This window comes from Apostichopus japonicus, chromosome 13 (genome assembly GCF_037975245.1).
Source record: "Apostichopus japonicus isolate 1M-3 chromosome 13, ASM3797524v1, whole genome shotgun sequence".
Lineage (NCBI taxonomy): Eukaryota > Metazoa > Echinodermata > Holothuroidea > Aspidochirotida > Stichopodidae > Apostichopus > Apostichopus japonicus.
This window is the reverse complement of record NC_092573.1, coordinates 9,080,552-9,207,500: the sequence shown is the minus strand read 5'-3', so window position 1 is coordinate 9,207,500 and position 126,949 is coordinate 9,080,552. Positions and strand designations below refer to the sequence as shown.

The 126,949-nt window shown below is 37.1% G+C and overlaps 4 protein-coding genes across 5 annotated transcripts; 1 reads left to right on the top strand and 3 right to left on the bottom strand.

The window, feature by feature from the left end:
• Window positions 1–6,972: 6,972 nt before the first annotated feature.
• LOC139978631 (contactin-2-like) lies at window positions 6,973–17,695 on the bottom strand. The gene is made up of 7 exons (XM_071989004.1): window positions 17,558–17,695; window positions 12,794–13,084; window positions 11,627–11,932; window positions 10,516–10,819; window positions 9,264–9,571; window positions 8,610–8,939; window positions 6,973–7,572 (listed from the first exon to the last, which is right to left on the bottom strand). Exons 1-7 carry the CDS (start codon window positions 17,640–17,642, stop codon window positions 7,244–7,246), a joined length of 1,953 nt encoding a protein of 650 aa, XP_071845105.1. The 5' UTR covers window positions 17,643–17,695; the 3' UTR covers window positions 6,973–7,243.
• A 1,558-nt stretch (window positions 17,696–19,253) lies between these two features.
• Window positions 19,254–34,742, bottom strand: LOC139978635 (contactin-3-like). Its single transcript, XM_071989008.1, has 6 exons — window positions 34,590–34,742; window positions 24,278–24,571; window positions 23,272–23,580; window positions 22,678–22,983; window positions 21,545–21,859; window positions 19,254–19,560 (listed from the first exon to the last, which is right to left on the bottom strand). The coding sequence occupies exons 1-6, from the start codon at window positions 34,672–34,674 to the stop codon at window positions 19,277–19,279; spliced, it is 1,593 nt and encodes a 530-aa protein (XP_071845109.1). The 5' UTR covers window positions 34,675–34,742; the 3' UTR covers window positions 19,254–19,276.
• An 11,629-nt stretch (window positions 34,743–46,371) lies between these two features.
• On the bottom strand, window positions 46,372–63,941 carry LOC139978639 (neuronal acetylcholine receptor subunit alpha-6-like). Its single transcript, XM_071989014.1, has 8 exons — window positions 63,739–63,941; window positions 57,480–57,625; window positions 56,724–56,768; window positions 55,752–55,861; window positions 54,186–54,375; window positions 50,165–50,525; window positions 48,667–48,840; window positions 46,372–46,979 (listed from the first exon to the last, which is right to left on the bottom strand). Exons 1-8 carry the CDS (start codon window positions 63,800–63,802, stop codon window positions 46,729–46,731), a joined length of 1,341 nt encoding a protein of 446 aa, XP_071845115.1. The 5' UTR covers window positions 63,803–63,941; the 3' UTR covers window positions 46,372–46,728.
• Window positions 63,942–69,367: 5,426 nt separating this feature from the next.
• On the top strand, window positions 69,368–115,385 carry LOC139978646 (uncharacterized). Of its 2 annotated transcripts, XM_071989028.1 has the most exons (6): window positions 69,368–70,373; window positions 70,903–70,992; window positions 108,153–108,439; window positions 109,118–109,189; window positions 109,319–109,411; window positions 110,432–115,385. In XM_071989028.1, exons 3-6 carry the CDS (start codon window positions 108,367–108,369, stop codon window positions 110,635–110,637), a joined length of 444 nt encoding a protein of 147 aa, XP_071845129.1. In that variant the 5' UTR covers window positions 69,368–70,373; window positions 70,903–70,992; window positions 108,153–108,366; the 3' UTR covers window positions 110,638–115,385. The 2 variants fall into 2 exon arrangements, with proteins under 2 accessions (XP_071845129.1, XP_071845127.1); XM_071989026.1 differs by lacking the exons at window positions 69,368–70,373; window positions 70,903–70,992 and having other exon boundaries at window positions 105,905–108,439.
• Window positions 115,386–126,949: the final 11,564 nt, after the last annotated feature.

The window sequence follows — 126,949 nt, the reverse complement described above, 5'->3', positions numbered from 1 at the left end:
ATTTTTCATCAGGCGTGAAGCAAATGAGAATAAAACTTTAATAACTACTAATCTCATAGCACAATTTTTGAGCTCCTTTCATGAGATACACGAGTCATTATGAGCACGGTAGGCTTAGCGTCTACACGATTCAGTCACTAAACCGAGGGGTTATTTTATAATGTATCCCCACCCTTCAGAAAGTGGGGGCGTGCTTCCCCCCCCCCTATGATTGACGCCCCTGGGTACAATGTCACAGATGCAATCAGAAAAACTTATTTAAGTTTTTCGTCTTATGTACATCTAAGTTTCTAATTTTCGACATTGGGACAAATCTCAATATAGATACATTACATTTATTGAAATATGTTTACATTCACATCCCCGTTGGTAAAGTTAGGTTATCCATTCCAAGATATTTTTAATACGAATATATTGTTGCCCACGTTCAACTATGACATCACACCTTCTTATAAACTGTTCATTTATGGCAAAACGAAAAAGAAATCTGTGACAACTCCAACTACCAATATATTAATGCTTAGAATATGTTTGATCCTCTTTCACCAGTGCAAAATGAAAAGCTATCGTGGACTATTCTTATAATCTTACAAACTGCATCATTCTGGGTGTTAAGTACAAAACAGTGAATTATGTGAGAAAATTGACTAGTTTTCATGTTTTATTTTGAATCAGTGCTACATACTGCTCAAAAGGAATTCATCTATCCAATCCTATAGAGTGTTTCACGTGTTGGTTTTATTATTAAAGAAAGAGGGAAAATGAAAAATTCAGGCCTGAGTAAATACTTTGACGGCATTGATTAAACAAGGAAATAAGTTTTTATGTTTGCTTTCATATCAATATACATTTACGTGTTGCATTAACAATGACGTGTACTGTGTAAATTCTAAACGTCACAAAAATACATAAGGGATAAAAATTACCGAAAAAAAACACTAGTCAAATAGTAGGACACGTTTGTTTAACATAATCTCCATTGTGAGGTGATTACGATTTAAATACACTTAGAATAATTTCACTTATTGTGATAAATAATTTTACTGTTTTACGGTAACAGACTGACTTTACTAACACAGTCCTCCTTTAGTTTACGCAATCATATCTGTATTTGCTCTATAGACATGATATGGTAAAAAGCAATAAAGTGTACAAACACAAAGAAGTGAAGACAAATTTATATTATTATATAATAAAAACAAAGAAATAAGAGAATAATAATCAGGAAAATTCAAAAATGTTGGAGGGAAAAGTAGTAATGACAACTTCATACTATTAACGACACAGAATAATGACTCTGGACATATTTCACGATCTGTCCTTCTTGTATTGTGGTGCCTGGGAGTAAGAGGGGATTTCCCGTATTTGAAAAAAGCTCAGTAAAGTGTTGCATTCAAGGACATGAAGAAACAACGCACATCCGGGTCACTCGACGAAGCATTTACTGTAGTTGATGGCAGGAAAGATGAGTAGGATGCGAGGGAAGAAGAAGGTGAGGGTCAATGTACTTGACGCAATGTTATACGTCACAATCTAATATTAAAGTGCAGTAACTAATTGGAGCATTATTGACCAATATCAGTGCTACATATACCCGTGACTCAAAAATCTCTTCGAGTAGCACAATTCAGGGCAAAGCTATCGTGTGAGACAAAATTACTAATAATGATTTACGTTTGGTTGTGTGGCATTGCTAAAGAAAATTTGATATGATCAAAACTACAAATTTAAGAAAGGCGCTTGGTTTAGTCAACGTTGCTATATTGTTACCAGATCTAAGTATATAGCATGCTACTAAGATTCTATTGAGTGTGTGATGGAAGTCAAAGTGTCTTTGCTTACGGGATTCATTCAGCCTGCATGACCATACATAGCAGTGTTCAACAGGGATCTATTTCTGGTCTATCACTGTTTGTTTCTACTGTATATTAATGACTTTGATTTATGTCTATCACACTGCAACGCTGCTATGTATGTAGACGATACAATTTTCCATGGTAGTGGGAAAACCATGACGGACTTAGAGGTTAATCAAGGAACTTTATAAGAAGCGGTGTAGCCTGGGGTCGATGAAGTCTTACATGGATCCAACTTTTACGTAAGGAGTGTGAGTCCTTCCAATAGAAAAATTTAAGCGTCAGAAAGGTGTATTCTGAGGCATACGGTCTATATAAGCGGGCCTAAACGCAAAGTTATGCTACTAAATAAATTTACACTATATCTTCAGATATTATGATACGGATATTTCGACTTATTCTTTGTTATTACTAGTTGACATTTGATCTCAAACTTTCGATTACTTAATCTCAAACTATCACTGAGTAATTCAGGTCTCTAAACAGGATTGCCACCTTATGTATTTTGAACGTTTAAAGCCTTTCCGCTACCGCTACCTTTGCAACGATATGTGAAAAGGTCATGCTTGTTTAATGTTAGAATTTCCTCCAGCCGTTTCATCTGCATGAACTTGAAGTATGCTTATAAACGTGTTACTCAATTCACAACAAAACCTCCTGAGCTAGTTTAAACAAGCCTTCAGGATTTCATGCATTAACAACGGTAATGTTATGAATTATTTTTTCGCAGTCCCCAATAGCGTGGAAGCCTCAGCCTATTGTGCAAAGATATCCCTTCAAACTAACATTTTGTTTCTGTGTGTTGCAATGTGGTCAAAAACATTGTAGCGTAACGAATCGTTTAATCATCCTTCTAATTGATTCTAAATAATCAATAACATTGTATTGTAATCTCATTGTACCAGCCAGTTGTGATGGAGCAACTCCCTGATTGTACAATCTAGATCTTACAAAGAGCGCATTTCTCTCTTCTGTGTGTTACGCTATACCAAAGAACCATTGTAACCTTATTGTATATTCAAGTATATTACTAAAGAAAATTAACTATTCAGGTTGCTCAGTGGGAAGAGCCGTGGACTTGTAATCTGGTGTTCCGGGATGCGATTTTTTTTCCTGAACCTTTCGGGCAGTGTACGTGGAGTTTAGCCAATCAGAGCGAGGCTGTGTTGATGACGTACTACTCAGTAAAGATGGTCAGTCGGGTAAAAGCGTCGCTTCAATAACATAAGGTGGAAAACGAAAGACCGCGAGTTCGAGCCCCGTGTGGATTTTCCCCCCACTTTTTCTTATGTCCAAGTAGTAATGTCCAAGTATTAGGCCTATATCATGAATTGAAAATCGATGAATTGAAAATCGATATTATAAGTTATGTCATGGTTTTAGTGCATGGTCATCTTATATATGAAACTCCGAAGATAGTGTGCCGAAAATATATATAGTTTCTTTTGTTTATTTTCCTTCTAGATCTTATTAGAGGGAAATCGGTCTCAGCCCCAAAATGTGGTACATCCGCTTTAGGAAAGTTTATCCTAATTTAAAGGCAGATGACTGGCTAGAATAAAAGACAATGGAAACAGATATTCATTCTGGAACAATTAAAAGAGAGGATTTATTGCATAATAAAACAAGGGCAGTGCTTGCACTCTTATTTACATAATTCGCTCATCAGTTTACAACAAATATTTGGCAGTTTCCACAATAAACCGTTAATTACTGGACCTCGTCTCTCACAAGGAGGTGCTATAGGAAAAGTTATTTGATTGCAATCTGACCTCCGTCAGGTGTCCAATTTTTAACGCAAAGAGCAGGATTTTTAATAAATAAACCAATGATAATTTACAAGTAAAGAAAGTCAAATATGGATTTTATCTTACTGATGTTAGTCAATTCCTAAACACAGTTCCAGGTGCAGAAAAGCAAAATTACAATTAAATACAGGATCAGACAAAGACTTTTTTTTAAATATATGATTAAACGGCCAACTAAAATTACTTGTTTACTTGCTAACAGCAACTTGACGAGTGAGTCAAAATTTAATAATCCTAGCACTATACAACTTGAAATTCACACTGCCAAACCGCGCTATAAGACCCGCCCAATTATGTGTTGCCTATATTGCTGCTAACGCCAAAGTGCCCCAAAACAAGATAAATCACAAGATAAATCAAAACAAAATAAGATACTGAGTACAGTGTCATGTCGATCTGAAGACAATTTAAAAATTTGTACAACAGACAGCGATCATATATCGCCGTTTTTCAACAAAGAAACCGATGCAAACGTCACGTAAGTTGTGCACAATGATTCAGTATAATGTTATTATTGCAAGGCCTATATACCTTAATACTTTCTGCTGTAGTACAACAATTATGTTGACTTATCGAATGTGATTTCCCCACTCCAACATTTGGTACGCACGCCGCCATCTTTACTGTAGTACGTCATCAACACAGCCTCGCTCTGATTGGCTAAACTCCACGTACACTGCCCGAAAGGTTCAGGAAAAAGAAATTCGCTTCCGGGATCGAGTCTATATAAAGTTGGCTTCTTTCTATTTCATGAACTCCTCTCCAAAGTGTTTATACTAATCCAGCTGACTTGATGGCCGATGCTATAAGTTAGCTGATGCAAGGCTCTTGCACTGCTGGTGGTTTAAATCGTGCTAGGGTTTAAAACACATAGGAGTGTATGACGCTCCGGTGGTGGTATGGCCCTTTTTTGTAGGACCCCGTGTCCATGTCTCCCTTGATGTCGCAAAAGAACCCGTGAAAGTGCGAAGAGAGTTGGACAAATCGACAAGAAGTGCTCTAGGCGTAATATGGCGACAAATGTGTATTTCCTTCTTTTATTTTAACTTCCAGTTTGTTAATAAGATTAATTTGTATAATAAGATATATTTTATTTACAGTCTTGTACAATAAAATGTCAATAAACTAAAAGAAAGAATCGTTCTATGTGGCGTGAGTGAATCGTTGCTTATGGCTGGAGGGTAGACCTCCATCCTTTGCGACCGGCATGTGTGCAGCCATCGCCACTGTATATGTGGCCTGATGAGGCGCTATTCTACTATTAAATGCAGATAATTTTTTCCCTTCCAAAAATGTGTAGTATTTTAAGCTAGCGCCGTCATTCACATGTGAACGTTATTCCTCTTGTTGGTGCGTTGGTTAAAGCTAAGTTGACACACTGTAGTGACATTATATCTCATATATGGTAACATCTTCCACCCCATCCCCACCTTCACCCACTCCATCTCCACCCTCACCCCACTCCATGTATGCCATTGTGTTACTTGTGCCGGTCAATGGGCGTACATTTTAATGAAGTAAAAAATGAAAAGCTACCATCACTGCCATCACGTTTACTGAACCTTAATATTATTTGTCGAAATTCGTTAGATATTTGGAATGGCATGTTATTCCTAGCTACTTTTGATTCAAACTGAAAAAAAATAAACAATTTATAACGTAAGTAGTTGATGATAGGGACTAGGTGATTTCCTTTAACATAATGTTATATTTATAGACGTCGAAGACTGACTTTCGCTACAAGTAAACCAGAACAAACACTGAACATTTACGTGGAAATTGCTTACGGCAGCACCGTTCATTCTAATATTGGGTATCAAACTATACTGTTTTGACCTTTGATTGGCTAGAGTTCCAACTTAACCCAAACGGACTGTGAAGGTTCACAATATGTCAATGACTGAGGTGTGTACTTATTTAGATTTATTCCAAGTTTGAAGTAGGAAGTTGGACCGAAATTTTGAACAAAAATAAATAATTTTTGTGTGCTTCTCTGACAATACAACTGCATGCTTCAAGTTCACTTTGGGTACAAAACCTTTCAACTTCAAATGCTTGTCCCGAAAACAGTCAGGGATTGCTTGCAAACTGCGCAATTTGTTCCTCCTTTCATCTGCTGAACGTTAACTTTCCTTTGAACTATACTTATAACTTTCCTTTCAAGTCAATGTTTAATTTGATCGTTCCAGATATGCTAAAACAGGAGAATCAAACTTCTGTGCAATTATCTTTAAAATTATGCTGAAAATGCTTCCTGTTATCTTTATGAAGCATAAACCGTCTACATTTAATAGAAAGAAGTCGAATTACAAGAGATTGTTATAGTTAAATAAATATTTCAGGAGTATCACACATCTCTGAACAGAAACAAAAAAACAATTAACAAAAGAAAATTACATGTTTTGGAAGTAATCAACCGCGATGATATCACAAGTTATGTTTATGTAGGTTACAAGTTGCCAAGAATATTAAGTTTTGGCAAACGTATCTTTTCCTTCAATGAACGACCATTATAGATAATATGTGGTGATGGAGTTTCAGTTTAGTCTTCCCTGAACTTGTGACGTTATCTGCTATTAGCAATTTTCCCAAATTGAATGAATGGATGAAGTTCGAACCACTTAGCATACTCCTGCTTCCTGTAGATTATTACTTCTTTACTAGTCTTCTCCTGTGTGCATTCGCTAAGCTCCTAATTGGCTAAATTAAAACTCCTAATTAAAAAGATCAAAGTACTAATCTGAGTGAAGAAACGAAACCAAGATTAAAAGGCTTGGTGATCAGGTATTAAAGGTATTACAGGACAGCACGAGACTGAGGTGATTATTTACATTTTCTAAAACTAAAATTTGTGGAATTTTACCACTTTTTTCAACGACTTTGCCAAAATGTAACAACCATTTTGCACCGAAAATCGCGAGGAGAATCAAAAGATTTCAGGTACTATTGATTAACAATGATCGACGATTGCTCAGATTGTGTTCAATTCAGAGTAGCAATGGTGCAATGTTTCGTTACGTCTTCTCCCTGCAAAGGCAACCACTTTTGTTAAATACCACTTTATGTTTACTTAGTTTCCTTAGTAACAAAAAGAAGGTAACGTCTGCTACGCGGGGTAGCGCTATCTACGTCTTTGGCTTCTGCCTAAGAGCTTGTAATAATGATTTCTCGTAAATCACTAGGGAGTCACTCGAAAGTTGAAGTAGAGTTGCGCATTCTGTTCCAATAACTCCAAGTCGCTATCCATAGGTTCGTTACCAGTATTGTCTTCCAAGTGAAGAAAACTTAAAATTCAAACTCATAGACAATTTGTGCTTTTACTTTTGTAATGTGCAAAATCTTTATTGCATTTGTGAAAAAAAATTCAACATTAGTTAATTGTATTATTACAAGACGGTACAGTATATTTTCTTGTAACAAACAAAAACAAAACACGAATAGTCTACACCTACATGATTATCGTCCCAATAAATATTCAACCGTCAGTAGCAGGTGCGATGATTTAACGCAAGTACCATGGCATAACGCAGGTAACCTGCATGCAGGGAATAGAGTCGTTACTTCCTGAAGTGATTCATATTACCCAGACGAAAACAGAAATTGCCTTTCAGTTGTTGGGGAACTCAAATCAGCACTGCCCATGCCAGTCGTTGCTCTGACGGCAAATACGTATTGCACATTCGGCAAAATCCTATCGTCACGTTTTCTGAGTCTTATTTTGTCGTCCTCAACGTGCTCGGCGATAACTGGAACCATATTCCTTCTACTCCGTCTGAATCTGGCTACCGTATAATGATAACTGTTTATAGGGCCATTGCGTTTAGAACACTCAGGTTTATCCCATTTGAAAACCAAATCGCCATTTCTTTTCTGTTCCGGCAAGAGATTCGTTGGTTCACCAGTTGGTCCTTGAAACAAAATAAAGGAATGAAAGTAATATTACACTGATCAACTTTGGAATGCACTTGTCAACATGCTAGGAATTCCCTGAATCATGCAAGAAACCTCGGCTGCAAACCTCGGGTGACACGATCTTTAACCTTTAATTTAAATGCCGTCCTTTATATAACCAAAGTACCATCGAATTGGAACTGTAACATACTTGTAGTACAGGGCATATTAGGGGTCAATTCAATGACGATTTATTTTTCTTCTTTTGAGCTAGCTGTTCTACCTACTTTATTCCAAGCCACATACCTGATGAAAAGTGCAAAATCTTTGCAGAGATAATCACAAGTTGTAGATCGTCGGTTCTGACTATTTTAGGGGGTAAAATTTTTTGGTGATATCACTATATTCTCAACACCTTTTCGTTTCAGTATTAGGGAGGGCAGGCACTTACTAGCCTGCCGGTTCACCGGCTCGGAATGGTGTGCCGCTCAGACTAAAGCCCCAGCGGCGCCACCAGGTTGACATTTGTAGAAGATATCGAATTCTTCGAAAGAAGCTAGTTTCTTCTGGGGCGCCAAATGCGTTTTAAGGCCACAGCAACGCCGGTTGGATCAATCAGCCGGCAGAAATTTATGCCCAGTTCTCCCCTGGGGGAAGCTATAACAGGTTGGAAATTCATTCTTAGTTTTGACCATTGATATCTATTGCTTTATGATAACTTTTTAGCCAAAGTCGAACAATGTTAAAATTTTGTAAATAGCCTGCACAGGGGGGTCCCTAGAAAAAAAATCGTCAAATTGTGTATTCTGACGGATATTAGATTATAAATTAGGTTGATATAAGTAACCCTAAACGTAAAGTTTTGCTAATAAATACATTGTGTAATGTTGATAAAAGAGGGGGAAGGATATATCCGTAGTAGCGGTCCAGTTCTTTTCCCGGCGGAATGCAAAAGTCACCCGGCTGAACTATTCTCCCATACTGACAATCGGAGGTGGGGGCATGCTACCCCCTCTTTTTGGGCACGCTACTGAAGTATATCGACTGTACTTACCCGTGGTATCGGTTTGTATTGACATTGACATTTGAATTTTGCCCGCTGTCGTGTGCAGGCTTAAAGTAAGGTTGTACAGAGAGTTCGCTGTCAAACGAAGAACTGTTTTTGTCCTTACTTCACCATCCTCCACATCAATTACCCTTGGTGTAGCATCCACTGTTGGTGGCACTCCGCCGCATTCAAGGACATCCAAGAGTTGTAGAGAGAGACTTTGACTTAGAACCCTGCACGAGTCCGTGACTTCCTCCACCGACCACATCACGGAAGCTCTTGCAGCACCCGCACGTATTGATGAAGATGTGTAATTGAGGTCAGTGATAACCAAACCTGACGAAAGTATATTATAGACACAGATATTACCTTTAACGTTTTTCACGCTTCTGTTTATCATTAAAACTTTTTGCGGTGACAACTTTCTTCAATTTCCTTGTCATGTTCCTATTTGCTTTGGGAGAGAGAAAGTGACAGATTGACGAGGAAGACTAATTTCAATATTCAATAACAGATACCGAAATATCTGAAAGGATTGTCGTTGTAAATTTCTCAAACATAAATTATGTCCTCCTGTTCTTCTTTCAATTTACCTCTCCTCTTCTGTTTACATGATAAAGTTGTCCTGTGTTTCCCGAAATCTTAAATACACAACGTTACCTTCACAAGCCGTGGTGACTATTTGTGGGACACTTGCATCTGTGTAATCGCCATTCCTGTCTCTGAGACGGATTGCTACCTCGTATGCTGTACCGTCGGTTAGGTCAGTTAACCGAGCAGAGAGACTCTCTGTTTCTTCTCTCTTCCATGTTATACGACCCTCCTCATGGTACTCGATCATGTAACCAGTCACTGGACCAGTTCCCCTGTCCAATATCGGGTCCCAAGCTAGCCATGTGACTGTTATTTCAGACGAGGTCTTATCTTGAAATTCCAACGGTTCGGGGTTTGCGAATGACGGTGGCTCTAATACGTGGAAGAGGAGTAATCTTCATTAACAAACAATGGAACAATTCTCCTTGTGGTAGCTAATGGATGACCTCATTCAGAATTTCATTCATGATATGTGAAAGAAAATTGAGAAGCAAGAAAAGACTGCAAAAATAGTGTTTCAGGAATTTAGCTTGATACTAATAGATGCAGAATCTCTGAAATGCTCATTTAGGGTAAGATTGATGAATACAACAGCCCTACGTGAAGGCCTTAAATGTTATACCATTGTCTTGTAAATGCCAATAACTAAGTCAAATCATGCTCCTCTTCCCCCTTCATATACACAAAAGAGATTCATTGAATGGCGTCCAGCATTTCGTATTGACAAATTTATGAAGCTTTACATACATGTTATCTAAGGCCATACATGTTTTTCCGATTGAGTTTATCTTCTGTGTTGTATCTGAGGAACTGACCACATGGTCTGTGCGATGAACCTCAAATGTTTAAAGGTGCATTTCTCAAAAAACTAAACGTGGTATAGAAAAACAAACTGGACTGATAGTAGTGATATACTTGAACAGTTTATACAAAGTATCAAAATAATATGTTAAGTAAAAGTCGTCCTTTGAGCCTGCTTTGTAGCTGTAGGAAGACATATCATTTCTAGCAACGTAGTTGTAAAAGAAAGAAATATGTGCTATCTTTGAAATAAAATCTTATTAAGTTAAGCTATTATGATTGATTTTTTAACATTCAGACATATAATATTTCTCAAAAGTAAAATTCATCTATATAAAGTGCATTGTTATAAGTATACGTTTCTTTTGGAATGACGTATGGGCTAATGAAGGGATAGCGGGGTCGAATACAAAGGGTTTTAGCTTTCATTATGTCGCCCACTTGCTTCCATGGAAGCCCAACATACGGCTCCTGTCAAATAATTATTAATGAAAAACAAAGTTAAACGAAAATATCTGCAACATCAGTATTGACCGTCTGTGTGGTACTTTGCTCTGTATATTTTTCCTGTTTATATTTCAGCTTGATCGCTACCTCGTATGTCGTATCTTCGGTTAGGTCGGTTAACCGAACAGAGAGACTCTCTGTTTCTTTGCTCTTCCATGTTCTATGACCCTCTTCACGGTACATGATCATGTAACCAGTCACTGGACCAATCCCGGGGTCCAATGTCGGGTCCCATGCTAGCCATGTGACTGTTATTCCAGATGAAGTCACATCTTGAAATTCCAACGGTTCGGGGTTTGCGAATGACGGTGGCGCTAATAAGTGAAAGAGGAGTAATTGTCATTTAAAATATGGAACAATTCTCCTTGTGGTAGTGAATGGATGACCACATTCATATTTTCATTCATGATATGTGAAAGAAAATCGAGAAGCAAGAAAAGACTGCAAATATAGTGTTTCAAGAAGTTTAGCTTTATACTAATATATGCGGAATCTCTGAAATGCTCCTTTAGGATAAAATTGATAACGACAACGGCCCTCCGTGAAGGTCTAAATGTTAATCCATTGTTTTGAAAATTCCAATAACTATAAGTCGAATCATGCTCTTCTTCCCCCTTAATATACACAACAGAGATTCATTGAATGGTGTCCAACATCTCGTGTTGACAAATTTATGAAGCTTTACAAACATGTTATCTAAGACATGTCTTTCCGATTGAGTTTATCTTCTGTTTTGACTAAACACATGGTCTGTGCGATGAGCCTTGGATGTTTAAAGCGGCATTTCTCAAAAAATGAAAGAGATACGTCCTATCTTCGGAAATATAATGTTAGTAAGTTAAACTATTATCATTGATGTTTTAACATACACCGATATAATATTTCCCCAATATATAATTTCATCTACATTAAGTGCATAGTTATTAGTATACGTTTCTTTTGGAATGACGTATAGGCTAATGAAGGGGTAGCGGGGTCGAATATAAATAGTTTTAGCTTTATTTACCTTTGTGACACCTTAGTACCGGTAAACACATAATGATTATATAAAATTATTTCTCTTTGTTGTCAACCCATTAAACGACTATCCTCTAGGGCCAGTTGCCTAAAGAGTTGCATACCTGATGTCCTGCATGTTTGCTCATTACTTGGAGTCCCTTCTCCAAAGGGATGGTCTCTGATAACACTGATCCGAAATTTGTAGTTAACATTTTCTCTCAAACCGGTGAAATGATGAGAGAGTTGTCTTCCTTTTGGTATTTCGGTGAATTCTTCTTCTCCTGGTCCTTTTATTTGTATCCTATACTCAACAATTGGACCGTGACCATGATCGACCGTCTCGTCCCAAGCTGGCCACGTCACGGTTACACCTGTTGACGTGACGTCAGAAAACTCGAGTGGCTCCGACTGGTCATAAGACGGTGGCGCTGAAGAAAATACATGAACAAGCGATCGATTCAGTCTTGTTTCGCTTATTAGAATTTTGTTTGATACTAGACATTGTTTATTTCATGCAAGTTTTTTGAAGGGATATTGCCTTAACAAACAATGTACAACGTAGAACCGCTAGGTAAAAACGTACTGCTTGTCTTCTTCGGCAAGATGATGCGTACATTATAAGAGCTAAAGAAGACAAATTGAACCTCTGTTCATTTTGCAATTGATGATATCGTGATCTTTAATGTTGCCAGAGTGATTCGTGACACAATCTAATAAACACATTACAGAACATAAGTTTACCACCACCGGAATATTCCGGCTAGTGGCAGTAAATTAAGGGGCGTAGAATTGCATACGTATTTGCCGTCAACAAATGGCAAAATTATTAATTCATTGTCAAGAGTGTCACTAATTCCTTTCGACTTAATAATCAAAATAAAATGAGGATACAGCATATCAGACTTTCTCACTCTTAGCTATGCACAAGGGCGGGGTACTGACACGGGTCAATCTGGCAGTGCCGAGAGTCCAGAGCAATGGGCGACCGACTACTATCCATAGTTACCTATAGTTATCCGATGTTTGGTACACGCACTTATGCATGTACTAGGTTTGTGGGCAATATTGTAGGCAAAATAATCCCTTAAGATTTAGAAGTAGTGCGTAAAATATGTCATCAATTATAACCTTACAATAATACATGATATATTAAAATCAAACCTACCATCTATCTATCAGTGTTATATGTTTTGTAATCGCTAGCTCATAAGCACTTGTACGTTTAGTCGTAGGGTTGGGAAGGGGGTTTAATGAACTTGAAGGTAATTGTGATGCGTAAATTTCCTTACTTTGGTAACAAGGTAAGCTAGAGTCTAGACAGAATGCTTCGTCAGTTGTTTCCGATGGACAAACGTGTTGCGATCTTTCTCCACCACATGGTGCTTCCTCTGGCATCCAGATACGACCGATGCCACGGTGCCCAAACTTGGAGCGATAGTGTCCTCCTTTGAAGAACGATGTCGGCATTTGGAAGACGAAGACTCTTTGATTAGCCCAAGGAGGAGGACTGCCCTGATGGAGGTCTCCTTCACCAACTAAGGCGAGTCGCCCTCCGTAAAATGAATTCTGCATTGCACATGCTATCAAAGAGATAGAAAGAGGGAAACACATTTATCACGACAACCTCATCGTTCGTAACCACTAAACACCATACTAAAGTAGGCAATAGTTCCAGATATTTGTGTCGTTGGAAAATGATTTTAATATGAAGTCTCGCAATATGTATGTAATATGTGCGTTTCGACTCTTTGACGTCGGAGTAACACCTTGAACACCTTGCAGAAAGTATCCCATCTCGGATCTTGACCTTTTACACCCTCCCCCTGGCATGGGTGAGGAAATATGTAACGTCCAACAATTGCAGATCAACTTGTGTAAATGGTTGGAGAATATAAGGGACGGTATACTAACCTGGAGAATAACCTCACCAAAGTCAGGACTATTTTGTAAGTGCAACTTTTTTTATAATTACTCAAGGAAAAGAATATTACACGTTCACAGTTATATCTCCGTTAAACAAATTGCAAAAATAATTCATAGTTCCGCTTCACATGATTCATGTTTATGTAGGATAATGTTACTAATATCTATTTAGACAAAATCGAAAATGAAACTTAAAACATGTTGCGAAATTTAACGTATGTAGTAATGGTAACATTTTAGGCCTACCTACGCAGGCGTTTTAAGCAGTTATCATGCTCTTCGTTTCGACAACATCTACATCTTGTGGTGAGGGTATGCTAAGTAGAAATATAACTGTGTAGTCGAACGGGTTGCAAGGTGTTCTGGATCACACATAACTTTGGCTGTGATTCAGAAGTTTGTTTTATTTTTCTGCGGAAATATACACATCTTGTGCTAAGGCTACGCTACATAGAACAAATAGAGACTAGAGTATGCAAATTGTTCTGAAATACACATATGTCTAGTACCAGCGGGTAGTACAAACACCACTATCTGAATTTTGACCAACATCAGATCGACGTTTAGCCTAAATAGATCGTGTTCCGCATTTGGATGTTGCAAATCGTCAGAAATGTTGCATCGATAATTTTAATGACCGATTTGAAGTTTCAATTTTGACTAGCGGCTGCAAAACAGGTCCATTGTTATCAGTGTCGAACTGAGGCTATAAAGGCCTGTGTTGTTACATGCATACGTCTTACGGCTATGGCTGTACCTTAGTCTGCATGTATATTGTTTTGGAAGCGATATATAATGAAACTTAATGCAAGAAATTATCGTCAACCCCCAGTTTATTTATTAAAATTGATTTTCTGTTGGCAACTAGCCTCAGACGTGGCACTAGCCAAGGGCGTTCCCAATGATACCGTCATCCATTACGTTAGTATATGCAGGCTGGCTAGTATACTTATCCTTGACCCTTTCATTGCAAGGGACTAGAGAACATGTACTTAATATAAATCTACGTTATGTTCATGACAAAATCTACCTTGATATCCAGGCTTCTGAGCCTATCGTAGCACTGGCCTATACGGTCGGTAAGTAAGATTTAAGTGGCTACGAAAGAGAACAGTTCCAATTCGATTTTAAATCTTGTTGTATTTCAAGGATATACTGACCAAATGTGTTCCAAGTACGATAATGATTAAGTTACCGCAAGCGTTCTAATGCAACATGAGACCGTCTCAACTTATTCCTACCTCATTACATTGTTTATGATTACGCAGAGCTTCACCACACTCCATACAAACCCTCACTTTAGTACGGTAGCCTAGTCTCTCCCGTCAGTACCCTACCTCACTATAAAATACTCTGGGCATATAGGTTAAACACTGCTAATGGCCTATACATAAGGCAACTTTAATTAATGAAAGAGAAACAAGTCTGGGCAGATTTTGTAGATTCGCGATTTTTATACATTTGGGAGAAACTTTGAATGTTACTGTTAACTAAGGGAATTAATAAATAATTAATAATTTTTTTAAAAGCGAGTACATTGATATGATTTAGAATTGAATTCACACCATGCTCGAGTCGCATAATGAAACTTTTATGACATTTGATATCTGGAAGTCGGTAGGTTCAACTCATTGCCGAAGCGATGCACAGAGCGATGCGAATGTTGAATGGATCAATGGTAGGATAATGCAGATCGCTTAGTGGCACTCTGTCTAGAATGTCCGTTTGAAGGGATTGTGTGAATCTGTAAAATTTCCAAACCTAGCTTGGTAATATTGCCAGAAAAACTCAATTCCATGTTAGTGTACTCAACTTATTCTCAAATCTCTGGGTAGTAAGTAAAGAAACTACGACAGTATACTTTCGAAGTATAGTATTGTATTTTAGTATATATCACTTACCTGAAAATGAACTATAATATGCACATTTGGTGTAAATTGAAGATTTTTTTCTCTTGAGGGGGGGGGGGGGGTGCAGATTATATACCGTATCTAATACCAAAGTCGAATTTGTAATACGGTACCGTAATGAACAAAATTCTGCCTTTTTGTTTTTGGTAAAGCGAACGCGCTTCTAGTTTTCCCCTTCATATCACCTTCTAGCATGCCTTTCAATGCTATTCAGGCTAAAGGCTATACAATGTGTCATTTTCCTTTCTTTATTACTAGCGAAACGGCTATAGTATATTTGAATTCAACCTACGTACTAGTGCAGTAACTTGATTTACATGATGATGGAATTGAATAGAAAATGAATGAAGTCAAATTATATCATATCATTAATTTATGGTAAAGGTGCCGTAAAAATTGTTAAGATATCTTTTTTTTTTGCAAATATAGCTAATATATTAAACAAGTTGCAACAAAATCCATATTCCAAATTGAATCTTATAGGTGAGAAATTAAAAATTATTTGAAAGATGACAGTGTGATTATTCATCAAATGTCATCAAATTTAAACATTCACAGCAAAATGGTCACTTCAAAACTGATCACAACATATATTTAATCAGAAAATCAGAATGCCATCATATCAACATATTGGAGCATAACAAAGTTTGCCAAAATATATATGTTGGACCAATTGCGGTCTCTTTAAAGGAGAGCGATTTGTGGGACTAACAGCTTTTATATATTAGAGGTTAATAACTCTTCCATAACTGAATATGAACATTTAAATGGTTGAAACCGAATATGGTTCTTAAATTGACAAGTTGGTTATTCAATATTACGTTGATATGATAGCCTGGTTAGAACGAGGCCAACGCTTTCAGATGGTTTTTTTATATTATTATTGGTGAATTTTAAATTAAACTGTAAGTACTTTTTGATAATGAAACTTTTAATTTAACATATTTGAAGTATAAGAGATCTTGTGCGAGAACATAAGTAAGGCAACGAGGACGGAAGAATTCCCGTTGGTATAATTATATAACTATCTCTTTTGATATCAGGCCTTATGATTCACGTCTGGTTATTTATGTTAATATATATATATATATATATATATATATATATATATATATATATATATATATATATATATATATTATTTATTTATTGGTACGAAGCTGGGGTTTCCAAATCGTTGCTGTTTCTAAATGTATCTCTACATACATAAAATCCTGAAATTAAACACTAACGTGTGCTGCTGTTTCAAACGTCTTTTTAGAAATACAATCATATCTTCATCACTTATAAGCTGATATATAGTGTGTTGTTCAACAACGGTGCTTTTTCGCAACATAATTTCAATGAGCTTTGAAATGTTATCACAATTTGATTTCTGCAGCTTTAGACGTCATGTAATATCATATTGTTATACTGCTATATGTTATACTGCTCCTTTTTGCAACTACTCGTTTTTTATCTCTGTGCGGGTGCGCGCGTGTGTGTTTCCATATTTCTCTTTCCGTATCAATCTATTTTCACTTCCAACAATGTCGTTTTCAATCTTCTTTGTTTTACTTTCTTTTAGTATGGACAGTATCACCAGTTCCATTTATAGATATATATACCTTTGCAATCAACCATGATTGTGCAATCGTCATATGAGAAAGGTAAGTAAACAATATGTAGGAGAAAAGCTATTAGCAACTTCCCCACACGCTTAGAGTTTCTTTAAACAGCGTTCTGTGTTTAATGTCCTATTTCCGAAAATTTGACAAAAAATGTTACTAAAATAACTTTTCAATAAATCACACGGGTAGTTTATTTTCCACTTAACATTAATAGTCAAGAATTGAATAATATAAAAGCAATGCGTACAATCTGAAAGTGTGGAACTTCTTTAATATATCTGAAGTGGAATTATCATGTGAAAGGTGATGAAAATAATTTTTTATGGGATTCGATTATCCAACTTTTAATGATACTTTTAAAGAGAAAGTCTCAAACATACACATTGAGCGCAAAAACAAACTGTTTCAATGACACTTTTGTTTTAGAAAATTCACCCCAAGAAAGAGCCTGTGCAAGAAAAGAAAACGCCTTAGAGCATGCATTCTCCCAGTCCCCAGTGTATATATTTATATGTGATTTACCAACATTATAACACAGTAAGTTACCAATCAGACAAACAAGCTTTGCTTAATGTATGATTAACTATATGATTTATGATATATAACTTACCTCCGTTGTTTGAAAGCAAGCAGCAATTTGTCAGGTGACAAAATGACGACAGAAGAAGAACTTGTATCAGAAGATATCCTTCCATTGTAGAGCACGTCTGGATTGTTCTGTGAAGGTTTCTCTTTCGAAAGTGAATGAGGGTCAAAAAACGCAAAGGGCCTTTACATTTAACTTGACCCTAATGACTTTGCTGAAATGTATTTTTAATATAGTCAAGCTTCGTGACGTCAAGGTACGTGACGTGTATATGTTTATTTATTCAAGGCCAAAAAAAAAAGGCGAAAAAGGCGAACGAAAAATAAAAGGGAAAAAACAAAATGAAACGAAACGAAAGTGAAAGACGGAAAAATTTCAGATATGAAGTTGCCTATCAAAGAAAAAGGAAGACCATCTGTTTGTTAATATCTAATTTCGTTATCATATTTACCTTAAAACAATAAAAAATATATACACGTATATGAAAAATGGACAAACTGGTGCTTAAGTCTGGTCAATTTGGTAAGCAAACATAAAATATTTCAGAAATCTTGTTAACCTGTCCCTTTTTGTTTCTTCTTCTAGGTCTTCTTCTTCCTCTTCTTCTTCTTTTTCTTCTTCTTCTCAGGGAAAGGATGATATAATTTCCCGCTCATTTAACTTACAGTGTTTTTACTTAGGGAAACGTATATAACGAATATGATATTGGTATTGGGCATATGTGTACTTTTAACCTGTAATATATTTGTATGTATGTGTGTATGTATGTATGTATATTAGATCCTCCTGCAAGCAGGAACTCGCGAAGAAGCCTCATTGGCTTATCAAAGCCGCAAGCTGACCGAAGTCAGTCTCTTACATTCATATTTAACGTCCATGATTATGAATTGTTAATTGTCAACAACTCTGTAACTTGACGACATACATTGATCTGGAAGTGACTCGAACCGGGGACCTTATGATTGAAAGGCACCGGCGTTAACCACTGAGCTAACACTCCAGTTAACCAAAGGGATTAAAAAACACGTGGTATTAGTTATCATTGTTGCTGGTAAAAGTCTGTGAGGGCTCGAACAATTATTTTCTGGATGTCATCTAAACTTTGCAATTCTCCTTAGAACTTCACTTGGGTGGGGGAGTGGGGGTGTGGCTTCAACATATAAATTTTGCAGTTTCTAAAACGAATAGAAAAACTTATCGTAAAACTGAAAGTTTCTTAAAATTGTAATCCAACGCCTTCGGAAAAATAACTTCGTAAGTTGATAAGGAAACCGATGTAGTTTTCAGTCTGCTTGGACGATATCCAACTTCCTTCAAGCGTGCGAACTATACAGAATTTTGTAGATTCAATATCATATTTGTCTTCATACTCTCTTTCACCACTTACTTGTGTATAGTAATGCGAGAAAAACGCGGATGGGGCTGGACAGGATGGGGCAGGCAGGGATAGGATGCAAGTAATTTGTTTACAAAGTTTCCTTGCTCATTCACGCACACACACTAAACTTCAAATTCAAACGCAAGTTTGTTTTTAGAGCATAATCCTTGTTTCGTTTTATTTGATTCGTATCAGTAACTTACATTGTTCACGGGTTAATTTTCACAGTGCATTTAATTTAATGTGACACACTGAAGATGCAGTCGGGTCAATTTATATTCCATGAAGTTAATTAACATTAAATCACTATTAATCTAAACAAGTCTACAGACTACTACCAGTAACTTCATTTTGTATACTTAGACTCAAAACGTATGTTCAATACTGGCCGCTGGTCCAGTTCCTTTGTCTGTAGCAGCTTTTACCTCAAACGAATAACCTTCACCAATTGTTAGGAAGTTGAAACGCTTTTGCTTGTTGGTAGTACTCCCAGTAATGTTGTTGGTTCGACGAGTCCTTCGAAACACATAGTGGAATCGAATGATATCACCATGGCGCTCCGTGCACTGAGGATCATTCCAGCGAAATACCACAGCATTCTCTCTCTTCTTCTCCGTTACCCTGGTGTTTTTTGGTTGACCAGATGGTTCTTGGGGTTACCAAAAAGAAAAAGAGAAAAGAAATGATGATAGATAGAATAGTTTTTGAAAACTTTAGATGTGTAGATGAGCAAACCTGATTAAACACAAATAGTGGCATTCTATCAATTGGACATGTACCTGTTCCCTGTTGGAGCAATGTTCTAACGCTATTACCACTCTATACTGTTCTCCAATGTCATGCTGCATAGTACTCGTACAGACAGTATCAACAGTTCTTAAACTCTATCTGACAGAAACTTGATATTCGTAATGCTTATACTGTCAATGCGGGTGCTTTGATGAAGGACATGCACTAACAGTATGTACGAGATTATCCCAACTGTCTGCACAAATGGGAGAGGTATTTTCAAACATTCTCTGAGAAGAAGAAAGTTAAACGTACTATTTATCATAAGAAGCAATCTTATATTAATATCGTACCACAAGCAGTTAACTGTCAGTGTAAAAAACAAAAAAACGGTTTGTAAGGAAAAACCCTCAAACATGTCATACTGAATAGTTTATAACCCGAGGTTTTGCTAGACGAACACAAATTCGTCCTGCATGGTGTTTGTGATATACATGGTCGCATCAATGTACATAAACACATATGGATTCCTTGCGGAACTAGGCGCAAAACACCTCTTTACGCAGCAAATACCGCTACAAATTAAGCACATTTCGCGCTAACTCTTTTCATAACTTTTTAAGTATTGCACTCAGAAACTCTTTCTTTTGTCATTTTGAAGAAAAGTGTGTCCTCTATACAATAATGTGTCATTATTTAGTATGCGTGTGAACTAAACCCCGTACTTTGTAGTCTGAGAAAGTAGAAACCACTTCGGAAGGCAGTGAACGTCTTCAAAATTTCCCTATCTCTCAATGCTTACATTGTGCTTGCTGTGAGTGTGATTGCGTAATCAATTTATATCCTATGCCAAAGAAAATTTCGTTGACTCCTCTCTCTATTGAAATACTTGAAAAATGACTTGATTGGTCAATATTAAGGCCAGTACTTTTCACCAGCAAATCAAAAGCATCGTAAGAAATTTTGTAAGTCCTCCTTTACGCGGCTAATCTGAACACACCATAGTGTGCAGTGCTCTCACAGCAGTTTCGTAGAGTGAAAACCGCAAGCTTCCTGTGCGTATACAACAGCATTTCATTCTCCGACAACGGGTCGTTTTTAGAGCAAAAGGTTCCATATGCATATATAAAAAATAAATTACTGTTGACATCTTGATACAAATATGTTGTTTTGAACAGCGAAGAAATTAGAGACTTTAGGTGACAGAATGAGACAATTTTGAATATTATTAGCTGGTGTATATTGTAGTGATTCTCCATAAGCATTCTAGAAGAGTCAGATGAACATCGCTAGTAGTAGCAAAGAATTAAAATGTCACCCATACATATATATTGAGCAATATGCAGTGTAGGCTGGTGCTGGTAGGGTATTTTAGCCTAATGTCTGAAGGGTCCACAGAGGGGCCACTTAGTGAAAACTTGTGTGCTAATTTAGCTTTTCTTTTCGTATTGCAGGACAGATTGAAAACTATCGCGGATTTGACCCGAGGGACACCTGCATTAGATTCCCTTCTGTACAGTGGCGTGCACAGGATTTCAAAGGTGAGAAGGGGGCTGATATAGGCAGTGGCTGAAATTTCATGTGCCAGATGTGAATGAATAGTTCATAAATACATGCGTGTAGTCGTTGGGTCGTTGTAGGCGACATCCATATGAGGGAGATGGGGGGAGGGGGGCTGGGTAACACGGCGATCAACCCAGAAAAGTAAATAAGGTATCTAATTAGCTCTTCACGGAATGACTTAGCTTTAAAATTCTCTTGATATTTTGTGTGGGATTGCAAACGTGTATTACGCCCCGACGTATCAGTTGTCTAATTCTTCACCGGCTTAATCTGCCCTGACTGAACCATTCCCCCCCCCCCCCTTCCTCGGCACAACCACTGCTCCTACTTTGCTTACTCACTTGTAGAATCCGTTCGTAATTGTCCTGATTTGTGATAAACTTTGGTTTCTGTTCGCACCGTCAATGTTACGTTGAAATCAGAATTAGCGGCCAGGGTCTGTTCTGTGTAGTTTCGTGTGTAAGCACCCAAGCCCTTCTCTATGGGACCAGCATGTGAGGCCCGACAATTATCCAAATCCAGTTGTTGCATATGTATAGACTGATTAGTGACGCTACAAGCATCTATCATTGTACGGTACGACCAATTGACCACCAAACTAGCTAGGCCTTCACTCTCGGAAGAAGATGACAATTGGAGGTCAATATCACCTAATTCTGAAGAGATGGAATTATAACAGTAAAGGTAATGTGAGCTCAAAAACAACTTGCCTTCGTAAATGAAAGGTCCCATAAATCTTTATTAAGAATCTAATATATGTGTGAGCCTTTGATTTATTTAACTCGGGGGTAGGGTGGAGTTGGGGGTGGGGGAGGAGTTGGTGGGAGATTTATATGACAGAGGAACCTATTCTAAGCATCCTGATGAAATTTGCAATAAAATTCCTACATTATGAATTTATTTTTGAAGTATAAGATAGTTCCGCACTGAAAGAAAAATATTTTCTTTACTTTTTTGTTTTGACCCAAAAACTTTATGGCCTATGACCCCCGCATATTCTTAATTCCGGGCGTGATTGGATTGAATAGTATACCAACTTTCCGTAAGGGAGGTGAAGTTGTTAACAATAAACCAATAACAGCAATGTGGTTTTTAATGAGATGAATCTATATTAAGAAGTACAATTTTGGATGCTACGTTCTTGAAGGACAAAAATTGTCAGCGTACATGAATTATAGCACACCAGTTTGTTTCAAATTCACCTTTGAATGTTGCCGTTTCGAAAACATCATATATGAATTGAATGTAAATTTGTTCATGATTTAAGATAATCAGTTTAAAAATGAACCGAACTCGATATCCAACCCACGTCATAATTTCCTAGCTATTTGTCAAAATATAATCCAAAACTGGAAGCTGAACAAATTGTGCACTTAAAACTTTGTAGCAGCTAATATTAGAAAATCATGTATTTATCTAAGCTGTTAATATTTTTAAATCGTGAACAAATGATTGAAGCTATTAATATTATTACCTCCACAAGTAGTTTGAAACGTCTGTATATTGTGCATGACTGTATATTGACCACTTCCGTATTTAAGCCTGATTGACACGTTATATGTCGTGTATTCCGTAAGTTGAGTTAACTGAACAGATTGGTCACTCGTCTCCACACTCTGCCACGTATTGTCAGCATGTTGACGATACATGATTTTGTAACCAGTTACTGGACCGGCACCTAAGTCGACTTGGCGGTTCCACTCCGGCCACGAGACAGTCACACTAGTTGACGTCACATGATCAAACGTCAATGGTTGGGGGTTCACGTATGAGGGTGGTACTGCAATACAAACGAGAACAAATTCTTGCAAATTTGTTTTACTATGGAATGCTTTAAATGCTACTTAGTGCAGAATTAACGTTAACGTAAGTACCATTTTGTTCCGTGTGATCTCCTCGACTGTTATAGTCAACGCTACTAATTAGTTACATTAATTCATTCATTTATTTATTTGTTTGATCGCTAATTGTATACAATGGGAAAGGGGAAGTATATTAATGCAACTTCACTTAATACGTAGTCAGTATCATTATTATTTATTGATAATTGCGTAAAATCAATGAATACCTTCCGCTGATGTGCGCGTTTGCACGTTACTTGGACTTCCGTCTCCAAAGGGATGGTCTCTGATAATTCTAATTCGGAATTCATACTCAGTATTCTCGATCAAATCATTGAATTGATGAAAGAATTGTCTTCCTTTCGGTATTTCGGTGAAATCTTCCTCCCCTGGTCCTCGTATTTGTATCCTATACTCAACAATGGGACCGTGACCATGGTCGACTGTCTCGTCCCAAGCTGGCCACGTCACGGTTATGCTCGTTGGCGTAACGTCAGAGAAGGACAGTGGTTCCGGTTCGTCATAAGTAGGGGGCGCTAATAAAGAACAAATTAAGAACTTTTTGCAAAATAATACTTTAATCATGCATTTTTAGAGTAATTGTAACATTCAAAAGAATTTTATAAGTCACGAAAATTCCGAAAATGAGATCAAATTTTTGTGTGGGAGTTAATTATAAATTTCAGAACTGCGATGATTACTAAACGTAAGTGGTTCACACGTTTATTGTTACAATTTAATACGAGAACACAGTCATTTCGTGTTTTTGAGATATAGTCAAACGAGTTGGTTCAAAATTGAACAATAGTGGCTAATGTTAATTTTCTATTGCATAGGGAGGGGGAGGAGTTAATAAAATTGAGATTTCTTTCAAATAATAATGTAGTTGCCTCTATAGTTGGGATTCTCCTCATATACATGAGTTCGTCTTAACTACATGGCGGGTGAAAGGGCAGAAGTATTCTGTTATTTTCTTGAGACTTTGAATCTTTGGATCATCACCATCAATTAAAGAATGTTTAACGAGCCACAAAAAGACCACAGCGCTGGCGAAGACATTGAAAGTGATAATAAAATGCTGGCTGAAATTTGAACATGAGTGAATATTATTTTCATTGTAGGAAATTTAGAAACTTAATTATCTTCATTTTTTGTTATTGTTACATAAAATGACGATTTTATCAAAGTAGTGGAATGACGTTCAAATATGCGTAGGCTCCTGAATATTCTTACTCTGATAGCAAGGTAGGCTAGAGTCAAGACAGATTGATTCTTCAGTTGTCGCCAATGGACAGTTTTGGTGTGACCTCTCCCCACCACATGGTGCTTCCTCTGCCATCCAGATACGACCGATCCCGTGGTGTCCAAACTTGGAGCGATAATTTCTTCCTTTGAAGAAAGATGTCGGCATTTGGAAGACAAAGACTCGTTTGTGAGCAAAAGGAGAAAGACTGTCGTAACCATGGATGCCCTCATCAATCAGGGCCAGTCGTCCTCCGTAAATTGTGGGTTGTTTCATTATACATTCTGTTGAAAAAAAGGAGAGGACAAATGGAACGGAGAAAAGAGAGCCTATCTTTATGTGCTGATAGTATGTCTAATCTTTCTTATATTCCGTGTTTTCACATAGCAGATGTTGAATTAGTTGAGACAAGGGCTACACAGATGGCGTTCCAACACACAATTCTGCTCAGACCGTAGTATCATGTCGATACAACAACAATAATAATGAACTCTGCATTATAGGCAGTTCTTTTCTTGTCAAAATTTAGATGAGATTGCTTTGATTATTTTGTCTTTCTCATGTTTTCTTTTCTTCCAGTTTTTTCCTCGTGGTCACTATAGCTCATAAGCATTTTTTTAGAGTCTGCTTGCATATTAACTGTAATTTCGTATACTCAAGTTTGGTACCATCATTACCTTTTTTGCACATGCGTGAAATAAATTTAAAACTATTAGTAGTAAAGATTAATCGACTCTCTCTAGATTTGATCAAGTTACCTTCAATCAGACCCGTAGTCAGATCGGTGCACGCGGGGAGGGGGTGGTTGCGGGGAGTGCACCGTTGTGCAGAATGCTCTGTCCCACCCACTCTGTGCCACCGCTGTGTCTACAAAAACAAACAGGAATCAAGTATTGAGCCCTTTCTTAAATTGTTGGTGACCCATTCTACCCAGAATTGCTTGCTGTGGGTTAGTCATCAATACAATAAATTTTGTTAAATAAAAAAAAAAAAATCTTCAGTTTAAGTGTCAGGTGACAGTAACTTACTAAGTACATTGTAGGTACATATTTCCTTATTTATTTCAAATTTAAATCATAACAAACAAACAAATATGTATTCACACTTTCCAGGATTTCATTTGTCGACTATATAAGCGATATCCGTGACTGAAATATTGATCTTTCTGCCCTTTATGTTAACTCCAACGCTTTATTAGCTTAGTTAACAAACGTAAATACACAGAATAAAGGTTTATATCACATTACTATGGGGAATACTGATTTTCAGTCTTTTTCGATGTTTAACTAAGCCTCTTAGTATGAAATATCAAAAGTTGAAATAATATTATGCTATTTAGAGGTTTATTTAATGAAATGGTTTATTTAGGTCTCTCGTAGGGATTGGCTGGTTTAGACGTGACCATACCAAAAAACTGTCCAGTCAATCTTGCGTTGATATTGGCTGCAAACTGAAGTCCTTGTTTTTCATAGAGTTTTAAGTTAAATTAATTTCACCTCTTTAGATACCCTCACCCACCCCCCCCCCCGCCTCCCCTAAAACGTAATATCAACTACGTATTGTAGAGGATCTACTAAGCGACATACAATAATTGCTGGATATGTTAAAATGGCCGCATCTTAAAAACAGAACTAACAAGAAACTTCACGTTGTAACCATTTTGGGATATTTATTTGAAGTATACGTTGAGAAACTTGGCCATGGGTTCAACAGGTTTCCTTGTGGCCACAAAGTGCGCCAGGTTGCCTTTTGGGGGGGGGGAGGGGGGGAGGGTTGATATATAACATAAAGTAATGCTTTCTTCGTGTTAACTTATTATCCCTTTTGCATCGACATCCTTGCCTGAAACGACGAGAAAAAGGAAATCCCCATGCATGGTACATTCCGCAACAACCCACGCCTCAGGATGAAATTCATGTATCTAATTACATATTGATTTACTGCATCATTTAATATTATATATTGAAAAGTGATGAAACTTAAACTTAGGGTTTCTTTCACATTGAAGGATGTAAACCTGTTAGCGATACCAAAATGGTCACATGGAAGCAAGAAGGAATGAAACCAACAAGACAGAGAGCAATCAAATAATTAAAACAAAACAGTAAATGAACAAGACAAACTAATTACTATAAATTGCATGAGAATTTGGTGGTTTACAGTATAATATACATTTAAATCTATCTACACGGGTAGTCTTTTACTCTCTATATTTTACTTTAAAGGAGGTTGCTACAAAGGTCATTGCAACTAATTATGCAACCAAACCCTGGAAACTTATTGAAACATTTTCTTAGACAATTATATTAAACAATAGGCCTAGAAAGGTGCATCGAAGCGGTATGTGTATTTATTAATCATAAGCGGTGTTCGTATTTGATTTGGAAGGAAAACAACTGCATTTTCGAAATATTAAATGATGGCATACAGTTGTGTTGTTTCACTTACGGTAACGTATCAAGTGAACAATAGATATTTATATATGGCGTTTGAGAGATTTTCGCCCTTCAAAGGAAGGGTTGTAGAGGGCTGGCATTTCTTCGATATGTGGTGTCCTGAAGGATGTGAAGCCTTTTGATTTCAATTTTTTACTACATATTTCCAAGCCGGTGAGTGTAAAGATTAATGACTGAACCAATACTTAATTAGTTGATTAAAAGTGCAGTACATTGTAAGTACTCTATGACACGTGTAAGCACGTGTTACGAAATCTTATTACGAACCTTTCCCTTGATGTATCATATACATGTAAGAAAGTAACTTGAGTAATTCTTAATATAACAGTTTGAAATAATTCCCCGCACGTCACGCCTCGCATCACCGTATGAGTATATATATACGTGAATCGTTGTTTTGACAAATAATTCGATACTACGGGATACTGACATATATAAACATACAAACATATACAAACAAACAAACAAATCTCTTAAGACAGAAACATCTTTATAGTACAAGTAGGTCATGTAGAGGCATAATATGCAGAGATGTTTTTATATAGACACACGCACTTCTCAAATTTTAAGTTTCCGTACAGACGTTTCGTTTAGATTTGCTACATTTATGAATTTGATAATAAAGTTCACATGCATTACTCATAATTGAGTTATGGACTTAATTGAAAGTCTCTAGTGGGTGGCAGAAGGATTAAGAGGGATGGTGGAGCCTAGGGAATAGGATGCGGAGATGTATAATATATAGACACATGCACTTCTCAAATTTTAAGTTTCCGTACAGACGTTTCGTTTATATTTTCTACATTTATGGTTATGATAATAAAGTTAACATGCATTACTCATAATTGAGCTATGGACTTAATTGAAAGTCTCTTGTGGGTGGCAGAAGGGTTAGGAGGGATGGAGGAGCCTGGAGGAATAGTATGCGGAGATGTATTATCTATAGACACATGCACTTCTCAAATGTTAAATTTCCATACACATTGCAGGCAAACGTATCGATTTTGAAGCAGACAATCGCCAACGTAAGAAATTAACGCTTTATTAATCTAGACGAAATTAAAGCTTCAAAGTTCGCTAACAAGGCTATAAATAATTGTTTGCTTGTTCGGTCATGATGAAGGCCAACAGTTATCGCCAATTAAGGCCAACGTTCCCACGGAATAACAAACATACCGATCGCCAAATTGATAAACACGTCCGTCATCATATTTTTTGGGGGGCAATAATATTTAAAGTTACAACCTCAAAATTCTCAACATTTGACAACGCAGAGCCGTTCATGTTCATAATGCGTGATTTAAATGGAGGATACATTAACATCAGCAACAACCAACAATTGGTTTCAAAAACCTTAGCAAACTTTGCACTTACTTTCAGAAAATAGTGTGACAGCTAGGGCTAGTTCAAAATATAATCTCTAATTATAGTTATAGCTTTAATGGTGATGTATGTATACTATCTAATCGATAAAATATATATATATGTATATAACAAAAAAGGAGCAGACTGATGCGGACAGTAGGATCACACGATTTGGATTATTATGCAAACAAACGGCGGTCGCGAAGGGCAGGAAATGTCGACGAAATAAGATACCAAGCACAATAACCACTAGTGTTTAACAATATGCGAAGGGAAACCTCCGAACCATAATTAAAAGGAAATTCTCTTATGGTATATGTAATTTAAACAATACCATATCTATAAAGAGATGACAACTTTGATGACTGTACTGTTGCAGAATTTAGGGTGGAGATGAACAAACACTGTAGGCGTCTAATTATGTAAGCAGTAAAACCATATTACTTTGTGTTGATATCTCATGTTACTGATGGTAAAACCTGGTCAAATATTTCACTTTTACTAAATATATTGGAGCTTGCAACACCAGGGTCGTACTAGAGGAGCTAAATATACTAGTAAACCGAAAGATCAATCGACCCTCCCTCTTACACGAGAATGTACTAGGTCTTTATCTACGTTGTTAAGATCACAAGCGCCTAACTTAGAGGAGGGCTCTAGTGACAAAAGAAGGAATTTCATTGCATTCCTTGAAGTCATCTGTGGATTCCTCACTTAAACGTTTACATCAAGATACCAAGCAAATGTTTGATGAGCTCCAGCGCATTGAGCAAGAATTTGACAAGACGATTAACCTACTAGAGAAACGTTTGATGGATCTGGAAGAAAGTGACAAACTATACGCCGTGAAAATACAGAGCAGAAACCTAATCATATAAATAAACCCAATAAGCAGCAGGCTGAGCCTATCAATGTACAAGAGCGATCCTCACTGAGAAGTAAAGTACGAATTTTTGGATTTCCCACGCGTGATAAAGAGAATTCTCCAGATGTCGCTAAGTCTGTGTTTGAGAAAGTGGGAATTCCTAATGTCAGCATCGAGATGTCACAGCATAATGGCAGACATTAAACCACCCGCCCCCGCTATATCTTAGTGAAGCTATCTTTCTATCAGGACAAAAGACGTAAGCTATAGCTAATGAAAACCATGTTATTACAGATGATCTGACGAAGAGGGATCTCGCGGAGAAGAGAAAGTGGAGCAGACAGGTCTCCGAGCTTTATCAGGTTGGTACGAAACTAAGATATTCAGCAGAAAAATGGAGAGACTCAAACAGAACACCCTTCTGACTTTCAGATGACTAACCTCTTAAGTCGTCACTCATACATTTCTATTAACCTATTCCATCTCCAGTGTTTTGTGAGGGCCATTGTACCAAGAAAATGGCATTAGTCTCAACCAAAATCTTACGGTTGATTGTCTGAACTTTTTTTTTCTATTCAATACATCTCATGTATATTTACTCATCTGAACCACCAGTGTAGCATATCTGTATGGTGAGTGAATACTTTGTCATTCCATATTAGTTCTAAAGTATAGTTATAATGAAAGTATGTTCCTTTAATACAAAGGTGTTCGAGACAACAGGAAACGTATAAAACATTTCACTTTCTATATACACATAAATATGACGTAATTTTTTTTCTCAAGAAACCCACTCCACTTCACATGGCTGCAATTGTTCGGTGGATGAGTGGGCCAGGAGTTTGAATTTGTTCCACGGTTCGAACCAAAGTAGGGATGTTGCAATATTATTTAGCTCACATGCTACTCAGTCGCCGCCGAAACTAAAGGTAATCAACAAGGAGGGGCGTTATATCAGTGTTTCTATCAATAATGAGAGCGCAGATATTTGTTTGATTAATATTTTTGGCTCCAATTTAGAAAACTATTGCACTTATCACAAGAATTAAAAGACACCTTCAAAAGATTGACTTTGGTTCCTTTCATGTGAACAAACGTATTCTTCTAATCCAAACAATGAGGCTAAACGTTTACTGTGTAATATGCCAGAGCAAACTTTAAAGAGCTCTACGACTTTAAATTAAATGGTATCAATGTTCGTTTAAGAACTCGGTAGGTGGGGAAAAGGGGATACAAATATGAAGCAGTTTCTTAAGTCTAGAGAAACGTAAACAAAATAATACTATTAATGAACTAATTACTGAAGTTAATCACGTATTGAACATTCTGATGATATTTTACAAGTGGCAGAAACGTCTATTCTAATCTCTATACTACGGATTACGACGTGTCTCCCTATAACTTTTGTCAAGGTTGGAATCATCAACATGCCATTCTTACTAATGCTCAGATTACGAGGGTCCTTTGTGATTGCATGAATGCAGCCAGGGTGCTACTCTCTATTGGCGAAAGCAAATCCCCTGGGCCCGATGGCCGATTCTTTTAAACTATTCCTTCGATATAGGGGCCATATGACCAAAGAAAAGGGCAGGGCAAAAGTTGCATTGACTCCCTTAGCATGGTAAGGGTGACGCCCTATAGCCCTTTCAAACCCTGACTATAAAATCATTGCAAAATGTAGTCTTGAATTTAATAATAAGTTACGAGCAGACTAGTCTTTTGAAAGGTATAGATTAATAAGTGAAAACATAAGGTTAATACAGGATCTTATCTGGTATGCGAGGAGAAATCCATATCTGGGTGGTTTACTTTCTTTAGATTTCTTTAAAAAGGCATAAGACTGCCTAGACTGGAGTTTTTTCAGCAAACACTGTCTATTTAGATATTTGGTCCTCAATTTAAAACCTGGGTAAATGTTCTTTATATAGTATTATCAGCACCTACGTCTCAAACTATATGTATTAGTCTAGAGAGTTTAGGGTCTCTCGTGGTGTTCATCAGGGCTGCCCATTTAGCACATATCTTCTCAATATATGTACTGTAATTCTTGGATCTTTAATTAATTACAACCAATTGATTAATGATATACCGATTTCTGATGTTCCTCTCAAAATATCTCAGTATGCGGATAATACAGCTGTCATTACGGATAAATCTAATCCGTCTCTCTCTCTCTCTCTGAGGTGAATAATGTGCTCAATTTGTTTACAAAGCTTCTGGGCTTAAAATCAATCATGGAAATACATATCTCGTTTTGCGTGGCCCTCTGCTACAGCGTCATCTTTTTACATTAATCATATTAACTTTAATCTGAGAAATAAAGTATCTCCGGGATTTGTCTTTCCAACCGTAAGGATGACTATTTCGTTTGAATTACCTACTTAAACTTCCCCGCATTAAAAATCTTCTTCGACTGTGGTCTTTGAGAGACCTCACTTCAATTGATAAGATCCTTATTATCATGACACCTGCTCATTGTTTTTAAAGACCTTAATAGGCTCTTGATTATTTTTTTGAAACAATTAAACATATAAAGTAAGGAGATCTGTCTTCTGTAATGCTAAAGTTAAAGGAGGTTTAAATGTGATTGATCTCCATGTCTTCGCCAACAGTTTAAAGACAAGCTGGGTAAAAATGTACATTGACGAACATTTTAGACTTTGGAAAGTACTATTTTAATTATTATCACTTCCAATTGCTTTATTCGGTCAGGTATGTGATTCTTGCAATGGGCTCATTGGAATTCCTCAGTACCTGATGGGGATTTTGCTAGCCATTTTGTATAAAAACTAGAAGTTGCATTAGAATTGTTTATTGTATTGTTTATTTTGATGTTTTGAAAAAAAATGAGGTGTATTATACTGCTGTGTTTTTCACCGATCATGGTCATATTTTGTCATATCAAAATGTGTTATTAAGCATAATATTCAAACTTTTCCTTTCACATATTACTATGAAAATGCAATGATCTATCTATGCAATTCCTAGGTAATGGAAGGTCAAACGTTAGTAAAGGGCATTAATGAACGCCTATACTGTTGAAATCCTCCTTACAATCCAGAGCCGTATATTTTGTGTACAGATTAATTCTCACGAATAACATTCTCCACCCATAGGCCATAGGTAAATAGGAGGAAAGGTATCCACGTCATAAGTGTAATGGAAGTCGATTTTCATTTATTCCGTCTATTACACTCAGTGAGACTAAGATTCAAATATTTTCAGTTTCGTTTCCTGCAGATAATTATAGGCTGTTCTTTTTGTACCTCTGAAAATGAAAGCACCTTTTCTATTTTCATCCAATATTAAACAGTTTGGGGATGCAATTTGCATTAACTGTTTGAGAGAAAATTGGATAGATTTTAATCTTAGGAGATGTAGTTCAAATGAACAGTCCTTTTAACTTCTTTGTTCTGCATACATACTTTTTGTACATGTAAGAACAAGGGTCGTGGTTTTCGATGCAATGAATGATGTTCGTTTTTGAGACTGAACTCTTCATTCTTACCAAACAACAGAAACTTGAAATGGTTGAGAAGTACAAGTCTTCTTCAATCGCTTTCACTTTGCGGTACTGTGTATAATAATTCTCTTTGGATTTCTTGTTCACTCCAAAAGTTTTACATTCTGTCTATGGAGCTGCTGATCACTACCAACAGTAAGTTGCAAGACTTTTTCTTTGTCAATACTTCACCATATATTGTTTATATGTTTTACAAAATGTGGAAGTTTGTAAAGAAAGACATGAAATAAAAGAGATGCAAAAAAAACATAAGAAATAAAACACTTCGTTCCGTAAGTCTCAGAAAGCATATCCGTTTCCAAGTATGAACTAGCAGGACATTTTTTTAACGGTATGTAAGCAATAACACTACATCGTTTAATGGATAGACCTAATATACCTTCTTTTTTAAATGGGAATGTTAGCTTACTAATACTAAGATTGCCTCTTATACAGATGCAGTATTTTTCCTGTTCTACGAAGTCCCACATTTGAAATGAATAAGAATTGAAAAGACAAAAATGTTTTACTTTTTCTTGTGCCTTCATACGTTATTGACAAAACCAGCAGCTATACTTCAGAATCTGTTTCATAAGAATTATGTCATTGACTTGAAAGGCTGTTACACCAGTGGAAAATTATATATGGAAACTTGGATGGAATGGTTGGCACAATTTTCGGAAATTAAAGTTGACGATCTTTTATGGACCGATATTAAGAATGAAAACATGACATCAAGTGAAGCCACCTTGTGTGTACGCTAACCATTCTGATAAGAATTACTACAACATAAAATTGGCAATGATAATTCATCGCTCTTTTCAAATTAAACTTTAAAATGTTTTTTCTTTAACATCCAAAGAAGTAAACTTTAAGTAATGTTTTCATGCTTACATTTGGACCTTCAAATAGTTTGAGTATATAAAGTTACATTCAGTAGAGGTGTAGCGATTCCCACACAACCATATAGGCGTTAGGGTGATTCTTCAAACGAAGAAGCACCAATAGTTTGCAAAGGCCCTGTACTTGCACATTTATAGAATAAAAATCTTTAAAAAAATCTTTGAACTCTCTCTCTCGGTCTCGATATTTGAATTAATGGTACCTTAATTCTTTGTTTGTTATTGTAAACTAGTTTCCAACTGCCTATAGATCTATTAGATAATTAATAGAGCAATTAATATGTACAAGTTGACAACGCCCCTACCCTACCCTCACGCCCCATCATTGAAATCACATCTAGTGGATTTATCTGATCTATTTTAAGAGACTAAACCATAACGTCTAATAAATAGGAAATAATCAATTTCTAATTGTTTATTACTTGTTTATTGTCTTTAAATTTCTCCATATCTTGCGTTTATCCACATGTCACTACATGCTAGTCCCTAATTTTTTATCTCGTTTTTTTTTTGTGGGTTTTTTCTTGGGGGGGGGGGGGCACTTGAACATGTTAATAATTATGATAGAATTATGCAAGATCGTGTACGTTTGCATACCCAATATATACTTACATCATATGTAAAAGATTGGTTGCGAAACCTGTCGCCTAAAACCTACGCAACAGGAAGACATGTGCTATTTATTAATGTGACTGAATACAACAAATACAAATTTGCTAAAAAATCTCTGAGTGTGAATTGATAACATTGTTGATTTATGCAGTATATAAACTCATATACGTATTTATATATATATATATATATATATATATATATATATATATATATATATGTGTGTGTGTGTGTATATATATATATATATATATATATATATATATGCATATATATGCATATATATATATATATATATATATCATAACAATGCAATTAATGTTATTTCTTTTTAGCTAAGGTTCTTCCAAATAACGGATTTTAATACATACATATTGTAAAAGAAAGTGAAATTTCCCAATTTGCTAGGTTCATGAGATTAATTACATAGATAAACGGTTACTCGCTAGTTATGCGTTATGTTGGTGAAACTAACCGAATATCTTATCTTGACTTATTGCAATTATATATAAATGACTACTTCGTAGTTCTGTTTTGCTGAATTTGTCAAACCAAAAAACTATATTGCTGTAAATATATAAATATATGGTTTTATCTTACCTCCGTTCGTTGAAAGCAAGCGACACTTCGTTGGAAGAGCAAAAGCCAGAAGAAGAAGACAGTTTATGAGAATATATTGCGTCATTTTATAACTTCTTGATGGTTCTGTGTTGGTCTCCTATTCGATAATAAATAGGAATAATAATTGGAATGCCTTAATTTTAAACCATTTTAGCCGGATACCTGGATCATGAAGTTGTTTACATCTTTTCAATGATGACCTTTTCATGGGACGTCATTATTAACTTAAGTTTATTTACCAGGTACTGACAGTTAAAAGACTTCCAAGAAACACGTGACTCTCAGTAACAAACAAAACATGTTTTCGGCATATGTTAGTAGTTACAACAGATTTAGTTAAAGTTTAACATAAACAGGTGCATGGGAGCAACTTTATTTAACTCTTCATCTCTATATTTTACCTTGAATTTTGATGTTTAGACGGATTTCTCTTGTATACGTTCTTCCTTGTCGCGCTGTGCTGGTTTGTATTGATTTATACATGGTATAATATCCATAGTTTGTCAAGTAATGATGTGACTTCTGACTGACACCTCAGCAACTGTCTTTATCGGGATAGCCACCAACTAAACCCTAGATAGCTCTGTTGGTAGAGCACTGGCCTTATTACCGTGGGGTCTCTGGTTCGAATCCCGTTCCCAGCAAAATAAAGTCTTTCCTTTCTTTTACGTTCCCATGAGTTAATATATGGCTTAAGTTGTATAATATTTTCCGAATTTAAGTTATATTTTATGATTAACATACACGACATGGTGCCATAGCTGTTAACTGAAACGACCACCTCTTTCACCCCCCCCCCCCCCCTTTGTTTTTTGGACGCAAACAAGAAGAACAATAATTCTATTAATGATGATCACTTGTTATTGTAATTGATTAATCCCATATGCAGAACTATATAGAAGCGTTTTGTGTTTGATCATTCCGTTTAACGTATTAGGAAATTCGTTTGTCAATGGCATTTCATAATGTCTACATTGTCATTTCCCAAGGATCTGGGCTTGATTGCGAGTGGATCAGTTAAGTGGTCTGGTTTTCGTCCCAGTGTGACTTTACTTAAAGACAAAATGTATCGGTCGCTTCTTCTCTGACTTTCGGCTACATATAATATGTAGTTTCTTTTCCGGCTTTCAAACGGACTCGTGATAATCACGGGACGTAGAACATTGTCATGATCATACAATTACAGTCTCGATGTAAAGAGACTTGAGGTTGAGAGTAGACAAGTTAAGTTCTTTGGTTTAAGTGCCTCTATCTTAAAAAGTATTGAAAAGAAACAATATACGTATCTAATGCCGAATAATTGCCAAGTTTATAATAGAATTGTAACGTAATGTGCAATAACTAAGTAAGGGAAGACGATTGTGTTGCTTAATATATTTCCTGTGTTCACAGTGCACATATGCAGTGCATATCACCGCAGTATGTATTGTTTGTTACGTGACGTAAAATCGAAAAGAACCAATCATGGCACAGCAATAGCTAAACGTATATATAACTGTATAATTGCCAATTATTTAGAGGAAACTTGTTTTTCAATCATATATAGATTCAGAATATGGCAAATAACTGAATAACTCAACCAGAAATATAATTTTTTCACCGGGTAAGTTTTCCTTAATATATCTCATATATATTTTCAAAGTACACGCGTGTATTGCTTGGTTTTAATGTTATATGAAGGAATACAGGGAACAACCAACCAGGTTATACATACGTCCTTTCAGCGTATTTACCTACTGGTTCAGTGTCAACACTGTTAATATTCTACATGAAACAGTGAAATCGAGGTTAGAACTTCGTTTCTTCGAGGTACATTTCTAGTTGCTTATCGTTTTTTTTTTTTTTTTTCGCGGAACGATGACGATCTTATCGAGAGTAAGAGTATTTCTTCCCGGCCGTATTTTATTCTTTTTAAGCAATGAAACAAATTATATCGATTGAAAAAGAAAAAACACGACAATAATAATTTACAAGAAAGTAAATACGCATTTATATTGAGAACAAAATCAATGGTCACGAATATTATTTTCTGCTGTAAGTTGACAACAGAAAATCGAAAGTGAATCGAAAAAGTCACTTCCGGCTTGAAAGCGGTGGTTTTTAAAAAAAAATTGATCAAATATGGCTGCTCCCATAGGCCTTCAAACTTTGGATCATATCTGGAAAATGATTGTATTTTGTGGAAAATGGTGTTGATTTTTATAATCTGCATATATTCCTGCCCAAGAATAACTTAAATCATTCTTTGAGTTTATTCCTCCTTTAAAAAACATTAAAACAGAGCAGACAAATCAATGACACACCCGGACATGTGAAGTTGAATTTCAAATTAAAGAAATTATTAACAGAAGGTCAGCGGAATTCTGGGTGTTATACCGGAACATCTGCCATTAACATTATGTCCATGCTGATTCGTAAATGAAATATATCGCCAGGTTGGGACACTTTTTTTAAAGTTATACATTCATATCATGCTTCTAAGCACTATTACTGACGGTTGAACAGTATGAATATCATGTGTCTATCAGATAAAGTTTCTAAAGTGTTCAGACTTACTGTCAGTACAGTTGATTAAAGGCAAAATATCAGAAGGACAGTATATAGTGGTAACAACATTGGAAAATTGTCCCAACTGGCTGAATATGTTGCTCTGCTGTTCATCCGCTGGAATGATGGAGGACATTCCGATGCCGGCACAACATAATAATTGCTTTAAAGTTGAAAGTGCAACAACATAAAATCGCTTTTGAAATTTAAAGACATCCTGCCGCTTCTCCCCCAGATTAACAGTGGAAAGTGATAAACAATTTGGCTCTACGCAGTCACGTAGTGTTTTGGAGGGCAGCAAATTATACTCTATAAAACAACATGCCTTAATTACTTTGTCCTAAAAACTAAACTCAGGATTTCATGGGTTATTGGGTTTCACGTCATGAACGTAACACAATACTTTATGAAAATATCAATTATACTAGAATTACCCTGTGTTTACATTCAATATATTACTTTAGCAATAAATCAAAACAAAACTAAATCAAAAACAGGAATAAACAATGTGGCTCTACGCAGTCACGTAGTGTTTTGGAGGGCAGCAAATTATACTCTATAAAACAACATGCCTTAATTACTTTGTCCTAAAAACCAAACTAACTCAGGATTTCATGGGTTATTGGGTTTCACGTCATGAACGTAACACAATATTTGATGAAAATATCGATCATACTAGAATTACCCTGTGTTTACATTCAATATATTACTTTAGCAATAAATCAAAACAAAACTAAATCCAAACAGGAAAGTCAGTTGAGAGGTCATACTTTTGAAGAAACATCAGCTTGGTTAATATACAAAAAAAGAGGTTCCAACAGTATGTTGATTTTTCATCACTCCTTAATCGCCCTGTTGTTGGTGGTGGTGGACTGTGCATATACGGTTAATGGAAAGTCCTTGACAAGTTTCACTTTGTCGTCATAAACTTGGTACCGTTTCAAGAAAATAAACAAAGCGCTTTCATAACCTTCTAAATCTTACAATTTTTAACATTCGTAATTTAAAACAATAAACCAATGATAATAATAATAATAATCGGTACATGGAGGGAGGAATGCTCGGTTGAGAAGGGAATAATGAAAAAACAAAAACCGTCACAAAACTATACACAAAATAAAGATGCAAATATGTAGGATCATGTTGCCTTTTACTTCAGTGCCTCAAGAGAATTCTTAAGGCATTAAAAAGACATAATAAAATTTAAATAACACTTGTCAACGTTGCATACATTGCTTATTTTCTGATATCACAAGGAGCAGTTCTAGTTTTTGTCTCAGCTTTTGTCAATGTAACGTTAAACGAACGTTCAGATTATCAGGTGAGGTTATCCGTATAGGTTTTTATCAGTCGGCCACCTTGTGAAGAATATATAAGTTAAAGTTCTTTGAAACTTTATCGTTATAAAACTACGATACGATTGAAGCCTATATGAAGGACTGTCCAGTGTTGTCTTGGTCTTTTGCTAGTATAGCTTGATCTCTTATTGTGGCTATATAAAGTGTCTTGAAAGGATTAGAGACAAATTTTCTAAACTGCATGTACGAATTTCACTTTTTCTGTCGATTACACAATATGCACAGAGGTGCAATTTGAAAACTAGTAAGTCAGTTTTGTCATAATAGACAGATCAGATAAATTTACACTCATCATCTTTTTCTTTTTCTTCATCTTTTTGTGACTCCAAATTCGTAATAATAAAGGGATAAAGGGTTAATCTAATGCTTCACACTGTGAAGACACTTGCATGTATCTCGGTATCAGTCCCTAACTCAAGATGTGGGTGATTGAATGGAACTTATTTGACTGGCTTAAACCTCCAGTCTTCCCTAGAATGGATCCCAGTATAGGTGATCTGTAATGTCACAACAAAATGTATTCTTTACTTTAAAGCTTTACTTTTATATTAATATTTCCTTGTTGCAAGATTTATCATTGAATTCCGATACATTTGGAATGTTTATTCAGCTGTCGATGTTCACGGTATTTGGGAATGTCATCAATATGCAACTATAGTATAGAATGTTATTTCCTTTGTGTAAAGAGAGTTAACTATTATTTAAGAAAACAAAACTTTCAGCTTAATTTGCCATTATGATATCATTCATTATAATGCTGCCAGATACATTCACAAAATACAATCAAAGTTATGACAATTTTATCTTTGTCATACCAAATGCTTTGAGGATTCGGTTTATACCTATACTTGCATAAAATTTAATTTTTACTTAGCAATTCACTTTAGCTACCAGAATGTTTCTTTAATTATTTTTCATCGGAATTCTAGCTTACACATTAATTGTTTAAATTGCTCTCTATTAACACTGAATATGATTGTAGCATTATCACTTAGGCAGCTTTGTTCTTAGTAATTACTGTTTTGATATTAAGTCAAGCTAACCATAAGTTTTCCATTAACTTTTCTTTCTCAACAGGAGCTAATTCCAAAACAAATCTAACTATCTCTTTTCTTGGCTCATTTCCCAATAGTTTTTGCAACTGCCAAAATAGCTTTCTTAACAAGCTGTGTATTTATAGTGTCAATTCTATGTCATATTGGTAATCGTTGCTTCGATTAAGGTGATATACTGTTCTAATGTTTTAAGCTGCTTAGTGCCAGTGGCATACTCCTATTAGAGTCTATATCCATCCGCTCGATTGTTCTCCTTCAGGAAAAGTGTCAAAAAGCAGCATAGTCAGGTGGCTTAGCAACTTTAACGTTACCGGCCGGACAAAAGTACCAAATTTGGCATGGAGTTTCTTTTCGACCTATCTATTGATTTTATCCGTGGAACCCACTTTATCGGTTCCGATTTTTCAAGATGGCGGCCAAAATCCAAGATGGCCGCCAGAAAAAAAGGAAATGTCATATATCTGGCTGTAAAAATCAGAGATGAACAAATGAGGGGTCAATTCAGGTGTTTCCGGGGTCACTGAAACAGATGATGATCATGGCATGTTGCTTGAGTAACCCACTTCCAAGATGGCGGCCAAAATCCAAGATGGCCGCCAGAAAAAAACGAAATGTCATATATCTGGCTGTAAAAATCGGAGATGAACAAATGAGGGGTCAATTAAGGTGTTTCCGAGCTCACTGAAACAGATGATGGTCATGGTATGTTGCTTGGGCCACCCACTTCCAAGATGGCGGCCAGAATCCAAGATGGCCCCCTGGAAAAAAAGGAAATTTTATATATATTCAATCCCCAGACCCCCTGTGCCCTTTTCTGATCGGGACCATCAAACCTTCCGTCCTCAAACGTGTAAATGAAACCGGGCTTGCACCCTGACTATATGTTATGGCTGGTATTCTAATTGTGTCACTTTGGCTCAGGAAGCCACTTAGGACTTATTGGGGGACTTTGAGGTGTGATCGACCGTGGATAGACACTGTCGCAAACCCGTTATTATATGGGAGTTACGAGTGTCATGTAAGACTGATTACATTGAGTCAACTATATAATAGGGTAACTTGAGGGAAAACAGACCAGGTGTGAATACCGACTCATTGAGAGATTTTGTAGGATTGTGCACCCTTTATAAACACAACGTCAATTGTGCGAACAAAACACGCTAAGTCAGGTCACTAGGCATCTGAGGTATTTAGGTCGTTCTTTTCGGACATGTACTACAGGTCTGCTATTAGCGAGGATCTCCAGGAAAACTTGTTGTCTGGTATAGACAAGCCCACCCCCCCCCCTCCATAGTAAAACGATAGCTTGGCTTCGAATCTCTCCGTTGGTGAGCTCTGGACAGCGGTAGCAGCGATGAAGAAGGGAAAGTCCCCGGTCCTGATGGCCTCCCTGCTGAGTTATATAGGACTTCTGGAAGGTTCTCGGTGGGGACTTTAGAGACGTGTTCTCTACCGCTTTCCAGTTGAATTACATGAGCCAAACACAGAGGGCTGGAAATATTGTTCTCCTCCCAAAGTCGGGAGACCCTTTGGACCCTAATAGGCGTACAATAACGCTGTTAAATCTGGACTACAAAATCCTGGCCAAAGCATTAGGAAATCGCTTAGCGAATGTGATGCCGGATATTGTAGGTCCTCTCCAGACTTACGCTGTGCGAGTCCTTCGGATTGAACTCAGTGTTTATTCGTTGGTTCTCGTTACTATATAAGGACGTCACGAGCATGGTCACTGTTAACGGATTTACTTCTGGTCCCTCCCCGGTTCGAAGGGGAGTCCGTCAGGGTTGTCCCCTCTCCCCGTTGTTGTATATTCTCTTCAGCGAAATGCTCAGTACCTCGCTGGACAGATGCTTGGGGTTTCGACCTTTCAATGTACCGACCGGGTGGGGCTAGAGTTAAATGCGTGCAATATGCCGATGACGTCACTTGTATTGTGTCGGACCTTGTCTCCTTCAAGCCTTTTTCGAAGGTTTTGGCCACCTTCTAAGAGGCTATGGTGCCAGACTTAACAAGTCCAAGACCAAAGGGCTGCATTCAGGAGGTTGGCGTGGCCAATCCCTCCCGTTCGATGCTACTTGGTCAGATGTCATGATCAGGGTAATCGGCATCTGGCTAGGTTATGGTGCCCCAGAGGCCACCACTTAGGAAGAGAAGGCTGATCAGGTGGAGGCAAGGCTCGACACATTCAATCGGAGGTGACTCTTCCTCCATGGGAAGGTTACAGTTGTCAATCGTTTTATTTTTTCCTCTCCTTCGGTATCCTGGTACGGTGATCGCTGCACCAGGTTATTCCTTGGTACGATTGGAGAGGATCATTTTTTATTTCATTTGGGGAACGTGCAAACCAAACCTTCTCAAAAGGACCGTTCTGTAAAAGACCCCCTTGAGCGGGTGGGCATGGTTTGGTCCACCTACCATCTTAACTGCGCTTTCTCCTTTTGAAAGGTTTTTTCGTTGCGTTTGAGAATCCCTCGTTTGCCTTGTTTGGTTCTGGGGTGATTTTCTTTTTCGCCACTACTGGCCCGGATCCTTTTCCAATAACCGGCCAAAGGCGACACGCTCTTCGGGGTGTATACTCAGATTAGTGACTCACTTTGTAGAATCAAAGAGGAGGGTGGTCCAGATGTTCTGCTTAACGTGGCCCACTCGGCTTGCCAAACCGCCATCTCTCCAGATGTGTGGTGTTCTGTGTTATAAGTCACTAGATAGCCGTCTCCGGGACTTCGCGAGGAGGATTGCACATGGGGTCCTCATCACTAACCATTTTCGCCTAGTCAGGTGGCGATTAGGTTATGGGATTTGTCCCTGTGTGGGCTGTAAAGCCATTAGGACTATGCAACACCTTTTGCTGGAGTGTCCCTTTGTCCGGTTGGTGTCGGAATAATGGTTTCACGCCTTCATTATTGGTGTTATTGGTTGTTATTGTTGTTGTTTTGGTTATTAGTGTCATTGGTTGACCTCAGATGACTAGTGACCCGACTTAGCGTGTGTTGTTCGCAGAATTGATATGTGTTTATGAAGGGGGGGGGGGGGGGCTTGTCTATACCAGACAACAAGTCTTCCTGGAGATCCTCCCTAATAGCAGACCTGTAGTACATGTCCGAAAAGAACGACCTAAATACCTCAGATGCCTAGTGACCTGACTTAGCGTGTTTTGTTCGCACAATTGACGTTGTGTTTATAAAGGGTGCACAATCCTACAAAATCTCTCAATGAGTCGGTATTCACACCTGGTCTGTTTTCCCTCAAGTTACCCTATTATATAGTTGACTCAATGTAATCAGTCTTACATGACACTCGTAACTCCCATATAATAACGGGTTTGCGACAATGTCTATCCACGGTCGATCACACCTCAAAGTCCCCCAATAAGTCCTAAGTGGCTTCCTGAGCCAAAGTGACACAATTAGAATACCAGCCATAACATATAGTCAGGGTGCAAGCCCGGTTTCATTTACACGTTTGAGGACGGAAGGTTTGATGGTCCCGATCAGAAAAGGGCACAGGGGGTCTGGGGATTGAATATATATAAAATTTCCTTTTTTTTCCAGGGGGCCATCTTGGATTCTGGCCGCCATCTTGGAAGTGGGTGGCCCAAGCAACATACCATGACCATCATCTGTTTCAGTGAGCTCGGAAACACCTTAATTGACCCCTCATTTGTTCATCTCCGATTTTTACAGCCAGATATATGACATTTCGTTTTTTTCTGGCGGCCATCTTGGATTTTGGCCGCCATCTTGGAAGTGGGTTACTCAAGCAACATGCCATGATCATCATCTGTTTCAGTGACCCCGGAAACACCTGAATTGACCCCTAATTTGTTCATCTCTGATTTTTACAGCCAGATATATGACATTTCCTTTTTTTCTGGCGGCCATCTTGGATTTTGGCCGCCATCTTGAAAAATCGGAACCGATAAAGTGGGTTCCACGGATAAAATCGATAGATAGGTCGAAAAGAAACTCCATGCCAAATTTGGTACTTTTGTCCGACCTGTAACGTTAAGCCTAAAAATTGTTGCTAAGCCACCTGACTAGCAGGAGAACATCTTTTGTGACCTGTTATCAATCATGATCTAGTTTATTGTGGCTTGCATGTTGAAGAGCATGAATGGAAGTACATGTGGTGAGAACACTGGGAGGCAATTTTTAGACCCCTTTAGGCCTCCCATGAGCAGCGTAGGAAAATTGTTTACCACTGAGTGAAGAGGTTTGAGGAGGCTTTTAATGGGCGTATGCTACCTGATACAATTTGACTATTTGTCTCATCTTTTCTGTCACGGTTCAATCCTAGAGGCTGTATTTCGTGCGGTTAAAAAGAAGCTAATTGGATACATTGATAACCTTACCTCGGCTAGTTAATCCCACCGAAATTTAATGAATGAATGGATTTAAGCGCCATGATATGCTTTGTTTGGACTTGTTTAATTTGTAGAGTATTTGCGTAAAAATATTTTGTATAGACATCTGTAAGCAGCGGGTGTTGCCTTGCTAATTAAAATTTCCTTTCACATTTTCGGAAGGCAAAATTAGGGATAGTTTGGAAGTCACTCCAAAATTAGTTTCCAAGCAGAGGAGTTACATCTCAAAGAAGCTCTACATTGTTTTAACTTAATTCACCAGGAAATCGCCACAAGATAGAATTTAGTACCTGGGCCGTTTGTTTAAAGGCAGTAATTTATTATTGCGTGTGCGGAGGTATATAAATTGTGAAAGTTACTCTTTTTTGTGTGTCCACTGTCTGTGTGTTTACGCCTATTCGGCGTCGCATCTTGTTGGGAGACCGGTGTCAGGAGAAAGAGCTATGGATGCTGTCGTTTTTTTTCATTCGATCATTTTGGCTGAGGGCAGGAGACCTACTTTACAACCTGGGGGAGTGCGTGTTCCTGTTTCTACCTTCGACTTATCTTCTAACCAACCTCTCTGTTCCGGAGACTTGGAGCGTTTGGAACTTAACAATATACATTGTTTACTATATACCGCGATACGGATTTGAGTATTAAAATCATTAAAATGAGGGCTCTCTATTGACTCCTATCGAAGGTTTAACAGTGGTGAAAAAAAATCATAGAAAAGAAAACAAACGTGATATAGTCTGTATCGATTAAGTTAAATGTTTTTATATAAAGTACGCGGGACATTATTTTCATTCATTTATTTATTACCAGCAAGTTTAACATTTAAAGAATTATAAAAGAAGCGAGATGAAAAACCGTGAAGATTTGATTGGTCATCGAAAATGCTTCATAAACAATACGGCAGTTCTACTCTACAAATATTTTATCTGCACAATTCTGGGACAATTAGACGATTGTTCGATCGTCAATTATTGTTGCAATGACATTTTTAATATGTCTAATTCTGAAAGTTGATTAAGAACCAGATGAACCCAGGGATACTAATGAAATTACATAAACGTTCCAAATAAACAAGACATCTAGAAAACTTTCGACGTTTAGATAAGGAACAAGGGCCAAGATTCACAAACTTTTCTGATTTTGTTGTCAGTATTACCTGCTAATAGAAGTGATTTTTCATTCAAAGCGTGACCTACAGTTTTTTTTTCCGTCCCATATGTAACTTTTCTCCCATCAGAATCATTTATGTTGCTTCCTGCATAATCAATGGTGATTTCGGTTGGGAAGTCTGTAATATAGTAAGAGGTTTCTCTTCATGAATTCAAGTGAGAAGACAGCAAGTATATATACCTGAGCGTTATCATTATTCACAATAAATAAGTGCAGACACGATGATGTCTGTTGATGTTATTCTTTGTTGAGCAATGGCGGTCTGGGCTCAGTTTACAGAACGCCATTGATATATAACTGTCTGGTTTCAGATCTCTGACATTTGCAAATAGAGTTTCTTCCTCGTTGAATCACACTACATGTAACAATACTAGCGATTAACAGCGGAAACATTACATAATAAGTATATTAGTTAATTTATCAGCACACATGCAGATATATTTATTTCCTTTACGTAGTCCTTACATTGAATGATAACATATGGATCAATTGTACTACCAAAAAGGAATACCAGGGAATCAACAGAAAATTTCTTTTTATGGTTTGTTATATAGTCAAAGTTTTTATGGAAATTCGCGATTTTAACTGCTATGTTAAAATTCCGCTGAATGACTGAACACCTCACTTATAATACCGCACGGTTCCTTGTTAAAAAAAAGCCTCCCTACCTTACTTAATTCTACCCTAGTTCTAAATTTCAAAAAAAGTTGATATTAAATAGTGGAACGTGTGAGATTCAGTGTAATTCCAGATTCAAGGAATAGGTCGAAATTACGGTATCATAATATACAGATTTGAGAACGAACACAAAAATAGATAAGATGCGAAACTACAAGCAAAAAGGCGAAATTCGAGGAACGAGTCAAAACTTAGATGTAGATGTCGCCTTAACCTGAAAATAGTCAAAAATTGTAGAATATAGATGTAAATTGGAAATAACATGGTCTTTTGAGAACTTAAGACAAGCAATGTCCACCCAAGGTATTAGATGAGAAGTACACACTTTTGGGAGAATTGAGAAAATTAAAAAATAAAAATTGAGATATAATAGTAAAACTTTTTAGATATCTGAGCACCCGTAGCAGCTTCAAAAGTAAACATAGCCTAGTGAGGATCCTCTAACTGGTCACTTGTTTCTGCCAGTCCTCCCCCCCCCCCACTCCCCGCCTCCCCATTCCAAGACACACACTTTTGTATATCTAAGTTAGCCTTTCGAAAAGCACATTCAAAATTGCTTAACGTTTATAAGGTAAACAAGTTTTAATGCTGATTTAATTATAATGATCTAAGACAAACTAAATTATTTAGTATCAAGTATCCCACAGGAAATTAGTAAACATGAAGTGTAGGAAGCGCCCCTGTTTACAAATGTGGCACCAACACCTTTGCAAAGTGAAAGTTTATCACAGAGTAATTATTTTGTATACATTGGAAAGAAAAACCAGTTCTACTCTACAAACATCTTATCTGCACAATTCTGGGACAATTAGACGATTGTTCGATCGACAATTATTGTTGCAATGACGTTTTTAATATGTCTAATTCTTAAAGTTGATTAAGAACCAGATGTTAAGGACAATGCACCCAATGATACTAATGAAATAACATACCCGTTCAAAATAAACAAGTTATCTAGAAAGTATAGATAAAGATGAAGAATACCAGCCGAGAAGAAAGCATTTACAAGATTCACAATCTTCTCTGATTTTGTTCTCAGTATTACCATCTAATAGAGATGTTTTTGATTCGGCTTTTATTTTCTTTCTTTTTTTCGAAGCGCCCTCATCAGTGTTGGGGTTTCCGTCCTGTTTACCCTTTCTCCCATCAGAATCATTTAAGTTGCTTCCTGCATCAACAGTGCGGCTGTCGTTGGAGGATTCTGTAATATATTAAGAGGTTTCTCTTCATGAATTCAAGTGAGAAGACAAAAAGTATAAATACCTGAACGTTATCATTATTCATTCACAAACTGCGTACATATGATATTGTATATGTCTTCTTTATAATTCCGATTTATCATGCAGTGTACAGTGTTCATATGCAATGGCAAACCTAAGGAATAGAAGCGAGTACAATCGAGTCAAAACGAACAAGAAAAAGATGATACGAGGAGCTGGACATTGTACACACTAAATAAGTCACAGACATGGTGATGCCTGTTGATGTTATTCTTTGTTGAGCAATGGCGGACTGGGCTCAGTTTACAGAACGCCATTGATATAGAACTGACTGATTTCAGATCTCTGACATTTTCAAGTAGAGTTTCTTCCTCGTTGAATCACACTAAATGTAACAATACTAGCCATTAACAGCAGAAACAATTATAATTAATTAATCATTACACATGCAGATATATTTATTTCCTTTACGTAGTCCTAACATTATATGGTAGCATATGGATCAATTGTACTACCAAAAAGAAATACAAGGGAATCAACGGTATATTTCTTTTGATGGTTTGGCATATAGTCAAAGTTTCTATGAAACTTCGCGATTTAACTGCTATGTTAAAATTCCGCTGAATGACTGGACGCTTTACTTATAGTACCGCACGGTTCCTTGTTAAAAAATCCTCCCCTACCTTACTTAATACTACACCAGTTCTAAATTTCAAGAAAAGTTGATATTAAATAGTGGAACGTGTGAGATTCAGTGTAATTCCAGTTTCAGGAATAAGTCGAAATTACGGTATCATAATATATGAGGACAAATTTACAGATTTGAAAACAAACACAAAAAAGATAAGATGCGAAGCTACAAGCAAAAAGTCGAAATTTCGAGGAACGAGTCAAAACTTAGATGTAAATGTCGCCTTATCCTGAAAATAATCAAAAGTTGTAGAATATAGATGTAACTTGGAAATAACATCGTCTTTTGAGAACTGAAGACAAGTAATGTCCATCCAAAATCTTAGATAAGAACTACACATTTTTGGGAGAATTGAGAAAATTAAAAAAACACAATTTTTAGATATAATAGTAATTTTTTTAAGATTTCTGAGCTCCCGTAGCAGCTTCAAAAGTAAACATCGCCTGGTGAGGATCCTTAAACTGGTCACTGGTTTCTGCCTTTCCGCCCAATCCCCCACCCCCCCCCGCCTCCCCATTCCAAGACACACACACACCTTTTTTATATCTAAGTTAGCCTTACGAAAAGCACATTCGAAATTGCTTAAAGTTTATAAGGTAAACAAGTTTTAATGCTGATGTTAATATAACGATATAAAACAAAATAAAGAATGTAGTATCAAGTATCCCACAGGAAATTAGTAAACATGAAGTGTAGGAACCGCTTCTTTTTACAAATGTGGCGCCAACACCTTTGCAAAGTGAAAGTTTATCACAGAGTTATTATTCTGTATACCGTTAAGGAAAAGAAACAATTCTTTACTGTATATTATGATAGCCTTGGAAAGAAAAAACAGTTCTACTCTACAAATATTTTATCTGCACAATTCTGAGACAATTAGACGATTGTTCGATCGTCAATTATTGTGCAATGACGTTTTTAATATGTCTAATTCTTCTCACAGACTTTTTTGATTTTGTTCTCATATTTTTTTTTACCTTGTAATACGTTCTGTGTACCTTCTCCCCCATCAGAATCATTTCTGTCGATTCCTGCAACAGCGATGGGGTTGTCGGTGGAGATTGATGATCGAGTTTTTTTGATGCAATATGAAGTAACCTTCCGGATTGTCTTGGCCGTTCCCAACGTCATCAACACCACGACATATAGTCCTTAAAAATAATAAAAGTGTTTTATATACATCTACAGTGGTCTACAGACACAGTGAAATTGTAAATTTAAAGTTAAAAAATATAATATCTGGATTAGTTAGATCGGTATTTTGTGTTGTCAAAACTGTACAAAAATCAAACCAGCCAGCCCCCGGTCAAATGATCGACTCTATGTTCCCCCTTTAAGTGACACTCTTTGTGTTCAGGTTACCGCTAGGCGCTGTTTCACGATGATCGGTGAGCAGAGATTATTGCGCACAACGATAGAGCTTAATCTGTTAGTCTGGAAACATCAGGAGCAGTTCCAAAGTAAGGGGAGAGGAATGTGGGGGCACGCAAACAACTTTTAAACATATATACATTTTTGAAAGAAATTCAAGATTGTGACAAAGCTTTAATCTCATATAACCAGTTTCTTACATTCACCGTAGTTTCGAGACCGACTTGCAATTGACTAGCTGCGCATCTTTTCGAAAACAAAAGTACTTTATAATTACAACTGTGCACTGTTATTGGAGGAGGGGCGGGGCGTACAAGCATACAGAAGCTGCAGGAATTCTTGAAAGCGATTTCAAAGCACAAAAATACAAACTAGATTTATGTTTCATTCTTCTGGAATGCATCTCAGATCCCTACTGGGAGTCTAGGGCAAAGACCCAGATAGCTCAAGCGTTTTCAGGAATTTTGTTTTGTTCTCTCGCCGCGCGTTTAAAACGGTATACGGAATGTATTGCAAGGCACTGGTGATGTTGAAGGCGAGGGAAGTCCACTGAAGTTGATGGATTTTGAAATATTTGTTGTTCAGTAGTAACGACTTTAAAGCACAGGCGAAGAGAAAGAGAAATTAAATGTCTTCAAACCGGGAAGCTGTAGTGCTTTCAAGATAGTTATCTTGTAGCTATTTTAACTTAAACACAGACATATATTCCAGAGATTCCAGTTAAATTGGAATGTAAATCAAACCTGACTGGGATGGGGCTGGGGGTGCAATTATCGTGATCCTGTCAGGCACGGTGTGTGGTATTTATGGAAGTTTTAAATCGTAGTATGGTAATAGCCAACAGTTGCATTTTCATATTTAAACAAGTCAAATAGAAAGAAATGTCGCCCTCGATTCCAGTGGCATATCAATCATTTAGCTGAACGACACTGGCTGTTCGGTGACATTCGAAAAGCAACACTAAAATTGACATCACGTGACCATAGTTCGACATAGCGAACACAATATTGGATATGAGACATATGGCCCTGTGGTATTGCCAATCTTTTTATAGCAATAAGCAACATCATCTTCGTGTGATAATCTGTTTATCATTGAACTCACCTATAAAACAGACACCAGTGCTAGGTAGCAGGTTGTACAACAACTGTAAGAAAGCCACCAAAGCCAATATACACGTGAGGCCATACGTAGCAACTTCAGCATCTCCATCAGGAAACCAAAACATAAGATAATACAGCGTTGTCACTAACCCACAAGGAACAATCAAACTAAGATGGGCGGCAAGAGGATTATACCGTTCCAGTGTGGTTTTATACGTTATGTACGATTGATCCTCTACGCAGTAAAGGCATTGGTAGGTTGGGTCATAATGGAATTGCGTCATCTTCCATTCACCAACACTTGCTTCATTTTCTTTGTAAGTGTCGTTTATGAATAAATCGTAGATGTGGTAAAGTGTTTGCTGCAAAATAACAGTTAATATATATAAATATATATATATATATATATATATATATATATATATATATATATATATATATATATATATATATATATATATATATATATATATATATATATATATATATATGAAATATGTGAAATACATACATGTTGATGTTGATATAGCACGAACTAACACATAGAAAACGTTATCTTTGTTATCCACATCTAGAACATTCGTTTCTTGTCTTACTGTATAGACAGGTGCGGGTGTCACGGAAAATTAAAATGAGATAGTACCAAACCAATTTTTCCCCGCCCTTCATTGTAAAAACGGTATATATAACTCATTTAAACAGTACTACATAATATATATGACAATCTTTTGTATGATACATTTATAGAGCCTCTATCTTTTATTAAAATCTGATAAGCCCAGGGCGGTTGTAGTAGAGTGTATTACAATGTTTAAGAATAGTATACGTAAACCATTACACACTCACTGCCTCTGTGTGGAGTCATTACCATTTTGGAATAATAATTAGAAACTTGTACTACATCTTAACAACTATTGTGAATATTTAAGAGGAACCGAAACCTTTGTCGAAGGTATATATGCTGATGTGGAATAACTAGACGAATCATGAAACTGGAAAACGGTTCCAATAATAGTCAATACATTTTTCTATATATTCATTTTTTTTTGTTGAAAATTGACTATCGCCGTATGCATGAAGGAACAAAGACCAATTAGATACATCTACTATGCAAATATAAACAACATATTAGTACTTTAAGAAAGAGCTACATAGGGTAAGAGAAAAAAAATCAAGTTTACAAACAAAACTTGAGGGAAATCCACTAAGCTGAAAATATCATCTCAAAATCAATTTGATGCATACCTGCTTATAATCTGCATACTTAGCCATTTCCTTTTGAATTCATGAACACTGCATAGGTCAAAACACCAAGACTTTTGACCTTAGTTGCCATGAATGAAATTTTTTATTTTGACAATTTTTAATTTGTGAAGGTTGTAAGGCTATTCAACATATGCATTCATAGCAAAAAGTCACCTGTAATTCTGAAGGAAAGCAAAATTAAAGAAATACACACGCGAACACGTACCATAGTTTGCATCATCATTGAGTGTATGCGAACGCTCTATTAAACATCTTGTTGTAGAAAACAAGCGAGGCAGCTGCGCGCATTCACTGTCTTCATCTTTTGTGTTTCAGAAGTATAAAAGTCAACAATCTAGCACATTGGAGCAGTACAATATCTTTGAATATATACTCAAAAACTTGCTAGCGCCTTGTCTATTGAATCTCGACTTCTAAGTTTTACTTTAGTTACCATTGTAACCACATAGTGTGATAGCACTTGACATTTTTATTCAATATTGTTGTGAACGTTGGATGTCATTGCAATGCTTCACCTTAGAGTTATAGCCAAAAAAATCCCTTCTTGAACTCTGACTGCTGACGTTTGTAACGATAGCAACCACATATTTTGATCAGTAACTTGACATACGTATTATACCTGTAAAGGTTGCAAGTCAATTTAATGCTTCTCCTTGGAGTTTAACCAAAACATACATTTTGACTTATTTGACCCGTGACCTCCTACTGTTGACCTTTGACCTCGCTTACCATGGTAACTACATTTTGATAGAACTTAACATATTTATTACACATGTGAAGTTTGGAAGTCAATTCAATACCTAACTGGAGCAGTGGCGTCACCAGACTTTTCAGTCTGGGGGGCACAGGGGGGCACCAGCATTTGATGGGGGTACTTAGGTGGATACGGATCGCCATCCTGGGAGATGGGTCTAAGGGGAGGGGGTGCCCCCCTCCCCTTTGGAAAATTTTCGCATACGGAGGATGGGCTAGATGCAAAATGGTGCCACATTTGATGCTAAATTCGATCTGAAGATATCTCCAGAAATTGCTATTTTTGAGGTAATGATTTTAACAACGCGCAGAATTTTGCAGAGGATATGAACCACATGCTGTCGATATTATGCCTAACCCTATCAATAGAACCTACATTTGTTGAATTAATGTGTGCATGACCCTCGACTCCTTTCTTGTCCTTCTCGTTTTCTCCCATTATCTATTAAGATGTAACAGGTTCCAGCATCGTTATTGGCTCCTATCAGGGATCTCACCATGCAATCCAAAGTTTGATCACACATCGAGTATGGCTCAGTATGCAGGTGTGAACTTTCGCCATTTGTTCCTACAAGCATCTAACCTCAAATGACCTCTGCACCCCCTACACAACAGGGTTTATATATGGGTCCACAAATATAGGCAAGTATGGTGCCTGCGGACATTCTCACATTTCGTCAGCTCCTAACCTGTCAACCTCAGACCAAGGCAACATACTGCAGTACCCTCCCTTCTCACAGCAGGTCCGGATTTTCGGCATTTCACAGGCATCCAATTCACGAGAGGTAAAAGACACACACAGACAGCAGACAAACACTCGCACCCATATGACAAATGCACACAAGCAGCATGACAATGAGTCAACTGCATTAAAAAAGGAATAGAATGAACTTGGAAGAGTAATACCTGAGTAATCCTTATGAAAAACCAACTCAGATGATGGGAGTTGAATGTTGCAAAATATATATATATTTTTTTACCAACCCAAATCTCAGATGGGGGGCACTCGGGGGCACTAGGTTTTCCAGGGAGCACGTGCCCCCTGCTCCCCCCCCCCCTTGGCGACGCCACTGAACTGGAGTTGTAGCAAAAGGTCACTTTTTGCCAAATTTGACCTACGACATTCGTCGTACACCATTGTTCTCAGTTACCATATTTTGTAATACTCGACACGGCCATCGTACCTGTGAAGTCAAGTTAATCCAACGCTCCCCCTTTCGCTTTTTAGCAAAAAGTTGCGTTTAGCGTGATATGACCTGTGACCTTTTGTTCTAGGTGTCTGCGAAACACTGCAGGTTGCTATCACAGGGCACCTCCATACCAAGATTGACGAAAATGTCCCCAGCCGTTGAATAGGAGTTCTTAATACATATTTGCACTCAAATATACATTTGACCTTCAAGCCCGTGACCTTTGAACTCAGTTTCAATGGTAACCTCAAATGTTGATAGTATTTGACATTCCCATTGTACCCATTTAATCAATTCAATGTTTTCCCTTGGAGGTAAAGCAGAAATTTACTTTTCACCTTATGCAACTTCTGATATTTGGCCTTTCGTTGCGCGGGTCTGCGAGATAGAAGTTCCCGTCAGGTGTGATGAAAGTCGGCATATTCCACTTAGGAGGAGTTTTTGACACAAAATTGTCGATGTAACAGACATACACATACACGGACAGCTTCTAACCCAGATATGGACTTCCGAGCACCCTACCATGGGTGAGCTCCCAAATCGCTGCTCAGGAAAATTAACTACAACCATGGCAACCGTTGCTATGGCAATAACAAACTGACTGCAATAGACCATCTCCGCAATGAGGTAATAATACGTCATGGCATGGAGAACATTAGCATAAAATATGTAAAGCAAGATTGTGCACTTTTAATGGCCATGGAAACAAAATAAGTACGGTGTTTAGATTTCCAATTTATTCCTTTAGTCAAGTAGCCCTGTATTATACACTTAAACATTTTTGGATGTATCTTGCTACAACGTAACCATTACCTCGCTTTTCGGGTGCATCCAAGTTGTGAACGTTACGTCACAGTTCTGCTCATCGAATGGAAACTTCCTAATATCCATGAAGCAGAATGATCTTGTTGATGCCATGGTATACCAGTAAACTGTTCCGTTAGAAAGAACTTTCGCAACTTTGGTCTCTATTTGGAGATTGAGATCAGTGTCAGTGGGAATCCTAGTATCAAACAAAATAGATTACCCATTAAAACCATGGAAAAACAGGTCACATATTCAATAGACGTAGGAGACGGGGGGCTGCAGCCCCCCCCCCCAGCCAAATATTTTTGTGAAAATTCGGGCAATATGCTGATAATTTTCGGGCACCTACTGAAAGAAAAATACATTGCAATGGTGAAGCTAAAGAAAATCAATAGTAAATAAAATATATCTCCTTGGTAATTAAAATAGTTCTAAGCTTCCCCGACTAATTCGCTATTAATAATGCCATTACTAAATGTTAAACGACTTCCCCAAAAATTATAACCAATATTGAAGGGTAATAACACGGCAAATTTTTGTATGTAATTGGCATGCGATGTAATACCTGATGCATGCCCATATGATATTTACATGAAGACGTTGAACGCGCGCGTGGCGCGCGAAATAGTTGCTTATATCTTTCGGGCAAGTCTAAACACCCCCCTCCCCCCCCCAAAGAAAAAAAAAACAATTTGAGCTTCCTACGCCTGTGCATATTAACCATCAAATATCATTCTGTACCGAACTTGGCAACTTTTTTTTGTCCACACGTTTCATGAATGATCAGGAATTGGGGTTTGCTTCCCTAGTCGGCTAGTGATGCGCTATGTTTGGATAAGTCTCTTCTTTAATATAATGGTGTAATGTAGCGATGTAATAACCGATGCATACCCATATGATATGTACATGTAGACATTACACGCGCGCGTAGCGCGCGAAATAGTTTATTATGTTTTAGGCAAGACAACAGCCCCCTTCCACCCCCCCCCCCAAAAAAAATCGGGCTTCCTTCGCCTATGCATATTACCAATCAAATATCATTCCGTACCGAACTTGGCAAACTTGTTTTTGTCTTTGTAAGCATCACTTTTGGAGCATCGCGCTGCGCTTGAAATTTTCTATGAAGGGATGAGAAAATCATTGTATAAAAATTAATGTACCCAGGCAGGCCAATATAAACTCTTTAAGATACACTTTAAAGACACTTACTAGTTTCTCAAAAAACCTTTATGAAAACGTAGCTGGACAGTTTGGAATAGTATTGAATATTATTTATTGAAATACATATCTAGTTTCACCACAATGAGGTGGAAGTCTTAACAAAAAATCTGAAGTAAACCATAGGCTAAAGGCGCAGTATCAGAATTTACCACCCCCCCCCCCCCTCGATAACGGATGGATAAAACTGAACATACCAGGTCAGTCCACACATGAATGATCAGGAAGTGCGGTGTGTGCTTCCCTAGTCGGCTAGTGGTGCGCTATGTTTGGATAAGTCTTTTCTTTAACATAATGGGCTAAATTAGCGAAACAAACCTAAACGATTTTTTTCTAGAGTTTTTTCTTATGTACCTTTCATACAAGATCAGTTCCGGTTGCCATATTTTATTTACTGGTAGATCTAAACTATGAAGACCACCGTAATCATCAGGATTCCAGGTTAGGCGATGGTCATCCCAAATCTGAGGGGAAAACACATAAATTCTTAGTCCCATAAGGTTTAAATGTTTGTTTGGCGACATCAAAGATACTAAGTGATTCGATTCAACACCCAGTTAAAAAAAAGATATATATATATATATATATATATATATATATATATATATATATATATATAAATACCTGATTGTTACACATTCATTTCTTATTTAAGTCTTGGATTGCCAACAAAAAGTGTAAATATTGTATTGTCAGATTCAGAAGCACCAGGGGTGCACTCTGTTCAATTATAACACTTGGGTAACACACGCTCATTGACAGTTATACAAAGCCAGTTTATACGCATTCACACACCTGCAGTAGAATCACTGTGGTCGAGTGTTAAGGACTTCAAAAACAAAATCTGTGTTAATGCATTATTAGAACACCCTGTCATCGCGGGTATCCTTTTCCTCATATTTCCTCTTATTGTCTCCAATCACTCATTATCTGATAAAGCATCCCACCAACCCATGCCACTCCGTCCTTGCCCATTCCCTCCCAATTTTCTGCCATTCCTCCTGTGTGTTTCTCTTCAAGAAAGTTTAGCCCTCAAAAAGAGGATAAACGTGAAAAACCATTATGTTAATATCGGCCATTCTCCATGAAGAATCCAACTCCTATAAGGGTCGAATAGGAATTTTCCTTCGTACTCCAACTATCACTCTGAGGTTGCAAACAGTGTTCATTTCTTGTTTTAGTTTTCTTGCTAGCTTAATACTATTTTGTATCATTCCCCAATGTAGCAACAAAAGATTCAAACTGTACAAATTGTAGTTTACAGCCGAGGGTTTAATTATTACGATACATAAATAACTCGAAAAACTGAAGAAATATATTGCATACCAAAACCATCCTGCCTCTTAACTGCAATTCCTGATTACCTTGAACCTGGAAGAAACAAATTAATGCATATTTAAAACACGATAGTGCTGCATCAGAATCACCAAATACCATATGACTTGTGTACTTTATTATACAATGCTTCATACAGCGGCTTATGGCCACGTGGAGAGGGTATTGGGGGCCTAAGCTCCAAATTATTCGTATATATCATACAGCCCACAAAGTTGTCGAAAAGGTTATTTCATCTAGGCAGTAGGTTCTGCCTGCGACCCTAGAAATGCAATGTCTTCACCTCCGAAAAAGGGTGTCCCTGTTTTATATAGAGAAAACTGGAACATAAAGTCTTAACCAAGTTTATATGGACTAAGCCTTGCAAAGATCACCTACCAAACTCGAATAAAAATATTTACTTGGCTACTCAGCTGTCGGGCAAATGGTATTATTTTACTTTGAGAAATCGATACCTCTCTGAGACGGGACTTGCATATCCGAAAACACATGCATGGCGCCACTTAAAAGTTTCATTGAGATCTAACGAGGTTTCCACACCGACAACCAGTTAGGAGTGTTGAATGAATTATCTTCAAAAATCTTCACACAAAAATGTTGATGATTCACTTGCCTGTATACCAATATTGGAAAACGATTTGTCTTCCTTTTTAATGATGAAAACATTTCATATATAACAATGAAAAGAACAAACGAGAAACTTCTAAGTTGAGAAAAAAGGAAAGAATGTACTTCAAATTGATTTACCAAATAAAGTATCACCGGTGCGAAACGGAACTGAACAGAAACCGGTAGAGATGAATTTTCTACAGGTCTCACATAAAGATTGTACGTGCTACTGTTCAGAAGCTTTGCATGTAATGCAGTACGTTCACTGATGTTGGCACAATCCCCTAGAATGTGGAGGAAGTAAATAGAATATCAAAATTAAAGAAGTTAGCATTCAGACAGTTGAACTAGGGATTTACTTAAGTTTATGTCTTTACTTCCAGTTATCAGCTTGAATCCTACAAGCTAACAGTAACACAATGAAGAATTCACACTCCAATACATCACTGCAACGCATTTGTTCGTAGTTTAGCTGATATTGTTTTACTAGTTAATTCAACCCTACTAACGTCGATTCTCCTTTCCCACACCCGCCCCAATTCCGCCTTGTTCTTAATCGAGTGCATCTCAGGGTTCTTAATATTGGACTGTGTTGTAGTATAGGCCTCATGTTTTATCAAAACTATTGAATAAACTTATATATAATTGAAGCAGTGATATCTTAAGTTTAGTTCTTATCTTTCACAGTCGTCCAAGTTAGAAAAAAAAACAGCATATTTCCTTATCAAGCACCAGTATAACTGGCTAGCAGGGAAAGCAATAATTCAAGACGACAAAGAATTATTGAAATGCATATAAAATAATCAATTATGAATAAACTGTAACAAAAAAATAATACTGTGAGGCACCAATGCCGAAATCACAAGCAATCAAATTATATATTTCCAACCGATTTACACAGAGATTACAGTAACTATGTTAATTAAAAGTTTTGTTCCACAATAAAAATTGGATCGTGCTGATTAATCTGATACACCGGTAGCATGTGCTATATAAGGATTACATAGTTATAACTGAGGATATTTGTAATCCAAAAATTCAACTGGATTTGTTGGGTTTACACATATCCTCAGTTCCTACTTTAATCCTAATAGCACGTGCTACCGATAATAGCACGATCCAGTTTTTACCTTGGGTACAAAAGATTAGATTTATAGTAGGCTAGTTATACTGTGTTCTCTGTGTGTATCGGGTGATAATTCACAAATATATTAAAATTAAGAAAAGAAACCTACAAAAGCATATATAATCATTTTAAACGTTTATTGCAAACGTATTCCATTAGCTCGGTGACAAACAAGGCATCCGGACTCCAAAAATGATAGTCCTACACCTAGTCTTGCAAAATACGAATCTCGGTGTCCAACTTATTAGTGAGCTTTGTACTATTCAAAACATTTTAATTCAAAATAAACTGGCTGTTTATTCAATGATGCAAACCAGGAACATGAAAGTGCTTTCTTTCAGCACTACAGAATGACAGTGAAGTATGAAAATCAATGATGGAGATGAACAACTGCTCATGGCACCATTTTTATATTAGCAAACCTGTACGGAGTGCTGTTCAAAGCAGATAGCAGTTTATCAACGTTAAGACGCAGTTCATGCTAATTATCTCAATTTAACAAACGCAAATTCATTCATTATTACTATAGAATACACCAAGTGATTTGTATATGGAGCGAGCCTTCAGTGAGTGTGATAAGGCTCTAAACATTGGTCTCGAGGAGTACTTTAGTACTACCAGGATAAGTCGGGAGGGAGATCCTCTCTTTGTCCCTCCACTGTTTATCTCCTACCTCTCCTCTTCCATCGCTGCTTTCGTCTCTCCATCCCTTGTCTACTTATCCCCTTACATCTATCTCATTGTGTTCACCGTGCTCATTAACCTGTCTGTATTCTGTGCGTGTTTTTGTCCCTTCTGTTACTGCTACTTGTCATTTAGCCTCTGAAGAAGATCCTGCTAGGAACGAAACGTCAGGCCAACTTACTTTTCACTTTTCAAAAAATTATAACAATCAACCGCAAGTTGCTTCCGTGCAGAGCAAACAACATATCTATTACAGAGATTTTCATGCTAAATACAGCCAATGATGTTTTCTCAAATTTCCCGAGATTTGTTTGGTTAATTGTCACTTACCCATTGTCTGCAAACATGCTTGCATCTTCAGTGCTCAATGAACGCAAAGTATGATGGTTTAACTATGTAACGCGAGAAGGGGAAATCATTACGTCTTGATTTGTCGAACAAATATAACGTTGTTAACGATATTTACATGATAGTTGGTACGAATCCGAGGACGTTGTTAACGTAATATTTGAATAACTGTTTTATCACAGATAGTTATGAGTTGAGACAATATATGAATTTTGCGGGAAGCTACCACAAAAGCTCTGATACTGAAAAGGACTTTTCATCTCACAGTATGTTTTGTTCTCTCCGTATTGAGAGTTGATAGTGTAAAATGTGCATTTATACCACAGTTATTTCTTCGTTGCAAACTTTCGTAAATTTTCGCGGGCCCTTTGACCACGTGCTTCAAGTCATGATTCTGGTTCAACACTGATTCGTGTGTATAAACTAATGTATTCATACATCGTCAAAAGTAGATATTGAAGTTTCGACATTGCGTAAAAATGTTATTTAAATACTATAATTTTCGTGGACTTGGTTGTTTCCATGGGCGGCGATCATGGGGGGACGGTGGGACATGCCCCCCCCCCAATATTTTAGGTGGGGATATAGTATCTAATATCCCCCCCCCCCAATATTTGGTGGCATAGTCTTGTTGTGTGGCTATAAATAGAAAATAATGCGTGAGATTATTTATCCAAATCATATTTGGCGGTGGCTAAAACTTCATCCAACACATGCTGCATGAGGTAAATGACTCTTCGTGGTCGTTTCTGTGAACTGTGACCGTATAGCATGTTGTCACTCATGATTATTATCATAATGTCTGTACATCTCTTGTGTATGAGTGTAAGTACGTACAATCATATACATGATCCACATCGATATGGGTTCAATGTGTTCCATTTGGCCTGTTTCCTACAAGATTTCTAACCGCATGCGCGTAGCCAGGGGGGGGGGGGGGGCGAAGGGGGAGACCGCCCCCCCTTGAAGCTAGTTTATTTTTTTATTTTTTAAGATATCGAAGTTTTATAGTAGCCATTATAAGAGGTTTTAATATTTGTACACCAATTAATAAACTGTGTCTGAATTTTTGAAAATTCCCTGACCAACATTCTTCATCATACTTCCCTCTACTCGTGCAATTTTGACCGGTCTGTTAAGGGTTGAAGTGTTTTTTTCTATATTGGTTGTCCATAGATGATACTTTGTGCAACATTATGGGCATGTATTGAAGTGAATTTATTGTTCAAATTTTGCACAAATAATGGGCTTAAAACCTTGAAAAGTGGGGCTGGCGGGTATTGTGGGCCGATACGTACTATTACCTACAAAAGCAATTATCCACAGGAGATGCGATGAGGTCGAACATGATGTGTGACTGGTGAAAATCTTGAAAAAGGTTATGGAAGAAAAAAAAAACTATTGGGAAAAACTCAGGCAAAAGTGTACATCTGGTTGGTCATTTTCAAGCCGGAGAAGTGCCATTTCCGGTGATCTTGGGGGCTATCAAAACCAGAAATGTTCTTGTACAATGCGAGCCAACAGATGGTGGTGCTCCGCTTAGATAGTAATAGAATAAATATCACGAAGCGCGCGAACAATTTTGAGGATGAAAGTTGCTACGCGCCTGCACCCAAGCAAATTCCCCCCCCCCCCCCAATATTTCAAACAAATCGCCGCCCCTGGTTGTTTCCAAATACTACTAAGCATCCAGGGCAAATGTTGGATCAGTTGCTCTATTGTTGGATATAGTCTGAGCTTCGTGAGTAACAAGAAGGGAACAATATTGAAGTACGTAGGCAATACACTAACAAAACTAGTTTACTAAGCCCGCCAAGCAAGTTCATTCGTAACACCAATCCCGTTCGGAGTTTCGATTTGCGAAAGGGATTGTGTTGCAAATGGAATATACACAAATCTTGCTCAGCATTGTTAAGAATTCTTAGACCAAAAAGACCGCTAACATGTTATGCAAGAAACGGATCATCCAAGATGCACTCGAGTTTTGACTAGGGCTATGTGTTGTAGGTACGGTTATATGATATTTTCTCCACAAATTTTCAGGATATGCGCATGTGTAGTTGAAAGTCCGAAGTTTGAACAGGCCTAATACAAATTGCGTGGAATTTAGCGAGATATGCACACTACATGTGCGGGTTATTTGAAGAGTTGGGGTTGCTGGTGAAATCGTTGCAGGTCAGAGCATCGAGGTACTATATACAAAGTTGGCGAGGAGGAAAGAGTGGCAAGGCAGGCGAAATGAAGGTCGGACGGCCGCCCCTGTAAAACAGCGAAGCTAGGGCACTTGATGGCATCCGTCATAAATATTGTGTAGCGCATTCACAAAGTACAGGCAGTGATAACATCGCATCTTACAACTACAATAGAAAAGTATAGGTCATATAATAAACGCAATTGGTGTTCGATCGGGACAAAAACGTTTGTCTCTAGTAATATTACTGTCACTCGTTTTACTTGATTGCCGACATTCAAAACATATCCAGACATCATTTAATGGTTAAAATAAATCAATTCTAAGTACAGTATTTTATGCTGGCATTTTGTCTCGACACTCGTTTTACTTGATTACTCGTATGAGCTGTAACGCACATGTTATCTGATAGGCTGGCGGTGGGAGATACGGTAGCTTATAAAACAAGGTTTCCAAACTGATGCGTCTGGTGACTCCAAATGGACTTGGACCTCCAAGAACCCTATTGTTTTTGGTGGAGGTGTGTATAGCCACGTACAGTAGACTGACCTGTGTTTATCATGCCATAGTGTTAATGTATCAAATGGTGGTTCTGGCCATTTCCATAGTAACAGCTAGTTCTGCTTATACTAACAACTTTCTAGTGAACTGAAATCATCGAAACCTCAATGCATTTTGCATTTTGGTTACATTACGTGGTTGAGCAGTTTTGAACAGCGCCGATAGCAACAACGAAAGTTTAGACAACTCCGTATGTTTAGACAACGGAAGTTAAGACAACAACGTGAGTTTGAGCAACAACGTGGTAAAACAGCAGCAACATCTTTAATTTAGACAACAACATACTTAGTTTAGACAACGAAAATCTCAGTTTAGAGAACGACACAGGTTTGCCTTTTCGCGTTCCATGGGACTCTAACAGCTCCCTGGTACAAATGCCAAAGACACTCTACCCAAATCAAGCATGGTGTTGTATTACGTATATTGGCCAATGACGTTCGTAGCTTTTAAATATTCATATGATGGGCGAGATTTATTTGAATCCCATCAGAAAATATCTTCGAGAAAAAACAAAGTTGAAAGTTGTCAATTTTTTTTACTTTTATGCCACCATTTGAAGTAAGATTTCAATAGATAAGGTAGTTATGTATGTCGTTATGGCATCGTGGAAACGGTGAGGTTGAGAAAAATCATAGAAAAGGACGCAAAATGCTGCTTTAAGTACTGTTCTAAACAAACAAAAAGTCTTGAAAATCTGATTTTGAGGGTAATCTTATCTAGGGGTGACGTTACCCTCACCAGGGTGTGTCACCGAAACTTGTGTATTGATTATGTTACCTTTCCTACTACAGGTTACAATAATAATGATAATAATATCAGTTTAACAATTGATAAACACATTGCAAATTATTTTCCTTTCAGTAGGTGACCGAAAAATCCTCAGCATATTGCAAGAATTTTCAAAAACATTTTTGGTTGGTGGGATGCAGAATTTTCTCGTACGCTTCGCGCCAACGCGTGGTGTCGCTACGCTTGGACATTTGCCTACAGGCTTCAACCCCCCCCCCCCCCCCCTTGGCAAATTCCTCGCTTACCCAATACTGCTATAATATTGCATAAATAACTGACTTGTCCAGTTTATTTTACTGAAATCATCATCTCTTACCGTTGTATTGACCTTAAATATGCATGCTCAATATTAGTACAATTTGGCTAAACATAATGAATGAAAAACATGATGTTAGAAGCAATAATCAATGGCTAAATTAAAATGAATAGTGTTAAATATATTAACATAGATGCAGTAATACGTTTGTGCAATATCAAATCATTATCACATGGCTGCATTCTCGTATCGAACTTGACAGTAAAGATGTTCTTTACTTGAAGCTCGATTAAGACTTTTCAATTTTCAAGGATATTTGTACCATGTATATGAATATTAAATTATATGGCAACTAAAGTTATGTAGCCAATATACTTTTCTTATATTAAACTAAAAATACAGTGCAGTTAAGTAACAATAATGGACATTCATATATACTTACCAGTAAGGCAACAAAATTGTGAAATAAACGCGATTCCAAGAAGAATGCATTTGAAGAAAAACATTACGATTTTTTTGTTCTGATACGATAAGGCAGTGCATTGTATCAATTCTGGAAACAAGAACTTCTCAAGATTCTAAATTATTGTACACTACTGTGTCAATGCTTTGTGTATTAAACTCCGGAATATGAAGCTCTTTAGACCGTTTGACGCATTAAACATTACACAATACCTGCACCACATATTATACTATACTATTTCATTAATATGGAGAGTTCCATTGGCGTGAAGGGAGTTGTGATCATGTTTTACTATACTAGAGTTGTCACTCCCTTAAATTTGGCATTTGCATAAGTCAATAAAAGAGATGTGTTGTATCATGATCTTGCAATAATTATGATATGCTAGAAATTATGATATCTCTATGGCATATAACTTATGTACTTTGTCCTTCGCGGTTTACATACCCATGCTGAAAGCTAAGTGTATTTTCAATGTTTGAGTTCATTAAACCTTAATTCAGTACAGTTTGTCAGTCTACTAGCTATTTACGAAGAAAGAGTCGTCGAAATCAAATATTGCTGCAAAATAAAAGTATAGATCTATCAATTCATTCTATATCAATGTAGCTCTTCCTTGAGTAGTCTGTGGATTTTCTTCCAACTGAAGTAAACAGGTTTTTTATGATACGGTCTTGTGCTCGGTAGACTTTCTGAACGAAAAATTAATGGTCAGAGGTCAAAGGACAAATTAATTGAAAAGTGATTGATTGCGATAATTTTGAATTGAAATATGACCTTGAAACTTATAATCGACCTGTCAAGTTCTATCAAAGTATCTGGTTACCATGATAACTGAGGTCAAATGTGACATGTACGTTTTACCGCAATTTTCTGTGACAAACTCCTTCCTAAACGGCTCTTTCGATATTCTGAAAACTTGGTAGGAATGCGGCGCCTGTATGAAAACTTGTGTTTGTCACGAACATTTAGACTGAAAGGTCAAATGAAAGTCAAATTAAGTGAAAAGTGACTTTATGCTATATCTTCACAGAATAAAAGTAATGTAACTATTTCATGATAAACAAAAATACACATCTAACGGACACGCATAGAATGTAAACATGTACATTGGCGACTGACACACGTTGAAAAACATCAACAGATTGAATATTACCGTTTTGCACAATTGCTAAAATCTTGACAAGACGTTAAAAATCTGAAGTCTTGGTGGCATATGCTAAGTAGGCAAAACGGTAAAGTTCTTACAAATTAACATTTTGCACACTGACTACCATTTTGGCAAACGTCCAAAAGGTAATTTCAAAATTTCAGTCAAAATATCAGTCCAAACTATCAGTCTTAACTATCACCTGCTACTTTTCCCCGTGGAACAACAACACCAGTCTGCTCACACTCTGCTCGCAAGTCTGCTCACAATTTGATGGGGTGTTCAGAAAGATATGTCAACGTTTCTGATAATTGGCTGATAATAACGTATATGATGTTACCGTAGTAAAATGTACATAACGTTCATTAATCAGTGTAAATTATTGATTAACTTCGGAACATGGATCCACCAATTCGGTGAACCCTTTTCGGCACAGATTTAAAAACGCCAAGAGACTTACCAAATATGTACTGAAAGATATTTAAATGCTGTCAGTGTAAAACTTCTGAGTTAATTGTGTTTTGTGTTTTCGTTTCCATGGCAACAACATATATGTTTACACTATTACCTAAGCACACACTGCCAAATGTGTGATCCATCGGCCTTATGGTTTTGGAGCAGTTCGCGACACATATTCTGACTAACATTTGACCAAGATGAAGTGGAATGAAGTTACGATCCAAATTTTTGTGCATATATCGGTGAATTAATTGCTCCTGATCTCCTCGATAGTTTTGGTGATTACTTGAACCCATATTGCATAATACAAGATAACATTGGAAAAATTAAGAGTACTAGGCCTATATCAAAGTAATGTTTCAAAATTCTTTGTTCAATACCCTGGTGAATGACATAATATGAGTAAAAGAAATAAGGATTCTTTCTTCCTCTTACATTAAACACAAGGATGTAAATAATTGGAATTTTGTTCCTGCTAGTTTTCATTACAAAGAACCAATGATATCATGCAGAGTATATTTTAAGAATGTTACGGTCATAAAAACTGTAGCAAGAGTGACCATGTAATGTGAGTAACCATGAAATTATGAATGCCAAAAGTAACCCAAAGAAATCAAACATGTAATGTGAGTGGAAGCAGGACACTTCGCCCAACAACCATTTCGCCCAACTGCCATTTCGCCCAACCTTACCATTTCGCCCAACCAGCCTGGTCATTTCGCCCAACCAGCCTGGTCATTTCGCCCAACCAGCCTGGTCATTTCGCCCAACCAGCCTGGTCATTTCGCCCAACCAGTCTGGTCATTTCGCCCAACCTTGATTAAATATGATATTTCAAAAGGAAACGTTCGGGAATTGTTAACGTTACAGGATACGAACCGAATATTAAGGAATCTTGAGGATGGATCAGTGTTTTAGGGGTTAGGTTTGATAGGTTTGATATAGTAAACGTTCGGGAAATGTTAACGTTACGGGATACGAACCGAGTATTAAGGAAACTTGAAGTCGTGGTTAAATTGATAACATATGTGATTACATAAGTGGTTACATTGATTAAATATAGTAATTCAATATTACGGACGGGTTTTATATTTTTTTTCAATTTAATAAGGAAACGTTCGGGAATTGTTAGTCAGTAGAATGGATCAGTGTTTACGTTTGATAGGTTTTTATGAAGACCGATTCCCCTGTGTTTGTATAATAATATAACTTCCATTGTATGCGTAACTTCGCCTAAAGTAGTGTAATCCTCCCATATATACCCGAAATAACTGCTCAGCTACTCCGATCGATATCGAGATATCGAGCGGACCTCACTTTTTTATATACCTATTACGAAGTAACCTAACCCAAAATAGATCAAATTGAACTAGTGGAATAGAAAAAAGTAATATTATTCTGACTGAATATTAGTAAAAAATAAGGTTGGGCGAAATGACCATGATGGTTGGGCGAAATGACCATGATGGTTGGGCGAAATGACCATGCTGGTTGGGCGAAATGACCAGGCTGGTTGGGCGAAATGACCAGGCTGGTTGGGCGAAATGACCAGGCTGGTTGGGCGAAATGGCAGTTGGGCGAAATGGTTGTTGGGCGAAGTGACTAGAAAGCATATGAGTCATGGAATTACCCAAATCCAAACGAACAGAGGGTGCTGGGGTTGGCCAAACTTGCGTCATGCATACATCAGTGAAATGCACAACATGTCATAAGCGAATGCCGCACTTCATTGCATACTAAGCAAAGAGAAAAATAGATAAAATATGCTTATTCGTTCTTTTGGGATTTCTCGATACTGATGTCTTGCAGCGAGTCTTTCACAATCTCAAATAGCCTAAGACACAAAATGCAAGAATATTCAAAACAGATGAAATTCGTAAATTAAAACGTTCCTTCCTTAAATGGGATATGATATACGTTGAGCAGTTGGTTCATACAGTGGTATTTTGTACTGTTTATCAAGCACATCGCTAACGCTATTTGCCTATTGCTAGTTAGCAAATTTCGAGTCGACTAAAAGTCGAAATGGGAATATTCCATGTAAACTCTGTCTTCTTGAGCGCCATCAAACGTATGAAATTTCATTCTTCTGGAAGGTAAACTGTAGATCACGCCAAAGTACATTTCTTTATTTATGATTGTGGCAAAAATGGGATGTGAACACATCCAAGGCATGCATTACAATTTTGGGATATCCAGGGTAGATATTATGGGTTTTGATAAGCTTAAAATGAAATATATTCCATAGTAGCCTAAGACACTTGGTCTAACTTCAAGTTGCTTTTTTCTTCTTTTTTTAATTGAAGCAAAATATGCGCAAATGAAGTATTATCAAGTATAGGTGACCTTTTATGTATGCAAAAAGAATTCCAAATTAGTATCACATTTACTTCATAACTAAATAAAAAGGTACACATGAAACAATAATTGCCTTCAAAGTTCGACGTTAAGTGACGTCGGTTATCGTTCACTTTATGTAGCATAAAAGCTGCAAATAGAAAGTAATGTGAAATTAACCTGTTAAAGTAAGAGTAGTAGTACCAAGTACCACACGCCGCGCTCGGGAGTCACACGTCTGTTAAGTCTGCGTAGCAAATACTTGAAAACGTTTTTTTTTTTGGGGGGGGGGCTAGGGAGGTTTAAGTCGTATTTTATCTAATAGACTGGCAACAATCTATGTTAATGGTGTGCCCCCCTCCCTTTACTGCCAGTAACATGTGGGGTGCCACAGCGGTCAATTCTGAGCCCGTTGTTTTTTGTTTTACTTATTAATGACATGGGTCAAAGTAATAAGCATTGCTTGGCGAAAATGTATGCAAATGATACATTTCATATGAAGGGCAAGTCTGTAGATGATTTAAATTCCAATTTTGATGAAGATATGGCTAATGTTTACAATGGTGCAAGAAATATAAATTGGTTATAAATAGAAATAAAAACTAAGAGCATGTTGATTGGTTCAAGACTTAGTCGTCCACTGAAAGCTGCAGCAAGAATTATTCTCAATGCAACATTTGATTATATATATATATAGCTCTGATGAACTTTTCAAATTTGAACAGGTCCTCCACTCGAGAAACGATTAAAATGGTCTTTAAATTCACAGTACCTTGTGGGCATGTTCCGTCACACGAATAATGTACATAACCACTCCCGATAAGGTCCACCACACGAAATAATTTATTCTGAGAGGGTGGAAATACCCAGTGTCATCAGAAAACATTTTTATATGTTGATGCTAAGGAGTGGAACGAGTACTCAAGGTAGTGTAAAAATGCCAACTCCATGGATACCTTGAAACGTTTTATCCAGAACTTTAAATAATTATTTATGCTCTCAATTTCATTTCATTGATTGTTCCATGTTGTGTTTTATGCCATTCTCTATTTCGTGAAAAAACGTGTAAGATTTGGTTGGTCCTGGAAAATGCGTAATAAACAATACGGCAGTTGGTAATATAATTAGGCTTAGTCTTCTTTATAATTCCGATTTAGCATACAGTGTACAGTATTCATATGCAATGGGAAACCTAAGGAAAAAAAACGAGTACAATCGAGTCAAAACGAACAAGAAAACGATGATACGAGGAGCTGGACATTGTACACACTAAATAAGTGCAGACATGATGACGCCTGTTGATTTTATTCTTTGTTGAGCAATGGCGGACTGGGCTCAGTTTACAGACCGCCATCCTCCTTGAAATCACACTAAATGTGACAATACTAACGATTAACAGCAGAAACCTTAATTAATATGTATATTAATTAATTAATCAGCACACATGCAAATATATTTATATCTTTTATGTAGTCCTTACATTGAATGGTAACATATGGATCAATTGTACTACCAAAAAGTAGTACCAGGGAATCAACGGTGAATTTGTATGTATGTATGTATGTATGCGTGTATGTATGTATGTAAGGGTGTATGGGTGTATGTATGTATGTATGTATGTATGTATGTATGTATGTATGTATGTATGTATGTATGTATGTATGTATGTATGTATGTATGTATGTATGTATGTATGCGTGTGTTCAAGTTTGATACCTTATGGGGTACTATACGAGTTTCAGCATTACTTACAGGGTACACATTCCTTACGGGGAACAAATTCAGTACCCCGTAAGGACACTGTACATTTTCAATGCAACTATCAGGCTGAAACATCTCTCTGACAACCCCTCTTTGTTAATGACTGTTCACACACCTCCATACAATTGACCTTCACGCTTGACTGAACTTGAGCAGGTTCTTAATTACTGCCACCATTTTGTCTTGTGCAGTTCTAATCTGCCCCAAACTATTGCTTTCAATGCAGTGTAGAAATTGTGCTGTTGGAATAATGACAGAAGGAAAAGGATGTATTTACTCTGCATCCTTGCTTACCTGTCTCCCCGCAACCTTAGCACCTATGCTCTACCATGCCTAGAGTGATCTGGTAAAATTTCAAGTTACAACGCAAAGTGTTATAACTTCTTTAGCAACTTTATATAAAGTGCTTTCCAAAAGTCATTGTTTGATAGATCCATACAGCAGAGAAAAAATGTTTATCCTGAATCGGTAATTGGTGAGAACTGGCATTGGTGTGCAGTAAAGAGATAGAAGTAATATCATTACTGTAACAAGTTACATTTGATGTATATCCTAGACACTAGTGTGGTATTTTCAGCACTTTTTTGTCCTCGCCATATGTAGGCCTGCATCATGTCTGCACTTGGCTTAGGTTGGTAAACGAATGATACACATTCAACAATGATACAACTGGTCATGATTTATTTGTAACTAGTAACATAGCTTGCAAATATAATCAATTAAATTTCCAGAATGTAGGCTTTAACTAAGGCATTTATAAATACATCGGTTCTTCAGTACAAATCGTAACTCGAAAACCCCGGGCACTGGTAATTGAGGAAAAGATTAGTGTAATTTGTACACTAATTGCATGGAACTGCCACGAAAAATATACAAGAAAGTATGGAATCATTTTGAAGCTGTGATGGTGAGTGTTCCTCTTATCTTTATTAAGTATACATAAGGCCTATTGAACACTTTGGCGAAGTAGGCACTTTGATTAATAGGGAGCTCCAATGATTTGCAGAGATTCATCAATTTATCATTTTAAGTAATTCATATTTTCTTACCTCCCAATGGTTAATTTTGTGGGGCCAAGAATCTCTTCATCAAGTAATTACCCATTCTTTTTCATATGTCTGGCTACTTAACTTGAATATTTTGTTTGAAGAAATAAAGAGCACAATATTGCATAAAACAATAGTTTGCTTTATTAACTCAAGTATGTTTCATTAAACATAGAAAACCATTGATCACCAAGCCAATAACAGCAGACTATTATTGTTTATTTAGTATAATACTTCAGTAATTTGTTACAGTAGGCAAAGGACTTAACATTTAGGGGTCTTGCATTATTACAAAAACTGTATGCATCATTGGAATATCATTTTGTATGTACATCACTGAGAATATAGTTATGGATATTGCATTGAAAAATGTTTGTTTGTATTACACAGCTGTGGCAGAAATTTGTTACAAACTGAGAATTCCATTGGTCATCAATTATGAATGGCTGACTACCCACAATAGGCTATAGATATACTCTGGTAAGTCACCTTTAATTGTTATTGATGCATGCACAAATAATCAAGTAGTATGGACATGAATTCACCTGAAAATGTTTTGCCAAGAGTGGTGGCATTTGAGTGGTGTATAGTGTCAAACCATTTGAAAGGCTTTTGCGGGAGGTTACAAGGACTTTGTGTGTTCAGATTTTAGGTGCATTTCTCAACCATTTAACACCTTGTAAAATGGGTTTTGAAACAATTGCTCATAAGTAACATTGTGCTATATTCAGAAAGCTTTACATACCATATCTATGGTTTTTTCAAGCTTTCAACTTTTGGATGTCTAAGTTTATCTATACATTGACTAATTGATAAAATTCATAATATGACTGTATTGCCTCCAGTTTGCAAGGTCACACAAAATCTGTGAAGGAAAAAGGCTGGATTTAATACTAGGTTGATTTAGTGTTGATATGAAGGCAAAAGATTTTGGGCAGTGTAAAGAAGTTTATAATACAGAAGGTAACATTACCAATGAGAACTACACTGAGGAGTTGACTTCAGCACTTAATTAATTAAAAATGCATTCATGACATTGAGCATAGCTTAAATGAACATACCTAAAAAGGCTAGAAGATTGAGTATTCTGAATTGCACAAAAATGCTCTATTATTGTGACATATCAAAGCAAAACATCAGCTTTAAATTAAAAAGTGTCTTAGTACATTCTGCTGAATAACTGAGTGCTATTTGTCATAAACAACATTTGGGAATGGACCTTTACAATTTATTAATCTACTCACACAATTTCATATGCAACTTGTAGAATTTAATTACACTTTTTCAACATGTCCCAGAGTGGATATGTTGAAATTGATTGACAAAGTACAAATGTTTATGCAATAGAAAATGTGATCAAGATAGATGTTGGTGTTATAGGTTTCACATTTCACCAATATGCAGGATTTTAGAATGAACTCACTAGCATGTAATAAATCTGTACATTATTTTATAACAACAAAATTGTATGACAAACTGAATTTAAAAATATTGGTAAGGGAAGTAGAAAATGAGGTATCAGTTTAATTCCCAGCTCTGTCAAGCAATGCTTACAATTTTTTCATGTAGTTTTCCTACTGGGGCGTACATATTTTTTCCAGGTGGGGGGGGGGGACGCTATAGATGATGAGACTGACTGTTGTGTATGGCCTAGTTAGAAACCAAAATAAATGGGGGAGGTGAGAGCTACAGAAGTCAGGGAGAGGTAAAAGTCATAATATATCCGCACATACAGAGAAGTTATATAATCACACCCTACTGTAGAAAAATTATATAATTACAGTTGATTTAGTAACTAGAAATGGGATACCTTCATGGTAAATTACATGGAAAGGGTTGAAGAGATGTCTTTGTTGCTTAAGTGGGTCATTTGGGAAGCTGTTGGTAGTAAAATTTGGTGTCTGAGAGTGGGGCCAGGGGGGGGGGGTAGTGGACAAAGGGTTCCCCCTTTCCCCTTTAAGAAATGTTTGGAATTTTTGTAGCAATTAGATGCAATATTTACTGGTTCTCTCTCTCAGTACATGTCATTGCATATTTGAAGTTAACATCTGCAGGTAGGGAAACTTGGGGGAGTGGTCCAAGGGGGGGGGGGGGTAGGGTGTCCACCTCCCCTTTTGGAATGTTTTGGATTTTATAAGGCCCTTGATGTAAGATGTTGCAATGTTTATTGGTCATTTCCCAGTGCTAATTGAATCATTTGAATTTAGTATTTGCAGAGATGTGGACCTTGGGGGGGGGGGGGGATGCAGTATTTTGGATTAAATCAGTTGGAAAGTATACAGGGTCTATGTGAACTGCAAAGCAGTATGAATAGTGTTATCCTTATAAGAGGGAAGAATTACAACTGTATGAGTTTTTAACTTTTTTCCTGTAGTTAATAATTTACAAATCATTTGTAAAGCTATCAGTAATCTTCTTCAAAATGGAAAAATAACCTTCAGAACTATGGGTGCAGGATTTGGTAAAGGTAGTATCAACAACAAAATTGATTCATTGATCCAATTCCTTCTTAATTGATAAAGTTTCTTCAAGGATTGGAGTAGTGTTTAAGCATTGTTATTATTCAGTTGTTTCAAAATACTACATGAGACAGTACATAACATACCTGTACAAACAGGGGATTCTTGGGGTTCAGACAACCTGCCCCCCCTCCCAAAAAAAAAATAGTAATAAATAAATAACAAATAATTAAATAAATAAATAAAATGATAATAATAAATAAAAATAGCAATTAAAACAATGAAAAGCAAATAAATGAAAATTAACTGAATAAGTATATAAGAAACTTTCCACGTTTTACATTTTGTTCTTTCAAATAGCTTTAAATGTACTTCAGTATGGTTAAAATATTCCATTCTGTGTTTTGCAATAAAGTGCCTCCCAGCTTAACTTAGTTCTACTTTGAGGTTAGCCATAATAAGTACCCCGATAATTTAGGGAATGCTTTGAGCTATATTTTATATTTGCAAGTACTGTATGCAAGGGTTTCATTAAAAGCTGCTAACTGGTTATTTTTTGCCTTTTATGCAAAAAACAAGCCATAGCAAACCTATGACGATATTCTAATCATTAAATGTAAGTTGTTAGGATAACTTGTGGATTTTAGCATTTGAATGTTTGTAACATATTTTTTTTGAGTGCTTGAAAATATAAACACTTGAACAATAGGGAAAGCAAGAAATAAATTTGGTAGAGGCCTATAGCATACTGAAGTATATCTTCTGCCACTTTGCTAATGTGTACGTTTACTAAATTCAGTTCCTCACCAAATTATCAGTTGTATAGGATCCTTGACTTGATTTACATGTCTCTGATATATGTCTAATGACAGTTGCATACAGTATAATGCCTGAAATTGTTAAGTTTCCATTTAATGCATAAACATTGTCACTATATCAGGGGCGGATCCAGCTAGGAGGTGAGTGGGTGTGGCGGGATATTAGTTCACGCTACAATGGACCACTTTAAACTATATGGTGTAAATCTGCTGTCTAAGACTGAATCAAACAGGAAGTAACTTGAATGGTCCGCCGTTATTGCTTTGTTTACTATGGATTAAGACTTAATTGAGATGAAGGTTAATTATAACTTGTCAATGCTTAGCAGTCCTTTTACTGTTAATCCTCCCAATAAATGTCATGTTAATTCTTGAAATCAAATGAAGTTTTACCAGATATTTTATCATTACAAGAAAATTAAGAATAATAGGCATTTAAGTACATTTGCTTTTCCAATTTCTGTTAGGACTTGTACATTGCACTGGTCATCAACTTTTCATTTTCTTACACTGCATAAATATCATGTGAAGGAGCAAAGTCCATCACTGATATATGTTAAAGCAGTGTTTTGAGGTTGATTGTCAAATTACCAAGAATTTTCCAGGCACAATACTTCTGTAATGGTAAAGTGTCCCTCAATCTGCCCTCCTAGAGAGAGTCCCTGCCACATCTGGGTTGGACAAATTAGAGGCCTACCAAGAACACCACTTCCCCCCAGTACCATTATCCAAATGCATTGTCCTCGATAGTGCAATTCAATCAAACTGAAATTAGGAGGGAATACAAAGCAATATCGCCAAACATCTTATGTACTAAAGACTCTGGCCAGTGTGGCAATATCTTCTTACATTCTACCTAAAGGCACTGATTTGATTTGATTTATTTTGTGTATGCATGCAAGTACAAATACATAGTTAAGTATAATTAAGCATATATACACAGGGTACTAGAAAGACAAATAATAAATGTTTAACAAAGCTAGCAACCTTAACAAAAATTAGGAAATGAGAAATAACAAAAAAACAACACTTGTGATAATGGTCCTATTGCTGTACCTGCTATGTATGTGTTGAGACACTGGCCGGTGTGACAGCACCTCCGTACAGGTTATGTTTAGAGACAAAACTCAGTGTGACAACATACCCAAGGATGGATACATGTTAGATACAATGGCCATTGTGACAGTATTGTAGAGACGCGCATTGAGTTACAGGTCAGTGTTAAAATACCTCCATACATGTTGTATTCAAACACCTGGTCAGTGTGACAGTATCAATATGCATGTTAGTGTATAGAGACAATTAAACCATTGTGACAATTTATCTCTGAAACATGTGAGTGTATTGAGATAATAGAATGTCATTATAATTTTAGTGTGTTGAGACACATGCCAGTGTTGAGAATTGGCAAATGTGACAATATCTCCATCCATGTATTGAGACAATGACCATTATGATGATATCTCCTCACATGTTATTCTTAAAGACAAAGGCCAGAATGACAATACTGAAGTTAAATGTATTGACACGGGCCAGTGTGACAATATTTTTATTCATGTTTTGAACACAGTTCATTGTCCCGGTATCTTCACACATGTTATGTAGACTGACAGTAAAGAGAGACAAAAGCCAGTGTGATCATTAAATTTGTACAATATCCTCATGCAAGTCATGTATTGAGAACATGGCCAAATTGTGATCATGAATAGTAATTCATTGAGACACATGCCGGTGTGACAATATCACTTTACATTTTATGTATTGAGACACTAGTGTGAGAGTATCTCCAAACATGTTTTGTATTGATCACCCCAACTGTTGATTAACCTTCACTGCTCTCATGTTAAGGCTCTAATGAGCTCCCCTTTAGTAATAATAATAATAAATGAGACTTATATAGCGCCAAATCAGTAAACAAAAGTTACTGCTCAAAGCGCTTTACAAAGAAAGTAAATTAATTTACAAAAGAACAAGTGAAAAAATGGGTCTTTCCCCAAGTCTGGATCCTCAACCATGACTACATTCTAAAGTACCATAAAAAGAGAACACTGCAGTATTCTGTTTTTGTCTGTTGTCACAGAATTAACATAAAGGAATTATGGTCTCATTACCTCATTTTTCCTGTATACTGTCCTTCAGTGACCCTTTATTTTTGTACTCTCCTGAATTGCAAGAGCAACATGTTAAACATTTATAAAAGTTGTCCATGTATTATCCTCCTCCCCCCTTCCCCTGCATGTATTATGTTTTTTTGTCACAGAGCATACCCCCCTCCCCTGCATGTATTATGTTTTTTTTCACAGAACATGTGGCCTCATTGTGACCTAAATTTAGCTTTAAAGGAGGATAGGTAGTTGAGAGATACATTTGGACTTTCTGTACAGTATACCTCCAAATCAGCTATAAATATGCAACATAGATTAAACATATATTTTTTAAGGTATTCCTCCCTCCCTCCCCTTATATTGAACTAGAAGATATAAATTGCACCATACTAATGGTAAACCTTGCATAATGTAATTGTGCTATTGATCTTTAAAATGATTACATAACAACTGGATATAGCCCTCTCTATTGTACAGTTCATTTACATTTTGAGTTACAAGCCCTATGGAATCCCTGGGGTACCTTGCACTAGTTATTTGTTATTAAAAATTAATTAACACAAATAAGCAACACCATATGACTTTGAGCTGTAATGAAAGAACCCAGAAACTAGAGTCTTGTTACATGTTAATCTATTTAGTGCAACATGCAAAGTTTGAGGACATATTTTAATGAGTTTTGGTTGATCGATCATGATAGTTCGAAGTACTTAGGTTTTGAGCCTTACAGTAAGTGCTAACAATACATGCAATGGATTGGATCGCACAGATTGCAAGAATTTGATATGAAAACTTGATGTGATTTGGGTCAAAGTCAAAGTTCAAAAAATGTAAAATTGACAATGTTTGTTGTAATATTATTGGACGTGAAACAGGACAAGTCAAGCTAATAAGCAACATTGTTATGGGATAAAAAAGGAGTACCAAATATTGAAAACCAACACAAAATGCTCCTTTAAAGACTTTGGAGTCTCTTTTCGCTCAGGCACAATACCTTCTGTAATGGTAAAGTGTCCCTCAGTATGCCCTCCTAGAGAGAGTCCCTGCCACATCTGGGTAGGATTAATTAGAGGCCTACCCAGAACACCACTTCCCCCCAGTACCATTATCTGAATGCATTTTCCTCGATAGTGCAATTCAATCAAATTGAAATTAGGAGGGAATACAAAGCAATATCTCCAAACATCTTATGTACTAATGACTCTGGCCAGTGTGGCAATATCTCCTTATAGTGTTTGCACGGGTATAAACGGGATAACTAAAAAATAATAATTGCAAGTGGTTTTTAACTAAACGTTTATTCCAAATGTGATCATATTGTGGGAATCACGCAATTGTGTGGCTAACTGTGCAAACCCTGGGCTTGCATAATAGATAGTAGTATTTAAAACTGTTTAAGAGCTAAATTGGATATTTATATGGGAGAGCAAACATAAGTAGCTGCTGCATTGCGATGTTAGTACTGATGTTAATTTATTAACAAGTTAATGACAGAAACAAAAGCAAATAGAAATTGTTGAGGAAGGTTTCATACCTTATCTTACACCTATTTGGACATGAAAACATTGTCAGAGGAGAATATAATTCATTTAGTATAGCACCCAATATGTAGTTTCTTGTAAATCGCGATACACAAGGGTAATTTTTTCCCCGGGTACCCGGATACCCAGATACCCGATGGGTAATAGCTCTCGGGTACTCGGTTCCTGATTTTTGGACCCTTGTAAACACTAATATTAACAATCATGGGCGGCGATCATGGGGGGGGACGGGGGGGACATGTCCCCCCAATATTTTAGGTGGGGATATAGTATCTAATATCCCCCCAATATTTGATGGCATAGTTTTTTTTAAGTATATGTTTTGTATTTTTTTATGATATCAAAGTAATTTCAAAATAGAAAATGCTTAGATGCAACTTACAAGGCCTTGGAAGTGCCATTTCCAGCGATCTGGGGGGCATTTTTGGCCAAAATTTTCTTTTGCGCTTCGCGCTAACTTATGGTGGCGCTACAATTAGAAAGTTTGGGAACAAGCTTTGCCCCTCCCTTGGCAAATTCGTCGCAAGGCGCCTGTCTAACCGTGTCACAATTTGTTACTATATATGACCGAAAGTAGTTTTTATTTTTTTCTCTCGAAATGAAGTACTAGACGGACTGCATCCGTAATGAAATTTGGTTTGCATCTTGTGTATGAGTTAAGCCAAGAGCCTGTCCCATATGATTTCACCCCATTTAGCCCAGAAGGTTTGACCCCTTAAAGTTACTTAGACCATCTAGGTCATTCACAAAAAAATTGTCAGCTCAACCCCAGTGGTCGGGTTCGGACCCCAGACCCCCTGAAAAAGACCCCCTGGGCGGGTTAAATTCACCCCATCTAGCCCATGGACCAAACTTTGTCAGAAGGAAGTAGTATGGTTGTACATTACAAAAAAGGCAAAACTGACAAAATTCCTGGTCGGGAAGGGGTTGTCAGACCCCCCACTAAGTCACCCCCAGTCGGGTTGATTTCACCCCATCTAGCCCATGGACCAAACTTTGGCAAAAGGAAGTAGCATGGTAGTATGTTACAAATATGGAAAAACTGACAAACTTGTTGGTCGGGAAGGTGATGTCAGACCCCCACAAAGTTTACCCTGACCCACCCCCCAAAAGACGGGTTGATTTCACCCCATCTAGCCCATGGACCAAACTTTGTCAGAAGGAAGTAGTATGGCTGTACATTACAAAAAAGGCAAAACTGACAAAATTCCTGGTCGGGAAGGGGTTGTCAGACCCCCCACTAAGTCACCCCAGTCGGGTTGATTTCACCCCATCTAGCCCATGGACCAAACTTTGGCAAAACCAAACTTTGTCAAAAGGTAGTAGTATGGATGTACATTACAAATAGGTTGGCCGGTTTTTACCGGGCGGTTTTTACCGCCCGGTAAAAACAAGTTTTTTACCGGTCTTTACCGGGAGGTTTTTCCCACCTATAAGTGGGAAAAACTGGGAAAAACCGGGAAAAACCTCAAATTATATAGAATTCCTAAAAACTCATGTGGAACTTGTGGAGGAGCATAGAATCTACAAGAAAATGGCATCTTATGGTAGGGGGTTGGGTTACATCCAAAGAACAGCTATGATCTATAACTTGTGAGTTTACCGATTAGACTATTATAAATAATTCAAATAAATAATATATTGGATGCTCAAATCAACCAACTTTGTTTTCCTATCGAGATGCATAATTCCATTATCTAGAGAATGGACTCGTATCAAACTGTTGGTGCCTCCTAGGGCTATGGTTCGTCATATTATACATGCCACATTAGTCCGCTCAGATCCAAATGATGATTCACATCCAAGAACGATCACTTCATGTCTGCGATAAATTGTACTCTGTTCACACTTCGCACTAGGCACTGTACTATGCTTATATTGCTTATAGGCACTGTACTAAGTGACTGTTGTGACATCAACTAATTTGAGAATAGGTAACAATTGGAACAGTTACTTGTGTTGTTGATACTCCTACCTCTTCAGTTAGCCTATACACAGGAAGTGCCCAGTATCACCTCACCTGTCCACCTCAAAGTGTTTAATCACTCATGCATGAAGTTGTATCATAATTGGACCATGTTTGCATAAGGTAAACAGTTTGGTTGTGCGAATGGCTCCATAGGGCCATTGTGCGTTTAATACTTTAATTGGGCCCATGTGCCTTACAAAGTTTCAAAGCAGTTTCTATTGAGCCCCCTGGATTGAAGTTCACCTCAATAAACTGTTGCCTACTGTATTAATGGAATGAACTGTCTGAGCACATAATATTATATTATTATATGGTTCCTTGTCCATTTGAGGCTTTGGATGCCATGGTTCGCCACTTCGTTCTATCCTCCGCTGTTCATGCCACATAATAGGCCTGAAGAATTTAGGAGGGGTGAATGTCCCAGTGTAGACCTATAATGGTTTGGGCAATAGGCAATGCATACTGCTAAAGAGATCGTGACAGAATAACTATACATGTGCAATACGAAAACTACTCTTTTTTCCACAAAAAGTAGAATAAGAATGTGATAAAATAGCTCAAAATGAAGCTAAGATACTCCCATATTCAATAAAATATGCCTGTCATGAAACAATATTGTGCCTACTGATGACCCTGCATTTTACGGACAATTAATACTAGTTTTCGAGAAGGAGGCGGTTTTTACCGGTATTTACCAGTTTTTCCCGGTTTTTACCTGGTTTTTACCGCTTAGTGGGAAAAACAGGTTTCCTGGGAAAATGCCAACCCTGATTACAAAAAGTAAAACTGACAAAATTCCCAGTCGAGGAGGTGTTGTCAGACCCCAACAAATGTCACCCTCACCCACCCCAAAAGGCGGGTTGATTTCACCCCATCTTAGCCCACAGACTTAACTTTGTCGAAAGGAATTAGTATGTCTGTACATTAAAATAAAGGAAAATCTGACAAAATTGCTGGTCGGGAAGGGGTTTTCAGACCCCCCCAAAAGGTGCCCCCACCCAGCCAATTCAATTCACGCAATCTAATCATAGACCAGAATTTTGTTTAAAGAAAGTATTCAAGACATTGTATTATAAAACATGGAAAAACTTACCGAATGGTCTGAAAGCAAAGATGTACCCATTCTGGTCACATGGGCCACTTTTGTATTTGTGTAACATAATATATACCGTAAAAGCAAGAAATGGATACATGTAGAACCAGGAACAAATGTTAAATATGAAAAGTTTTACACTTGTAAAGCAGATTCCTTTGCATGAAAAATGTAGAAAATAACAACATGCTTTCAACAGGACCAGTCCCAGTTCATGTTGGTAGAATAAGTTTGCTTGTTCAACATGGTTGTTTGGACTGGCAATTACCATACTTGTGTCTTCAATATGACAAACAGTCATGGAAAACTATAATAATTATTATTTAACAAGATAATTTAATTTAGGAAATACCATCCACAAAAGAGGAAATAGTTACAGCTAGAACCCCACCAAACATTGCATTTGAACAAACATGGCAAAGTGGCCTCACTCAGTTTTAAGGCCCTTCTGTTATTGGGCACAATGCGATTTAAAGGTTTTAAAATACAAATGGTTATTCTTAAAAGTCTATATTGTCTTTTTGATTAGTTCCTATGATACAGTACGTCTCTGTCATTGTTCACCATCAGGTCACTTACATAATTCTGTTGTGTCCATCTTATCAATCCACCTCTTCTGCAAATATTTTAAGTAAAGTGTGATTTGTAAACAAATTGCTAAGGTAAAGCTCACCAGTTACAGGATTTTCGACAGATAAACCGCAGTTATGAAGCCCCGATCAAGATTGATTTGCCAAATTTGGGTTCAAAATGTGAAAATTATTAGATATAAAAATAAAGGGAAATCCAGATATCTGATTTTTCAGACAAGTAGTGTCTGCACGATTTGAATAATGCACTTATTTTCCAGCATTCTTGTCTGGAACACAACTTTTTTGGGGTGGTCTGAAAGGGGAAGGGTACACCCGCCACAACACCCCCTAAATCAGACACTAAATACAGATCAAATAGTTGAAATATGCTCTTGGTTTTTTTTTTTTTTTTTTTTTTGGGGGGGGGGGGGAATACTGCCTTTTCACCTATGATGTAAATCAAATTAAACTTCCAGATTTTGTAAATATTCCTTGATTTCAACCAAATAATCTTTATACTGGCATATGTTACCAATTGTAGGTTTAAAAAGAAACAATATGAGTACTTAATTATTGGTTGCAATAGTACAATGTGAGCTACTATAGAAATCTAACCCATAGGATATATATATATTTAAGGAAATGCCAAAAATGAAATGAAAACAATTGCACAAGGAAAGTATGCATTCGTAACACAAAAACAGCTGAAGCATTGGAGGGGGGCAGCTTCAATAATATAATTGAGTGGTCAAGCCTCCCCCCAAATAAACTTCTTTGATTAACCAATTATAGATCTGTCATATCTATAACTATTTGAAAAGGCTTCAGAAATTAGAAGAATGTTCCTATTAACGATTTCTAATATGCCAAAGGGTCCCCATTTTTTTTTGTTCCACCTCTGCTGTAACACCATATATTATGGGACCGAGCAGATAACTGGGTTGCAGGCCATTAACTATAGCAGGTCTTATTTTTTACATGAATAAAACATGGGTATAGAGCAATTTGGTGAAAGTGGAGGACCAACTATGGTCACATAACAGGATGTGGGCAAGGTTGTACAGTAATACAGACATAAGACAAAGAGGGTCAATGTATTGTCTTATGAATTAAAACATTTCCAGCAAAAGGCAGGAGAAACTCCTCCCACAAGATTCTCATCTATATCAGTATGTTTATTAGGCCAGGGATGCCTACCCATAATTTTTACTTAGGTGCTATAGTAAACAAAAATCAAAATGTTTTAAACTGACCAAAAACAGGAGCATCATTGTGTTTCAGTCACTTCCTTGCCTAGCAACTTTGGACTGCTTGTCACCAAAAAAGATGAAGCAATTAAGAAAGGCAAGCCATAATGGACATTGAAGGCTCTTTGAAATTACATAGAATATCTCCTCTCATAAATATAATCATTAAATATTTATTTTTGTAATAATTATGTTTATATTTTTATCATCTCAGTTCATGGGTAAAAGACACTGGGTAGGGGCTCTTTGTAGGGGTCTGACAACCCCTTCCGAACAGCAATTTTGTCAGATATTCCTTTTTTTAACGTACAGACATACTACCTTCTTTTGACAAAATTTGGTCTATGGGCTAGAAGGGGTGAAATCAACCCGCCTTTTGGGGTTGGGTGAGGGTGCCTTTTGTGGGGGGTCTGACAACACCTTCCCGACTGGGAATTTTGCCAGTTTTACACTTTTTGTAATGTACATCCATACTACTTCCTTTTGACAAAGTTTGGTCCATGGGCTAGATGGGATGAAATCAACCCTACTGGGGGTGACTTAGTGGGGGGTCTGACAACCCCTTCCCGACTGGGAATTTTGTCAGTTTTACACTTTTTGTTATGTACATCCATACAACTACCTTTTGACAAAGTTTGGTATTGCAAAAGTTTGGTCCATGGGCTAGATGGGGTGAAATCAACCCAACTGGGGGTGACGTAGTTGGGGGTCTGACAACCCCTTCCCGACCAGGAATTTTGTCAGTTTTGCCTTTTTTGTAATGCAGCCATACTACTTCCTTCTGACAAAGTTTGGTCCATGGGCTAGATGAGGTGAAATCAACCTGACTGGGGGTGACTTAGTGGGGGGTCTGACAACCCCTTCCCGACCAGGAATTTTGTCAGTTTTGCACTTTTTGTAATGTACATCCATACAACTACCTTTTGACAAAGTTTGGTATTGCCAAAGTTTGGTCCATGGGCTAGATGGGGTGAAATCAACCCGACTGGGGGTGACCTAGTTGGGGGTCTGACAACCCCTTCCCGACTGGGAATTTTGTCAGTTTTGCCTTTTTTGTAATGTACAGCCATACTACTTCCTTCTGACAAAGTTTGGTCCATGGGCTAGATGGGGTGAAATCAACCCGACTGGGGTGACTTAGTGGGGGGTCTGACAACCCCTTCCCGACCAGGAATTTTGTCAGTTTTGCCTTTTTTGTAATGTACAGCCATACTACTTCCTTATGACAAAGTTTGGTCCATGGGCTAGATAGGGTGAAATTAACCCGACTGGGGGTGACTTAGTGGGGGGTCTGACAACCCCTTCCCAACCAGGAATTTTGTCAGTTTTGCCTTTTTTGTAATGTACAGCCATACTACTTCCTTCTGACAAAGTTTGGTCCATGGGCTAGATGGGGTGAAATTAACCCGTCCGGGGGGTATTTTTCAGGGGGTCTGGGGTCCGAACCCGACCACTGGGGTTAAGCTGACAATTTTTTTGTGAATGACCTAGATGGTCTAAGTAACTTTAAGGGGTCAAACCTTCTGGGCTAAATGGGGTGAAATCATATGGGACAGGCTCCCAGACTAAGTGTAAGTACGTACAATCATATATATGATCCACATCGATATGGGTTCACTGGGTTTCCATTTGGCCTGTTTCCTACAAGATTTCTAACTGCAGGTGCGTAGGCAAGGGAGGGGGGGGGATGAAGGGTGGAGACCGCCCTCCCCATGGAGCGTATTTTTTTTTGATATTTTCTAAGATATCGAAGTTTTATAGTAACAGTTATAAGAGGTTTTAATATTTGTACACCAATAATTTAACTGTGTCTGAATTTTCAAAAATTCCTTGACCAACATTCTTCATCATACTTCCCTCTACTCGTGCAATTGACCGGTCTATTAGGGGTTGAGGGGGGGTTTTCTAAATTGGTTGTCCATAGATGAAATTTTGTGCAACATTATGGGTATGTTTTGAAGTGAATTTATTATTCAAATTCTGAACAAATAATGGGCTTAAAACCTTGAAAAGTGGGGCGGACGGGTGTTGTGAGGCGTTACATAGAATTACCTACAAAGGCAATGATCCACAGGAGATGCAATGAGGTCGAACATGATGTGTGACTGGTGACAATCTTGAAAAAAAGGTTATGAATGAAAAAAAAACCTATTAGGAAAACTTGGTTCTCAGGCAAAAGTGTACATCTGGTTGGTCATTTCCAAGCCCGAGAAGTGCCATTTCCGGTGATTTGGGGGGCTATCAAAACCAGAAATTTTCTTGTACACTGCGGGCCAACCAATGGTGGCGCTCCGCTTTGATAGTAATTTGCCTGCATCCAAGCAAATGTCCCCCCCAATATGATTATTAAACAGTGAAAACCACCAATTCAATTTTGAGTTCTCAAATATTGACTCTGATAAAAACTAACTGAACTTCAATAACATATTTAGTTTTAAGCCATAATTCATTGTGAATGAATTATTGTCCATATCTCAACAACACCGTAGAAAACTTGAAATGACCATGTTCATTCACCACATTTGGTGCTTCAAGTTTGACTTAAGTTATACCTTGGTAGCATAATTGTCTACATTATAAGCATGATTATACTGTATGATAACTCACGTAACATGGTAACTCACGTTACCATTTGCATCACCTACCCTACTTAACATAGTGGGGTGCACATCATTTCTTTACTTGTTTCACATTTCGGGGTGATGAGTAGAAACCCAAATCCAATTATGAGATTTTTAGTAGTGTCATATTTGATGTATGGGGAAAAATATTAATTTTTGTTACTCACGTTACATCAGCTGATAGAGGTTTGAATAAAGCAAATATTGATTATTTTTGATTATATATTCAAAAGGTTGGTAGTGATATCTGAAGTTAGTGCACTATGTAAGCAATAAATGTACAAATCAGTTGAGTATTACCATTAATTTCTTAGGAGAACAAAAACAAATCTTTTAATAATTTGTGCACAAAATTTGCATTACAGCATCCTTTCACTTCATATGCAAAATTCTACAACAAAAAAATCAATATTTAGGAAGGTATCATATTGATTCCACAAACTTGGATATGTTTACAACAACATTTAACCAATGACAAGATGTGATTGCAGAATTTATATTTTGAGCCCATGTACACTTTTTCATGGAAATGCCCTCCTGCTTTAATTCTCTTCTTGAAGAGGGCAAATTTCATCTATTAAGCTCTGGCATCTGGTTCTATCAACGTTGCCTTCAAGTAAAGTGTACTGTATACACCTATACTGCGTTTGTTTTCCCTGAGTGTGGTTTTCACTGCGCTGTGGAGATTGCAACGATCACAGATTTTACCCTTCTGTGTTTTATAATTATTCAAGTGCTCAATAGTGTTATGCAATACTTACTTCCTGCTCATTGGCTGATTGAAATTCTAACGAATTACCAACTAGGCTGATGGACATTGTGTGGAAATTTACATATGAAAATGCCACAGAATTAGTAAATATGCATGAGAAACTGGACAAATAAGTATTTGCTGACAGAGTAGTGATCTAATGAATGCCAGGAATTGCCCTGATAGCATTAAACACTGAATCCTACTGTAATATACCGGAGCTTGCAGCAGATAACTGGAATTTTTCCTTATAATAGGGGTAGGAACCGGAAGGGACGAGGTGGCCCTTGCACTGTAGGTCCAAATCTGGGACTCCACCTTAAGGTTTGGAGGACTACTTTGAAGGATTACTTGTGCCTAAACTTTCACTCGTCAGCTTAAAAAAACAGTTTAACCCCACTTATGGGCCCGATAAAGGCAATCCCTGTTTTTTTATTTTTCAGTTGGTAAAGATTGCCCGATATCCCCCTTCCCCCACCCCTATGTATAATGCTCTGGCAACATCCCTGTGAACCAACTACCAAGTACTACTGTAAACAAAATAACACTATAGAGATCATTTGTTGGACAATAGCCTACTTATTGACTGGTCAAGCGGTAACGGAGGGACATTTGACTGTATTACTGACACATTTTGTTTCTCTCTGCATTAGCTTGGGTGATTATTTTGCAATTTCTTGTGTGGTTATCTAGACACATAGGCGTAGGAGGCGGGGGGGGGGAAGGGGGCTGTAGCCCCCCAACCAAAATTTTTGGTGAAAATTCGGGCAAAACGCTGAGAATTTTCAGGCACCTACTGAAAAAAGAATAATTTGCAGTGTAATTTCATTTTTTGGGGTGAAAATTCGGCAATATGCTGAGGATTTTTCGGGCACCTACTGAAAGAAGCATATTTTGCAATGTGTTTTTCAATGGTTAAACTTATATTCTTATGATCATTGTTGTTGTAACAAATTCCCCAATAATTTTAACAAATATGGAAAGGTAATAAGATGAAAAATGAATGTATGTTATTGGCATGTGATGTTATAACCGATGAATGCCCATATGATATGCACAATAACATGTTGAACGTGCGGAGCGCGAACATTTATCTTATTTTTTATTTTATTTTATTTTCGGGCAAGTCTTTACAGCCCCCCAAATCGAATTAGGCTACTACGCCTATGTCTAAACAGCTAGTAACTTGCTTCATACCCATATATTTAATTCTTGTGGCTGTTACTGTAGGAAAAATATGGCATGAAAAACATCACGGTAACGGAGGGACACGAAATGAATATGTGTTTCACACTTTCTTTTGAAGATGTCAAATTCACTGTTCTTAAGTTACACTGACAGTGGCGGAGCATCCATACAGTCAGAGGGGGCAGATCCCCCCCCCCCCATTCCACCTGACGGACTCAAATGGACTGCTGGCGCCCTTTTCGGCTTTTTACCACTTTTTACTTATTCGTGATTATTGACTTTATTGCGCTCTCAAATACCAATCACAAGAAAAAAATGACATTTTGTTGGTGGCGATGACACCTATTTATTCTTCGTTTATCTGCAAATTAGCAAGGCCCCCTGGGAAGGGTCAGTTCCGGCGATCTAGGGAGTATCTTTACTCAAAACATTTCTGTACCATCCGCGCCAACCTGTGGTAGCGCTCGCTTAGATAGTGTTGAAAGCACCCCTACAGACCATTCTCGCCCCCTGACCAATACCCCTAGCTTCGCCACTGTGCACTGACCATGTAACTGATATCTTGTGTTGGCTGGTGCATTGCTTCACATATACCAAGGGAAAATTAGATGAACAGGCATCAACTGTCAAATCTACATTTGATCTTCTACAGTAATGGAGGGACAATTCTGATGGTAACGAAGGGTCACAAAATATTCGGTGCTGTTTAGTGTAGTCTTTTGCCTGTTTTGCTGCTATAGATTCAATATTTTCATTGCTATTAGACTAACAGTTATATTACTTAGCGAAACAAGGATAAGAGTATTAAACCAATAGCTTTATTCACCAAACCATTAGCATATGTGGTTACTAAAAGATTTAAGAAAAAAGTAAAAAATAATAAGAAATTGGTTTAAAGGACAAGTTTAAGCAGAGCACTTTTCATCATTTAACACTCTCTAACTGCATTATGAGAAACTGAGGGGGGGGGGGGGGCTTGTACAGTTCAAAACAAGTCAATTAATCACGTGTATTTACAGTAGACAGTTCACAGGTACTGCACTGTACCATGTGCACAAATTTGTTTCTGTTTCTTGCCAAGATGCCTACTGACTTCACATTCTGAGGAATCATTTTATGCAAGCTATCGTTCTCTTCACATAAACAGGAAGTCAAGGAATCTATTCAAAGAACACAACAATTAAGTAGCAAGTTAACTCCCAGGAATCTGTGCACAAGAGCATCTGGTAAACAACTGTCCCTCTGTTACTGGTACGGAGGGACACTAGTTCACTTGTTCTTTACTCTAGCATTAAAATTAGCTAAATCCATGGTTTAACATTTCTTGACTGGTTAATTCTAAGAAAGTGTTTTATACAAATTATGAAATTTTCCCATCATTTAATGACTAGGAAATAATATAAAAAAATGTATTTTTTGGGTAACGGAGGGACATGTAACGGAGGGTCAAATCAGGTATTTAGCAATTACTGCTAATTGTCAAGTTATAAACATTGAAGGGGAATTATTCCTGTGGTACGCATAATAATGACCATGACAGATATTGTATATAGATTGTGTACTAGGAAAAATCTGGTTTTAAAAATATCCCTATAATTCAATAATGTGGGGCACAACACAAGTGAAATTGGCATGTATTATATATGTCTATAACTTTTTATTAAATTAGTATATTATTATTATATTTTTGTTATGCAAGCACAGTGGTAAAATATAATTCATTAACTATCTTAACTATCTTAGCCATACCACATTTGACCAAGTTCTGTACATTTCAACCCAAATGTTACATTTCCCTTGACCCTGCCTAGCAGGCAATACAGAAAAGGTAAGAAAGAAAACCTAACGTTTAATTTTAATATTATGAGTTTTAATAGGCTGAGGAATGAAAGATAAAGGATAGTGGGGGTTTTAGTAACAGAAGGAGGCTGTATGAGCCTACTACTGGGCGGGATTGCTTGTCTCATAAGCTGGACATGCAGGGGGGACTCTTGCAGCTTGCTACATACAAGGCATTGGTAAACATAGTTCACCTCCTCCTGCACCTCACCAATAACTCATCCTGCCCTCCTATAAATACATTAATTAATACACTCCTTTCCAGTAATTGTAGGATTGCCTCCCCTGCAAATTAGGCAATAATGCCACCCCCTTACAAAACAAGTTCATTAAAAATTTGGTATCTACATGGAAAGAATTCAATTTCCTCATTTAGAGATTAATTTGTTATTAACAAACCAATCCAGTTTTTGATTGATATAAACACTTAAATACTAGATCAACACGATCGACTCAACAGTTATTAATGTCCGGTGAGGGTCTTATGACGACGAAAGTCTAACAAAGTCCCAATAAAAATACACCTTATAATTAAGTACAAGAATTAGAGAAAAATATAGGGTGAAACAAGTATAAAATCTAACTTTCTTTTCATTTTACTGAAATGACCAGGAGGTGAAGATCTTTAGGGTGGTTTTGCAATATGCCCCATTCTCAAACAATGGAAACTTTGGTTTGTCATAGTCCCAGGCATCATGAATGGCTGCTGCCAGACATGTTAAGTGATGGGAATGCTCATCAGACTCGACCCCCAAATGCCCCCAATCTCCAAATATTTGGTCGGCTGGAAATATTTGGTCTGGCTGGAGAACCTACTGGAAAATGTTTGGCATACAGTTTAATGTATGTTTATTGTCAACAAATTCCCAATTTCTGGTGGACTTTATTAATTCTGACAATAAATTCACTATATTTGGGTCAAATTTTCCTAACTATTTTGGAATAATTATGGCATTTTCTCAACTCCTGATAAGAGATAGGGTGACATATTTGAGTTGATTTCAACTGCAACTTTTTTTTGGGGGGTCTATTGATACTTTTTCATGGGGGGGGTAAAATGATGGTTTCAACACGATTATATTGTTTTGTGGGTGACCACCCCACTCCCCCTTGACACCTATGAATTGCATTGCTGAGATTGGTCACCCATTCATAGATGCTCTACCACTTCCTTAGATCTGACATGGTAGAGCTCAGTATACCTAACACATGTTAGGTCTCAAGTTGTTGTGTTTTGAAGTGAATCCTTGATCCTAAATGGTTCCATGAAAGACATCAGTTAACTCCGATTATGCATTAACTTCAACCGTAAACTGGCTTTAACATAAATAAGATTAAAATGCATTTTAAATCTGTGTTCCGATGTTGCAGGCTTTTCAAGTGAACCTATGTGAAAAAGTGGGGTACAATTAGGATCCAAAGTCTCAATAAAACAGGACAGAAACTCAGTCCCTCTTCTTTAAATGCCTTTTTATAAGGTAAAAAATAATTTGTCAAAGGTATAAATATGGTCAACATGGATGTGTAGAGGCTTGAACTGGGGGCTTAAATGAACATAAATAAAGGATACCATTTTAGATGCCATACATACAGTCATGTAGCCTATGGAAGAGCGATAACAAGTGTTACCAAAACTGGATACGGTACTTGTGAAAAAAAATATCTTTCTATGCAGTTTCCATCCACATCATATATTATTGCCTCCTCCTTCATTGAAAACTGCCTCAAGTTTTAACATTTTTTTTTAGTCTTAGTAACAGAGCAATTAAGGTATGGATATGGGAGTTGGCCATTGTTTTCTAATCTTGATAATTTTAAAACTTGTGCCTGCAGCTCATGGGGGGAATTCCCCGAGACCGAAGGTTCGATAGACCGAAATTAAAAAAAGGTCCGCGAGACCGAAATTAAAGAAAGGTCCGCGAGACCGAAATTAAAAAAAGGTCCGCGAGACCGAAATTAAAAAAAGTTCTTATAAAGCGCAAATACACACTTAAGTCTCAGTGCGCTGATAATTATTAACCCCTGGTCATTGGTAACTTGTCACACCCACACACCAAAGTGTGCACAATTCAATCAATCTCTCCTGGGGCACCACAGTGCACCACAAACCGGCGCACGCAACTATATTTACAAGTTACCTCGCAGGTCCCCATTTATACACCTGGGTGAAGAGAGGCAATGGAGATAAAGCGCCTTGACCAAGGACACAAAGCAATGATCTGGCCAGGGCTCGAACCTGTAATCCTTAGATCACAAGTCCACTGCCTTAACCACTTGACCACACGGCCCTACTAGGCCCCACGACATCGTCGTAGCCAGAAATTTAAAGCGGGGCACATTTTGAGATTGATATGGGGGGGAGGGTCTCTGTTGAGATTTTTGTGAACAATTGAAGGTCCTTAGATGCGATCTGGTGCAATGTTTTTCCAGTTTCATCATTATCATATGATATCATATTATCAGCAGATTTTTTTCCTGTTTGAATTCTTTTACATGTTCTTTTACATATTATATCAGAAAGACAAACATAGTTCTCTTTATAATTTCTCCAGTAGGATGACTCTTGTTTATTGTCCAATGTCTGGACTTTAAAGCAGCATTTTGCGTCTTTTTTTTCTCTCAACCTCAATGAATCCACAATGATAACGACATACATAACTAGCTTATCTATTCAAATCTTACTTCAAATGGTGGCATTAAAGTCGAAAAATTTAAAACTTTCAACTGTTTTGTTTTTCTCGAAGATATTTTTTCGTTGGGATCCAAATAAACCTCACCCATAATATGAATATTTAAAAGCTACAAACGTCATTGGCCAATACGTAATACAACACTATGCTTGATTTGTGTATGATTGTCTATGGCAGTTGTTCCAGGGAGTTGTTAGAGTCCAGCTCGGTTGTACCAAGTTACCAACTCGACGTTCATTGCCAACAGCCTATTGTTGATAGTTGTTAACATTGGCGGCGATATCATCAACATTTTAGGGGGGACGAGCAAACCCGTGTCTGATTAATATTCTCAACATGCGAAAAATGTTGATCGGCGTCCCGGGGAGAGTAGTGGTGTATACAGGGTCTTGAGACATGGTGGGGGTGGGTGGGTAGGAGGGGGACTCATAAGCCTATGGAAGAATTTCACTTTAGGAAGGGGGGCATGACGTTCTTTGCCCAAAATTTCCAAAACCTTGCCCGAAAAATGGAAGCGTCACCATAGGTTGATGCTACGGGTATTTCTTGAAAAAAATACCTGTCACATTACCGAAAACCAGAAGCATTTTTGTGTGTTTGTGCTACAAAATGTACAAAAAGTTCGGAAGTTAAATTATTTTAAAATTTATTATGAGGAAATTGTGTCAAATGTTACGGGCTGGAGGTTAAAAGTTGACCCCTAATTAACTTCGGTCTCGCGGAACTTCGGTCTCGTGGGCCTTTTTTTTAATTTCGGTCTCGCGGACCTTTTTATTTTCGGTCTCGCGGACCTTCGGTCTCATGGACTGTAATCAGCTCATGCACCTTCAAGTAGGAGTCATTGGAAGCCTGCTGCTGGTTACACCAATGGGTTTAGGAATATGTTTAGATCATATTTCAAATTACCATGTGTGAGCAATTCCTTACACGATACAATTGCTGAACTGATCAAATTTGACTGGCATTTGAGGAGAGTGAAGGACTCTTATAAATATTACACATCTGTAATTTTCTGGTATCGTAACATCACTTTAGGGTAACGTGAATTCATGTTTTGAGACTGTTCCCTTTTGACTTTGAATAACAACATAACCCCTCTTAAGGGTCAGAGAAAGAACTTGGAGAGGGGCAAAAAAGAAAGAAGGAGAGGAGGAGAGGAGACCACACATTTTATTCAAAAATTGATTTGAATCTAAACTATGATTCTCTGTCCCCGCCCCCCCCCACCCCCTTTGTTTCTTTGAAATAAAATACTTAATTTTCCAATGTCAATTCAAATATGGAGACTGTAATTTCATTCACAATACAACACTCAATAAAGACCCATTGTATCCTACGCAAACACCTGTTTCTTGTGTTCATGAATGACAAAAAGTCTGTTCTCCTTTCCACTAAAAAACAACAGCTCTGGTGTTCTAGTATTTATGAATGGATGAACTAGAGCCTTGTTTCCATGAAACAGTTGCATTTTGTACAACATTCAAATTTATTTATTTTTTTATGATATACTTTCAGAAGTTTTCTGCTCAATCTTTCGGGATAGTTGAAACTGCCTTCAGCATTTACACTTATTTGTAACAATACATCCAGCTGGTTGAGTTGCACAAATTTTGGGGTAAAATTTTACGGATTGGGCGTGATTTAAAAGGGTTTAAGTTTATTATTGTCACCTTTTGGATTGGGCTAGTCACTGTCCATCTCTAGGGCCCCTTGTATGTTTTAGGGGCATCAGGCTCATGGGACCTCCTAAATTTATTTATTTTGTTATTTCGATCACTGCCTGTAGGGTAGTGTATAACAGTGAAAGCCAGTAGAAATAAAAAATAAAACAAACTAAATGCAAAATATGCCTTTAATTATTCAGTACACACCCAGTACCTATAAAAGTGATGATATTTACCCGTGTACCATTGCTGAATCTAGGTGTGGGGGTGAGAACCCTCACACGCCCCTCTATGTTTTTAATTTATTTATTATTTTTATTCATTCTTCCTTGGAGCCCCAACATTTCCACCTATGGTCAAATCTTGTAACAACTAGGTTTTTCTAACAGGAAGCTTTATTAAGGTTAAATAAAGTGTATTTGGATTGTTTTGGTCAATTTGGCCAGTTTAATTCTTCAGAAAAGTGTAACTGATGTAACCTTTGCAAATAATGTGTATGTGAGCATGGTAAGAAGGGTAAACTTGAAACAAATGTGTTGTATTGAAAGACCATTAATGACCATGTAATTAACATGGTCCATCAGTGAAACTTCAGCTGATTGGATGAAATTAGACCATTTTAAGCCTTAAGGGGCAGCTAATCCATATAGCTTCCAGGGCCTGCAGGGGGTCCCTGGATCCCATAAAGTGTTCAAAGCGAAAGTAATAAAAACCTTAGGGCTTTTAAACATACTCACTAGTGTAAATAATAATAATACTCTGTACAAATGATTTATACCTTAACTTCCCATATGGCTTTTTCCCTAGGCAGTATGCTATGTACCCCCATCCTGCCCTAGTGTGCCTTATATGTCTGGTTATTGATGTAACAATTGTAACCAAAAGTAAATATAAAAGCTTATTAAACTTTTATTTTATGGATGTCTAAATATTTAAAACATGAGATGATGTCAAAATACAGAGGGTTTAGCTGCAACTGACAATGCATGGGAAGTGCTGTTTCTGGCAGTCTGGAAGGCATTTTTGGCAAAATATTTCTTTGTTATATGCTAAAGGCCAACCGATGAAGGTGTTCCACTTAGTTAGTACCACAATGATGGTCAGGGCCTTTTTTGAGAAATTCTAAGTGGGGGGGGGTGGCCATTTCACAAAAGGGACCATCTAAGCGAAGGGCCACAATCAGTTGGCGAATATAGTGTACCAAGAAAATCTATGCCAAAATGCCCCCCAGGTGGTGACAGCCCGATATTCATTAGGTTCTATATCCATGAGGTTCATTGTTCATAAGGTTCGCTATTCATAATGAGCCAAAAGGTTCATTGTTCATAAGGTTTGTTATTCATAATGAAAAAAAAAGGTTCGTTGTTCACAATTGGTAAAAGGGTTCGATATACATAATGATTAAAAAAGGCTCATTATTCATAATAGGACGAAAGGGTTCGATATTCATAATAGAGCAAAGGGTTCGTAATCCATAAATAGATATATATAGATTCATAATGGAACAAAGGGTCCGTTATTCATAATAGGCATAGCCGAAAAGGTTCAGTATCATTCACAATGAGGAAAAGGACCCCCTTTAGGAAACGTACAAGTTTATGCCGTTAATATGTCGAAAATGTAGGTTTTGCTGCAGGGGGTATAGGGTGAAGCATGGTCTTGATAGTGTGTGGCTCATATTCTCTGCAAAGTTATGCATCCGCCCAGCATCTGGTGGTGCCCCCCATAGGACAGTTGTGCCCCCTGTGTCCCCCCTCTATGAATAAAAAGTATGTTGAGGCCAGTGGTTGAACACTATAGGCGTCTGCGAAAATAGAGGACGTCTTTTGCACTTGTATGATGCACTTCTCTCCTATGATGAATAACGAATCTTTTTTCACATCATGGATTTCGAACCCTTTGTTCAATTATGAATATCGGACCCTTTCTCCTTTTATGAATAACGAACCTTTTGTCCCATTTTGAATAACGGACCCTTCGCTCCATTATGAATATCAGACCTTTCTTTCCATTATGAATAACGAAACCTTTTGTCTATTATGGATTACGAACCCTTTGTCCCATTATGAATAACGAACCTTTTTGCCCATTATGAATATCGAACCTTTGTTTCCATTATGAATACTGGACCTTATGAATTATGATCCCTTTTTATTTTGAATAACGAACTTTATTTCCATTATGAATAGCGAACCTTTTTATAAAAATAATGCTTGTTATGAATAACGAACCTTATGAACAATGAACCTTATGAATAGCGGACCTTATGGATATAGGGCAGACCCCCTTCCCCCCCCCCCCCAGGTTGCCTGTAATGGTGTTACATGGTACTTCCCAGGCATTGCAAATTGCATCAAAACTTTTTTTGAGATGACATGTTTTATGAGAATTTTTGGGATTTTAGAAAGCTCCTAGATGAAATGTGGTGCAATATTCATAGGATATTCCTTAGTACTATGGTTGTGTGTGGGGAGGGGTGTCCTCTGAGAAATTTTTTGATTTTAGAAACCTAGATGAAATATGGTGCAATATTTATAGGTAATTTCCCAGTATTTGTTGTGTGGAGAAAAGTTGGGGGAGGGGTGCAAGGGGATTAAGGGGTGTCCCCCTCCCTCTTTGAGAATTTTTGGATTTTAGAAAGCTCCTAGATGAGATATGGTGCAATAAAATAGGTTATAAGACAGTACTGGTTAGGTGTAGGAAACGTGGGGAGGAGTATAAGGGGAGGGATTCCCCTTTAGCACCCCATTTTGAAAATGTTATTTACTAGTACACTATGGTTGTGTGTGGGGAGGGGTGTCTATTGAGAATTTTTTGGATTTTAGAAACCTCCTTGTATTTTGGTGCAATATGTATATGTTATTTCCTAGGCCAGTAGTACTTGTTTATTTGAAAATGCCGACTCAATTGTTAAAAAAAACATCAACTTACAATACTCGCATTTTTATAGTAGTAGTAAAAGCATGCTAGGTGGCCTAGTAATTTTTTTGTTGCGAAACTGAAGGTGGCACTGGAGTGTCATAGTATCATACCGATCTGGAGGTCGATGAGGTTTAGTCATTGTTATGGCAACAACGAAATATTAAAGTTTGCTATGGCATTCTGATGGTAGACATAGCTTATAAATGCCATAAGATGTCATGTGTAAATTAATTCTTAGGTTAGTGTTATCTTTTAAATTTTCTTTTAAATGCCGAAATAGGGACCTTTATTAGGGGTGGGGCCAAATGAGCTGACTGGGGGCCATGTAGGGGACTGGGGGGCCCTGATGATGGTCCCTTTTGTTAATATCTGAGTTTGTGGTGCATGGTAACTGGTTGTTTCCAAACCCCACCAGCTGTCATTAGCACGGGACCTCTTGCAGGAAAGCCCAACTTTAGTATTTTCTTCGTCTGCACTATACCCAGCAAATAATTTATCCAGTATCCCTTCTCATTTTGCTACACAATCTGGTCAAATTCCTACACCAATGGAAAAATTGTGTAGCAGTTTTTTGCATGCATAACCCTAGTGTTTTCAACGATTTTAAGCTAAAGAAATGAAAAACCTCAGAACTGCTACGCAAAATTTGAGCACTAAATTATTCCCTGGTACCCCCATTCTCCATGCTCTAAATATCAAAGCTGTAGTCTGGACCTGAGTCCTGACTCGGGTCCACTTTTGCTGGACTGGGACTCAGGGGGCCTTGGACTCAGCAGTCCACTAAATGAAATGCAAGTACTCAGATATAATTAATTAATTGTAACAATAATGTTATATCTGCACATCCCACATCAGCACTATAGTAAGCCTATCAGTTCTTCACCAAAGGTATATATAAGGATCTGCATCCATTTATATTAGTACTGTTAATGAGGTTACATCTCTATGTTCTGACATCTCTATGTTCTGACATCTCTATGTTCTGACATCTCTATGTTCCGACGTCTCTATGTTCCGACAATTTTTTTGGACTCAATTTTTTTTACCCAAATTTTTTAGGACTTAACTTTTTTTGGACCCAAATTTTTGACCAACATGTTTTCGGACCAACTTTTTTCGGACCAAAACAAACTCATAACAAACTTTGGGCCCTTCTTTTTCATGAAAAAAATTGTGGTGCGTCCAAAAAATTGTGTCCTCCAAAAAAAGGTAGGTCAGAAAAAATGTTGGTCCAAAAAAATTGAGTCCCCCCCAAAAAATTGGGTCCCCAAAAATTTGGGGCCCAAAAAATTAAGTCCACCCAAAAATTTGGTCCTAAAAATGGGGGACCAAAAAGATTGAGTCTCCCCCAAAAAATTGGGTCAGAAAAAATTTTGGTCAAAAAAAATTAAGAGTCCAAACAAATTGTTGGAACATAGAGACATCGGAACATAGAGACGTTGGAACATAGGGATGTCACCGTTAATGAGGATAAAATGAACATGCTATGAATTTATCTATGTTTTTCTAGCTCTGCACAGGTTCACTACACTCTTTTAAAAATTAATCACTATATACAATTGCTACCATGCAGTACCAGTTAATCTCTTTAAAAATAGGCCTCTGATTCCACTTAAGTCATATATGTACTGTAGTTAACAGAAAGTAATAGCAAGGAACTGAAAAGTCTGTATAGGCCCCAAAGTAAAGCACTCTATAATTGCTAGAAGTTTCCAAAGAGTACATTCCTGGAGGTCTTTACTTACCAAATTGTTCTCAGATATTTGAAATGAACACATAAGAAGACTGAATGTCCCAGTGAGGTACATTTCCTCCAAGGTGGTAATAAAACAGTTTAAGAATTTTGATCAAATGTGACCATATTTGAATATCTGGCATATTTGGGGCCAATACAGCATAACATTAAGAATTTAGAAGATTGGGTTCTGAGAAGATTCTGTGCATCCCAAATGAACACTATAGTAAGCCTATCATTTCTTTGTAATAGGTATATGGATCTGTTTTCAGTGATATAAGTTGGGAAAAGTAAAACATTTCGACAAATATTTTCAAATTATTACACGTCTTAATTCTTCCAAATATTTTAGGCACCATAATACACGATTGTTTGCTTTGAATTTATCTACAGTAAAATCTAGCACTGTACACTATTTAACAAATTATACACTAAACACTTGCTAACATGCAGTACTAGTTAGTTTATCTCTTTAAATATAGGCTCTCACTTTAGTTTTATTGTTGACAGAAAGTTAGCCAGAACTTAAGAAGCTTAGCAGATTAGTTGTCTGTGAGCCACACTAAATTCAGTAGGGCTAACAGTGGGTTCTTTGTTATGCCTGAATAGTTTAGGACAGGCAATCAATGTACCTATCCATAGGAGCCAGGTGAACCTGTAACAATGGAACTGAACTAGTAAATGGTTGTGATTTACCAGGCTACTTAAAGGTAGTCTGTATAGTCCCCAATTATAGCACTCTACTTACTGTAGGGTGATCAATGTAGTAGTAATGTTGCTTTAAATGTTGCCTTTATTGCATAGGCGTACAGGACCATTTCAGTTTGGGGGGGGGGGCAAAAATTGTTTTGCCCGAAAGTTATATATATATATAATATATAACGAAAATCCACGTTTACTCCAAAAGAAAATATTATTAGAGAAAACCAGAGAAATAAGATATGACTCATAATTGACAAATAAGGAGTAAGTTTTAGAAAATATATCGGAATTTTCGGTCCCCCTGGGACCTTCGTCAGCAATACTTGGCAGTCGAATGAGAAGTACAAAATGTGACACAATGAAAGTATGACGCTAGATAAGTGTAAGTTGCATTGATGGAATTAAAACCAAATAAACCATGACTATACAGGAAGCGGAGAATTTTTGTTAGATTCTCTTTAAGAGAATCCTACTCCACACACTTGAACATTAGAACCGAAACAGTACCTCTTACTCATCAATTTTTAGAGCAAACTTTAGGTAAATTGTTTTTTTTACCCCGCTTGACTATATATGAAAAATGCATCAGTAGGGTCCACGGCCCGCTGAGCCCCTAGCATCATCTATATAGACTTAACCTTTTATGAGAGCTTCTGCCGGGTCTCTTGACCCTTATTTGTATACATGCCTTTTCATTTATTTGAAAAGATATAATTAAAATTAGGCTTAATTGGTATTCCGCCTGGAACAAGGCAGACATTTTGGGATTATGACAATTACACATTTTATGCTCACCTAGTTCTAACAATATAGTTTGTAGAAGACACTTTCAAGGTCTGTATTCCTTTAGAATAATCTCTTTCATGTTTAAGAAGCATAGATGCAACATGGTGCTATTTTTGGCATCAAGGGCTGATTTTTCCCACTTATTGCTAATCATTTGAATATTGGTAAATGCATTTTGGGAAATGCATCTTGGGAATTCCCCCTCCCCCTCCCCCTTCCCCCACAAAATCAAACAAAAGGTACCACAAATGTTGTGATCTGATATTTAACTTTAATCAAAGGCATATTGTTTACTTAAAAATATCCTGGAACACAAAGATTTTGGCATTGGAAATTGCCACAGAAGCAATCTAATTTATAAAATCAAGGGCTTTGCGCCTTTGACACTCAATGTGATAATGACATTATGTCGCCAGCATAAGTCAAAACATTTTTTATTTAACCTTGGAAATGTGTTTGCCCCTGCCATGCAAGCTTTCTGCGGATGCCCATGGATATACCACCCTTTTAGTGAAAGGTTTTGCCTTGTGACAATCAAAAATTCTGTTTCCCCCTCCCTTCCCCCTCCCCCCCCTTCACAGCACAGAGAAGCACAGTACAGTACATGCCCACATAGCTGGAATCCATCTTTCAATGAGGTAGACACTCAGCTTGTATACACAGAGAAACATGCTTGGATTGTTTTAGTCTGGGAGCCTGTCCCATATGATTTCACCCCATTTAGCCCAGAAGGTTTGACCCCTTAAAGTTACTTAGACCATCTAGGTCATTCACAAAAAAATTGTCAGCTCAACCCCAGTGGTCAGGTTCGGACCCCAGACCCCCTGAAAAATAACCCCCCGGACGGGGTAATTTCACCCCATCTAGCCCATGGACCAAACTTTGTCAGAAGGAAGTAGTATGGCTGTACATTACAAAAAAAACAAAACTGACAAATTTCCTGGTTGGGAAGGGGTTGTCAGACCCCCCACTAAGTCACCCCCAGTCGGGTTGATTTCACCCCATCTAGCCCATGGACCAAACTTTGTCAGAAGGAAGTAGTATGGCTGTACATTACAAAAAAGGCAAAACTGACAAAATTCCTGGTCGGGAAAGGGTTGTCAGACCCCCCACTAGGTCACCCCAGTCGGGTTGATTTCACCCCATCTAGCCCATGGACCAAACTTTTGCAATACCAAACTTTGTCAAAAGGTAGTAGTATGGATGTACATTACAAAAAAGGCAAAACTGACAAATTTCCTGGTTGGGAATGGGTTGTCAGACCCCCCACTAAGTCACCCCCAGTCGGGTTGATTTCACCCCATCTAGCCCATGGACCAAACTTTGTCAGAAGGAAGTAGTATGGCTGTACATTACAAAAAAGGCAAAACTGACAAAATTCCTGGTCGGGAAAGGGTTGTCAGACCCCCCACTAGGTCACCCCAGTCGGGTTGATTTCACCCCATCTAGCCCATGGACCAAACTTTTGCGATACCAAACTTTGTCAAAAGGTAGTAGTATGGATGTACATTACAAAAAGTGTAAAACTGACAAAATTCCTGGTCAGGAAGGGGTTGTCAGACCCCCCACTAAGTCACCCCCAGTAGGGTTGATTTCATCCCATCTAGCCCATGGACCAAACTTTGTCAAAAGGAAGTAGTATTGATGTACATTACAAAAAGTGTAAAACTGGCAAAATTCCTAGTCGGGAAGGTGTTGTCAGACCCCCACAAAGGTCACCCTCACCCAACCCCAAAAGGCGAGTTGATTTCACCCCTTCTAGCCCATAGACCAAATTTTGTCAAAAGAAGGTAGTATGTCTGTACGTTAAAAAAAAGGAATATCTGACAAAATTGCTGTTCGGAAGGGGTTGTCAGACCCCTACAAAGAGCCCCTACCCATTGTCTTTTACCCATGAACTGAGATGATAAAAATATAAACATAATTATTACAAAAATAAATATTTAATGATTATATTTATGAGAGGAGATATTCTATGTAATTCAAAAGAGCCTTCAATGTCCATTATGGCTTGCCTTTCTTAATTGCTTCATCTTTTTTGGTGACAAGCAGTCCAAAGTTGCTAGGCAAGGAAGTGACTGAAACACAATGATGCTCCTGTTTTTGGTCAGTTTAAAACATTTTGATTTTTTTTTACTATAGCACCTAAGTAAAAATTATGGGTAGGCATCCCTGGCCTAATAAACATACTGATATAGATGAGAATCTTGTGGGAGGAGTTTCTCCTGCCTTTTGCTGGAAATGTTTTAATTCATAAGACAATACATTGACCCTCTTTGTCTTATGTCTGTATTACTGTACAACCTTGCCCACATCCTGTTATGTGACCATAGTTGGTCCTCCACTTTCACCAAATTGCTCTATTCCCATGTTTTATTCATGTAAAAAGTAAGACCTGCTATAGTTAATGGCCTGCAACCCAGTTATCTGCTTGGTCCCATAATATATGGTGTTACAGCAGAGGTGGAACAAAAAAATATTGGGGACCCTTTGGCATATTAGATATCGTTGATAGGAACATTCTTCTAATTTCTGAAGCCTTTTCAAATAGTTATAGATATGACAGATCTATAATTGGTTAATCAAAGAAGTTTATTTGGGGGGAGGCTTGACCACTCAATTATATTATTGAAGCTGCCCCCCTCCAATGCTTCAGCTGTTTTTGTGTTACGAATGCATACTTTCCTTGTGCAATTGTTTTCATTTCATTTTTGGCATTTCCTTAAATATATATGTATCCTATGGGTTAGATTTCTATAGTAGCTCACATTGTACTATTGCAACCAATAATTAAGTACTGATATTGTTTCTTTTTAAACCTACAATTGGTAACATATGCCAGTATAAAGATTATTTGGTTGAAATCAAGGAATATTTACAAAATCTGGAAGTTTAATTTGATTTACATCATAGGTGAAAAGGCAGTATTCCCCCTCCCCCCCCCCCCAAAAAAAAAAAAAAAAAACCAAGAGCATATTTCAACTATTTGATCTGTATTTAGTGTCTGATTTAGGGGGTGTTGTGGCGGGTGTACCCTTCCCCTTTCAGACCACCCCAAAAAAGTTGTGTTCCAGACAAGAATGCTGGAAAATAAGTGCATTATTCAAATCGTGCAGACACTGCTTGTCTGAAAAATCAGATATCTGGATTTCCCTTTATTTTTATATCTAATAATTTTCACATTTTGAACCCAAATTTGGCAAATCAATCTTGATCGAGGCTTCATAACTGCGGTTTATCTGTCGAAAATCCTGTAACTGGTAAACTTTACCTTAGCAATTTGTTTACAAATCACACTTTACTTAAAATATTTGCAGAAGAGGTGGATTGATAAGATGGACACAATAGAATTATGCAAGTGACCTGATGGTGAACAATGACAGAGACGTACTGTATCATAGGAACTAATCAAAAAGACATAGACTTTTAAGAATAACCATTTGCATTTTAAAACCTTTAATCGCATTGTGCCCAATAACAGAATGGCCTTAAAACTGAGTGAGGCCACATTCGCCATGTTTGTTCAAATGCAATGTTTGGTGGGGTTCTAGCTGTAACTATTTCCTCTTTTGTGGATGGTATTTCCTAAATTAAATTATCTTGTTAAATAATAATTATTATAGTTTTCCATGACTGTTTGTCATATTGAAGACACAAGTATGGTAATTTCCAGTCCAAACAACCATGTTGAACAAGCAAACTTATTCTACCAACATGAACTGGGGCTGGTCCTGTTGAAAGCATGTTGTTATTTTCTACATTTTTCATGCAAAGGAATCTGCTTTACAAGTGTAAAAACTTTTCATATTTAACATTTGTTCCTGGTTCTACATGTATCCATTTCTTGCTTTTACGGTATATATTATGTTACACAAATACAAAAGTGGCCCATGTGACCAGAATGGGTACATCTTTGCTTTCAGACCATTCGGTAAGTTTTTCCATGTTTTATAATACAATGTCTTGAATACTTTCTTTAAACAAAATTCTGGTCTATGATTAGATTGCGTGAATTGAATTGGCTGGGTGGGGGCACCTTTTGGGGGGGTCTGAAAACCCCTTCCCGACCAGCAATTTTGTCAGATTTTCCTTTATTTTAATGTACAGACATACTAATTCCTTTCGACAAAGTTAAGTCTGTGGGCTAAGATGGGGTGAAATCAACCCGCCTTTTGGAGTGGGTGAGGGTGACATTTGTTGGGGTCTGACAACACCTCCCCGACTGGGAATTTTGTCAGTTTTACTTTTTGTAATGTACATCCATACTACTAACTTTTGACAAAGTTTGGTTTTGCCAAAGTTTGGTCCATGGGCTAGATGGGGTGAAATCAACCCGACTGGGGGTGACCTAGTGGGGGGTCTGACAACCCCTTCCCGACCAGGAATTTTGTCAGTTTTGCCTTTTTTGTAATGTACAGCCATACTACTTCCTTCTGACAAAGTTTGGTCCATGGGCTAGATAGGGTGAAATTAACCCGACTGGGGGTGACTTAGTGGGGGGTCTGACAACCCTTTCCCAACCAGGAATTTTGTCAGTTTTGCCTTTTTTGTAATGTACAGCCATACTACTTCCTTCTGACAAAGTTTGGTCCATGGGCTAGATGGGGTGCAATCAACCCGCCTTTTGGGGGTGGGTCAGGGTAAACTTTGTGGGGGTCTGACAACCCCTTCCCGACCAGGAATTTTGTCAGTTTTGCCTTTTTTGTAATGTACAGCCATACTACTTCCTTCTGACAAAGTTTGGTACATGGGCTAGATAGGGTGAAATTAACCCGACTAGGGGTGACATAGTGGGGGGTCTGACAACCCTTTCCCAACCAGGAATTTTGTCAGTTTTGCCTTTTTTGTAATGTACAGCCATACTACTTCCTTCTGACAAAGTTTGGTCCATGGGCTAGATGGGGTGCAATCAACCTGCCTTTTGGGGGGTGGGTCAGGGTAAACTTTGTGGGGGTCTGACATCACCTTCCCGACCAACAAGTTTGTCAGTTTTTCCATTTTTGTAACATACTACCATGCTACTTCCTTTTGCCAAAGTTTGGTCCATGGGCTAGATGGGGTGAAATCAACCCGACTGGGGGTGACTTAGTGGGGGGTCTGACAACCCCTTCCCGACCAGGAATTTTGTCAGTTTTGCCTTTTTTGTAATGTACAACCATACTACTTCCTTCTGACAAAGTTTGGTCCATGGGCTAGATGGGGTGAAATTAACCCGCCCGGGGGGTCTTTTTCAGGGGGTCTGGGGTCTGAACCCGACCACTGGGGTTGAGCTGACAATTTTTTTGTGAATGGCCTAGATGGTCTAAGTTACTTTAAGGGGTCAAACCTTCTGGGCTAAATGGGGTGAAATCATATGGGACAGGCTTTTGGCCTATTTGGGTTTAATTGTTATTTCAAAATTTCATCAATGTGAAGGTGTGACATTGCAAAGAAATAAAAGACAATTTGGTTTCCTTGTGAGGTTATTTTACAATAAAATGCATAATAGGACTTAACTTACAGAAAATATTTATCATTACAGGCCTTACAAGTAGTTTGTGTCAGTGAAGTTACTTGGTGCATTCAAACTATCCATGGGAAAGGCAATTCTAGGATGAACAGGAAATTTTCCCATTTGGTAGTTATTATGTAGACAACAGTATACTCCCATCTTATAAGGAAGAAACCATTGAAATAGTGCACTTGTTTTCTTTGCAACTTCGAAAGGAATGTATCAGATTTCATTTATAAACATGCCTTACAGCCAGATTGAACTCTCATGAATTCACTGTGTATAGTCATTACAAGAAGACCATAGGCCTATGTGAGAGCTGGATGGGATCATATGTCTTGCTACTGGGAACAGTCACTAGAGAGGAGGAATGCATATGGTATCACTACAAGCATGTACTGTAACCCATTTGCACAGTGATAAAGCTTATGCATTTGGAAAGAGTCTGCATAGAGAAAATTCATGCTCTGTCCAGGGAGTTGTTATGGACAACTCCCTGGTTAGACCAGTAGTCTCATTTTATTCACAACAAATGGGCACTTTATGAATAAACCATTTACTTTTTTGGGGGGTCATGTTGGGGGGGGGTTTCTTTTAGTTTTGACTTCAAAGGTTTGTTAACTGCCAGGTACATTGTATTACTGTAGCGCTTCCATGGTATTAGCACATACAGTCTGCTTTATAGATAGTCAAGTTATCTGATTAAAATGTGAAACTCTCAGTACAGTCTAAAGAAGAGAAGTTTATTTCACTGGTAGCATTGTATCAGACCTTAAATGTTTTGGTTCCTTGTATATCATATTTATTAACGGGGTCACAGCCTCACAGGGTCAAATGTGTGAATATGCAAATTGTAGAACTGCAAATTTAAGTTAGATTTTAACAGGTACATTACATGATGGTTATATTAAACTTGGTATCATGCATATTACTATTACAGAACTTGAGAAACCACAGTGGTTATTAACCTTTAACACACGGCTAAGTACCGTTGTCTTTGAGATATTGCTGCTCTTGTTGTTTTATCTTACTTGTTTTTTGAGTTAGTCATAAACTAACATTTTTTGTCAAGTTTTGCATTTCCACGGTAACTCACATTAATTTCTGATGTTTTTCGTCTTCTCTTTGTACCATATATTTTACTAACACAACATTACTTCTTCTATAGTAGTTACCACAATGCTGACGGCATACCTAAGTAAAAAAAAAAATCAAAAATTTGCTTCATGTAGATTGTATAGGGAAAATTGAGTCGGTAACTCACGTACATATCTAAAAGCGCCAAAACTGGTAAACAAATTTTACTTAAAAAGTGTCCTCATACTAAGTGAACTCTAAGACAAGTGAAATTTGGTAGTTATACCTTACCTACTATAGTAAACATATAGGTTGCCAAAAAATTCCTATATCATTGTCCAGTTGCATAAAAATGATGCAAGACACGGTAACTCACGTTACAATTTGTCCACGCATAACAGTTAATAAAAAATAAGTTGCTGACACAATTCAATCTTACTAATTTTTATGTAACAGTTTCAAGCTTTAATAAAATTACTTCTTGTGTTCACTTTGTAACACAGTGTAACTGTTATTAACTTATTTGCAGTTTCATATTATGTAGGAATCACTGCAGTGCTCCATATCATTCAACAGTAGAGCCAATGAACAGTGGAGGAAATGGCCAAAACAATTGACATCAATGATAAAGTTTGTTAAATTGCAAGTGGCGAGGTTAAATAGGCCCTGTGATAGTATTGAGGAATATTTCATGTTGATCCGAGGTAATCCGGGCGAATTTCGCGAAAATTTTTCTAACTCCGAAAAACACATTGAGACACTTTGTGGGTAGAAAAATGAAGGAAGGCCATTTGGGCCAGTGAGGGTGTACAGTGTTAAAAGATTACCAGGGCATTCTAGACACGGTAGAATGCGGTGCATAGGTTGTGGGGAGACAGGTAAGTGGGGAACGAAGTAAATATATAAACCAGTAAGTTTTATAATATCTATATGGTTATGGGTTACTATGTCTAACACTGTCTAACAGCATTAGCAGCCCCCGTTTCTTATATCTGGCCTAGCTTAATGTACCAAAATCAAAATTCCTTTTAGCATACGAAAGGGTTAAATTGTAAGACATTTACACGCACATTAACTAGTGTTTGCAAGGGGTATCCGGGTACCCACCCGTCGTGATACTACCCGGTTCCTAACTTATTACCCGAATCCTATGCAAAGTGTGACATTTTTTTTTGCATACCGATGGTTATGCAAGATTTTCCCATTGACTTAGTGTGGTGTTAGGCTACCATGTGGTCAAAGATAATAGCAATAATATAAGTATTCCATAGATATCTTATAACTGTGTCACAATTTCAGCAAATAAACAGATGGTTAGGCTAGATTACCCGATTGACTTAGTGAGGTGTTAGGCTACCATGTGGAAGAAATTGAAAGAATTTTTACAATTATTATTTTTTCATTCATTTATTTCATAAATGGAAAGACTGACATTTACCAGATGTTATTAATGGATTATAGACGGGATAACTAAAAAATAGTGATAATCGCAAGTGGTTTTTAACTAATTGTTATTCCATAATTGTCTACTACACTGACATTATAAGCATGATAATACTGTATGATAACTCACGTAACATGGTAACTCACGTTACCATTTGCATCACCTACCCTACTTAACATAGTGGGGTGCACAACATTTCTTTACTTGTTTCACATTTGAGATGATGAGTAGAAACCAAAATCCAATTATGAGATTTTTAATAGTGTCATATTTGATGTATGGGGAAAAAATAATAATTTCAATAACTCATGTTACATCAGCTACAGTACATAGAGGTTTGAATAAAGCAAAAAATATATTATTTTTGATTATATATTCAAAAGGTTGGTAGTGATATCTGAAGTTAGTGCACTATGTAAGCAATAAATGTACAAATCAGTTGAGTATTACCATTTAATTTCTTAGGAGAACAAAAACAAATTTGTTAATAATTTGTGCACAAAATTTGCATTACAGCATCCTTTCACTTCATATGCAAATTTCTAAAATTCAATCAATATTTAGGAAGGTATCATATTGATTCCACAAACTTGGATATGTTTGCAACAACATTTAACCAATGACAAAATGTGATTGCAGATTTTATATTTTGAGCCCATGTCCACTTTTTCATGGAAATGCCCATTGGACATTTCTGTAATTTTAGTTGAAGTGGCATTTCTTACATTATTTCAGTACTTCTCACTTAAAAGATGAGCTAGCTACTTGGAACTACATGGAGCCAGTATCGGGTGATGTATGTATAGGTTTATTTCAGGTTAGGATGTCTAAAACATCATTTTGCTTCTGCTTTTAACTGCTTTCAAAGTCACTGCATGTGTTTTCTTGATGTTATATGTTTTGTGATGTTATCTCTTTTTGTGTAGTTTCATAAAAGGATCACCCCACAACAGGACTGCTTCCATCATGTTGAACTAAAGTGCGATAAGGAAGGCTTTGAAGTGAGGTACAAGTGTTTGCCCTGGGGGAGCACCAAGCTCAATGGCTTGCTGAGCACTTGGGCCATTCTATGGCTGTTCACCATCAACATTATAGGCTTCCAACAGCACCCTAGAAAAGGCAAAAGTAGCAAAACTACTCATGGCAGTCGACTCGGGCAAGTCTTCAAATTTTGTTGGGAGGACCTTAGACGAGATCTCGTTGGACGAAATAGGTATGTTTACAGAAGTTAAAACTGCAATGAGATGGCTGGGCTGTATAAATAAATCACCGCACGTAGGAGAGCAGAACTACTGCACAACTATCGTATATGTGTAGATTTTGACTCGCAGATGAAACGCACCAAAACAAAAAATGAAATAAAAGTGACATCATGCAAAGTCTGCTGACAATGCTGGGGCATTTTGTACTACAGATCTTTGAAGATGACACCACCTATTTAAGAATGTATTTCTGATACTAGTCTGTACCTTGGGTCATTAGTTTTTAAAGACATATCCTTCATTCTCTAGATTCAAGTCACTAAACTGCAATATAGATGGTAGCTGCGGGTTGAATTTGTTGTTTGTGTGGAAAATTTCTATATAAAAAAAAAAGCATGTTCATAAGTGCATCTTAAGTTTGCCTAACATTTATGTTTGGATCAATTACTGTTGATGTACTACTGGATTCAAAGTTTGCTAATATGAAAGCTGGGTAAATTTTAAAGAATGAGGGCAGTGAACCAATTAGTCTACTAAGTATGACATACTTAACAACTCTTATAACATTAGTTAGGGTCTTCCAAATCTTGTATAAAACAATCCTTACATTTTATGAGAAATCATGTTACTTTCTGAGTGTTATGTAGGTTGCTGAGCTAATTTCATAGAAAAAACTTTTTCCTCTACAGAACTTACTCAGGTCTTGGAGGAGGAAGGTGAAACAATTGAGCAGAATGAAAAGATGGATAAAATGACTTCAGGTGAGAAATGTCACTTGTTGTGGCTTTGATCTAAAGACCTACTTCATTGAATGAATCAAAGTTTTGATGTGTATTAGTTTTATGTGTGCTGCTGTAAATGTAATGCATAATTTTATTTCTGTTTTACAGAAATTCCTGAACATTCTGAACAGATGTGTTATAGAGCTAAGGATGCTCAGCCAAGTACCTCAAAAACAGAAAGGAAACCAAAAAACACTTCCGGTAAGAAATGTTAGTTGTGGCTTTGATGTATATTGAGTGATGAAGGCTACTGAGTAGACAGATGGACTGTCTGCGTACTTTGTATGTTTATGGATTTCTTTCTCACCTGGTGATGGAGAAAAAATGAGAATAACTAACTAACTTTCCAAATGCTCATCTTGGAAACACAAATTGAGAAGCACTAGCAAAGCCTAGTTTCATAACAAAATACTTAAACTTGAGGCATAAAATTTGCTATGGTTGGTGATAGTCGATTGAATACAAACTTATTTTAAGTACATTTATTTTTCTATATATGTCCTGCTTTTTGAAGAGTGGTTAGCTCCTTTGTAGCAAACTTTAAGCAGCTTTTTGCATTTTGTCGCCATTTTCCACCCTTGTGACATGTCCATCAAGTTTTCTACATGTATCAATCACAAAAAAGCAAACTAAGATATTCAGCAATTCTTTTTCAGAAAATTTCTTTGAGACAATGTTGAAAGTTCTAACTTTTTTCTTTTAATTTCACCATTTGAAGTTAGATTTCTTCTTTTGTATGACGTTATGGCATTGTGAGGTCAATGAGGTTGTGAAAATCATACAAAAGGATGCAGAAAGTTGCAAACTTCTATTACCTAAATATTGATATATTTCTTGTCTTCAAGTATTATATAGATACTGCATACTTACTAAGACATGTCCTTGTTAAGTTTAAATTGTTATCTTGTCCTTTGATAAGAGAATAGTCTATCATATGCATCCTAGCCACTTCATGTGTTGTTTCTGACAGGAATGTGTCATAAACTATGAATTCCACCTTCTGAAATTGATGAGTATACAGTATAAAAATATTAATATCTCAAAGAGTCAAGGAATTTATTTTGGTATGTTGCATGACTGATAGAAGTTATCCATTTATGTTTTTTGCAATGCCACAAAAATTTTCGACTTTGAGTCACTGTCTAATTTTGAAAATAACAATTATATTGATAAATGAAGTGACTTAGTTTTCCTGTATTTTGGCATTTCTCTCTTTAAAAGGCATTCCAAGAAAGTGGCCAGAAGAAGACAAGGATATTTTAACTAAACACTTCAAGAAATACATCAAGAGAGGGACCATTCCTGGAAAGGATAAGATTTTAGTATGCATGGAAAATTATCCAGCCAATTTTTCAGGAAGGACCTGGAAAAACATTAAGGATTGCATTAGAAACATTTCGTCATCATTAAAACTGCCAAGCATTTAGACGCGACATTTTTTAATTTTTTGGCTTTGTGTAGATGCCAAAGTATAAGTATTTTCCTAGAGTGGCAATGGTTTATTAGAGAATACTGAGTACACTTTTTGAGTACAATATCTGCTATCTTTCTGCTACATTTTTTCTGTTGAGAAAATAGTCCAGAATTGTGTCTGAGAGTTTGTGGAGGGGGGGGGGGGCGGGGACATTGGGGACAAGTATTATACAAAATTGGGGACAAGCATTATTACAAAATGACAAAAGTCCAGCGTATTTTCATAAAGTGGCAATGCCAGCTGCACTGGCATTATTAGAGAATACTGAGTACAGAGAATATACAGTTATGCATTAAGCATATACACATTCCACCATATTTGTACAAAATGACAAAGTCCAGAGTAATTTCCTAGATTGGCAATGCCAGCTTCTCTGGCATTATTATAGAATACACAGTAAGGTTTTTTACTGAGTACACTTTCTGTTCCATTTTTTGCTGCAGAAAAAAAGTCCAAAAGTGTGTCTAATCTGAAGTATGTACCTAGACTGGCTATGCCAGCTTCACTTATAGAAAACACAAGCATTATAGGAGAATATACAGTTTAATGCATTAGGCATATACACATTCCACCATCTTTTTACAAAATGACAAAAGTCCAGCATATTTTCATAAAGTGGCAATGCCAGCTGCACTGGCATTATTAGAGAATACTGAGTGCATATTCTGAGTACACTTTCTGCTACAATTTTTTGTTCAGAAAAAAAGTCCAGAAGTGTGTCTGATAGATTGATAAATCATTAGAGAATACACAGTTAGGTATTCACTGAGTACACTTTCTGCTGCACTTTTGTTTTTGCAGGGAAAAAATGGCCAGCATTGTATCTGATAGCAGGTTGTGGGGAGTGGGGGGGGGGTCATGAGCATTATATAGAACAATACACAGTTGTGCATTTGGTTTTGAAACAACTTTGTTTGTCATGGCTGCACTGCATTGATGTCAAATGGGGTGCCTTTGCCTACCTCAGTATTTGAGACAGTGGTCAGATGCTGGGGTATACACTGTAGTCCGTAGGACGGGGACATTAAATGGCGGTCCCGGTAGCAGGAATGGGAGCAAAATCACACACCTGCCTCGTTATCCTTTGAACACTTATCGTAAAGAGAAGGCTTGAAATAAGCCGGTGTTCGTCCACGATCTACCACGTATATATGGCCTCAAATAAGCTAATGTCAGGCTTCTTCATCTTTGGGTCTCTAAACTAAACTATTTAACATAAACAAGAGCATATACGCTTTCCATTATTTTTGTACAAATGACAAAGTCTAAAGTATTTTCCTGGAGTGGCAATGCTAGCTGCATTGGCATTATTGGAGAATATAATTTTTTCAGAAACAAAGTCCAAAAGTGTATCTGATTGTGTGTGGGTGGGGGCACGATCATTATAGGAGAATATCCAGTAATACATTCCATATGCATTCCATCATCATTGTGCATTGGCATTATTGGAGATTATAATTTTTTTTTTCTCAGAAATAAAGTCCAAAAGTGTATCTGATTGTGTGTAGGTGGGGGCACTAACTTTATGATAGGAGAATAAACAGTTATGCATTGAGCATATTCCACCATCTTTGTACAAAATGACAAAATTCCAAAGTATTTTCCTAGAGTGACAATGTCAGCTGCACTACCATTATTGGAGAATATAATTTTTTTGGAAAAAAAGTCCAAAATTGTATCTGATTGTGTGTGGGTGGGGGCACGATCATTATAGGAGAATAAACAGTTATGCATTGAGCATATTCCACCATCTTTGTACAAAATGACAAAATTCCAAAGTATTTTCCTAGAGTGACAATGCCAGCTGCATGGCATGATTGGAGAATATGATTTTTTGTTTTCAGAATAAAAGTCCAAAAGTGTATCTAATTGTGCGTAGGTGGGGGCACGAGCATTATAGGAGAATATACAGTTATGCATTGAGCATATTCCACCATCTTTGTACAAATGATAAAGTCCAGAGTATTTTCCTAGAGTGGCAATGCCAACTGCATTGGCATTATTGGAGAATATAGTTTTTTTCAGAAACAAAGTCCAAAAGTGTATGTGATTGTGTGTGGGTGGGGGCTCGAGCATTATAGGAGAATAAACAGTTATGCATTGAGCATATTCCACCATCTTTGTACAAAATGACAAAGTCCCAGAGTATTTTCCTAGAGTGGCAATACCAGCTGCACTGGCAATAATGGAGAATATAATTTTAATTCAGAAAAAAAGTCCAAAAGTGTATCTAATTGTGCGTAGGTGGGGCACGATCATTATAGGAGAATAAACAGTTATGCATTGAGCATATTCCACCATCTTTGTACAAAATGACAAAATTCCAAAGTATTTTCCTAGAGTGACAATGCCAGCTGCACTACCATTATTGGAGAATGTAATTTTTTTGGAAAAAAAGTCCAAAAGTGTATCTAATTGTGCGTAGGTGGGGGCACGATCATTATAGGAGAATATACAGTAATGCATTAAGCTTATTTGCATTCCATCATCATTGTGCATTGGCAATAATGGATATTATAATTTTTTTTTTCTTCAGAAATAAAGTCCAAAAGTGTATCTGATTGTGTGTAGGTGGGGGCACGAGCATTATAGGAGAATAAACAGTTATGCATTGAGCATATTCCACCATCTTTGTACAAAATGACAAAGTCCAGAGTATTTTCCTAGAGTGGCAATACCAGCTGCACTGGCAATAATGGAGAATATAATTTTAATTCAGAAAAAAAGTCCAAAAGTGTATCTAATTGTGCGTAGGTGGGGGCACGAGCATTATAGGAGAATAAACAGTTATGCATTGAGCATATTTCACCATCTTTGTACAAAATGACAAAGTCCCAGAGTATTTTCCTAGAGTGGCAATACCAGCTGCACTGGCAATAATGGAGAATATAATTTTAATTCAGAAAAAAAGTCCAAAAGTGTATCTAATTGTGCGTAGGTGGGGGCACGAGCATTATAGGAGAATAAACAGTTATGCATTGAGCATATTCCACCATCTTTGTACAAAATGACAAAATTCCAAAGTATTTTCCTAGAGTGACAATGCCAGCTGCACTACCATTATTGGAGAATATAATTTTTTTGGAAAAAAAGTCCAAAAGTGTATCTAATTGTGCGTAGGTGGGGGCACGATCATTATAGGAGAATATACAGTAATGCATTAAGCTTATTTGCATTCCATCATCATTGTGCATTGGCAATATTGGATATTATAAAAAAATCTTCAGAAATAAAGTCCAAAAGTGTATCTGATTGTGTGTAGGTGGGGGCACGAGCATTATAGGAGAATAAACAGTTATGCATTGAGCATATTCCACCATCTTTGTACAAAATGACAAAGTCCAGAGTATTTTCCTAGAGTGGCAATACCAGCTGCACTGGCAATAATGGAGAATATAATTTTAATTCAGAAAAAAAGTCCAAAAGTGTATCTAATTGTGCGTAGGTAGGGGCACGAGCATTATAGGAGAATAAACAGTAATGCATTGAGCATATTCCACCATCTTTGTACAAAATGACAAAATTCCAAAGTATTTTCCTAGAGTGACAATGCCAGCTGCACTACCATTATTGGAGAATATAATTTTTTTTGGAAAAAAAGTCCAAAAGTGTATCTAATTGTGCGTAGGTGGGGGCACGATCATTATAGGAGAATAAACAGTTATGCATTGAGCATATTCCACCATCTTTGTACCAAATGACAAAGTCCCAGAGTATTTTCCTAGAGTGGCAATTCCAGCTGCACTGGCAATAATGGAGAATATAATTTTAATTCAGAAAAAAAGTCCAAAAGTGTATCTAATTGTGTGTGGGTGGGGGCACGAGCATTATAGGAGAATAAACAGTTATGCATTGAGCATACTCCACCATCTTTGTACAAAATGACAAAATTCCAAAGTATTTTTCTAGAGTGACAATGCCAGCTGCACTACCATTATTGGAGAATATAATTTTTTTGGAAAAAAAGTCCAAAAGTGTATCTAATTGTGCGTAGGTGGGGGCACGATCATTATAGGAGAATATACAGTAATGCATTAAGCTTATATGCATTCCATCATCATTGTGCATTGGCATTATTGGAGATTATAATTTTGCATTGAGCATATTCCACTATCTTTGGGGAGGAGGGTGGGGGACACGAGCATTATAGAAAATACACAGTTCTGTATTGAACATAAGCATATATGCTTTCCATTATTTTTGTACAAAATAACAAAGTCCAAAGTAGTTTCCTAGAGTGACAATGCCAGCTTCACTTGCATTATCCGAGAATACACAGTTAGGTATTCACTGAGTACACTTTCTGCTACAATTTTTTGGCAGAAAAGATCCAAATCGTGTCTGATAATGGGTGATGTGGGGGTGGGGGGTGGGGGAAATGAGCATTATAGGAGAATACACAGTTCGGCATTGAACATAAGCATATGCTTTACATTATTTTTGTACAAAATAACAAAGTCCAGAGTATTTTCCTACATTGGCAATGCCAGCTTCACTTATAGAAAACACAGGTATTGCTGTATTTTGCTTCATTTTCCCCTGTAACACAAAGAGTACAATGTTTTTCACATTTGTTATTATGGTTATTATTAGTTATCACTTGTTTGTATTTGCTATTATCAGTTATTTTGGTTTTTATTGAACATAATTGAATATATAATTGAAATATATTTAACATGTGTGCAAAGTAGTTACCACTTCTTTAATGCTTTGTTGTCATCTTTCTATCTCTCAAATGTGTTGAGCTGCTAAGCTATTTATGCTAATTCAAGATTCACTTTGCAACACTGTGTTTGCAACACTGTAAAAGTGTTTAATGTAACAAAGTTAACTGTTATTATTTCTATGTGGTTTTCTGAGTCAAAAACAATTTTGCAGCCGCTCCATTTCTGAACCTTTTATTCTGAAACTAGTACTATGTATTTATGATGAAGCAAAAAGAAGTTACTATTTGGAGTTGATAAATCTGTTCTTTTCTATGACTCTTACACGGTTTTAGGGATCAAATGGCCCAAATCGGGCTCAAACACAGTCTTCATGAACAATATGTGTAACTTCATTTCTATGGTTACTCAAACACATGTTTACCTGCTCGACTTCAGTTGCCCAATCAGATCATATGAACAACTGAAACAAATGTCTACAGGAATTCTGTACACATGGATTATCTGTGAATTCCTCAAATTGCTTTCTGGGATAGCTGACGCATTTGTATCATGCAACCGGTGTCAAAGCTCAACCTCGTAATATTTCAACCAAGTTAGTGTACAAAATGTTAAAACGAAGTGGACTGACAGTATAAATTGAAACATTTCATCATATGGGCTATTTTTTAAAAGTGTGCTTATATTTTTGCCCCTAACCCCTAAATAATTCATCAGGGCAATGCAGTGTTTGCAATTCCCACATCTGGCTGTGCAATCCCACAAAGAACATTTGTCTGCTGAGGAAATGCCCGAACTCTTTTCTTGCATATATGCAATTACTTAATGAGCAACTGATCCACTTGTTCATTAGCCTATATACACATAAAATTTTTTGAAAATTGATCAGTCACACAGAAATACGTCTTAGAAGAAAAGAAGCTTGTTTACATATCTTCTAGTATGGTTAGAAAATTAGACCTCGTTTCTTTAAAATTGGCAACACAATACTTAAGTTCAAGACATAATTAGGTGTAATAACTTTCCCATTCTGAAATACTGTCCAAACTAGTAATGGAGAAACATTTGCAGGAATTTAATGTCTCATAAATGATAACAAGACTGAAGTGAACAAAGCTTTTCAAGAAGACAATTACATTTACAGCACAACATCAGACTGATGATAAATAACGTTCAGTGATTTTGTATTATAGAATATTGAGAATCTGCAGCAATTGCTACTATGTTTCCATAAATTGTTTAACAGTCCCATTCAGGGTTTGCCAAATTTAAACTTTGACCATCCCAGTTTATTGCACTGAAATGTCAGTGAAAATAACACATTTCTGTTCATTTTTCATATCAATAGTCATTAGCTTTATTGAGTTATCTGTCGTTAAAAATACTGAACTGAATAAATGCTGCCATAATTTTTAAGGAGGGTGTAGATTCTACAAACTTCGATCAATATATGCAAGTCCCGCCAAACAGATCACCCGCCAATCAAATCTCTCTGTGTTGTTTATGACCGTTATAAACCTAGGCCTTTACTATCACTTTCATGTTTAAGCTGTTCCTTCTCTTGAAAGGTATCTTTCTATCGGTTTTACCGATGTAGCTTGCAAATTGTGTAATTTGCTTCCATTGCAATGAATACGCAGGTGATTTCAGACGTTTCCTCCGTGGAATTTTAAATAGTGTTCGATACGAATGGGACTGCATTGAAGACTATTTTGTTTACATTTGTGTAATGAACCTTACTAAAATAGGCAGTCGCAGTGATATTAGGGTAAATCGATACCGCCATAAGGGCAACAGAAATATTTCTTTCGATTGTGACAGCTTTTCTCCATATACCCACCTGGTCAGAGTGAATTTAGGTTAACAAACATTGAATCTACTTCGGAAGTTTGTTTTCAGAAATTCATAAGCAAACTGTGAATTGGACTTTAATTTGATATTACCAATTGTAAGCCTGAATTGAAATACGATAGGCATGCAGATAGATAATACTGTTCAGTAAAATTAATTCCCAGAGAAAAGTTGTTTGACACAAGCAGGGAGCTGCTAGTAGCAGCTCCCTGACACAAGTACTGTCCACTGCCACACAGTAATACCTAATAAAGTAAAACATGATACCCTCCCACCAGGGAGCTGCTACTCTAACAGCAGCTCCCTGCTCGGCCCACCCTCACCCTTCTGCCAATCAAGGTAGGCCATGTGTAGTTAATTTGAATCCCCTTGCCTACTGAAATAAAGGACTGAAGTCTTTGTGTTTCAGCTAATAAAAGACCTTGGCAGAAAGCTAATCCACCATGAAAGGGTCAATTACTTCCCCTAAGGCAGCTTTAATTGCTGTGTGTCCTTATGTGAGGACATTGCTACCTTCTATATGTGCAATATCAACAAACTGAGTTAAGCCACAAATTTGATTGTAACTTTGTGACTCTTTCAGCTCAAGCTTTTGAATGCCATAAGTTCTATAGGATCTCTGATTGGTCCTTCCTTGGTAGGCATGTACAGGGCAAACAAATGAGAACAGGGGATTCATGAAATAAGAAGAATGCAGTATCGTTGTGAAGAACTCATCACCCCCAGTACCACTGTGGATACTGTTGATAGGCTTGTTTTACATGCAATTTTTAAGCACATTTCTAGTTATTAACTCTCACTATTTATTCCCATAGCTACTTTCAGATGAAATTGTTAATACTGGTGGATCCTGGGGGCCACGAGGGGGCTTAGCATACTAAAAAACTACCAAATTTATAGAAAATTCAAAACTCTCTTAAATGCAGCAACTTTCCAAGGGGGAAGGATTGTCCCCTTCTCTGAGACCCCTCTTCAGGATCATGGGTAGATACCCGCCACCCCCGCCCTCCCGAGGGCAATCAAAATAACTTAAAAAGAATTTTGATTTTGGACTTAACATATTACCAGTTTGCATGTAGGAACCCTGAAAATTATTTCTTAAACAGTTCTGGGGGGGGGGGCGGTTCCTGCCCCTATGCCCCTCTACCAGTACCTGATCACTATCACTTCATTTTGGTCTTTTCCAAACGTGAATTCTGGAACCACTGATACCAGGAGCCCTATTAGAAGTGGCCCAATAAATGGGGATTGTGATTATAAAGGAGGCAGTGAGGCCTTGGCCCCAACACTGGTCGGTTGAGGGAAAATCACTTTCAACAGTTGGATAAAAAATATTCACCGGTGGAGGAGGGGGGAGCATGGGCTGAGGTAATTATTTTCTGGATATTCGATTTCATATTCCGCATTACAAACACAACCATTCCCAACGATCTAATTTGCCAAATTTAATGGGTGGAAATTATGCCCCGCCAAAATGTCATATTTAAGGCGCATTTTGTGGTCCATAGCATGGGACTCTCATGCAGAGACTGTTGCATTATTGCCACTAGTCTCCGGTTGGCTACATGAAGTTTTCCTTGTTCTCTCTAACCTAGGTAAGATTGTCCTCAATTTCTACCTTTTGATCAAATTAGGTAATAATAAGCGAACCATAAATGTCTTGAGATCTTAAATGTGCTGGTTTTCTGCTGGTGTATATACTAAATGGTTAGCGAGGCCACAGCTGTGGGGTAATTTTGAGTGATGTCACAATTGACGTCACTTCGGGATTCCCCCAAATTGTTTCGTCCAGCTGCTACAGTTTGGCATACTTTGTATATGTATGTCTTGGCCACATTTTACCATACTTCGTTTCTATGATCCAATACTGAAACAAACTGTCGCATTATTGCCATTAGTCACTGTTATTTGAAGATTTCCTTGTTCTCTCTCCCGTAGTGTCCTGACGTAGGAATACGCATCTGGCTGTTTGATGCAGGGTTTGTTGCAATTAATACGCAATTCATTCTGTTATGTGTAATTATCACTATCTCGATATTCAACAATTTCAGTTGATACTATGGTCTTGTACATTTATCAGAAGCCTTCCTTTGATTATATGGCAGATTTGCTGCGGAAAAGTGAAGAAGCCAATCAGGTTTGTCAAATGGGCTCATTTCCCCCAATATGGTATCCAAGCCCTCCATCCTCCAGTGAACTATCACTTGGTCTTAGATTGTTTTCTACAATGCAAGACGCATGACGTAGTATCATTGCCAAAACCTACATATAACATATTTCAATCAGAGTTGGTCTTGAATATATTCCTCCACATGCCCTTTTTCCATAACACTCCACAGGATTTCTTGGTTTCTTCAAAGAAGTAGAATTTTGTTCTTTTCTCTGCGCAACTTACGTGATGTGTACTTAAGCATGCTATCTCATACAGCATGAGAGTAGCTAAACCAATTGTCATAACACAACTGCAGATTGCCAAAGCATAAAGTAAATATTTTTCTGACTTAAGCTACATGTCCGAGTGAGGAGGAGATCGATTTTTTTTTGTCAAATTTGGCTCTAACGTGGAATGGCCCATGAAGTCATCTCCAGTTAATACTTTATTTATCAAAGTAATATTTGCATTGTTTGCAAGGTTGAAGGTTAAGGTCATGAGAAACAAATGGAATCTCACTGTCTGTATCCCACAAGGTAAATGAAGGTTTCTACTTTAGGGTGCTATTAGATACATTAAGGTATACTTATATCACATTATAGTTCTGTACCCCACAAGCCATACCCTGGTTTTCAAATTATATTTAGGTCCTATAATTATGCAAATAATAAGTATTTTCCTGTACAGATTATCGCTATCAATTAGATGAATTCATATCAAGGAATTTCCATTGTTTGCTGGGTCGAAAATTTAAGTTCTTTAGAGAAAAATTGTATTTAATTTCACTCTCTGTACCCCACAAGGTATCCTGGCACTCATACAACATGACCAGAATACAGCATCAATAGGTGAATTTTCATATTCCAGTATAAAACCTGGGTCAAAGTTATTGTTTGGCATCTTATAGCAACGAAGGCATCTACTTTAGGCTGCAACTTAGATGCATTAAGGTATACTTATATCACATTTGAATTTTGTACCCCACAAGCTACACTTGTACTCATATAATATTTAGGTCCTACAATGAAAAGAATAAATTTACTGTACAGATTACCACTGTCAATTAGATGAATTCATATCAAGAAATTTCCATTGTTTGCTAGGTAGAAGGATTTAGTTCTTTTGAGCCAAATTGAAGTTTTATTTCACTTTCTGTACACCACATGGTATCCTGGCACTCATACAACATGGCCAGAATACAGCATCAATAGGTGAATTTTCATTATCCAGTATAAAGCCAGGGTCAAAGTTATTGTTGGCTTCTAATAGCAAATGAAGGCATCTACTTTAGGCTGCAACAAGGATGCATTAAGGTATATTTATATTACATTAAAGTTCTGTACCCCACAAGCTACACTTGAACTCATATAATCTTAGGTCCTACAATGGGAGTAAAAAAGTATTTTCCTGAACAGATTACAGCTGTCAATTAGATGAATTCATATCAAGGAACTGCCATTGTCTGCTAGGTCGAAAGTTTAAGTTCTTGTTAAGTTCTTGAGAGACAAATTGTAATTTAATTTCACAGTCTGTACCCCACAAGGTATCCCGACACTCATACCACATGACCAGAGTACAGTATCAAGTTAATATTTATTATCCAGCATATAAAGCACTGTAAAAAATACCGTTGGCTACTCATAGCAATGAAGGCATCTACTCTAGGCTGCCATTTAGATGCATTAAGGTATGTTTATATCACATTAAAGTTCTGTACCCCACAAGCTACACTGGTACTCATATAATCTTAAGTCCAACGTTGCGAATAAAAATTTTACTGTACAGTATACCATGGTCAATCAATGAATTCATATCAAGGAATATCCATTGTTAGCTAGGTAGAAGGATTTAGTTCTTGTTAAGTTCTTGAGAGACAAATATTAATTTAATTTAACTGTCTGTACCCCACAAGGTATCCTGGCACTCATACCACATGACCAGAGTACAGTATCAACAAGTTAATATTTATTATCCAGTATATAAAGCACTGTTAAAAAATATTGTTGACTACTCATAGCAATGAAGGCATCTACTTAAGGCTTCCACTTAGATGCATTAAGGTATATTTATATCACATTAAAGTTCTGTACCGCACAAGCTACACTGGTACTCATATAATATTAGGTCCTACAATGTGAATGATAAGTATTTTTCTGTATGGATTATCGCTGTCAATGAGATGAATTTATATTGAAGAATTTTCATTGTTTGCTATATAGGTAGATGGATTTAGTTCTTTTTAAGTTCTTGAGAGACAAATTGTAATTGAAGTGTCTGTACCCCTCAAGGTATCCTGACACTCATACCACATGACCAGAGTACAGTACGACAAATTGTAATTTAACTGTCTGTACCCCACAAGGTATCCTGGCACTCATACAACATGACCAGAGTACAGTATCAACAAGTTAATATTTATTATCCAGCATATAAAGCACTGTAAAAAATACCGTTGGCTACTCATAGCAATGAAGGCATCTACTTTAGGCTGCCATTTAGATGCATTAAGGTATGTTGATATGACATTTAAGTTCTGTACCCCACAAGCTACACTGGTACTCATATATTCTTAAGTCCTACAATGCGAATAATAAGTATTTTTTTTGTATAGATTATTGCTGTCAATTAGATGAATTTATATTGAAGAATTTCCATTGTTTGCTAGGTAGATGGATTTAGTTCTTATTAAGTTCTTGAGAGACATATTGTAATTCAACTGTCTGTACCCCACAAGGTATCCTGGCACTCATACAACATGACCAGAGTACAGTATCAACAAGTTAATATTTATTATCCAGTATATAAAGCACTGTCAAAGTTATTGTTGGCTACTCATAGCAATAAAGGCATCAACTTTAGGCTGCCACTTAGATGCATTAAGGTATATGTTTGGCGAGGTAGAAGGATTTAGTTCTTGTTAAGTTCTTGAGAGACAAATTTTAATTTAATTTAACTGTCTGTACCCCACAAGGTATCCTGGCACTCATACCACATGACCAGAGTACAGTACGACAAATTGTTATTTAACTGTCTGTACCCCACAAGGTATCCTGGCACTCATACCACATGACCAGAACACAGCATCAATAGGTGAATTTTCATTATCCTGTATATAAATCACTGTCAAAGTTATTGTTGGCTACTCATAGCAATGAAGGCATCTACTTAAGGCTGCCATTTAGATGCATTATTTTTAAGGTTTATTTATATGACATTTAAGTTTTGTACCCCACAAGCTACACTGGTACTCATATAATATTAGGTCCTACAATGCGAATGATAAGTTTTTTTCTGTATAGATTATCGCTGTCAATTAGATGATTTTATATTGAAGAGTTTTCATTGTTTGCTAGGTAGATGGATTTAGTTCTAATTAAGTTCTTGAGAGACATATTGTAATTGTAATTTAACTGTCTGTACCCCACAAGGTATCCTGGCACTCATACCACATGACCAGAACACAGCATCAATAGGTGAATTTTCATTATCCTGTATATAAATCACTGTCAAAGTTATTGTTGGCTACTCATAGCAATGAAGGCATCTACTTAAGGCTGCCATTTAGATGCATTATTTTTAAGGTTTATTTATATGACATTTAAGTTTTGTACCCCACAAGCTACACTGGTACTCATATAATATTAGGTCCTACAATGCGAATGATAAGTTTTTTTCTGTATAGATTATCGCTGTCAATTAGATGAATTTATATTGAAGAGTTTTCATTGTTTGCTAGGTAGATGGATTTAGTTCTAATTAAGTTCTTGAGAGACATATTGTAATTGTAATTTAACTGTCTGTACCCCACAAGGTATCCTAGCACTCATACCACATGACCAGAGTACAGTATCAACAAGTTAATATTTATTTTCCAGTATATAAAGCACTGTCAAAGTTATTGTTGGCTACTCATAGCAATAAAGGCATCAACTTTAGGCTGCCACTTACAGTAGAGGCATTAAGGTATATTTATATCACATTTAAGTTCTGTACCCCACAAGCTACACTGGTACTCATATAATATTAGATCCTACAATGCGAATGATAAGTATTTTTCTCTATAGGTTATCGCAGTCAATAAGATGAATTCATATTGAAGAATTTCCATTGTTTGCTAGGTAGATGGATTTAGTTCTTATTAACTTCTTGAGAGACATATTGTAATTTAACTGTCTGTACCCCACAAGGTATCCTGGCACTCATACCACATGACCAGAGTACAGTACGACAAATTGTTATTTAACTGTCTGTACCCCACAAGGTATCCTGGCACTCATACCACATGACCAGAATACAGCATCAATAGGTGAATTTTCATTACCCAGTATATAAAGCACTGTCAAAGTTATTGTTGGCTACTCATAGCAATGAAGGCATCTACTTTAGGCTGCCGCATAGATGCATTAAGGTATATTTTTTGCTAGGTAGAAGGATTTAGTTCTTGTTAAGTTCTTGAGAGACAAATTTTAATTTAATTTAACTGTCTGTACCCCACAAGGTATCCTGGCACTCATACCACATGACCAGAGTACAGTACGACAAATTGTTATTTAACTGTCTGTACCCCACAAGGTATCCTGGCACTCATACAACATGACCAGAATACAGCAACAATAGGTGAATTTTCATATTCCAGTGTAAAACCAAGGTCAAAGTTATTGTTGGCTTCTAATAGCAATGAAGGCATCTACTTTAGGCTGCCACTTAGTTGCATTAAGGTATATTTATATCACATTTAAGTTCTGTACCCCACAAGCTACACTGGAACTCATATAATCTTAAGTCCTACAATGCGAATAAAAATTTTACTGTACAGATAACCGCGGTCAATCGGTGAATTCATATCAAGGAATATCCATTGTTTGCTAGGTAGAAGGATTTAGTTCTTGTTAAGTTCTTGAGAGGCAAATTTTAATTTAATAAAATTGTCTGTACCCCACAAGGTGTCCTGGCACTCATACAACATGACCAGAATACAGCATCAATAGGTGAATTTTCATATTCCAGTATAAAACCAGGGTCAAAGTTATTGTTTTGCTTCTAATAGCAATGGAGGCATCTTCTCTAGCTGCCACTTAGATGCATTAAGGTGTATTTTTATCACATTTAAGTTTTGTACCCCACAAGCTACACTGGTACTCATATAATATTAGGTCCTACAATGCGAATGATAAGTATTTTTCTGTATGGACTATCGCTGTCAATGAGATGAATTTATATTGAAGAATTTTCATTGTTTGCTAGGTAGATGGATTTAGTTCTTTTTAGGTTCTTGAGAGACAAATTGTAATTGAACTGTCTGTACCCCACAAGGTATCCTGGCACTCATACCACATGACCAGAGTACAGTAGGATAAATTGTAATTTAACTGTCTGTACCCCACAAGGTATCCTGGCACTCATACAACATGACCAGAGTACAGTATCAACAAGTTAATATTTATTATCCAGCATATAAAGCACTGTAAAAAATATTGTTGGATACTCATAGCAATGAAGGCATCTACTTTAGGCTGCCATTTAGATGCATTAAGGTATGTTTATATGACATTTTAGTTCTGTACCCCACAAGCTACACTTGTACTCATATAATCTTAAGTCCTACAATGCGAATAAAAATTTTACTGTACAGAATACCACGGTCAATCAATGAATTCATATCAAGGAATATCCATTGTTTGCTAGGTAGAAGGATTTAGTTCTTGTTAAGTTCTTAAGAGACAAATTTTAATTTAAATGTCTGTACCCCACAAGGTATCCTGGTACTCATACCACATTACCAGAACACAGTATCAATAGGTGAATTTTCATATTCCAGTATAAAACCAAGGTCAAAGTTATTGTTGGCTTCTAATAGCAATGAAGGCATCTAATTTAGGCTGCCACTTAGATGCATTAAGGTATATTTATATCACATCAAAGTTCTGTACCCCACAAGCTACACTGGTACTCATATAATCTTAAGTCCTATGATGCAAATTATCAATTTACTATACAGATATCCATGGTAAATTCTTTGAATTCATATTGAAGGATTTCCATTGTTTGTTAGGTAGAAGGATTTAGTTCTTGTTAAGTTCTTGAGAGACAAATTGTAATTTAACTGTCTGTACCCCACAAGGTATCCTGGCACTCATACCACATGACCAGAGTATAGTATCAACAAGTTAATATTTATTATCCAGAATATTAAGCACTGTAAAAAATATTGTTGGCTACTCATAGCAATGAAGGCATCTAATTTAGGCTGCCACTTAGATGCATTAAGGTATATTTATATCACATCAAAGTTCTGTACCCCACAAGCTACACTTGTACTCATATAATCTTAAGTCCTACAATGCGAATAAAAATTTGACTGTACAGATAACCGCGGTCAATCGGTGAATTCGTATCAAGGAATATCCATTGTTTGCTAGGTAGAAGGATTTAGTTCTTGTTAAGTTCTTGAGAGACAAATTTTAATTTAAATGTCTGTACCCCACAAGGTATCCTGGTACTCACACCACATTACCAGAATACAGTATCAATAGGTGAATTTTCATATTCCAGTATAAAACCAAGGTCAAAGTTATTGTTGGCTTCTAATAGCAATGTTCAAAGGCATCTACTTTAGGCTGCCACTTAGATGCATTAAGGTGTATTTATATCACATTTAAGTTCTGTACCCCACAAGCTACACTGGTACTCATATAATATTAGGTCCTACAATGCGAATAATAAGTATTTTTTTGTGTATAGATTATCGCTGTCAATTAGATAAATTTATATTGAAGAATTTTCATTGTTTGCTACGTACAGTAGATGGCTTTAGTTCTTATTAATTTCTTGAGAGACAAATTGTAATTTAACTGTCTGTACCCCACAAGGTATCCTGGCACTCATACAACATGACCAGAATACAACATCAATAGGTGAATTTTCATATTCCAGTATAAAACCAGGGTCAAAGTTATTGTTTGGCTTCTAATAGCAATGGAGGCATCTACTCTAGCTGTCACTTAGATGCATTAAGGTATATTTATATCACATTTAAGTTCTGTACCCCACAAGCTACACTGGTACTCATATAATATTAGGTCCTACAATGCGAATGATAAGTTTCATTCTGTATAGATTATTGCTGTCAATTAGATGAATTTATATTGAAGAGTTTTCATTGTTTGCTAGGTAGATGGATTTAGTTCTAATCAAGTTCTTGAGAGACATATTGTAATTGTAATTTAACTGTCTGTACCCCACAAGGTATCCTGGCACTCATACCACATGACCAGAATACAGCATCAATAGGTGAATTTTCATTATCCTGTATATAAAGCACTGTCAAAGTTATTGTAGGCTACTCATAGCAATGAAGGCATCTACTTAAGGCTTCCACTTAGATGCATTAAGGTATATTTATATCACATTAAAGTTCTGTACCCCACAAGCTACACTTGTACTCATATAATCTTAAGTCCTACAATGCGAATAAAAATTTTACTGTACAGATAACCGCGGTCAATCGGTGAATTCATATCAAGGAATATCCATTGTTTGCTAGGTAGAAGGATTTAGTTCTTGTTAAGTTCTTGAGAGACAAATTTTAATTTAAATGT

Excerpts from the sequence above, each read along its gene's own strand:
- LOC139978646 (XM_071989028.1), top strand. The coding sequence starts at position 108,367 with ATGGCAGTCGACTCGGGCAAGTCTTCAAATTTTGTTGGGAGGACCTTA. Across the intron at positions 108,440-109,117 it reads GATCTCGTTGGACGAAATAG|AACTTACTCAGGTCTTGGAG; the intron begins GTATGTTTACAG and ends TTTCCTCTACAG. Across the intron at positions 109,190-109,318 it reads GATGGATAAAATGACTTCAG|AAATTCCTGAACATTCTGAA; the intron begins GTGAGAAATGTC and ends TCTGTTTTACAG.
- LOC139978635 (XM_071989008.1), bottom strand. The coding sequence starts at position 34,674 with ATGACGCAATATATTCTCATAAACTGTCTTCTTCTTCTGGCTTTTGCT. Across the intron at positions 24,572-34,589 it reads CTTGCTTTCAACGAACGGAG|AATGTATAATGAAACAACCC; the intron begins GTAAGATAAAAC and ends TTTTTTCAACAG. Across the intron at positions 22,984-23,271 it reads AACGCGCACATCAGCGGAAG|TACCACCCTCATACGTGAAC; the intron begins GTATTCATTGAT and ends TTTGTATTGCAG.
- LOC139978639 (XM_071989014.1), bottom strand. The coding sequence starts at position 63,802 with ATGTTTTTCTTCAAATGCATTCTTCTTGGAATCGCGTTTATTTCACAA. Across the intron at positions 56,769-57,479 it reads CACCGGTGATACTTTATTTG|GTTCAAGGTAATCAGGAATT; the intron begins GTAAATCAATTT and ends TGTTTCTTCCAG. Across the intron at positions 54,376-55,751 it reads GAACTGATCTTGTATGAAAG|GATTCCCACTGACACTGATC; the intron begins GTACATAAGAAA and ends GTTTGATACTAG.
- LOC139978631 (XM_071989004.1), bottom strand. The coding sequence starts at position 17,642 with ATGGAAGGATATCTTCTGATACAAGTTCTTCTTCTGTCGTCATTTTGT. Across the intron at positions 9,572-10,515 it reads ACGGTCAATACTGATGTTGC|AGAGCCACCGTCATTCGCAA; the intron begins AGATATTTTCGT and ends CTTCCACGTATT. Across the intron at positions 7,573-8,609 it reads AATACAAACCGATACCACGG|GACCAACTGGTGAACCAACG; the intron begins GTAAGTACAGTC and ends TTTTGTTTCAAG.